This window comes from Orbicella franksi, chromosome 10 (genome assembly GCF_964199315.1).
Source record: "Orbicella franksi chromosome 10, jaOrbFran1.1, whole genome shotgun sequence".
In the NCBI taxonomy this organism is placed as follows: Eukaryota; Metazoa; Cnidaria; class Anthozoa; order Scleractinia; family Merulinidae; genus Orbicella; species Orbicella franksi.
In genome coordinates this window covers 19,011,789-19,134,581 of record NC_138154.1, presented here as the reverse complement: position 1 = coordinate 19,134,581, position 122,793 = coordinate 19,011,789, and the positions used below count along the sequence as shown (strand labels likewise).

General features: G+C 39.9%; 9 protein-coding genes, 1 long non-coding RNA gene and 2 pseudogenes across 14 annotated transcripts; 6 read left to right on the top strand and 6 right to left on the bottom strand.

Annotated features, from left to right (window-relative positions):
* Nucleotides 1-24,538: 24,538 nt before the first annotated feature.
* Nucleotides 24,539-25,761, bottom strand: LOC145499793 (uncharacterized; annotated as a pseudogene).
* Nucleotides 25,762-32,338: 6,577 nt separating this feature from the next.
* LOC145499917 (uncharacterized) lies at nt 32,339-36,314 on the bottom strand. The gene is made up of 2 exons (XR_014051006.1): nt 35,171-36,314; nt 32,339-35,051 (listed from the first exon to the last, which is right to left on the bottom strand). It is a non-coding gene; the product is annotated as an uncharacterized LOC145499917 (long non-coding RNA).
* Nucleotides 36,315-41,213: 4,899 nt separating this feature from the next.
* On the bottom strand, nt 41,214-43,796 carry LOC145499845 (uncharacterized; annotated as a pseudogene).
* A 703-nt stretch (nt 43,797-44,499) lies between these two features.
* LOC145499667 (uncharacterized) lies at nt 44,500-49,860 on the top strand. The gene is made up of 4 exons (XM_081479194.1): nt 44,500-46,611; nt 47,334-47,669; nt 48,096-48,233; nt 49,516-49,860. The coding sequence occupies exons 1-4, from the start codon at nt 45,592-45,594 to the stop codon at nt 49,855-49,857; spliced, it is 1,836 nt and encodes a 611-aa protein (XP_081335320.1). The 5' UTR covers nt 44,500-45,591; the 3' UTR covers nt 49,858-49,860.
* Nucleotides 49,861-49,879: 19 nt separating this feature from the next.
* On the bottom strand, nt 49,880-56,784 carry LOC145499668 (BET1-like protein). 2 transcript variants are annotated; one of them, XM_081479196.1, is made up of 5 exons: nt 56,729-56,774; nt 55,490-55,546; nt 54,757-54,854; nt 54,023-54,079; nt 49,881-53,089 (listed from the first exon to the last, which is right to left on the bottom strand). In XM_081479196.1, the coding sequence occupies exons 3-5, from the start codon at nt 54,850-54,852 to the stop codon at nt 52,919-52,921; spliced, it is 324 nt and encodes a 107-aa protein (XP_081335322.1). In that variant the 5' UTR covers nt 54,853-54,854; nt 55,490-55,546; nt 56,729-56,774; the 3' UTR covers nt 49,881-52,918. The 2 variants fall into 2 exon arrangements, with proteins under 2 accessions (XP_081335321.1, XP_081335322.1); XM_081479195.1 differs by lacking the exon at nt 55,490-55,546 and having other exon boundaries at nt 49,880-53,089; nt 56,729-56,784.
* Nucleotides 56,785-67,574: 10,790 nt separating this feature from the next.
* Nucleotides 67,575-71,878, top strand: LOC145500799 (uncharacterized). Its single transcript, XM_081480337.1, has 3 exons — nt 67,575-68,447; nt 71,388-71,482; nt 71,685-71,878. The coding sequence occupies exons 1-3, from the start codon at nt 67,725-67,727 to the stop codon at nt 71,863-71,865; spliced, it is 999 nt and encodes a 332-aa protein (XP_081336463.1). The 5' UTR covers nt 67,575-67,724; the 3' UTR covers nt 71,866-71,878.
* Nucleotides 71,879-72,023: 145 nt separating this feature from the next.
* On the top strand, nt 72,024-77,372 carry LOC145500823 (uncharacterized). Of its 2 annotated transcripts, XM_081480360.1 has the most exons (3): nt 72,024-72,255; nt 72,937-73,386; nt 76,664-77,372. In XM_081480360.1, exons 2-3 carry the CDS (start codon nt 72,939-72,941, stop codon nt 76,759-76,761), a joined length of 546 nt encoding a protein of 181 aa, XP_081336486.1. In that variant the 5' UTR covers nt 72,024-72,255; nt 72,937-72,938; the 3' UTR covers nt 76,762-77,372. The 2 variants fall into 2 exon arrangements, with proteins under 2 accessions (XP_081336486.1, XP_081336485.1); XM_081480359.1 differs by lacking the exon at nt 72,024-72,255 and having other exon boundaries at nt 72,488-73,386.
* Nucleotides 77,373-79,052: 1,680 nt separating this feature from the next.
* On the bottom strand, nt 79,053-82,543 carry LOC145500813 (uncharacterized). Its single transcript, XM_081480350.1, has 4 exons — nt 82,148-82,543; nt 80,811-80,874; nt 80,085-80,473; nt 79,053-79,836 (listed from the first exon to the last, which is right to left on the bottom strand). Exons 1-4 carry the CDS (start codon nt 82,247-82,249, stop codon nt 79,624-79,626), a joined length of 768 nt encoding a protein of 255 aa, XP_081336476.1. The 5' UTR covers nt 82,250-82,543; the 3' UTR covers nt 79,053-79,623.
* A 1,531-nt stretch (nt 82,544-84,074) lies between these two features.
* Nucleotides 84,075-85,416, bottom strand: LOC145500824 (uncharacterized). The gene is made up of 2 exons (XM_081480362.1): nt 84,976-85,416; nt 84,075-84,434 (listed from the first exon to the last, which is right to left on the bottom strand). The coding sequence occupies exons 1-2, from the start codon at nt 85,414-85,416 to the stop codon at nt 84,336-84,338; spliced, it is 540 nt and encodes a 179-aa protein (XP_081336488.1). The 3' UTR covers nt 84,075-84,335.
* A 3,949-nt stretch (nt 85,417-89,365) lies between these two features.
* Nucleotides 89,366-93,997, top strand: LOC145499969 (uncharacterized). Its single transcript, XM_081479486.1, has 4 exons — nt 89,366-89,808; nt 90,229-90,292; nt 91,866-92,161; nt 93,405-93,997. The coding sequence occupies exons 1-4, from the start codon at nt 89,707-89,709 to the stop codon at nt 93,690-93,692; spliced, it is 750 nt and encodes a 249-aa protein (XP_081335612.1). The 5' UTR covers nt 89,366-89,706; the 3' UTR covers nt 93,693-93,997.
* Nucleotides 93,998-98,078: 4,081 nt separating this feature from the next.
* LOC145500776 (uncharacterized) lies at nt 98,079-108,080 on the top strand. 3 transcript variants are annotated; one of them, XM_081480317.1, is made up of 7 exons: nt 98,079-98,667; nt 99,831-99,925; nt 100,405-100,561; nt 101,342-101,411; nt 102,290-102,796; nt 103,671-103,841; nt 104,346-108,080. In XM_081480317.1, exons 1-6 carry the CDS (start codon nt 98,239-98,241, stop codon nt 103,835-103,837), a joined length of 1,425 nt encoding a protein of 474 aa, XP_081336443.1. In that variant the 5' UTR covers nt 98,079-98,238; the 3' UTR covers nt 103,838-103,841; nt 104,346-108,080. The 3 variants fall into 3 exon arrangements, with proteins under 3 accessions (XP_081336443.1, XP_081336444.1, XP_081336442.1); XM_081480318.1 differs by having other exon boundaries at nt 103,674-108,080; XM_081480316.1 differs by having other exon boundaries at nt 103,671-108,080.
* Nucleotides 108,081-111,560: 3,480 nt separating this feature from the next.
* On the top strand, nt 111,561-117,977 carry LOC145500839 (uncharacterized). Its single transcript, XM_081480375.1, has 6 exons — nt 111,561-112,336; nt 114,372-114,630; nt 115,736-115,923; nt 116,532-116,749; nt 116,995-117,274; nt 117,680-117,977. The coding sequence occupies exons 1-6, from the start codon at nt 112,012-112,014 to the stop codon at nt 117,841-117,843; spliced, it is 1,434 nt and encodes a 477-aa protein (XP_081336501.1). The 5' UTR covers nt 111,561-112,011; the 3' UTR covers nt 117,844-117,977.
* The last annotated feature ends 4,816 nt before the right edge of the window (nt 117,978-122,793 follow it).

Here is a 122,793-nt window from a genome sequence, read left to right as displayed (position 1 = left end):
TTGCACAAAAACAGGAGAGAAACTCAAGAGGAACTGTAGGGGAGGGTTTGCCATTCATCCATTCATCCAGTAATCCTCGACCCATCCTTGATGAACTGGTGAAGGGACTTGAGGACAGCTCTGTAAACTTCTCCAAATAGCTGCTTGCAATTGGTAGTTTGCTCTCAAGGAGTACATCCTTAAACAACAGAAACAGGGAGGTAGCTGGTTCGAGTCAACTTTGCCTTGTTTGGCACAAGATCCTACAACAAAGTCCAATGGCGTTACAGACTCCATAACCATGCGATAATAAAAAAAAGCCTTAGACGTAATAACTATAGCTCTGTATGTGCTGCCTGGACAAACACTCTGGTACCCGCTTCCTCGTGCGTCGACCTTAGCTCTTCCCTTGCTGTTACTCCGATTGAGGAGAGTTCATAGCAGTACTCGGTCGTTACGAAGATTGTCTTTCCAGCGAACCTCTCTCTGTGCCTCTTATTTTGCCACTTTTCTGAAATAAATTTGCTCAGGAGCGATTTATTCTTGGAATTGGACAAGAATGTCCGCCATTGATGCATTTTGTAGTCTACCTTGAAGTTTCTGCATCTTGTAGTCTACCTTGAAGTTTTTGTGGTTTTTGATGGAATTATTTCTGTAAACGTCGAAGACCGCGTCAATACGCTGGCTGTCTGTTCCTTCATGCAAAACCATGGACATCATACTGTCAGCCAATTCAGCAAATGTTTTCTGGTCGCCTCTGATCTTCTGGAGCATTACCATTTCGTCAAAAATTCGCCCGCACGGCTGAGGAATCATATCTGCTGCTGTCATATTCTTCTGGCTGGCTCCTTGGCACGTGATGATTTGTTGGTTCTCCTAAGCAATCCATCAGCCGTGTCAAGGGCCCAAGGGAGAGGTCCGAGAGGGTGGTTCAGTACATCATTCATCTTCAACGTTCTGTTCTCAGCATGATCATTTGAGCAAACTGCGCACGATCCGCTTTAATGATTACTTCCTTGCTTGACCCTATTTGTCCTTTGATCTTCTTGTTTAAGCTTTGAGGTTCGTAATTTTGTCGCAGAATTCCACCTTACGTTGGTCAGACTCAAGGCTGTCATGACAGAATGTCTTATAAGCCGTCTCTCCGAAAGCCTCTGCCGGAAGCATGCAGATCATTCTCTGTCTCAGGAGTTGCGAGGTTGCCGGTCGATAGACAACTAGGTCTTGCCTTTCTCCCTTAAAGGGATTGATCCAGCTTCTGTCGAGCATCGACATCATCAATTTTCGTGTCTTCTTCGTGTCGTGCGATCACCAGCGTTATATGGAGGTACAAGCGAGATTACTGGAGGATCAATGTTTTTTTTCCGTGTTCTAGCTTGCTCAGTTCCAGGGGGGCGGAAGGAGGTTCCGGGACCAAAATGCCTGGCTTAGACAGCAATAACATTTACTCGATGAGATGTTTCTGCGCCATAAAGCGTCTCTTCTATTCTATCAATATTATCCCACGCAAGCGTTGCCTGAATATTTTTCGGCAAAGGAACATCATTATCAGACGTCAAGGCCATTTTTTGTAGGCAAAGTGCTGTGTTTATTTCCTCAACTTGGGTATAGGCAATCCCATGCTCACATCGGCTTAACATCTGTATAAGTTCAACATTGCGGTTTGCAGAGGTTTTACTGCGTATGGTATTAGCATTTGCTTAGAAGGTTTTCCTCCAGTTATCCCGTGTATAATGTCTTGCCCAAAAGAGTTGCCAACAACGCACCGGTGGCGATGAGGATATTCCGTTGGGATTTCTGAGTTGCTAGTTAGAAGAGTATATAGAAAGGCATCTAGTCCTGCTGGGAGATTGATTGCATTCTCACATAGTTCAGAAGATTTCGGTGGCCAAGCCAGATCAGATCAGTATTATTTGAAAGAACTACATTACAGATGTACAGTCCAACTTGCTATTTCCCTTGACTTTACATGGAGTCAGCCTTGTTGTCGAATTGGTGAGATAAAGTTACTATCTCTCTGGCCAGTTGAGCATTTGAAAAATTTTTGGAACTTTATTATTGTTCGGGAGATCTTCAAATTGTAACAAGTCGCCGAAATCGTTTTCTAACTTTCTTCAGAAATGTCTTTTTCGTTGGTTCGGATATTTCAGTAGCGCCCATTGATCGCATGGAGACTACTGGTTCTCTCTCAGACCAACCATCTAAATAAGCCTGGGATTTAATAAATCTGATCAAATAAACTCAAACAGTTTGTCATAAGCTTGAGACTCTATATCAAAAAAATTGGTTTTAATCCGCGTCCGGTTCACTGCTTTCCAAGCCAGTGTAGTTGCTCGCTTTATCTGGTCAGGTACAGTCTCAACAGCACCGACCATGGTAACACGCTTCAGCTACTACCAAATCACGACAGGCAAGGCCAATAAGCCTACTATCACCCGCAGCAAAAGCAGCTTTTCCAAAGCATCTAAATACAAGTCAACCTGCTGAGTCAAACGGATCGCGTGTTCTTGTACATGCAGTCTTATTTTCGCAAAAAAGTGTACATTTTCGAGCAAGTTCTGCTCGTGCTTGGCTCTTGCCGACGAGATCTTTGCCGTTCGCTTTCCAAATTAAACTTCGAAATCTGTTTCGCGGCCGTTGTATGAAAAATGCTCTCCAACTAATCTCGCTTTATGCTAAAAGACTTCGGCATTTCCTGTGATATATGACTTGGAGAATTTCTCCTTCCTTGGCATGGTATTCTCTGCCAATGAATAAAGCAATGGCCCATGACTTTCAATTGTAGCCGCCTTCAATAAATATTTCAAAGAGTCGAGATCTTTTTTTTAAAATAGGACTAATTAGCCGACTTTTGTCATATGAGCGGTGAATAATACAAGTTTTAAAAGCTGGTCGTTTAGTTTGGTCTAGGAATAAAACAACAATTGAAACTGTATATAGCAGTCGAGTTTCCTTGAGTCGAACAGAGACTGTTGAATGTTTGTAAGTATTTTACTCAGTGGGCATAAAAATACTAAGTGTTCCCTGTTTCTCTATATTACTTGATAAAAAGCGTCCAAACTGCGAAAATTTGGCAAGAACTTTGAAGTATTTACCATGCAGCGAGACCGTCATCTTAGACGTTACCCATGATGCTTTTAGAGTTTGAGCTGCATGGTTTCATTTGAGTTTTTCTTTTTCAAATCACCTTATAAATCTTAGTTTTTAACCAAAAATGTTAAGAAAAGCTGTTTACTGTACAATGTAGTAATTTATTAATACTATAAATAAAGAACGCATTTAGAATAACTGTTTTAATGTGAGCCTCGTTTCCATATCACGGCAATATTTTTGAAAAAAAAGAAGTACGCAAAAAATACTGAAAGCTACTCTTTCACGATTGCTATCATGTAAATTTGAAAAGTCCTTCATACAACCTTTCATCAGATATCACTCACATTTTCTCCCCCCCCCCCCCCCGAGTGGTACCGAGAACCTACCCTGACCCATGGACTATTGAGAGGAATGAATTACCGCGAACGGTGAATTCGTGATTTCTGTGCCATTTGAGTCGCCCAGTGATCGATGTAATCGGCCTGATCGCAGATTCCGTTCTACATTGCGAAATATTGTTTTAAAATTTGAGTGCATGGCATTAATGTCTTCTGCATCACAAGCAACCTTATAGGGACCTTTATACGATGCAAGGACGAGAAGGCCAAGACGGGAACGGCAGTGGACGCGGGAAATAAACTTTCCCGTGCCGTGTCGCTTAAGACAAAATGCTTTAAGTTGTGTAATTTTCGTATAGGACGGCGACGTCAATATCTCTAGCTTCATAAAAGCTTTTCATAAAACCAATGACATCCCTTTGAGATAGTATAGAAATATTATCCAGTTAAGGTTAAAAGATGGTGAACAGACGACACGGAACTTACTCTTGTTTATATATGTAAAGCAAACCTTCCTGATCTGTCGGTATTTAATATTGAAAGAACCCAGAATTTCCGTATGAAGAATTTATGTGAACGATTTTGGTATCGACCTGTTTCAGACAGGTTTTTGTCAGCAGAGCGTTTTAGAATCGATCCTGCCTGTAGATGAAACAAATATTTATAACAAAACAAACATTACGTTGAGTTCCAAGTTGTATGAAAACATGAAATATAAACATCGCGATTTGCAAATGTGCATTGTATTTGCTCGATAGCTGCTTTGAAGGCACGTTACAATCCTATCTCCAATCAAAACCTTTCGGAAACCACTCAAAATCATGTAAGATCATTCGAGAACAATGTTTTGGGACATTCGGTGATCTACCTGGTTATATCAGAAAAAATAGAAAACTTTGTTTACTCACCAATTCGCGTCACTTCGAAGAGCGTGGGAAAACGAGTCCGCAATGTCATACGCCCGGTCAGCGGTTAGAGATCGTAGTCATTGATAATGCTCCGTAACGCTGTGCTTCTGCTAGTAAATTGGCATTTTTTTTTCTCTGTTTTGACAACCAACTCCCTCTTACGAACATTGACAGGTTTGACTAACCGAAAGTCTACCGACAAATCAATCGTAACTAATCTTCACATATTTTGTTCCTCTCAATCGTAGAGTCGGTCATTTGGGCATCAATCGGGAAGCGATCTTCGCACATCCGAAGTTTGATTAAGTACGAATATTCTTTTGTTACGCATTTTTGGTTAACGGACACGCTCGATGACATAGAATCTACGGCCCTCCGGCCGTAGATTCAAAAATTGCAGTTATTTTGCCCAGATTATTTTCTGACTTTGAAAGTCTGTCTGAGTTAAGGAGTAAAAATGTAGGTGAGTGCCAAGTGACAAGCCGCGACAAATACTAAGGGAAGATGTTCCGGTCGGAAAATAACGAGAAATTCGAGGCAAGCCTTGTTAGAGTTATCTGAGATATGTGTGACTGGAAGTAGTCTACTGTACCTTATAATTAATGTCAGAGGGCAAGTTGGTACTGAGTTTAGTCTTCGTTCGTTCTAGTTTGAAGCTGTCTCTAATAAACTTACGGGAAGACTTAATTCACCAATTAGAATACTCAACATCTGCCACAAAGGAACCTGCACGATTTTGAGAGGGTTTGGACGGGGTTAACTGACAACTGACAAATTGCAAAAATAAACTTAAGGAAAACTTAATTCACCAATTAGAATACTCAGCATCTGCCACAAAGGAACCTGCATGATTTTGAGAGGTTCTGAGAACTGACAAATGGAAAAAAAAAAAAAAAAACTAACAACCGACAAATACCCGAAAGTTGAACTTACGACTGGCATTTGTAGACAGATTAACTAACACTAGACCAAAGGTTTTTGCCTTTGATATTCGTTCATTGAAATATTTTTACTTTAAGTTTTCTATTAAGTCTGCTAATATCATTTACAATTTGACCCTCCCACTATCTTTTTATACATGATAATCGACATATCTGCCACTATTTTCAGTTAAATGGTTCGCTTTTCAAACTCGCCGATTTCCGGATTTTCTGGAAATTTTCCCAAGAAATTTCCGAACCATTTGCACAGGGGACCCGAACACTATATCAGCAGTAAGAATTAATGTACTGTTATTTACCTGTGTTCTTGTGTCTTTTTGAGTCGTTTAGAAGGGATTTGAATGAAGCGAAAGGGGATATTTGCGAATATTATCTCGCCTGCCACTTTGTAATTATGACTCTCCGATTACGTCTCAAGTTTCTATTATCGCCGTTAACTATTAACTCTCATCGATGGGAGAGATTCTCAGGTTTTTCATAACGTCAGCGCGTTAAAAATTAGAGAAAAGCGTCTCTTTTCTCTTTCTGTCCCCCGATGAGAGTTAATACTTAACGATGTTAATCGAAACTTGGGACGTAATCGGAGCTTCTAAAGAGTACCTGCCTGTAAAAATCAGACAAATTCTTAATTTCGTGGCAAGGGTGGAAAATTCTATTTCGCTCATATTTTTGTGGTAGATAGGCTAGGGCATGACAAAACTACTGGGTAGTTTTGTTAGGAAAATATCCTTTTATTTCAAAGAAATATGCAAATTACCAAATTCCGTTAAAATCGTCATTTGACACACCATTTTATTAAACAAGTTTGAGAGCCTCGCATGCAAAACCCGGGGGGGGGAGGCACTGCCATATATGGGCTATATAGGTATGTGCCGCTGTGAAGGGTATGGTTTTCAAGCAGTTTACTCTAGGATAGGGTACATAAATCAGAGCGTTTGGGTCTAGAGTAGGGTATCATTTTTCACAAAACTGACTGGTTGGTTGAAGATTTTATCTAGAGTAAGGAAATCAGGAATTGCCAATCAAAAATATAAAAAAAGTCAAATCGGCAAGTTTAAATTTACGCAAATCAGCCTCAACAGAGTCGATAGATGGGGGGATTTGGGGAGTTTACTCTAGTATAGGTTAGCAAAATTCAGCTGAACTAGCTCTGGTATAGGCTAAGGGTTCCAGGGTCCCAGCGGCACATCCCCACCCAGAAATTCCCAAAGTACCTCCCCCGGGATGCAAAACCACATCATTCTTCCGTCTTTAAAACACTCAAATATTTTTGTGCAATGTTTAATTGTATACTGGGTTAATTTTAGGGAATTTTGCGGTTTTTGTTGGGTGCAAAATAATTAAATTTCGAAGACACGTATTTCATTCACTTAAAAGTACTTCGTGAATATAATTGATTTTCACCATGTGCGAAACCTTCAAATGGATTAAGCCTCTGGTGGTTGAATCGCAAAAGGATGGTCTACAGATTACTGCAAAAATTGCTTTGGGCAAATGATTGTGAGCGACGCGAGAGCTTTTCAAAGTACGTTAAAAATGCAAATATTTGACCATCCGTCGTAAAATTTCAATTTACGGATTAGATGTCGTTCAGGCCCGAACCCGCAGTGGAAGAGTCATACGAGCTCCTAAGAGACTGGACATATAACTTAGCCACCCCTCCCCGGACATTGTTGAGTTATTGTTGTAATATTATATTATGGTATGTATTGTTCGTCGAAAAACACGTGTGATCACAAGTCAAAGTTTTTGATTGTAGGCTATTTCGAGTTGTCCACTGAGAGTAAGCGAGTGAATCTTTCACTGATACGAGGAAACAAAGACAATACATGTTGAACTGAACAGATGTATATTTAAGCATACGCTGCATGACTTGACCTATGTTAAGCTGAAATAGACACATAGCTGATAATTTCGAAATGTTCTAACCTTATTTGCTCTAAAAGGCAGGTCCAAAGAGCCGATTTGACGTGTTTCTCTCACCATTCGTCGCACATAGAGCAGTAAAGTTTGCTTGTGTTTACACAAAGTCCATCGCCTACTGTCAACCTATTATTGGACGAATACCATGAATCTGTGACCATCTTTCGGCGCATATGATCACCACTGCATCTAAGTCAAATACGGCTAAGTCATCTGTGGATAGTTGCTTGCTTTGCACTGTGCCAAAATATTACGTTTGATCGATTGCTGACCATTGCAAATAAGCGTGTCGGCGCAGCACAATCTTACAGCCGTTATTTGTTCGTCACGCAATGCTGTCACGGCATATGCTGCACACTTTGATCTATTTTGTATAGAGCACTCTCAGAAATTGTTTATCTGTTCATATATATAATAATATGTGTATATTTGTATAATCGTATTCTATAGTGTACACTAAAGTTCGAAAGCGTAAAACTGAAATTGCTATAGAGATATCAACAATCATAAGTTTACTAATAAACTAACCGCGTCGAGCTGATTTTATGCCGAGCGGCGAAGTTCACCAAAAACGAAAGTTTGCGCACCATTTCGTGATATGTCCTAACCAAACCATCGCACGAAACTTGGATTAGGGCGGAGCAAAAGGTTCAGCACCCTTAGGGGAGGGGGGAGGGAACCCGTATAAAAGACGGGGGTGCTCGTCGGATATTTTGAAAAGAACCCCTAAGTGGTACCGAGATCCGGTTTTTTTTAGGGGTATCGAATGGTCCCATTCAATTTAAAAGTGGTCGCAAAAGTTGGCCATTGCTCGAATTGTTCGCAAAAATTAGAGGAGTGCTCGCTAGCTCGTTCTCGTAAAATTTTTGTCACTGCTCGCATGCTCGGATTCTCGTTAAAATTCCTGTATGGCAAACCTGAGAAACATTGGGGAAATATTTACGCGCTATGAATGTTTCTGGAAACATGCTTCCTCGTTTTGCTGACGTTTTCTTGAAACTGACGCCCGTACCAATTCTTCACGAAAGGCACCCGCAAAGGTAAAAAGTAATCTAGAGACATGAAGACATGTAGAGTATTACTATTTGACCTTCAGAGCTTGTCAGAACTGTTTGACCTCAATTGGTTAGATCCTAGAAGCCTCCAAATAAAGCTTGAATGAATGAATGAATGAATGAATGAATGAATGAATGAATTTAAGTGTCAATAGTATTTAGCTTAAAAAAAAAACTAATTGGGGACAATATTTACACAATAAATATACCTTAGCTAAAGTTAAAATTATTTACAATTTAATGAATAATGTATAAAATAAATAAATGAATAAGTAAATGAAATATATGAACTTAGTAAGATTTAAAAAACTTAAAAGATATCAAATATATATAAAATGTAAAATTTAAAACGGCTTAGCAGCATATATCACAGTTCTTCCGTTGCGTTGATTCTTATTTCAGTCAATCGGTTTGCCAATCATCAAAACCGAAGCTCGAAATGCTTGTTAGACTAAATGCCGCGTTGTTCACACTTCCTAAGAATATTAATATAACCAAAAAATCCTTCCATGTCACAACACTTGAAAGTCTGGTAACATTAAGCTTCTTCCCGTGATGTGTTCACATTGTCGGAGTAGAAAGCTTTGGATCTTCTTGAGCGTCTACCTTAGTGCACCGCATTGAAGCTCACGCGAAGCTACCTGACGTAATTTGACATCCAACAACGCATAAGTGGCTGTAAGCCGATGGGATTGGTTGAACGGTGTCACCCAGATTACTTGGCGCAAAACGTTTCTTTCTAATAAAAGAGAGATCTAAATTCCGCCTAGAAAATTTACGAAGTGCTCGCAGCTCGCAAGACAAATTTGATCACTGCCCGTGCTCGCAAAAATAAACGCACTGCTCGCATGCTTGTAAATGCTCGCAAAGACCATTCGATACCCCTTTTGTGGGCATGGCTTGGAAGTTTCTTCCTCCCCTCTGAGGTACTTATTCTCACGAAGACATGATTGATCATCGCAGTTATACACACGACGTAATCAGTTGTGAAATTAAAGCCTAAAAAAAAATTCAGGCCTTAATTTCACAACTGCTTAAGTTGTTTGTATAACTGCGATGATCAATCATGTTTTGGTCTCTTTCTCCGCAGTTCAAATATTTGATATTTCATATATTCATTAATTTGCACTAATTCTTACATAACACATAATCTCAAGTCATATTTTTTCGGCTCAATACCCTAAAAGGTACTGCAAAAGCTCCCACTGTGAACATTTTGACGCTAGGCACCTTAGGAGGTACCAAACCGCGTTTTTAACCCCTGAAAGCTGTGACGAGCAACCCCGTCATTTTAAAATGGGAGTTCCCCCGCGGGGTCCAGCAGCAGATGTAGGGCTCTGGAAGGAATTTCCGGCCATTGTAAAGGCAAAGGACCGTGTTTAAAAGGTGAAAGAGGGTTGGGAAAGAAGGAGTCAGAGGTAATCTTACGCAAAATTGGTTTGTGCGCGTTCGTTAGTACAACTTGGGTCAGGTACTTCGACCCGCGAAGGTTTGAAGTAACCTTAAATTCGTCTCAATTGTTATCACCTGAATTGCTCGATGGTCACGCGGTGTTCATAGGCAACAGCCACAAAAGAGCGAGATATTTATCTTCTCCGGTTGATCGATCAAACAGTGATAAACAAATATTTATTCTCTCCGGTTGATCGTTGTCGCTTCGATCAAACACTGATAAACAAATATTTATCTTCTCTTGTTTATCGCTGTCGCGTCGGTCAAACAGTGAAAAACTAACAGGGTATAAAACAGCAGTAAGGCACGGCAACTCAAAACTCATGATGTACGCTGAATTACATAAACATTTCAAAGAACACGTTAAGGTTGAACCGCCATGTCTGGTCTCGAAATGTTAGCAAACGAAAATTGAAAATTGGCGCGAAGGCCCCGCCATCATGCAAAAAGGAGAAGTGTTTGGTTTGAAACTCACTGTTTCCTGTAAGAAATATTCCCTATTCCCGTTGTAAGTTGGAACGCAAACACGGCGATGTCTTTGTAGACTATGTACACTTATTTTGTTAATTTCTGCGGGTTCCGTACCGACAGTCACGCAACGCACAGAAAGTCAAAAAGCAGATTGCGATGAAATCTCCGAGTATGTTTCAGAGAACAACATATTTTTTGCTGCGTACGATTGCATAAAAAAGGTCTGTTTTTAAAAACAGTGTCGGCTGCTGTTCTAAATCTTGTTAGTTTTTCACTCTTTAACCAACGCGACAGCGATAAACCTGAGAGGTTACCCTGATTCCTCACATTTGCATTGCGCATCCTTACTGCGCATAATTTATGGCGTCATTAGCGCACGCTCGTGCTTGCGCACATAAGGGCGCTTATATGGGCTTTTTCCGCCCTGCGCACATTAAAAACATAGCGGATTTACCTTGATATTGAGTTCTGTCAGTTGAAAAATGGCTATAGCTCACTAACGAGCTCGGGCACCCCAATTGTTTTTCCAGTCATTTTAATCAACTAATCATTAGTTTTGCGTGAGAAAAGACTGATGTGATTTCTATTGTTGAAAATTGAATACATAAGGAAAATAGCAGCTGCACTGTAGCCTTTTCTATTTTGTAGTTTGATAGCCGTGGCACGCAATTTGGTTCCAATATTTTAACAAGGATTCAGCTGTCTGTCAAAATCAAACTTAAAAAGTTTATTTGTGTCCGACACAAGTATTGACTGTAGTTTGAGGCGTGTTTTCATGAGTCAGGGCTCACAAAGAGTTTACAATAACTTGGAACGCATTCTTGTACTAAGCATTAAATGATGCTAAAATGGGACATTTTCAATGCCTCACTGCTCCTTAACGAGCATGGGCACCCCCCTTTTTTATTTTATATTTAAAGTTCTCATATGAAAAATATTCAGTGGGCAAAGTTTGAACAAAAATCTATTGGCAGTTTTATTTCAGGGGAATTGCCTTAAATATTTGTTTTTGACTGTTTGATCGACGCCATAACATAAACCGGAGAAGATAAATATCTCGCCTCATTGAAACTGTTGCCTATGAATCTTGCGTAACCATAAAGCAATTCAAGTGATAACAATAGAGACGAATCTAAATCTTGTTTTTATTTTTTATTTTTAATTTCGAGGGGTCTGAGTTTTCAGGGTCTGAGGTCTGAGATTTGAGTTTTCGGAGTCTGAGTTTTTGTGACACCCGATAATGTGTGCTTGTTTATTCGAGATAACGAAAGGATTAAAGCTTTCATGAGAAGCACGAGTAATTCTTCCGCTTAACAAATATTTCCCTTTGTATTTAAAAATGTTAACAGTGAAACACTGAAAATAAAATAAACATCGACTCGAATAATCCCTGTCGCAAACACTATTTACATGTGCGTTCTGGTAAACAGGTAAGCTGAATGTCAGTAAGAATACACAAAACCTTAAAAACATACACGTACCATGACTGTCGACTAATGGATTGAACTGTAAAAGTTTCGATTAAGTAAAACTCTCGAGGCTTAAATATCTTCAATTGCAAACCAACAAATATTTCAGCGAATTTTTGAAATAGTTAGTGTCGATGTTTTCCGTGATGGACTCCTTGATATTTGAATACACTGATTCAACGAATATCGTGTGTCAAAGTTGCTTCAAACTTCTTGTTTAGACTAAGCGTAAGTCACGTAGTCCGGATAAACACGCAGGTTCGGTTGCTGAACTCGTTGGCTCGTTAGGCAGGCCGAGTGAACAGTGAACTCGTTGGCTCGATGCGTAACACGGAACGGATGATCCGCGAACTCTCTGCAATTTTCACAGTTCAATTCGATACACAAAGTCGAGACACTTTCTAAAATGTCTTGCCTTCTGTGAAGGGGGTGGGCAAGGATATTTTCGTGACGCCGTGATCCGGTTCTTTTGTGCTCTGTGAATCGTGATTTGATAAAAAACTGTTTCGTGAATCGTGATTGAAGTGTGTTCCGTGAGGCGTGAAATGCAAAAGTCCTTGGCTGTGAATCGTGAATATGATAAGAAATTAATCGTGAATGTCTAAAGTTGAGTTCGTAGCTGAATTTCACTGCATTGTGATCAGATTTTTCCGTGACCTTAGTGAATTTAACGCTTGAGTCAAGCCGACTGAGAGTAACGACAAACGAAACATGTTGACAGGTTTAAATAAACCCGTTGATTTCCTGATGACCGTATTAGCCAATGAACCCGTCTCAATAGGATTTTTGACTGATGAGCCATTGATGAACGACATGTGCGGACTCGGTGTAACTCAGACTGGTAAAGATCATGGCTGCTGAATCCGACGAAGTCCTCGCGGTTGAATCAATTATATTATACCACGCTAAGCCAGAATCAGGCACTTCCAAATTTGCTGAATCCAAGGAGCGCGTCAGAATTGGCCTAAGAGATTCGCACAAAATTGTGTCCTGTTAAGATATAGATAAAGTGTCCTCTTAACATATGTGACTAGTTTTTGCGGAATCAAAGAAGAGTGCATAAAACGTGGCCTCGGTGAAAGCTTGGGTGTCAGGATTTGTAGACTGGTGAAGGATGGCATAAATAAACCAAAAGCTTCTCCATCAACACGTAAGATCAATGGGACCTCGAACTTTTAATCGTGACTGACTCGACTACAAATTCGATTTTACAAGGTGAGTTGTGAGACTTTTAGACTATTTAACAATTGATTCATGCTTTAGCGTGCGTTCATCGAGATATGAAGCACGCGGGAAGTTTGGAGGGCAGGAAAGATGCGTAAGAGTTGCTCGAGGCATAGCCGAGAGCAACTCTAGCTTCTTGAGTGCTCTCCAAACTTCCCAAGTGCTCCATATCTCGATGAACGCACAGCTGACTCATGAATCAATTGTTTTATAACATTTTCATCACGGTATAAAGAGAAATTCCCCTGCTACGCTTCAATTCGTTGTCCATTTGGTTTCGCTACGCTTCAACGATCTCGTCTCAGATTGGTCAAAATATTGACAGGTGAATTCATGCGTGTTAATAAACTTGACTTTTTGGAGGAAAACACACTTTTTCGAGTCGGTCCCAGAAGATGATGTGCAGTATGACACAGACAGTGGGCCTGACGATGCCGCGGAAAGTGACAACGACGACGATACTCTAACCTTCTTAAGAGCCGTAACAACTCGCAGTGGAAGAGCTGTCCAAGTCCGATATTTCTCTTAAGAGCTCTCTTAAAGTAAAACCAACAAATTAAGATTTCAAATATCACCTTTCCAACAGCTGTAAGTTATTGGTAAAGCTAAAGAATGCACTTTTTTGTACAAATTTTGATTACAGTTTCGTGCACATGTTCGAGAAGCGTGAAAAGGGAATTATTTTTTGTTTCGTGATTCGTGAAAACGAAAATTTACTATCGTGACTTCGTGACAAGACCCCCCCCCCTCCCCTTGCCCTCCTCTTTTGTTTATTTTTTGTACTCGTACACGTTGCTACGAGCACTACACTGTCTACACAAGCTACTCCTTGCCAGAATCGCAGAATCTTTCAAAATTACATTACTTTTACTCCAGTCAAAGCCATATCATCTTGCATGTGCTTCCTTAACCCAATAAAAATTAGTTCCAGCTGTGGCGTACATTTCATTGTCAATCAAATTTGTCGTATTGTGTAGACAATGAGAAAGGAACCCCGGGCAAACCTTACAGTGGCCTGCCACAGGCAGTCCCACGGAATAGGTTGACAGTTGGCGATGTACATCAGACGTTGTGTAAACACAATCAAACTTCTGCTTTATGTGCGACGAATGGTGAGAGAAACACGTCAAATCGGCCTTTTTGCCTTTGACAGCAAATAAGGTTAGAACAGTTTGAAATTATCAGTTCTGTGTGTATTTCAACCTAATATAGGTCAAGTCATGTGGCGCATGCTAAAATATATGTCTAACCCGTAAATTGAAATTTGACGACGAATGGTCAAATATTTGCATTTTTAACGTACTTTGAAAAGCTGTCGCGTCGCTCACAATCATTTGCCCAAAGAAATTTTTGCAGTAATCTGTAGACCGTCCTTTTGCGATTCAACCACCAGAAGCTTAATCCATTTGGAAGGTTTTGCACATGGTGAAAATTAATTATATTCACGAAGTACTCGAAATTTAATTATTTTGCACCCCCAAAAAACCGCAGCATTCCCTAAAATCAACCCAGTACACGTTTAAACATTGCCCAAAAATATTTGAGTGTTTTAAAGACGGAAGAATGATGTGGTTTTGCATGCGAGGCTCTCAAACTTGCGTAATAAAATGGTGCGGCAAAGGGCGATTTTAACGGAACTTGGCAATTTGCATATTTCTTTGAAATAGAAGGATAATTTGCAAAAAAAAAAAGTACCCAGTAGTTTTTGTCATGCCCTAGCCTATCTACCACAAAAATATAAGCGAAATCGAATTTTCGACCCTAGCCGAGTTATTTTCCATGTTTATGGACAGGGGCTCTTAACTGCAAAGCGGCAGGCCAGATAATATTCGGAAATGTAAACCGCCTTCGCTTCGTTCAAATCCCTTCTAAACGACTCAAAAAGACACAGGAACACAGGTAAATAACAGTACATTTATTTTTACTGCTGATAGGATTTTTGGGTCCCTGTGCCATTTGTCACCGTTTCGAAATTTTCGGAATTTTTTCAACGAATGGAATTTTAATTCCGTTCGTCTGAAAAAGTGATGTTGGAGGGGTTTTAGGTCTTCAGTGAATTATTAACAGCCACTTAAGAGTCCCTGTCCATAAAAATGGAAATAACTCGGCAAGGGTCAAAAATTCGATTTCGCTCATATTTTCATGGTAGATAGGCTAGGGCATGACAAAAACTACTGGATAGTTTTTTTGGCAAAATATCCTTTTATTTCAAAGACATATGCAAATTACCAAATTCCGTTAAAATCGTCATTTAACGCACCATTTTATTACAGAAGTTTGAGAGCCTCGCAGGGAAAACCACATCATTCTTTCGTCTTTAAAACACTCAAATATTTTTGTACAATGTTTAAATGTGTACTGGGTTGATTTTAGGGAATGTTGCGTTGTCTTTTTGGGTGCAAAATAATTAAATTTCGAAGACATGTATTTTATTCACTTAAAAGTACTTCGTGAATATAATTAATTTTCACTATGTGCGAAACCTTCAAATGGATTAAGCTTCTGGTGGTTGAATTGCAGAAGGATGGTCTACAGATTCCTGTAAAAATTTCTTTGGGCAAATGATTGTGAGCGACGCGAGAGCTTTCAAAGTACGTCAAAAATGCAAATATTTGACGATCCGTCGTCAACTTTCAATTTACGGGTTAGACGTATATTTTAGCATGTGCCACATGATTTGACCTATGTTAAATTGAAATAGACACAGAGTTGATAATTTCGAAATGTTCTAACCTCATTTGCTGTAAAAGGCAGGTGCAAAACGGATTTGACGTGTTTCTCTCACCATTCGTCGCACATAAAGCAGAAGTTTGCTTTTGTTTACATAACGTCCGATGTACATCGCCAACTGTCAACTTATTTAACGGTCGAATACCATGAATCTGTGACCCTCTTTCGACACATATGATCACTACTGCATCTAAGTCTAAAACGACTGAGTCATTTGTAGATAGTTGCTTGCTTTGCACTACACCAAAATATTACGTTTGATCATCATGGTTTGATGGCTTGAATCCTTGCTTGCAGCGGTTCCTTGTTCGTCACGCAATGCTGTCATCCCATTTTAGGGGGTAGGGGTAGGACAATTTCTATCCTAATACGTAAGGCTCCGTAAGGCTTGGAATCACTGGGAGCACACAATCGTGTTGAGTAGGAAGAGATTGAATTAAGAAATGAAAAGAATGAATAGTTTACCATTGCCCCTGTTGTTATCTTTTACTCAACCACCGCTACCTACATGCCCTGCGTAATACTGTAACGCTAAACTCATACCTAGGTCTTTTCGCGCTATGCAATTATTTTTGGTTTACATGTAATACAGTGGGCTGCCCTCAGGGAAATGGGTGGTGACCGCTTAATGGGGGTAGCCGCTTAAATAGAGGTTGGTGTACCTTGAATATTTAATTTTGCACTGTCGGGCTATAAATTACTTGGTGAACATTCAAGACAATCATGATAGACGTGTGTTTGAATTATCACTCGTCATGCACCTTCAATTTCAGACTCTTATCTGCCATCGCCCTTTCGAAAACAAAGTTCTTAAATTTTGGGTGGCCGCTTAATAGGGGTAAAGACAATAATGAAACCCTTATCGGAATGACCAAATGGTGGCCGCGGAGGTAACCGGTCAATAGGTGTTTTATTTATAATATTTTACTGACGATAATTTTGGACTGTATTGACAACAACATACCAATGCCTCGCCACTAAGCAAACAAAATACGCCAAATAAAATGGCATGGCCAGGGCTATTTACTCACGTAATTACTAATTAAATTTAGTCTGTTTTTCTCACGAATTAGACACGTTGTGATTTCCTATTTTTATTTCAGCTAGTTCTTGCTTCATTGATCTATAATTTGCTTATGGCGATTTTCTTAAAATTCTAGTGAGTACAGGCACTAGCTTTATCAGCTGTTGTCTGAAACGTCAGAACGTACAACAAACGTGATGTGGATCGACGCCACGTACACTATAGAACGCGATTTTATAAATGTACACATATTATTATATATATGAACAAACAGATGAACAATAATTAAATTGTTTCAGTTATCCCGAGAGTACTCTATACAAAATAGATCAAAATGTGCAGCATTGCGTGACGAACAAATAACGGCTGTAAGATTGTGCTGCGCCGACACGCTTATCAGCAATGGTCAGCAATCGATCAAACGCAATATTTTGGCGAAGCGCAAAGCAAGCAACTATCTACAAATGACTCAGCCGTTTTAGACTTAGATGCAGTGGTGTTCATAAGCGCAGAAAGATGGTCACAGATTCATAGTATTCGACCAATAATAGGTTGTCAGTAGGCGATGTACATCGGACGTTAACCTTGTGTAAACAAAAGCGAACTTCTTCTTTATGTGCGACGAATGGTGACAGATCGACTAGAAACACGTCAAATCGGCTTTGGACCTGCCTTTTAAAACAAATAAGGTTAGAACATTTCGAAATAATCAGCTCTGTGTCTATTTCAACTTATTATAGGTCAAGTCGTGTGGCACATGCTAAAATATACGTCTAACCCGTTAATTGAAATTTGACGACGGATCGTCAAATATTTGCATTTTTGACGTACTTTGAAAAGCTCTCGCGTCGCTCACAATCATTTGCCCAAAGAAATTTTTACAGGAATCTGTAGACCATCCTTTTGCAATTCAACCACCAGAAGCTTGATCCATTTGAAGGTTTCGCACATAGTGAAAATTAATTATATTCACGAAGTACTTTTAAGTGAATGAAATACATGTCTTCGAAATTTAATTATTTTGCACCCAAAAAGACAACGCAACATTCCCTAAAATCAACCCAGTAAACATTTAAACATTGCACAAAAATATTTGAGTGTTTTAAAGACGAAAGAATGATGTGGTTTTGCATGCAAGGCTCTCAAACTTCTGTAATAAAATGGGGCGTCAAATGACGATTTTAACAGAATTTGGTAATTTGCATATTTCTTTGAAATAAAAGGATATTTTGCCAAAAAAACTATCCAGTAGTTTTTGTCATGCCCTAGCCTGTCTACCATAAAAATATGAGCGAAATCGAATTTTCGACCCTTGCCGCGAAATTAAGAATTTGTCTGATTTTTACAGGCAGGCACTCTTGACAGAAAACTGACAAATGGCCGAGACTTCAACTGACAACTGGCAAATAGATAAAATCTTAACTGACAACTGACATTTGCACTCCCTCCCCCATCCAGACCCTCTTTGGACGCTCGAAAGTAACCTGTCTCTACCTAGCTTGTTATTTTTATTATTATTATTATTTTTTTGATAGAACTTTGAACATTGTCAGACGCAATTAAATATTGCCACAATATTTCGATTTGTTAAAACTCAGGAATGATAAATAAAAAGGTACATTTATGAGAGAAATGGATAATAAAAACAAAAGGAAATGGAACATGAAGGTAATTTAACCAACAGAGGACCTTTTCCTTTTTTACAGAGCCTGGTCTAAACACGAGGGGGTGGGGGGCTGGGGTTGGAATAATGTAGAGCCGAGGAAAGCTGAGAAGCATAACTGTCTCGAATTCTCACAACTCCTCGAGTGTTTAGATGAGGCTATGTAAAGATGGGAAAAGTCCTCTGTTGCCTTTATAAAATTTTATCAAAGCAACCGTATTCACATACGTACTCTCTTCTAAACACACCTATAGCAACTCGCGTAATTTTATTATTGCACTCCTCGAAAACAACAGGTGTCATATTACACCCCAACCTCCCGTAAACGGGCCACCTCTCTACAACGGCCACGTTCCTCTGTCTCCAAGGTGGCCGTTGTGAACGAAGAGGTTCCACTGTATATTGGTCCAAAAATGTGCCTTGAAATCGGCCTTTAAACTCCCGCTTGAGCCAGCAAGTCCAAGTTACACAAACATCATGCATTTCCAAAATTCTCCCTTAAAATTAATGATAAGTTATTTGGTTTCGTGTAAAATGGGATATGACGTAATTGCGTTGATACGGTTACTCAGAGCTTGTTAAAACGTACCGTATCGGAAACTTTCAACTTTCTGATGCATTAGTTGAGAGGGATCGTGAACGTAAGTGTGTGCAGCTTGCCAATACAATGACTCCCGCCGGCGCACGACAATCAGGCGCCTTCTACAGGAGACCGTCAAACAGTGATTTATCAATGATAAAGTGAAAAGTTAATGTGGAAAGTCGAACTCAAATGTGGTCTTTATAAAACGCCATTTCAAAGGATAAAACAAAGTCACACCCCAAACTAGTTGATATCCAAGCCAATGTTTCTGAAAATCAAACAATGGAGTTTCCTCGAGACTTTAACTTAAGGTAATTGAATGTTATAAGATTACTGGCAACTGACAAATAATCTGAAATTTGAACAAAAACCGACATTTGTTGAACGCTTTGGGCCTAATTGTCATTTTGAATAAATAATATATAACTTTTCCGTAAATCCCTATGCATTTCGATACCTTGTTATAGGGACTAATCACGCTCGAGTTGCGAGTTAGGAAGTCTATTAAAATAGACCATCTACAATTTGACCCTAACTTTAACGTCACATGATCCCTAATTAATTTTTGGTGGCCAGGCATTTTAGAAGGGAAAATTACTGTTGGCAACGTATTGGCCGTATTAGTTAAGAGATTTAAATCTAACCAGCTTGAGCAAATGTCGGAATTTATTTTCCAGTAAATAAAAAATCATATGACTCCTACCCACTAGACATAACGTTGTTGATTCTAGGTTAATTAGCGCAATAGATTTTAGGGAAAGTGGCATTTGAACCTCGACGGAACTCAATTAGGACGTGGAAAGTGTTTGACAAAAAGGTTGAGCAATAGTCACAAGTCAACTATCCAACGTAGCTTGAGTAATAGGCACGAGCTCTCACGGAAAAGTACTTAGCCTTGACGAGAGGACATCAGCTCCGTACTCTTGCTCTCTGTCTACAGATATTGACAAGTTCTGTCAACACGAGCGAAGTCTTAAGCGGAGCACCATGCTCATAGGAGTCCGTGAATTGCTTATCTCGTGGTCATCGTGGTTAGCGGTATTGCTCGTGGGCGCGTACGCATGACGACGACGACGTCGCACAGTCGCGCAACATGGCGGCCATACCCTTATTAACAAAACATTTATCAAATTAATAGCGCTAACGAAGTCGGAGATCAACGGAACAATCCTAAAGCTGAGCGTTTAAACATCAATGCCCTCTTATCTTATATTCTAATTCGCTGCCCCGTTCAACCGAATGTAAAACAGTTATCATGTAATAAGCAATCGCTTGTGGGGTGTGTCAACACGAGCCGTGTATAACCCTCTTTATCATGTCTTATCGATCAAAATTACATAGGATAATCAACAATGTAAGCGCAAAATAACAAAAACTGAACCTTAACACGTAGTGTATAGTATAAAGTGTACAACAATCCGAACATAAGCTAGCACAATGTAAATACAAAACATGTCAAGCCAGTACTTAAACATACTAATCGAATTTAGTCATTGGGTATTTAATTTAGAGGGCGAAGAGGCGGTCGTATGACCCGAATGAATACAAATGAAGACAACGCATCATATATACCAACGCCCCGCTAATGAAGCATTGTGACAGTGTCACATAACACCCAAAAGGAAGTTACGTAGTCTATGATAAAGACACTAATGTATGATTGCGTTAATTATTCAGACTGTGCACGGACCTAAATATCTACAAATCTATGCCTTCATTTAAGCAAGAGTTTTAAAACTTTAATTCGCACGTGCCGGGATGACTCATTAAAGCACATATCATGTTATAAAAGACCTTGTTAAACGTTGTGAGAGGTAGCTGACCCATGGTTCATTGAACTGTAGAAGCTTGACTTTCTGTTTTTGATCGGATTTGTTGGAAAGAATCAACTCGGTTTATAAGGAAATAAGAAATTCAGCTATCAGTAGTGTGTGATAACCTCGTGGTACTTCATAATAAAAGTAAAAAGTAAAAGGCATCTTGTAACGCACTTTTGAAACATTTTCGTGAACTCCCTCCGTCCTCAGTGGAACACAACTGATAGATCAATATCTCACTTATTTAGTAGTTCGTGGAATATCATCTGGTAAGATCTATTCATTTTACACGTTCCCTTTGTCAGAATAAACCGCCGGGTTTGGTAAGGGTTTTTCCAAAATCAACGAACCAACCGAACGAAATGGCCGTAACATTTATTTAGGTTGTTTTCGGCTGATGAGGGACTGGAACTGGAATATCAAGCAAATAGTAAAGAAATTTCCGCCTTTCCGTTCCGAACTATCTCTGGATCTATCTATCCGGAAAAATTACTGTTCTAATATATAGACTTAGCCAAGCCTAAAAGCGGAGCTCCTGATTAAATAAATGATCATAACTGAAAAGAGGATATTTTTCCCGGGATCAGAAACTCAAAAAATGATCAAAATGATCATTTATTTTCTAGTTATATTTTAACAAACCATACCTAATGAGTGTCACCAAGATTGAAAAAATGACGCACGCCGTATATTAGGGACTTTCCGAGAGACGATTGTGCAAGGAATGTGTCGGAAGAAAAGTCAACAACGTGTCAGGGTTTAATTTGCGCCGAAATTGTGAGTGAGTAGTGATAAGTTAATAAAGATGGTGACTTTTAAGCTCGGTAATGAAATGTGAAGGTGAATTAATCAACATGACACGAGCGTGGGACAAAGAAAAATTCTGAGTCCCCGACAGGAATCGAACCCGTCCTGATCCTCACATCATGCTTCGCCATTTCTTTCTTTACTTCACCTATAAATTCACGTCCGGGATGAACCTGAAGAACTGAAGGCCACTTTAATGGTCCTCTGTAAATCCTCTGAAAAGCCTTTGAAACTTCTAAAGACTCCTTGAAAGACAATGGTTCAGCGGCCTTGAATCTGCTCGCGACATCAACGACCCTCAACGCGTACTTGTAAGTCTTCCTTCCTCTCGGGAGTCTGTCATGAGAGAGGAAAAGAAGATCGGCTTGATGAATCGAATTCGGGGATGAGACATCAAACTTCGGTCTCGGGATATTCTTTGGAACCGGGAGATAAATCTGCCAGATGGCCTGCTTCATCAGCCAGAGTCTTGCTTTATCCTCAGAAACTCCGGCCTCCTGAGCCAACGTCTTCACGGCCTCCAATCCCTTCCAGAAAACTTTGGGGCTGTGATAGATATATGATAGTCTTGTCACTCATTTTTTATTACAGGAAATGGCTCGCTGCCAATCCGATCGCCAGGGCCGAAGCTCCGACGTAAATTAACTCACCCTGGTTTTGTTGAGCACTCGGTTTGTAAAAGTCTGAAAACTGAGGCTCGTTCAAATCCATTTGATCTTGATAAGTCTGGTTGTAAAGTTTCAATGCGTAGTTCGTGTTTTCGAAATTCTGTTTCGCTTCATCTTTGATTTTGTTATTAGTGGCTTTCCAATCCAGTAACTTCGTTCTGTTTTCTTGATATTTCCGATATTCTTTTTCATATTTTTCCAATGCAAGATCGTGACGCTTCTTTTCTTTGTCAGCCTCAGATTCGCCACTCAGTACCTCGCCAAATAACTTCCTCCGACGAAAGTCGGGGCATTGATAATCGCCCCTCCGATCATTATCGCAATACTCTCCATTTTAATATTAAACAGTAATGTTAAAATGAAATCGCTCACGCTAATTCATTCTTTTCCAGTTGATTCTCAATTTCCTCTCAAATTTCTTTTTGAAGTTGATCATATCGATTTTCTTTCTCAATATGATGATCGCCGCCGCTTCAATGAATAAGCAGAAAGTGGCAAATCTCAAGGCGGAAACAGTTATATTACTCAACATTTTATTTAACTCGGTAAAATCTTTTGATCTTCGAGATATTGTTCTGTGGCGATCCAAGCCGCTACTACCACCGTGAATTTAACGTAGTTCATGAAATTCGCTGAAGGATCAGAGGTCATCGCCTCTTTGACGACTTTTTTCGCGACCCACCATATCCAGCTGCTATTCCAGTGATCGTCGCGAAATCGGTCAATGTTTTTACGAGCTTATTATCTGACATTTTAGAAGATATAATAAATATAGCTCGATTGAGTCGCTAATCCATAGGTCTTATTTTTGATGATGTTCGATCTTCGCATCGCTCGCTTCTCGCCGGAACTTCAGGCCCCTCGCTTCACTCGCACTCTCTGGCTCAATCCTTTAACGAGAGACAGCGAGTGCTGCGTCAGCTGCCACAACTCCTCTCTCTTGAGATATAGTCCCGCGAGAGAAACGACAATACTCACCGCTGTAAGAACTTGGGTGAGTGAGAATGAAGAAGAAAGAGAAGAATTTTCATTATTTCCATTATCTCTGTTATTTTCATTTTTAACATTCGAGTCAATATCAGTTCCTTTCTGACGCGCAGCTTGTAGCTTTGCATCTCTTACTTTCCTGTTGTTTTCTGCGAGTCTTTTTCCTGCCGCGACTCTCCCCGGATCCTTCCTGGGTTTCTCCTTTTCACAGTCGACGTTACTTTATTGGCTGGTTTCTTTTCAGTCGGCTCATCAATGGTTTTTAAGGGTTGTTCAACGGTTTCAGCGGGTTTTTCAACGGTTTTTACGGGTTCTTTATTTGCTTCGCGATCTATTTTATATATACTTTCAAGAAATTTCTTAAGTCCTTCAGACAAGTTCTTATCAAGTTCTTCAGAAGTATTTTCAAGTTCTTCAGACTTGACCACGTTCTTCGCGGTGAGTAAGACAGCACTCACCACTGCCATGTACTTTCCATAGTTCGGGCTCAATCTTCCAGCGATCATCGAGAATTCTTTTCTCACCATGAAATTTTCATTCAGATCTTTCAAACGTTTACCCCGATCAACGGGTAGAAAATTGGATATCAATCTGCAACTGAGTTGAAGAAAGGTATCAACCATCGCGTCACAAGTCTGTGAAATACTTCTTAACATCCTTCTCACTTAATCTCTTGACTTGATCTTGGGTGAGATCAACTCCGGTCATCTCTTTCGCCTTCCCACTGGCCACCAGGACCGCCAGCCGCTCTCTTGCTCCTGAATCGGGTTCGTTCTCAAGAATGTTCCTTACATCTTTCAAGGCTTTTTGCTCGTTCATTTCCATTTTAATACTAAAAATTAATTTCAAAAGGACGCCTGAGGGAGAAAATAGGTTTTGAATATTTCTTTTCTTTTCAACTCGGAAATCTCTTTCAACCTCTGATATTTCCTCAATCCTCCTCCGTAATTGTCAAAAATCTCTTTCATGTCCATCCGAGGAGGAGTATACAACAGGACCAAAAAGGCGATATTCTCGCGGAATGGCTTGGCGATGCTCGTCATCTGCTGAGTTATGACCCAGACACTGATTCCACTGTGTTTCGCGCTGAATGTCAAGTTCATCAACTCATTTGTCCTCTTTTTCACATCCTTTGAACTGGCGCAATCATCGAGAATGATCAGGGAATTTGTTCCCTCACGAAACTCGCTATCCTCAACCAATCATCGATTTGATCTTGATAGGGGGTTAGGACAAAGAAATCTCGGTCATCCTCGGCGAAACTCTGATACGTCATATTGAATACATAAGTCGGACAGAGAAGGATCACGTAATTAAACTTTCCTCTGAATTCGTTGCTTAGTATTTCGACCAAGTATTTGGTCTTTCCTGAGTTCCTGGGACCGACTATCAATGCGTTGAACGGAATATTATCTGGATTCATTTTAATTTATTTTTTATTCTTCTGTGGCCATGCGAAGTGTGAATTCCATCCTTCATTATCACTCTCTTGTCATCCTCCGTGCTCAGGGCAACCTTGTTGGCCGTCTCTGTGAAAATCTCATGCTTATGACATGTGATCACATTCATCTTTCTCATCTGAGGTTTTCCGTTGAACAAACAATCTTTATAACCCTGATGTAAAATTTTCTTTTTTACAACGGCTTTCTTTACTCCTTTGCACTTCTTCTCTTCTTTTCCAATGTGCATCTGTACAATTTAGCTCTCAATCCGACGAACTCTTCAATGATCGTCCCTGCAGCCTCGTCTTTCATCGTTCCAATGACTTTCTTGTTGCATCTTTGAATCCCACTCGGATGATCTGCTGGAAAATCGCTCGTGTCAAACTTATATTCAACGTCTGACTTGATGTCTTCATGAACATCTTCAGTTTCAATCTCGTACATCAGACTCTCGGTGTCCGTGAATATTAATTTTGCCCTGGATGCATACTTTGGTTTGACGTTGTCGTGATGAAAATCGTACATCAACGTCTTGCTGAGTTCTAAGATACACATTCCACAATAGACCGGTTTGTTGAAGACCAGCTTCCTTCGTTTCATGTGGATGGCGACCAAGTTTTCATCGAATATCGTCAAATGCCTGAAATTCGGTCTCGCTGATAACGTTTCTGCGGACTTCCTATTATTAACGAACTTCACATCGACTTGTTTCCTGATGTTCTCCATCGTCTTCCCGAAGACGGAGTTGTTCATCAACTTGAACAAATCCTTTTCGAAGCTGGTCTTCGCTCCTTTCCTTAGATCCTTGTTTTTCTCAACATAAATTTTCAACCATGGCTTCTCATCAAATCGGATCCCACGATGAATCTTTTTAAACTCCATTCCAAGCGCGAGACACGGCTTCAAATTTCGATGATGAATGACATACCTCTCATTGTGATTGGGATTTGGAATCAGCTTTTCCACTCTGTTAACCGTGACACTCTCAGGAGCCAGAGGATAATTATTGTGAAGATCGTGAAGTTCCTCAGGGTACTCCATGACCACCTCAAGGATGTAAGGAATGTTTTCCCAGTTTTCGATCTCTTTTTCAGTCATCCATTTGAATCCACCCACTGGAAGTGGTTCACACTCGCCCATCCATAAAGATTATTTGCGTCGAGATATTGAATGAATTTACTCGGTTTGCTTGAATCATAATCTTCAGCCATGTATTTATTATTGGCCCTTCCAATACGATTTGAGATCATTGAGATGCTTCCACGCGTTCCCCTTTCAAACAGAAGTAGCATGTGAACGTCTCTCGACAATTCAAGTTCTACGCCAGTCATTTTCAAAGCGACGTCCCAGGCCAAACCAGGGGCGGTGTAATACCAAGCGGGATCGAGATCATAATTCTTCAGGCAGACGTTTCTGAGTTCTTCAAACACGTCAGCGAGGAGGAGGACATCGGACATTCCACACTCTCTCAGCATGCTCGTAGTCCTCAACAGAGATGTGAGAATCAGCGAGCTTCGAATAAAACGCTTCTTTAGGAGGCAACTGACTTTCTTTAAACTTTTTGAAATCACTCATGTAATCGTAAGGATAACCTCCCTTTCTCGTGAGCAAATGAATGTTTCTTGGTTAAGCGGATATGTGTGACAATGGGTTCACATTTTGTACAAGAGACGAGATTACCGATGAGACCATCAAGGGAGGAGGCCTTGAATTTGAAGCTATCGATGAACCTGATCTCATGCTTGACTTTGACTGCTTTTCCCTCCTTGTTTTCATAAGAACCTATTTCAATTTCTTTGCTGAAGCTAATGTAATTCTCCTCATTATTCGGAATGCATCTGATCTCGCCTTCGCTCTTGCCGAGATTCTTGATGAACAAATGTGAGTCATAGTTGGCCAGATTATGAAAAATCACCGGAGTGAACTTTGGCTTCTTGAATTGCAAGTTGCATATTTTATGCGCGACTCCTCGATACTTTCCCGTGAAATGGTAGTGGTCTCTGACTTTGTCACCCAGACGTTCACCTCTGCAAATCCAACATTTTTCTACTCGGTTGAACTCAAACATATCTTTATGAGTTAGTTTCATCATCCTGTCGAATTCTTTGTCGATCTTCTTGATATCTCTTTCAAGCATCTCAACGAAGATCCGACTGACGTCTTCATGTTCACTCTCCGCTCTGTAGATGACAGGTTCTTGAGACCACATCTCATCGTCGAAGCAAACTATGTGGTAACAAACCCCACATGGCACGTGCTTTTGACATCGCTCCGTGAAACTCTTTTCACCATGAATTGGGTTCATGAGTGTTGATCGGTTTGACTATCGCCTCGAAATCCGCGTAGACAACGAAAGGGACTTTGATCATTCGATTATGATTCTTGAACTGTAGGTTGCCCTTTGGTATTTCAATCCTTGTCTCTTTATTGTTTGAGCAGAGGGATTCATGGTTCCTTAATCTCTCAACATCGGGAAAATGACTCAGACATCTGAGACAGAAAACGAACGATTTCTCGTGATTCGTCACTTGACTTCTGAGCAACCTGGTCATGTCTTTTATCACTACCAGGCAATAATGCGAGCACAGCGAGGGTTGCTTGCTCTTATCCTTCTCGTCGTGAATCAACGTTTTAATTTGCTTATTCGCAGAGGATAGATCATCTGCTCTTTATAACCAAAGACATTGACTGAAATCAGTGAGTTGAGGTTTTCAAATCCACCCACCTCTTTGAGTTTCACAAGAAATTTCATGTCTCCCCAGTCGAGTCGCTCAGACTGTTCCCTGAGGAGCTTGGTGATCCTCTCAGGGTGTTTATCAACTGGATTGAAAGCCCTTGTCACGCACCATGTTTGAAGCATTGCTCGTCTTCATTCTTCAGATTGATCACCACCTTCTTGTCTTTGATCGCTTTTGGAAGTTTAAAAAAGGATAAACCTCGCAGCGGACGATAGTCGGTGAAGTGAACGTCGAGCGAGAGGACTCTCTGAAATCTCCAATTACTCCCTCTTTGATTGAAATTCTGGATCCTTTCTTCGATGTCACGAATCGTAAAGTTAAATTCTCCAGATTCATCGGTCGACATGAGATTCTCGATTGCATAGATCCCGAAATGAGCATCCAGAATTTCAGTCCCCCCACCGAATAATTCTTGTCTCTCCATCTCGGTATTAAAGATCAAAATCACCCTGGTCCTGCGATTCAAATTGAGGACCACTTCCCTGACCATTTGCGTGAACTCCCTTTTCCCGCTTAATGACGGACCCAAAATCCTGAATTGTCTCGCGAAACCGCGAAACGCGCTTACTGTCTCAGTGACACTGAATTGATTTCTCCGGCTACTGATCTCCTTGATCATGTTGATTTTCATCTCTCGTTCCGCTTCCTCAGGATCGGTTATTTTGATCTTGGGGAGCGGAACGCTCGTCGCACTCGCTCTCTTTTTGCGCCAGCCGAGCATCTCATCGATTTCTCTGATTTCCTTCTGTTGATCACTTGGAGAATCCGTTGATTGAGGGGTGACGGCTCTCGTCGATCTGAGAATGGGAGAATCGATGTCTGGAACTTCTTTGTCCAGAATATTTGTCGCTGTTCGTATCCTGTCAATCAATTCCTGTTTTCTCAATCGACTGTGACCCTTGATTTTGAGAGACTTTGCTCTTTTTTTTTCGCAGATCAACGACTTTCTCGTTGTCCAGTTTAAAATAGAAACCAAAAATGAAACTTTTTGAAAAAAACGAAGCTTTTTGAAAAGACAATAGGCACCTTAAGATACCAGGGCGGGACGAGGTAGGACGGCTACCGGAAGTGAATTAACTCAACCTCATCTCGTCGAGGACGCCATTTCGCTCGACTAGCCGTCGTATCGAAAACGTGAGTATTTTGTACCTGTTTTGCCCCAATAACTGTTCCAATTAAGAAATGGTAAGCGTGCAGCGTGCAACTATCGAGTCATATATGCACGCGGGAGGTTGCTAAGCACGAAAGAAGCGTAAGAGTCGCACGAGGCGATAGCCGAGTGCGACTCTAGCTTCTTGAATGCTTAGCAAACCTCCGAAGTGCATATATAACTCGATAGTTGCACAGTGCACGCTTACCATTTCTTTTATAACATTGAGACTTTTGAGATAGCATATACTGGAGTCTATCTTTTTGTCGAGGGTCGAGGGTCGAGGGTAATATTTTTTTTCTGAGTTTTTTCTTCTTTTTTTTTCAAATGTCACAAATCGCAGGAGTGATGAATCGGAGGCTTGTCAACCCCATTCACTACATTGAAGTGTGTTTGCTTTGTCATTAACATCAAACCTAATTTGGTAAAATGTTGGCGTGACTTCCTATCACACGATCAGTCGAAATTTTTGAATAAATTTTCTCAAATACATGCCGTAACTACATGTACACTGTAACTACTAGGTATTACAAAGGAAGAGCCCGGTGGAGGAAACGCTCTAAAAAGGTCCTACCGTCGCTTGCAACTGCCGGTCAATCAAAATTCAAAGTTTTGACAATCAAACTTCAAAGTTTACCCTCCCACTTGGGAACCTTTTGGCGCCACTCTGCAAACACTTGAAGAGGAGCAAAGTCAGCAACGCATACGGGCATTTTGCCTTTTACAGTTTTGAAAATCAGAATGAATTATAGGAAATCAATAGAGGAATTTCTGTCGGATATCGACTGTGATCTTTTACAATATCCAGGGGAATTAAGGAAGAAAGGGTTCACCTAAACATTGTCCGCGCGGTATCCAGATGAAGATGAGATTCATTTTCTCCCTGAAGGCCACAAACGGTAACAAAAGCTTAGTCTTGCAGCTTGAAGCGTCAAACAGCGTCAACACAGCAGTTACAAAGCCCTGAATCAAATTTAAAATCTCCTGCACGAAAAAAGGTCTCCACGTCGGACTGAACTGAACAATGATGCGGACGAGTATCGAGTACCGAAAACGAGCGACGTTTCTCTTCCAACAAGCAGGCGTCAGTTACTTAGCCCATGTGAAAGGTTTATTGAGGAAAAGACAGGGGCACCCAACAGATCGTTTCGGTAAATTGTCTGTTCGGAAGGCCTTTAATCCCCTCTGATTTTCTGAAGAGAATTGTCACCTCGAACTTTCGTGATTTAATGTCTGTTGTTTTCGAATTGTAAAAAATGTCGTTTTGGGTACCGAAAAAGGTCAGCTATCATTTTCGGAAAGGCGATAAGACCTAAGGTTTTCGGGGAATGGACAAAAAAGCCCTAATAACTTCGAGAATACTCAAGTTCCCCTAGAATAACCGGACAGATAAATTTTTTTAAGCGCAACCTAAAATTAACCTACAGAGCTTTAAAAGTACCCCAGATAGCCTAAAACAGCGTTTAAAAGCATTTGAGAGAAAACGGTCGTTGGGTGCCCCTGAAAAGAGGCAAGAATTAAAGTTTAAACTTGAGGAAGCAAGCGCTAAAAGATAAGAACTTGAAGAAACCTCTGCCTAGATAAGAGACGCATCTTCCGCGCTTGGAAATACCGGTCAACGGTATGTAAGCTTAATTGTCATGAAAGAAATCACACAGTTCGCACCTGCCGAATGGCAAAATTTGAGTCAGTGTTTTTCCGTGGATAGTTGAGTAGGCATCAGGATGAAAAACAGGATTTTCAGGAGAAAAAAAGGAAATAGCAGCATTAGAAACGGCCGCCGCGAAAATAGAACTGGATTTGAACTGGCTTTCTCCCGAGTGAAAATAGTTCTTTGAATAAACACGTAGAGGAAATTTTGCTTGCAAAGTTTCTCCATGAATACGTTTAATTTGTTTTAAATTCCTCTATCTATTTCCTATCATTCATTCTGACTAGGTATAAAATAATAGGTGGAAGATTGTATTCACCAAGTTTGAAGGATGTAGCTTAGCTAGAAGACGCTCAGTTAATTTTTCTAATTTTCCATACATTTGTCTGTATTTTTTTTTCGCGCGAACCGCGTCCACCCGGCCAAATTTACAGACAAATGTATGGAAAATTAGAAAAATAAACCGAGCGTCTTCTAGCTAAGCTACATCCTTTCAACGTGGTGAATAAGCTCGCAAATCTCACAGATATTTTTCATCCGGCGACCATTCGCAAAGCCCTGCAAGTTTACCGAAGGAGAGTGGTAATTTAGATCGCAAAACTCACAGATATTTTTTTTAACAGCGAATTTACCGAAGGAAGAAAATAGCCGTAAATTTGCTTCCAAAGTTTCCATCGCCTCCAGATTTCACCTACAGTTCCTGTTTGATAGATGGCAAAGGAATATTTCTCATCGCGACCCGTCAATAACACTGGAAAACAATGAAGCCAACACTCCACGAAATCGCATTGGTAGTAACACGACCTGAACAACTACAGCGAAATAGTAAAAAAGGTACACAAACGAAGCCAGGGAAGGCGTTGTTATTTGTTTTCAGTCCACAGTGAAAAATTTGAAGCTAAAAATGTGAAATTCGAAGCGAGTGAGGCACTTTGACACAACATTGTCACTATCAATACAAATATTAACGCGAACCACATTCTGTTATCCCTATGTGTTATCTTTTTGTTGAAGAAATTACAACTGCAAAACTTAATGTTTAAATCTATTTCTACACGGATAGCCATTCAAAAGTTGATGGCATTAGTGCATCAGCCAAAGCATCCAGCGTGATGAAGTCACATGACAAACCGGACTTTCAATGTTATAGAAGGTTATAGATAAATAACCAAGTCTGTGATATGTTATTAAACCCTCGACATGGGACCCAAAAAGATATCTGAATCGAGAAGACTACATTTAACCAAATCAGGGAAGAACTTGTAGACCGGACTCGACTGAGCGGCGGAAATCGAGCCTACAGCAAGGAGTAAAACAACAAACCCAGAAAAAAATATTACCCTCGAGCCTCGAGCCTCGAGAAAAAGATAGACTCCAAATAATGAATATCGTCCGGCTTACATGAGGTCAAAAGCGCGATAAACCGCGCGAAAATGTTTATTCAAAAATATGACAAAGCGACGAATCAAAATTTTTCTTGGATCGCGGCGAGTTTATAGTCTGCATTTTCTCGATTTTGGGCAAACAAACAACTTCAAACTGCTCGTTAACCTAAATATCAAACTGTCAACAAACGAAACTTGCGTTCGGTAAAAGTGTTTCTCAAAAGTTAGTCAAGCCTAAATTTGGATCAGTTTTCCGAAGAATTGAAAACCAACTGCACATGGTTGAAGCTATTGGTTGCTGAGCTCTCTGTCCTTCACGGCCTCTTCGGCAAAAGCAAAGAATAATATGGAACCAGACATTTCTTAAGAGCGAGAGTGGAGAAGAAAGCGATCAAACACCCCTGGCTTTGAGCTGTTCGAGGTGCTCTTATTCAATAACAGGTTTGTGGGTTTCGTTTTCTTTTTCATTTCGTTTTAAATTGATGAGTTGCGCGTCCAAGGCTGAGCTTGAACACTTGAATGACTTTCTTTCTTTCGTTATTTGGTAAAATGAGCTTAAATGAACAGAAGACTGAGGCTTAAAGGAAATTGTCAGAAATGTAAGCATATATCTGTGCACGATGTAGTCCTCCTTCGAACGACTGTTTCTTCAATTTCAAGAGTTCAATTCACGATCGAGCGAGTCGAGCGATCGAGAAAAACTGAAACCAGTGAACTTAAGTTAAACAATTCATCAGAGGCTACCAATATTTGATAAAACTTTCTTTATTAAAGCTCAAAAAATATTATCTTTAAAGTTTTTGGAACAGAAGGATTTCGTATGGAAGACTTATAACAGAAATTTGTTAAAACTCTCATGTACAAGTTTTGCTCGCCGAAAGCATTTTTAAAAGTGGCTTTCGACGCCAGAAAAAATTTACAATGAAATCTTGTGCTGAATTTTATCGTAGGCAAATCGCTGAAAAATTCTCTCTTAAATTCCCGCGATGCATTACTGACCTCGAAAAGTTGATACAGACCAGTTTGTTGGGTTTTTTTGGTCCGTCTCCGAGTGCCGAGTGCCTTTGTTCAGCCAGCTGATTCAACTCCTTCTCGCTTGAGTTAGCAAATCTCTTAGGTGGAGGCCCGTCAAAAAACTCGAGCTCAAAATTTCGTAGCTCACAGGAATAATCTTCCTCATATCCGGAAGAACGATTAAATCTTCCCATATTTTAGGACAAAATAATAGGAATTATGTTTTAAAACGTGTCAACATCAGTGAAAAAAATTGCCGAGAAAAAGTACAAATAAACAAATTGACGTGAGCGTGCAACCCACGGGCAAATAGATCAAGCGTATTAGCCAATCAGAACGTGCGCTTCGCTAAGGCTATGTTATAATCGACTTTATTTTCAGTTATATTGATAGGAATGTTTATAAGGTTCACAGGTTTCGTGATTGTAGTGTAGAATACTACGCTGAGATTCGAAAATGTGAATAAAAATATTCCTCGTCTGTTTGTTTGTGTTTCTGCTGTCACTGTTCAGACGCTATCACGAGTGTACAAGCTCAGTACAAACTGTATGCATTGAGATTACATCAGTGTAAGTACAGTCGATAAAATGTTGTAAGAATGAATGCCATGGAGCATCTATCGAGCAAATAAAATACACATTTTCAATAATAATCAAACTGACGTTTAGTTGTTTTTTTTTTATACTACCCGGAACTTGATGCAGCGTTTGTTTGATTTTTATAATGCTTTTTACAATTACAGATGGAAATTGAAACGTTCACCAAAAGTCAGGATTCTTCGGCGACAGAATTCCCAAACGCTTTAGTGGTAAAAAACCATTTGAAGCAGGTCGATTAGATTGTTCGTTTAATTTTTTCATACGGAAATCATGGTTTCTCTATTAAAATATTGACAGATGTTTGCTTCGCTTATAAAAAAAAAAGAAGAAATTCAGCGTCGCTGTTCACTATCGTTTAAGCCTAATAGGGTAAGATTTCTACCACCTCTTTTATAGTCTAATGGATTTTATTGCCTCTGTGAATAGCTTGCACGAGGTTCGAATTATTGACGTCGCCGTCCTTTGCGACATGACGGGACCCGCGAAAGTTTCTTGCGTCCACTGTCGTTGCCGTCCTAGCCTTCCCGTCCTCGTATCTTAAGTTCCCTAATAAAAAATGGACAACGAGCGAAGGGACTGAGTCAGCTACCGCAATGAAATTATTCATCTTAAACCGATCACTGAAAAAGAATTCCGAGAAAGTCAGAGGCTATGGAATAAAATATCGGAACAAGATTCCGAGCAGGGAGTTGAAGGCGATGCTCGGTTATCATCCGTTAAACAACAGGATGGTTGAGATCAGAGACGAGGAGGACAATTGCAAGATCTTTGACAACATACGACAGGCAGCGATTGGGAGTGGGTTATCCAACTCGTCCGTCATAAAATGCGCGATTGATCATGGGAGGTCTTCCGTGAAAAGGAGATCCGACAAGAAAAAATTTTCTGTGAGAGAGATTTGACGATTTGCCTTTTGTCTTCTATTTGAAAAACGATTTTTTTATTAAAATGGAAAAAAAAACATATTTCAACTAGGAGAGGTGCAGGGTCATATTCGAGATATTTCTTAATCAGAATTATGCGAGATGGCGAGCGGTTCAAATTCAAAAAAGTCAGACCTTGGCGGTTAATGAATCATTAGACAAGCTTCTGTCTCGAACTCGACGGGTATTGTAAACAACTGAAATTAGCATTTGAATACGATGGGATTCAACATCACGAATATCCGAATCCTTTTCACAAGAGTGAAAGGGAATTAAACCGGCAGAGAAAGAAGGATGAGATGAATGATCGGAAGTGTAAAAGACACGGAACCACCCTGATAAGAGGGAGTTTACGAATCGACGACTTTCGCACGACGGCGCCGTTGGGTCACCTTATAGTCCCGCGTCGTCCTCCAGTAGAAATTTGAATTTACTATTCGCAGTAAAGATGACGTTTATGCGCGACCGGCAAATTTCTCCGCCGTTTCTGAAGTTTGTTTTTATCTTTTGACAAGGCGAGTTGTTTAAACCAAAATGCCTAACTTCAGAGAAACGAGAGCTTGTATCGCATACGCTTATGGAAGCAACTTTATAAACGAACAAGAATTTGTACTTTTTGTACGACTGTAACAAGTCAACAAATCCAGAGTTTCCGTACTGGAACTACGACAGGTTCGATTTAGACGAGAAACCAAACGACGAATGCGAGGCTGAGTTTCGTTTCTACAGGGAGAACATTTATAAACTTGCTGAACAGCTACAGCTACCTGACTAGATAACAACTTACAATGGTTTAGTTGTTGTTTCGGTACCTGCATTATGCATGTATCTCAAGCGCTTTGCCTATCTTTGTCGATATGGAGATTTGGTTTATCATTTCGCCAGACCAGTTCCTGAGATTTCTATCATAACAAACCACATAATGGACTTGATTTACGATCGGTGTCATCATATTTGACCGCTTTTAGTGTTGGTTGAACTCATAGCGTTCGCCATGGCATTGTAGAAGGTCGCTTTCTTGAACGAAAACAGGCAAGCAAAATTAAAATCAAACGTCAAGGACATGCCCCTAATGTGATACTTAAATTATCTGGCATAAATACCCGAAGTATCGAGAGAAAACTTTGCCAACTAACCTCGCGTCCTCCTGTTTCCAAGACGCTGACAAATCGCTCTCGCCAAAGTCGTCGACTTTGGCGCGAAGCCAATCTCGTTCCCAGAGCCCACGTGTCTTTTGGTCAGCGCCAAGACACGGAGCTCTGGAATAATCATTTTCCAGACTCCAAGATTTTAGGAGTTCCGGTTTCACGGTGCATGCGTGCCTTGGTTTGAAACATGGTAATTTCTTTCCCAGAGCCCTCGTGTCTTTTGGAATCTTTCAACCATGAAAACCGTCACTCCGAGGATGAGAAGCCAGGCATTCTTTCCGAGGAAGCTGATCATCGATCCGGCGACCTTGACGATGAAGCCGACGATAGTCCCGATCAGACCGGGAAGAATTTGTGTTATCTTTTTCCCGAGATTCTTGAGACCATCCCCGACTCCCTTCGCGACTGAGTTCAGGGAGTTGACAATCACTCCGATGACCGTTCCCACTACCAGGACCTACTGCCGTGACCGTCAATCCATACTTTTTGAAGATGTTCTTCACTCTCTCTCTGAGTGGGAGTCTCTCTCCGTGAGCATCTCTCTCATTCTCGAGAGCATCAATCTGCTTCATTTTCTCAGCTATCCTTTCTCTGGATCTTTCTCTGACTTCTTGAGCTTCGTTGTCATCATTTGCTATTGTCTCGTCTTCTCTGATGGACTTATTTAGTTCTTCAATGTCTTTATATTTTTCAGCAATCAACACTTCACGCTCTGTACCGAGAGAATTTTTTATTTGTTTTGGTAGCTTTGGATTAAACCTTCCAACGTTAGTTTCCCTCTCTACAGTGTACAGTTCCTAAGCCCTCTTACCTCGACCAAACATCTTCACCTTTGATTTTCCCTTTTTACTGTAAAAAGCTTCCAGTTCTGTAGCTTTTTCTTCAGGAAATATCTCGGTAAGCGCGTCCCATGCCCTTTCATTTGAAGCGAGTACGCGTGAAACGGCGTATTTTCCTCGATAAAAGAAGTTTCCGCAGTTGTTGGCTCTTTTTCTCTCTCTGTTCATCGTCGTCAAAGGAATATCTTCTCCTGAAGGACCAGGAGTTGAAGATTCGAAAGGATTAGTTGCTCCGTCTTCATCATCATCGTCATCTTACTCATGTTCTAATAGTGGATCCGTTTCACCTAAATCAGTCATTTTGAATATTGAAATATAATATTACGACAATTGAAAATGGAAGTTAGTGGAATGAACAACCCTTCTCTCGAAAAGAAGACATCGAACGCGTTAAAGTCTGATAGAAAAGTTCACCGAGTCACACTCAGTCCAAATCAGGCATCACCGGGTGAAACTCTTCACATCCCCGTTCCGAAGCTTGACGATGGAGTGGTCTTGGTTTCGGGATCACTGGCATTGATTTTCAATTTGACAGTGAGTGGCCATGCGAATAACTTTTTGGTGAACAATGTCGCGAGAGCATTGGTTAATCGAATGACCGTTAAATTCGCGGGAGAGATATTGCAAGATACGGACGGTTATGATTTGATCAAGCTTTATGAAGACCTCCTCTTGACTGAAAAAGAGAGAGCGAGTCGGATAGCGGAAGGAATTCAGTCTGAAGATCTCTCAAAGATCAGATGTAATGCCGGAGACAAAAAGACTTCGGGAGTCGTGAAAGAGAACAATGTCAATGTTGTATATGGGAACAAATATAGGATTCCAATAGATCATGATATTCTTGGAAATGAGACTCGCTTCCGCTGGGAGTGTCGTGAAGGGAAGCGATCCAACTAACCTTGAATATGAATTGACAAATATCCGTCTTGAATATGAAGTCATTCACAGTAAAGATCTCGCGGAAAGGGCTTTGTCAAATTATAAAAACGGGAAGAGATTCATGTATGAGTACATGACTCACCACAAGACGATCTCAATAACGAAGGGAACTGATTCCATCATCAATGAACGCATCATTGTTCCTGGGAGATCGATGAAGGGGCTCCTCCTCCTTTTCTACGAGCCATACGCAGGGGGAGCGAGAGAGAGTGAGAAGACATTCAATCCCGACATCACTCAAGTAAAAGTGACCGTGAATGGATTCCCGAATAAGGTTTTCAGCCAGGGAATGAAAACGAGGGATATATGGGAAGAAGTGAAAAGGAAGTTCGGAAAGGAGAACAGTTCGATGACGTCGGGTGAATTCTATGCCGGAGACAGATTCGCCTTGTTCGTTGATTTAAGGAGCATGAAAGACAATGAATTGCATGGTTCAGGATTAAGATTAGTGAATTCCAAAGATGGTGTTCAGTTGACCATGAATAGGAAGACTTCAGAGGAGGGTGAAGTAAAATGTCACATCTTCATTTTTTCAGACGCACAGTTCAACATCGTGAATCGCGAGCTTGAGAGTATTGTGTATTAGTGAGCCGGTCATTTGACAGAATCGATAGATCCATCGTGAACGAGAGAGAACCGGTTCTCTACTATCGATGGGCCGGGGAGGAGTTTCGTCAGAGAAGACTTGATGGTTGTCCCGAGGGGTACTGAGTTGCCTCCCGCTTGAGGTTTTTCTGCAATAATTTATTTCATGAAAAAATTATTTTTTCTCTTGGAATGAGCTTGCGGATTTTTTTGAGGGTGTTTCAAGGTCAAAGATGGTTGAAATCCTTTGGTCAAGGTCGAAGTAGTCACGAAATCCCAAGGTCAAGGTTAAAGTAGTCAAAAATGGTCGAAATCCCAAGGTCAAGGTCAAAGTAGTCAAAAATGGTTGAAATCCCAAGGTGATGGGCACGTTTTGTCCAAGAACCTATTGTTAATTAATTATAACATGGATGTCCAATATCAAAGATGTACTTATGGTAATGGTGCTGCTCTCTTATTTTGCAAGGCGTACGGAAGTACGGACAGTCACGTGACAACCAAAATTTTTGAGATCGATGGGTTACCAAATTTTCTAAGGTATGGGGCTCCGCTCGCGCGCCTTCGGCGCGCAGGAGCTCCGCTATTAGACTTGCAACCGAAATTCCCGGATTCCACCTCGGTACCATGCTGAGAGATTCCATGAGATAGCAAGCGCATGCGCCAATCAGTGCAACGTTTATCGCCGGTCAGGTTGGTTTTTACTGCTGTATACGAGGATTGTTTCCAAAAATACAGCTTTATTCAGCACTTAGAATGGACGAACCATTGCAATTAACAAACGCAACTACCACAGAGAGTTTGCTAGAGCTCGGCTCAGTGTTGGACTCCAGTTTGAACGACTGGAACGAAGAACGATCAGACTTTAACACTGTTCTCAGCGGTCTCACCCCTCACATATAAAAGGGACAGTAAACAAAGCAATGATGCCATTCTCTCGAAGCTGTATAGCAGTTTAGATTTAGCAATGTTTACTGTTTTTGTCTCCTCTTACTCCTATTCTTCAGCGCGGTCTTGTTTCTGTTGTCTTTCCCACCCTACCCACCCTTGTTTGCTATAAGTTTTAATTTCTCAACAGATCGAGACTGTTGGTGCCCACTCTCAACAATAGGTGCGAGGGGTACTGATGAGAATGGATAACTGTTGTTAGCTCCCGTCTGGCCGACACAGGTTTGGTGGCCCCGGCTACTAAGCCTTCTGGTGGCAAATCCATTAATGCTCCCACAAGACAAGGACCTTGTCATCCTTCCATAATCAGGGACTCTACATCCTCTAAGAAACCAAATGAGACTGACGGTATGCCTGTTGTCAGGCAATACTATGAAACAAGAGGAGTATCGAGGTCATCTTTTGGATTGCTCGTGGCATCCTGGCGAGGAGGTACTAAGAAACAGTACTCCGGGTACATCAAAAAATGGACAGCATTTTGTCTCCAAAGGAAAATCAATCATCTTCAACCACCTGTAGTAGCAGTCTTGGATTTACTTTCTGAACTTTTTGACCAAGGACTTACTCACGGTGTTATCAACTGTGCTAGAAGTGCATTGTCTTCTTATGTGTCTTTGGATGATGGCTCTGTAGTTAGACGGAACCAGCTAGTTTGTCGCCTGTTGAAAGGTGTTTTCCAGTCACGGCCACCTAATACAGAGGTTTGGGATGTCCAAGTAGTCTTAACATACCTGGCTACGCTTCATCCCGTTGAATCATTGACACTTAAACAACTCACGTCAAAATTTATAATGCTGTTGTTATTAGTATCGGGCCAGCGAGGCCAGACTATTCATTTGTTAGACATAAATCACATGCTTGTGAGTAATGACAATTACACATTTGTCATCCCTAACCACCTCAAACAAAGCAAACCAGGGGTATCTAACCCTCAAGTTGTTTGCAATCATTTGAACGACCCTATATTTGTGTTGTTACTACGCTTAAGGAATACCTTGTGAGAATCAAAGCATTGAGAGGCAGCGGCCAATCACAGCTGTTAATAAGTTACGTTAAACCTTATAAGCCTGTAAGCAGGGATACTGTAACTAGATGGGTGCGATGTACTTAGGCTTTAGCTGGTATTGATATAACAAAATATTCAGCTCACAGTTCCAGAGCTGCGTCTGTTTCAGCAGCCAGCAGGGTTAATATAAACCTAGATGACATTCTCCAAACTGCAGGGTGGTCATCTGAATGCTGCTTTGCTCGCTTTTACAACAAACCTATAGCTAAGGTTTCAAGCTATGTAAGATCAGTCCTGTCGTCTATGTCAAATGTATCATTTACACATTACCATTAAACATACATGTTGTTTCTTCATGTCTGTGTTGCTTTGTAGTCTCATGGAATCTCTCAGCATGGTAACGAGGTAGAATTTAAAAATTAAACGACACCTACCTGTAAGTTGAAGTTTGATTGTGATTCTACCGAGTTACAGGATGCTGAGAGATTACATGCCCAATTTTCCTACCCACCCCTGTGCTGTTGGGTAACACGTACATTCAGTCTTTAAAACCTGATTGGCGCATGCGCTTGCTATCTCATGTAATCCCTCAGCATCCTGTAAATCGGTAAAATCACAATCAAACTTCGACTTACAGGTAAGTCTCGTTTCATTTTTAAGCGATGACGTATTGTGTGACGTCATCGCTTTATGCTGGCATGCATGCATTCCTTTGGATAGTGATTTCGCATAGTTTGTCGCGCTTATGTCCGTGCGCTTATGTCGCTCACGATTTATCACCCTGTGGAAGCGAAATGCACTCTGGGAGTTTCTTTGCTGCTTTCTTTTGCTGTTTGTAGGTTCAGCGGAGTGCTTTTAATTGGAGCTTTTAAAAGAAGAATTAGGGGTGGATTTTGGTTTAAACAGTATCGAATAAATTTGCGTTCATGGGCAATCTCATAATAAGAACATATCCTCCATACATACAAGTTAAGATAGACAAGTAAGTCGCACAGGCGATAGGTGAAGGCTTTGCGGCGTTCCTTTGCTGTTTGTAGGATCAGCAGACTGCTTTTAATCGATATGACAAGTATACAGTTAAAACAACAAATTAATTTCCGGTGAGGTAATAAGTGTTGCCAAATATTTTTAAAGATAACAAAGTGTCGATGTAGGATCAGCGCAGTGCTTTTAATTTCAGTTTTTAAACGAAGATTTGAGGGTTGATTTTGCTTTATACAGTGTCGGATAAATTTGCGCTCACTGGCAAACTCGTAATAGGAACATACGGTCCATACATACAAATTTAGATAGAAAAGCAAGTCGCACACGTGATAGCTGAAGGGTCTACATAAAATTCACGGATTGGTAGCGCAGTTGTACTTTTGCCAGTCTTGAAGTGAATTGAATGAACATTGTATGAGCACTGAAATATACAGTTTACAGTAGTGATAACGAAGTCAGGGTACGATTCATTTTCAGTTTTCAGTTTTTTATGAAGTTTTGGAAATGTGCTGTTTTATATTTCCGTCACCGAAAGAGTGGTTGTGATTAAACAATCGATAATCGTTTTCACTAAAAAAGTTAACGTTAAAAAGCAACGACGTTTCGACCGCTCGACGGACGTCATTTTCAAGTTGAAAAGTAAAAGTTTTGCATGCGCCAAAATATATACAATCGATTATAACAATGCTAATGAGACACTGACTAAAACCCTAAAATATTTACATGGAAACAATACAAGAAAATTGCGGCATGAGTAATAAAAACGTTAAGGCGATAAAAACGATTTAAAAATAAAATAATTAAAATAATTAAGTAAATAGCTTCGCGCGGATCGAGTCACTCTGTTCAATTTTGGTTGAAGTTTACGAATAAAAAGCAATTCAAAAATCAAACAGTCGAGTTTACTCTGACATTTTTTCAAAATCCTGAAATTGTTTCCAATGGTCTCTGGATCCTTTCCGTGCTCATCCTTCACGTGGTTGCCGATTGTTGATCGCTTATGTTCCTCCACGCGTTGATACAGGTGTCGACTCGTGAAGCCGACATAGTCTGCATCGCACAGACCACACCTGTAATAATAAACAACGTTAACGTTAACTTTTTCAGTGAAATCCGTTTCTAAAAATTTGTTGATTCGAATTTTAAAACGTGAAAACCAGCTTCACTTGTTCCGACGATTGGAACAGTGTAGCCAAAAGCAAATCAATTGTGAGACTGCTATTGAATTCTTGAAACTGTGTCAAAATCTCGAACTCACACCAACCTTCGCAAAAGTTGATCAGACGAAATCCAAAAAGTGGAAGCGATCAGCAAAGACATTTGAGTTTTGTTGGTTCACAATTGGAGGTTTATGTCCCTTTGGTCTGAATTGTCCTCTGATCTTCTGACTTGTGTAAACAGGCTGGACAACGGCATCAATCTTTCGACTGAGATCACCGAGTTGGTGTCTTACAGCATTCGCCGATTTCTGGTTTTTGAACGGTAAGACAATTCTGATGGGAACATCTTGGTCATCGGATACTTGTTGTTTAGAACACACATTCTCAGTAACTTTCATTTCAATAAAATGTCTGGTGTTCTCTACGAGGGTTTTGGGATAATGCAGGCGAGCAAAAACCATTTTAAGACGTTCACATTCTTGATGGAAGAACTGCCAATTCGAGGAGAGTTTGAACGCGCAGTTTAACATTGTTTTCAGTAGAGAATGTTCATACCATACGTCAACGGCATGGCTTTGGTAATGCAGTAAAAGCCCAGTATCGGTCGGTTTCACGTAGACCTTCGTATCTAGTCGGGGACCATTTCTGATAATCACCATTCCAAGAAAGGGAAGCTTGCCGTTGTCTTCCAGTTCCATTGTGAAGCTGAGTGAGGGGTGGATTTCATTCAGTGTTAACAAGAATTCAGAGGTAGATGAAACATCGGGCATTTTGCTGAGGGTGTCGTCGACATAGCGCTTATAGAAAACAAGCATCTTGTTTTGGTTTTCCAATTTTTCTTCAATATTGCACATAAACGCATTTGCCATTAGTGGCCGGAGGGGAGAGCCCATGGCAACCCCGTCCACTTGCTCATACAGATTTCCTTCGAATTGGAAAAGCTGGTTTTTCGTAGCAACCTCTAACAGCTCTATAAGGTCAGTTTTTGTGATGTTGAGGTCATATTCCTTATTGAACCAATCGTCTTTGAAAGCTTTTTTCGCTAGGATTTCGATTGTTTCATCCACTGTTACGTTTGTGAAAAGAGACGAAACATCGTATGACACTTAAATGTCCTGTTCGTCGATTTTCATCTCATGAAGATCACTAGAAAACCAGAAGATGTCATTACCGGTTTGGTCGTTGACGGACAAAGGTTTTAGCTTTTCATCAAGCCACTTAGCAAGCTTGTAGTTGTAGGTTCTTGTTGCTGACAGGATTGGACGGACTGCTAGTTTCTTCTTGTGGGTCTTTGGCAAACCATAAAGGTGTGCGAGGCTAGAACCCTTTTGGAACAGTGAGTCGGCTATGGGTTTCGGAAGAATTCTTTGCACGATGGAGGACAGTTCCTTTTCCTTTTTAACTAGTGGGTGGTAATGCTTCGGAGGTCTTCCCTTTGCTTTTGGTCTTGCGAGACTGACGGGTATAAATTTAGTTTCATCGCTAATAGATGATTCCTTCAGTAGGCTGACATACTCTGTTTTGTCCAAGATCACGACTCCCGAGCCTTTATCCGGTCGCGTAATTGCAATATCGTCTCTCTTCTTTAGCTGACCTATTGCTCTTAACATTGATTTTGGTGGTGTCGGGCCTTTCCTCTTGATGTAGTTAAGGGCAATAGAACGTAGCGTTGCAGCTGCTAATTCTTTGTTCTCATCACTTAGTTTCGGCTCTAGCTTCCAGTAGGCTTTTTCAAAGGTTGCTTGTATTTCCATTGGTGAAGCTGGCTGTGGAAGAGCGAAGTCCAGACCACGGTATAAGGCAAGCTTCTGAAAGAACGACAACTTATATGAAGATAGATACTTGATATGTTCGTCGATATCAGCGTTGTTGCTGAGGAGCCTCGAGATCTTTTTTGTGTGACCATTCATCGACTGAAGATATTGTTCTTCACGGAGAGTGACGATCGTTCTCAGAATGCAGGCGAAGCGAAGGGGAGGATATTTCTCACGAATCTCATTGTAAACCTCGCTGATTTCTTCCCTGAGTTCGGTAAGGCGTTTTGTTTTCTGGTGTAGCTCCTCCGTGACGACATTCTCTTCAAATGTCTTTGCTGATCGCTTCCACTTTTTGGATTTCGTCTGATCAACTTTTGCGAAGGTTGGTGTGAGTTCGAGATTTTGACACAGTTTCAAGAATTCAATAGCAGTCTGCCAATTAATTTGCTTTTGGCTACACTGTTCCAATCGTCGGAACAAGTGAAGCTGGTTTTCACGTTTAAAATTCGAATCAACAAATTTTTAGAAACGGATTTCACTAAAAAGTTAACGTTAACGTTGCTTATTTTTACAGGTGTGGTCTGTGCGATGCAGACTATGTCGGCTTCACAAGTCGACACCTATATCAACGCGTGGAGGAACATAAGCGATCAACAATCGGCAACCACGTGAAGGATGAGCACGGAAAGGATCCAGAGACCATTGGAAACAATTTCAGGATTTTGAAAAAATGTCAGAGTAAACTCGACTGTTTGATTTTTGAATTGCTTTTTATTCGTAAACTTCAACCAAAATTGAACAAACAGAGTGACTCGATCCGCGCGAAGCTATTTACTTAATTATTTTAATTATTTTATTTTTAAATCGTTTCTATCGCCTTAACGTTTTTATTACTCATGCCGCAATTTTCTTGTACTGTTTCTGTGTAAATATTTTAGAGTTTTAGTCAGTGTCTCATTAGCATTCTTATAATCGATTGTATATATTTGGGCGCATGCAAAACTTTTACTTTTCAACTTGAAAATGACATACGCGTCCTTCGAGCGGTCGAAACGTCGTTGCTTTTTAACGTTAACTTTTTTAGTGAAATCCGTTTCTAAAAATTTGTTGATTCGGATAATCGTTTTGTCAGGGTAAAGACATTACGAATGTTTATTGATGACAAGTATACGGTTAACAACAAATTAATTTTCTGTGAGGTAATTAGCGTTGCCAAATATCTTAAAGGATAATAATAAGGTGTGGATTTCAGAGAGAGAAACTTGTACTTTGCGTCTTTCCTTTGCTGTTTGTAGGATCAGCGGAGTGCTTATAATTTCAGCTTTTAAGCGAAGATTTGGGGGTGGATTTTGGTTTATATGGTGTCGGATAAATTTGCGCTCACGGGCAAACTCATAATAAAATATCTTCGATACATACAATTTTAGATAAACAAGCGGGTCGCACACGCGATGTGACAAGTCAAGAGAAAATGATTTTCTCTTGGACAAGTATGTGGTTAAAACAACAAATTAATTTCCGATGAGGTAATTAGCTTTGCCAGATATCTTTAAAGATAATAAGGTGTTGATTTCAGAGAGAGGAACTTTTCAGCGGAGTGTTTTTTATTTGGGTTGGTACATTTCGCTGACCCCTAGCACATGGACTAACAAGATGGACCTGGTACATGAACTACTTGAATGAACCACCAATGGACTACCCTAAATGTAAACCCCTAAAATTTCTAACCCAAAAGTTTAAGAATCAGTTTGTCTGCTCATGTTGCAATCTTCTAGGAACAATTTTTAAACGTCATCGCCTCTGCATGTATTGCGTGCCGTTTATTAAATTTCTTGGCTAAAATGGTGGACGCCCCCTTGGAACTCCGATCACCGGTGGTACTGGACAGCGGTTTACACCATGGAAAAAAATGGCGGCTGGATCGCCTACACGACAAATGTTTACGTTTTATGCAGCCATCAGAGATGAAGAAGTGTCGCTCTCCATGGAATCCCACACACGCTTATGAGTACAGAAACTAACTAGCTATACATCTGGAGATGACACTTTGGTTTAAATGAATTTACAAGCTCGGAATGTGTCGAAATCGGCCGCCTCAGCCTGCATAGCATAAACAGTGAATTGAATTTATTGCGTAGTGTTGGACGAATTACATTATTACGTCAACTGGGATTGAAATATTTTGCAAATTGTCATGCCTATAAGTACCACAGAGAGTAGAAAACTGATTATTTTGGCTCTACCCTTGGAAATTGTGTCATACATTTTCAGATTTCTTCCAGCGTCGGACCTGAAGTGTGCATCACTTGTGTGTTATCAGTGGTCGAAAGCATCACAAGATCCGATCTTGTGGAGAAATGTGTCTGTTAGCCTGGGAACAAGAAGAGAAAGATTCTCCCATTTGTTGGTCGATAGTCTTGAGAGACGCTGTATCCAGTATTTGAGATTCAAACACATGTCAACGGCCGCTCAAATTCTTCAAGTGTGCAAGCAACTTGGATCAAATCTGAAAGCTCTGTCGCTTCAAGGCTGTCGATGTGTTAATAACGCGTTACTTGAAGTACTGAGCACCTATTGTCCTAATTTGTTACGTTTGGATTTAAGCCGTTGCAGACAGCTTGAAGTGGCAAAGAATGCTGCCTGGCTTGACAACTGTGCAAATGCCTGGAAGCACCTAACTGTCATGGATTTAAATGCTTGTAAAGACGTATCAGATGTCTTGGTATCAAAAATCGCAGATATGTTGCCCTTTATAGTGCATCTCAGTATTTCTGGCTGCAAGGGCATCAGCATTTCCACATGGGAGAAGATGGCGAAGAAGTTGCCATCTTTAAAATACCTTGACATAAGTCGATCTGACATGACAGATGAAATGATGCTAAAATTCTCTCAGATACCAGAATTAAAACTTCAAGGAATTAATTTAACAGCTTGCAAGCATCTAACAGATAATGGGGTAGTGGCACTCATCAAATGCCAGAACTGGCTGGAAGTCCTTAAACTGGCGTGTGTCGAGGTTACGAATGCAACACTGATCTGCATTGGTAAACATATGCAACGTTTAAGAGTACTAGACTTGAACAGCTGTAGACAACTAACAGATGGAGCATTATCAAGTGTGAAGGCCCTATTAATCAACTTGCACTCATTAAATTTGTATTCCTGTTACCAGCTATCAAACACTGGTCTTGCTCAGTTCTTATGCTGGACACAGGTAATGTGGAGTTGCAGAAAATAGCCATAAAACCACAAGGAAGATCACTGGAAATCCCAAGAGTGATGGGAGTCTCAAATCCAAACTTTTTAAAGGAAAGTAAAAAGTCCACAGAGGTAGAGCTGAGTCAGAGGGCACAATCCAAGAAAACTGCCATGGGAGGGGGTTTTGATATAATTTTTCTGGATTATACAACAATGGGGACTTTATTTCACAATCTAAGGGTCCATTCCAAATATGTTCTTCCAGAAAATTATCCACCCCCTTCCACAGTACTTTTTTTGTTTGAAGCCCCCATCACTCTGGGTCGGGTTGCTCAAAGGCTGATTAAACTAACCCAGGATTAGCAAGAATTTTGATGTCAGTTTTGCTCCTCTTTGGGGAGTTTGTCAGCTTATATTGTTTGTCCTTATGCTTTGAGTTGGAATAATCTCAAACTACATTTTAAAAATACACAGTGAAAGACATACTAACTCAAAGAAAACAAACCACATATACCAGTTGCTGAAAGCAAAAATTACTGAAAGAGAAAAAAAAAAAAGACTACAGCATAGACAAATGGTAGCTGTTGGTACAGATATATTCCTGGCAGTACTTCCTTAACCAATGTAGGTAAAAGATGGGGACCATTTTGTTTCAATTTATAACACCTGGCAAGTACATGTATAGCAAAAGTTAAGGTCTCTGTTTTATTTTTCCTGTCCTGTCTTGTTGTTTTACAGGGGAAAAATCACAACATTCCTTTAAAAACCCTCGTGCTAAATGGCTGCAGTTCTTTGTCTGATGAACTAGTATCACAGATTTCCAGAGTCCTATTCAACCTTCAAGAACTTGACCTCAGCTCTTGCCTTCATGTAACTGACATTGGATTGTCTGCCATTACTGGCTCGCTTGTTAACCTGCACTCACTGCGGCTCAGCTGGTGTGTCAACATCACTGACAATGGTTTGATTGGGTTTGTTCAGTCTGAACAAAATCTTGCTCATGTCTGCCACAACAAGGAAAAGTGTTCCCATGCAGAGAAATTCAAGAATGATGTAAACATTAATGTAAATCAGGTACATGTATATACATTTTGTTATTTCCTCAGATGTAAAGATAATGATAATGATTATCTAGCGTCACAGGTCTGCAATACACACATAGCAATAGGTAGTAAAATTACCGTTAGTAGGACTTTGTGTATATTATTGGAGAAACTGGATGTGGATAACTTTAATCTTGTGGCTTTATTGAAGAAAAGCTTTTGGTCTGCAGGCAGCACAACAGATAATTATGCATGGGTGGTGGTAAAGTAATTGCTTGTTTCCATTATCACAACCAATGAGAAAACAAAGTCAAGAGTTTGAAAATTATGTTGTAAAAGATTAATAAATAACCAGCTTCTCCAAGTCTCAGGTCTTTGTGATATTTTGTACTCAACGTGTACCCATCATTTTGTATTTTTCTTATCTTACTCTAACAAAATCCTTTTTTTCCTTCAGGTTCCTAAAGGAATAAAAAACTTGGAAAAGCTGAAAATTTTAGACGTTAGTCACTGCACATGTATCACAGATGAGGGACTTAAGAAGATTTGTCAGCTGAGGAACTTAACATCACTGAACATCAACATGTGCACACAGGTTTGTTTTTTTTTTTTTCTTTACTTATTTTAGGACTGTTAGAACTTCAAGTTCCAAGCTTTTTTCCCATGCATTAAAAAAACTAGGAAAGTATAGCAAGTTCAGACAAAAGGAATTAAAAAACAACAACATTTTTTGTATAATTTTAGTTTAATTTATAACTTCCATAGAGCATGACCTACATGTACATTGTTAACTATTCACACCAGTCCCTTATCAAGCGAGCATAAATAAGAGCTCTGCATCTCATTTCAGTCCAGTTTGCGTAAGAATCCTGCGGGTGTTAGCAGCCACAACATGTTGTCTGCTTTCTCACTTGCTTCTCCATGCTACCACACTTCTCATTTCCTGTCCCTCCCTTTCCCTATCCTTTTACAATTCCAACTCACTCAAGCGCCGTCGCATTTCTCCATATCTTGTTCAGCGAGGGTGAAAGGGACTGTCACGAATAGTATGCTAACTACACATACCTAAAAAATGTCTCCACCCTTATACCAGATATACTTGGGAGAACTCACTTCCCCTTGCCTCTATAGAACATCAGTCAAACTGAAACCCTTGGGAAAACTTTCCCCACACCACCTTCTGCTAAACAGACGCCCTTGATTGCAAGGCTTTCCGTATTAGTTCTTGAAAACATCTAGAGCTATATTTTTAACTCAACAAACACTCATTAAGAACAGTCACCCCCCCCCCCCTCCCACCATGTTTAGTTCCTAGAGATTTTTGAAAATCCCTTGTAGAATTCCCTCCCCAACCACCCAGTATATCTTCCTTCCCCCTCCTCCCTAAACACCTTATATATATGCACCTTCATGGAACTTCTAACAAACAGACAAACAGATGATGCCTTAAAAGAAAAAATTTTTCCCCTCAAGTATAGACTAAGTGGGAGGTGTGGAGCCCTCATAGTCAGTTCACTCGACTCCAGATCAAGTGGCCCTGTTCGAGTCCTGGTCAGGGACATTTTGTTGTGTTCGTTCTTGGGCAAAACACTTTACTCTCTGACTGTCTGGTGTGTAAATGAGAACTGGTGAATTCAATACTGTTGAGGGAGGGGGGAGTCATGGGGGGTAACCCTGTGATGGACTCACATCCCATCCAGAGGTGAGTAGAAATACCCCTGGTCGAATTATGCTAAATAGAAACTGGAGATAATTGCCAGCCTGATGGGCTGCTTGGTTCACATACAGACTTAACCATTACTGTACCTTGCTGAAATATGGACTAAGTTTTTCATGATGGTGCCTAGTAAGTTGATCTTAAATTTTTGTTGTTGCAGGTTACCGATGGTGGGCTGGCTGATGTGGCTGAGAATCTTCACACCCTAGAGCATCTCACGTTCAGTGGATGTACCTCAGTGACAGACATGGGTGTGTCCTTAGTTGCAATTCATCTTCAGCGGCTGGTGGCACTGGATGCATCCAAGTGTGATAACATTACTGATAAGAGTATTCTGGACCTTGCAAAACACAGCCGCAATCTTACACACCTAGATCTGAGCATGTGCAGTCAAATTACAACACATGCTGTTGATCAGTTGGAAGAGAACATACCTGGGCTTGCGTCATTGCAGCTGAGATACTCTGGGGCTCGTCTGTGTACAAAGATGTATGCTTTATAAGGGTTGTAGCAAATGCATGCCCTGTCTAGTAGTTTGATTCTCTTAAGTGGTACAGCTACAGCTACTGTATGTTCACCACAGGGACTGAAACTTTGGAAGAACACTGTAATCGTTGGCAAGCGAATTATCTCCAGTTTATAAGTTGTCGGGTCAATTTTCTCTCCTGGAGCAATTGTTGCTGAAATTGTTTGACATGCCCAAGAACAAAACACAGTGACCTGGCCAGAGCTTTCACCAGTGATGATCTGACCAAGCCAGCGTTTGAACTCTGCCAGCTCTATCCTGGGTCCAAAAATTATGAGTTATCCCTTAGTCCACTGCATATCCAAACAAAATAATTTCATGTTGTGTCTCTTGAATTAGATAACTTGTAGTACTGGTATCTAACGGTATAACTTCATGGGGGTTAACTAAAAATATTTATGATTGGCTTGTGGTGACTGGAAAGGTTCCCAGATATCTGACTGTAGCTAGGTGTTGTAGATAACATAATTTATTTTGATGTACAGTAAAAATAAAACACAAAGATATGATTGATCACTGCAGTTATGCATGCAACTAAAGCAGTTGTGAAATTAAAGCCTGGAAAAAATTAGTACACATTGCGAGTTCGTTGGTGAAGAATATATGTACAAATGAATGTATGAAAGACCATATATTTGAACTGCGGAGAAAGATATGAAAGCTTTTTAAGGCTTTAATTTCACAACTGCTTTAGTTGCATGTATAACCGCGATGATCAATCATATCTTCCTATCATTCTCTGCAGTTCAAATACATTGTCTTTCATACATTCTCTTGTACATGTATTCACCATCTATGGGTATATATTATGAACTCACAATGTGACCAGCTCCTAGTTGGCTTGAGAGCTCAGTTAGTAGTGCACTGCACCAGTATTGCAGAGGTCTTGGGTTGGAATCCCGTTCAGGCCTTAATTTTATTCAGGCTTTAATTTCACAACTGCTCTAGTTGTGTGTATCACTGTGATGATCAATCATGTCTTCATATCTTTCTCCGCAGATCAAATATATGTTCTTTCATATATTCACTTGTAAAAGTAAAACACTCAACAAGCAGTATGATTCTGTGCATTTAATTTCCAAGGCGGTTTTACAACAGTTTTTGTTTAACAGACATTTGTCTTCTAAACTAACAGTAACGTGCACCTCAGGTGTAAGGTTTATTTATTGGCATGACTGTATAATATTTGATAAAGTCCATACATTTTCAAAGTTTATGTTTAGTTATAGAAACATGACAGGAAGTTTGGGAGAACAAGAAATGCTGTGGGCACTGACAAGCCTGAGTGGGTGTTTTCGCAAGAAAATGGAAGTAAAAGTTCTAGTTTATATTGGTCATCAAAATGTAAATTCTCCTCTCCCAATTTCATTTTCTCATCAACAACACATGTTTACAGACATATGGCTTTTAAAGTATACCTCCTTAAAGGGTGTTTCCTAATGGTATTAATATTAACCATTTCTTATTGGTAATTAACTTCATAAAATAACATGAAAGTATATGTATATGTACAAGTAAAACGTTTTCATAAACATTCATGTACTGCTATTTTTATGTACTGCTATTCATGTACTGCCTTTTTTTTATAATTATGAAGAAATATTCAATAAAATGTTAATATTAAAGAATAGATCACATGTGTTTGTTGGTCTTATCTACAGTGGAATCCTGATTTTTTTTTTTTTTGAACCCCCAAGGGAAAAGAAAACTGGTTCGAAAAATCGCAGAGTTTGAGAAATCGGGGGTAAAATTACAGTGTTCGACTGCGGAGGGGAAATGACTTTTGGTTCGAGTTATCAAGAGGTTCAAAAAATGAGGGTTTGAGAAATCGGGCTTCCACTGTATCTAACTTTCTTTGCACAAAACTAGTACAGTTACACCTTAGTATCTCAACTCCCCGCTATCTTGAATTCAAATCATTTTCTTGGCTTGAATATGCTAATTTAGGTACTGTATTTCAAACCCCTGCCATCTTAAACTACGCTTAAATTCTCTCAAGAGTTCAAATGTTTGTTTTCCGTAAATTTCTTTCAACTGTTGTTTTCATTAATTAATTCTATACATTTCACTTGGGTTCCTTCTCAAAGCACCTCTAAAATAAATAACTTACTAACTTACAATCTTTAAATTTCAACTAGGATAATTTTAAATAATTTTTAGTGAGGTAATTAACACTATGGTAATCACGAACAGCAAAGCAAGACTATTGTTGGATAGCAAAGGATTTCTGTGTAAGTCTTCTACAGTCAAAAAGTAAACAGGTTAAAAGCAATTTGCTTTCAAAAGTAAGATCATTATTCCTGTCCGTAATTCATAGCAGTTTGAATTTTTTCAGCTCAACTGAACAAAGGTTACAATTGCATTTTGTTGAACTCTGAAATTTGATTCGGAGAATAAAGTTTTAACCAGAAGCTTCATCCATTTTGATTACAAGTCTTAAAGCTATGCTGACCAACAAGGAAGAAGCTTTCCATTTCCTTTGCTTTCCTTCAAAGTCTCTAATTAACGTTGATTCATCATACTTGTAACATATTAAATACTGCACATACCCAGGGCTCGAGAAAAACTTGAATTCCAGCCCTTTGGACAAGCAGTTCTCAGATTTTGCTCGCCCCAAGCAAATCTTAGTTTACTTTTTTTTGTGTTGGCAGATGACTTGCTGGGTAAGTGAGAATGAGAAGTTCCTTAACTGTGGGAAAATCTACTTGTCTGGGCAGACACTGGATTGCACTGTTATTGAGTACATCTAGTGATTACCATTACAAGAAATCTAAAGCAAAGCTAGGCATGATGTTGAAGTGACTTAATGTACAGTTCTTCCTGGGGTGACAATCTGCCAAAAATGTCTTTCTTCTCAGTAACGTTTCAGGCCTCGACAATACTGTCACTCCCATTGACACAAGAGCACATACATGTATGCATTTATTTGCATTTGTTCAACACATCTGGGTCCCATGTTTAATCTACAGTGCAATGACACCTGTTTGTACTCGTAAAATAAAAAGATATAATTATTTTTGCTTGCTGGTGCTTTTGACTATCTGACAATGACCTTGCTGAGTGCATAATATCCAATGAAGAAGAATCCCACAAGTCCTGCTATTAGGTAGCACATTAATTTTCTGTTTGATCGTCCGGATGAAATCATTTGTGACAGTCGTGCAGCACTGCCACTCAACAAACCAGATGAACTGCCAAAGTCATCTCCCTGAGAACAGCAAGAATAGTACTGTCAGAAGTGAATTCTTTTCACATGTACATGTATGACTTGAACTGTAATGGTGACCTAAAACAGTGTTCATGGTCACCTCTTATAATATGGGGTCAGGTCAAAGGGAAGAGGAGTGGCAATTCTCCCAGTTGTGTCATGTTAGGGATACCGCCATGTACATGCGTACATGACTGTAATTAAAAACTCTGGTGGTCTTCCCAAATGTCAGTTTCAACTAAACTTAAATCATTCTTGATTCAAGCCCTTATGCACCTTTTGACCCCAGTTGTACATGCAAACTCATACCCCCACAACTACACAAATGATGTCAGGTGATAACTGTTTATTTGATCCATCTTAAGGAAAAAAATAATCTACTCATAAACTTAGCTTACTTGGAGTTTACAATTTACTAATGATGCCTGACAATTAGAGCTTGTTATAATTAAATGATAGAATTTAAAAAGTGTAAAAGAGTGTTTTAATGAACTGATAAACTGACACTTCAAAGTCACTCAACCTCCCACCTCCACAAATAAACAAAAACAAAACAAAAGACAAAACAAAAAACGTAAGTAGAACAAAGAAACACACCAGAAATTTAATGTCTTCAACCTGCATTTCAACAAGATTACCAATGTAACATTAAAAAAGGGGCAACCAGATGTTGCACTGCAAATGCACTAAAGGTTCACATCAATTCATGAACAGATTCCTGAAGTACCCCAGATTGAAATCCCTCTTCAAACTTGTGCCAAAACAATAATATCAGAGGCAGGGTACCCTCAAATGTCGGATAACAAAAAGGAAAGCATAGAGGTTTACTATGTACAGTAAAGCTATTGTTTAACATTTCAAAGTGAAACCATCAAGCCTAATGCTACAATCTACATGTTTACAATTATGTAAATTGAGTTAGTATTGGCTTACCATTCCATCAAGGTATTTGTTTTGTTGCTTGCTTTCATTCTCAATGTCGATAGCAATCTGACAAGAAAACAACATGGACTAATTAATTTACTGAGCTAATATTGATTATTTGCTTTGTCTGGTTGTGGAGGCACGCTGGCCTCATGGTTAGTGCGCTCAACTCCTGATGTCGCTGTCTGGGTTCGACCCCTGGCTGGGAAATTGTGTTAAATTCTCGGGCTCTCACAGTACCTCCCTCCACCCAGGTGTATAAATGGGTACTGGTGAATTTAATGCTGGGGGTAATCCTATAATTGACAAGTATTCCATCCAAGGGACTAGAGATACTCCAAGTTACTTCATGCTACTGAAAGTGGAGGTAAGTGTCAGCTTGATGGGCCCCTTGGCTTGTATGCAGACTTCACCATTTATATGATGTGCCTTGCTGTGGCACTGAGACTTGCATCCATGTACCTCTTACAAACCCCTGCACCATGCAGACCAGAGCTTCATGGAATAGCTTTATTGATGCCATACTGGTCTGCAGGAGATACATGTGTTGGGTCAGATGAAACACCACCACCCTTCCTACAGCTTCCAAAGGGGAAAGTGGACATGGATTTAACAAGACCATGTCATAACAGTCAAAACAGCACTGTTATGGAAACAGACACAAGGGTAGACTTAGGACATTCAGGACACTTTGGCTACTGAGATAAACAACAATTCTTTGGGAAAGGTTTGTGTCCTCTTACCCCTTTTAAACGTGAAACTTTAGCTGCCAAATCATCCACCATCCGATTGTTTTCAGTCTCCAACATTTCATCTGTTGATGTGGTCCTTGAACCCATGCCTGTGTGCATGTAAGAAAAAATAATTTATTATCAAATGAATTTTGAAACAATAATAAACAAGACTGAATGGAATTTTAGTTTCTTGAGTTCATTTTCACTGTCAATGTTGTGGTCAGCAGCTTTCATACCAGAATGGTGGAAATCAAGACTAACATTTTTGCCTCACATTCTTACAGGTGCGAAAACAAGGTCCAGGGTACATTCTATGTAGGTGTACCAGCATGCAATTGGAGTAATTGGTGTATAACAGTGTGTACACTCAGCGTTTTTCCATGTTTCAATTTATGAAATTGTTTGCAGGTAAACATGGGAGATGGCATATTCAAGCCCCCCCATAAAAAATAATTTCCTGGGGGAACATGCCCACAAACCCCCTTAGTGGCTAGTGCCTTCTCCACTTGATAAAGTTTGCAGTCCATCTGTACTCCACTACGTCCCTGATTTGAGTCCAAATTTTCACATCCATGTGGGGATGGCATTTTTATAGCATTCTTCTACTCAGGACTTTGCATGGCCACTTGCTAGGCGTGTGGCATGGAATTTAAAAAGCCTTGGTGTGTCTTCCACATGAAATTGTGCAGAATGCACCCTGGAACAATGCTCTATACCTGCCTAATCACCCCTGTGCATGTACCTGAATAATGGGCACCAACAAATTCTCAGACAACCTAACAAAATTGTTGGGAGTAGCCTGAAATGGAAAAGCATTTTATAAAGAGAAAATAACAAAATTAATGCTTTACTTGTTCTAGAGATTCACTTCATAAAAGAAAGTTAGCCACCAGTAGTTAAATATCAACTTGATGAGCCACTACAGAACCTGGTTTTAAGACTTAGGCAATCCCCCTTTTTTTTCTCTGTTTCGCGTCGTCCGACCGACCCAGATTTTCACGTTTTCAAAAAAAAAAAAAAAAAGTTACACAGAAGGCAATGAAAGCAATGACACATTATTTCAAACAACTGCCACTTTAATCTGAAACATAAGCAATTTTTTGCCTTACAGATTTTTAGCTTTTTCCCTGTTCTCGTTTCATTTTCACAATGACATTGATTTTTCCTTCCTCCATTGCTGCCATGTTGACCAGGCCATGTTGTACCTGGCCTCCTAGCTCCACACTCCTTTTCCCATTTTATTTTTTTATTTTTTTTCCGACCGACCCACTCAAAATGTTCAGTTCCAGAAAATATCCATACTCCCCCAACAGAAGGGATTGGAATTTCCTGGGGGATGGGGGGTTCTCCAAGACCAGAAAATTTAAAGAAATATATGAAGCTCAATCAGAATTTCCAGAGGGGCGGGCAGGGAGGGGGGGACTTTGAAAAATTTCCTTCTGTGGGGGAGGTATGGATATTTTCTGGAACTACTCAATCAGAAAATGCATTTGACAATAAATGAAAAAAGAAAAGAAAAAGGGATGGCCTTATATCAGGAAACACAAAACTGGCCCAGATAAATGTTTATTATAGTCAAATTCTCGAATAAGAGCCAACTTTTTTTTTACCCAAGTCCAGCTCAGGTTGCTTTAATGGAGCTGAACCACCAAAAATGAAGAACTCCTGCACCTCAATCATAGTTCGTATGGTTTGGTCGTTCTGAAAAGAGCAGCTGTTCGTGACTTACGTTTCGACAACCTGAGCGAGAGTCACCTTCAGAGTCATAGACCCATACATCGACATACAGTACAGTAACTTTAAGCTTTTAGTATGTGCATGTTCCACGTCACAACTTTTTTCGAAATGTCAGACCACGCAAATTTCAATTCGAAAGGTGACATTTTCTATTTTGAAGCTTCCATTTTTGTGATACGCTGCCATCAAAAGTCAAATAGCATGAATTTAAATCTGTAATTATAAGCTAATTAATCACACGTACCTCGATTATTTCCACCTCGAGTCGCCATCTTGTTTTGTTGGTAGCGAGCACCCGCTGACCAGCATTGATTTGAGGAACTTCATGGGAGAGAGAGGACCCTGGGAACGAGGTTGTGTTTTGGGCGTGCAGTCCGCATTGTCTAGTCCATAATCACCCAATTGCAAGGGGAAGTAAAATCTTCCCACTCTTTCACAGTTGGCCACAGTAGACTTACAGTACAATACCCGTTCAACGCAGCTTCAACTTTTTTAACGAGTGACAAAGTAGCTAGTGGGAGTTAAAGCAGTTACTTGGGGAAAAATCACTCGCTCGGTCAGGCAGTCAGCAGTCGTTAGGTCGTAACTTTTTTGCTGTAATTCTGCTGACCGGTGTTTTTCTCGAAAGGCGACATTGTGAGCAAAATGGCTGTCAAAGCGATGATATGATCTTTCGCGTTTGCAGTCGAGCAAGTGCTCGCAAATTAAAGACTATTTGGTACACTACAGGGTGGCCGTATACTTCGATCCATCGTCTTCGACAGCTTTTAACCGACATGTTGCCAAAATCATGCGTAAGGGTTTCACACTCAAAAGTGTTTTTCTTCCGCGAGTTATTTCAAATCTCCATCGTGTTTCATTTGTTTTTTGGTCTCTACACTACTTTTGTGTTGCTCTTTTGGTGATCAGTGTTCAAGATTTTTAAAAGGGGGTAAAGCTTAAAGAGGTGGGTCAATAGGGGTATGCAAATCCACCGATCCGTGCCATTTTTTTCGCCAAATCCGTCGATCCGCCAATATTTTTGTTCAAATCCGAAACCACAACCACATCCGGAAACAGAAGTGTAAAAGTTCAAAGGTAAACTGATAAATGTGAATGCCATTGTTAATTTTGCACACATAGTAAAGAAGGCAACTTGCTTGATGACTCTAACACAGTACAATTCCAATGACTGTTTAAATGAGCTTCGTTGGAAAAAAGAAATAATTTGGATGGACTCATTAACATACCGACCAAGGATGAAGAAAGATCTATGGTCCAAATTTCGTTGAGGACCTAAGATCCGAACGTCAAGACAGGCAGAATCTGGAATCCGCGCCAAAATTCACAGCTGATCCACGATCCACTGTGTTTTCAAAATCCGCGAATCCGCTCGATTTACCGCAAAAATCCACAATCCGCGCTCTCTCTAAGGCCAAATCCGTCGATCCGAAAACCTATTCATCCCCCTCCATGATGACCTATTCGTCCCCCTCCATGATCCCAAATTTTCATCCATCCCGAAAACCTATTCACCCCCCCTCCTAATCCCAAATTTGTGAACCATATTTCTGGTTCTTCTTTGGAGAACAATAAATTTAAAATTCAAAATCGATCAGTACTTTATGTTTCGACTCCCAAGAGATCTTAACAACAGCACATATGCCCCCGGAACTCCATCTTTTCGTTGAAAGAGTTCTTGTCAATATTTGAATTGAATTTGAAGATTCCAGAAAAATTCTGCGCTTGTAATGAGTTTCATTTTTGTAGGAGTCTGGACTACAGGACTTCGGGAAACTGAAGGTGCAGCCATTTCTCCATATCTTCTGATCTTGTCTTGTCTTGTCTTGAAATTACATCCTTCGTTACGGGCGTGGCATGTTCGGAAAGGTAATAACAACATTCTCGTGTACATCAGTCACCTCACCTCCACGTCCTGGATAATGAGACGATCCACATCTTTATAACTAGCATGGTGGCATGAGAAGATCGAGGTTAGGCCTTACGCCCAAGGCATAACTCAGTGATATTGAAACATCACAGAAGGCTTCCCCACAGCATTGGAGGTTTTCCTTCGCCTTGTGAAAAAAACATAAACAAATCGTTCACGCAAACATCCACGCAACGCGATAGTAACATCAGCGGAAGAACTAGTTACCATATCCTAAAATAACTTACCTTGGGACTACCTTGGGTATCTTGTTGATAGTTAGCTTTATTCTCGTTTCTTGGCCACTGATTCTGTATAAGGTGATCTAAGAGCCTAGCGGAGCAAGATGGTAGAGTTTATTCATTATCCAACGACGCAGAGTCTCAACGTAAAGAGGACTCCTTTTACTTTATTAATCTTTACAATCACAACAATGGGCATCGTAGTAACGGATTATTGCATTGTAGTTAGGCCACAACAGTGTTCAGCCCTGCTCTTTTCTCCTCAGTGTTAAACAGGCTGGTGTTTCCCTGAGTCCTATCAATTTGCATGCACTCTCGGCTACAATGACTACTTCAGGTCTTTTGCACATGCATCACCGTAGCGTGTTTTTTATGGCAATGTATACAGGCTTTCTTCTTCTTTCTTCTTTCTCTCGAGCAAGCAATGGCAAAGCGTCTATGCCATCATAAAATCATGAAGCTCTCTATCAGGCACCTTGGCGAAACTGGCACATTCAGCAAGGTTGTGATCTGCATTAATTACAGAACGGACAGTTGCTTTTGAGAGAGTCAACCGAATTCAACCATGTTTCCCAGATTTCAATCTTTAACACTTTTCCTTGCTATTTCTCTTTTCCTTTTCCAATCAAGTAAGGTAGCCAAACATGGGATTGGTCAAGGCAGAGGTAGTTTCTGCTCGAAGAACAGCGAAATATCCTCAGTGTATGCAGAAATCTCTATCTCTTCATCGATCAGAATACGATCGGGGTCGATCCACTAACTAGCTTGCAATTTTTGGGGAAACCTCAGAGATTCGACAATCTTCCGCATGTTCTCCGGGCTTTTAAAACAGCAGATCCCTCTAGAGCTGCGGCATCCTCTGCTTTTGTGACCAGGCCATTCGTGACTTTGTTCACGTCAGCCATTGCGACCAAACCAAATTCTCTTTCCAAAATTCTTCGCCATTAAGTAATCTTTCTCGGCTTTCATATAAAAGTAACGTCTTACCAATGCTGGGCTCCTCAAGCTGTGTGCTGCTCTGGATTAAAAAGCCTGGTGGCCTGATCGAGTTTCCTATCTTCGATTACGATCTGGAAGGGGCGTATAAGGGGAAAATAATCCATTGGGTTGCCATCAAATACGGCTATACGTCTCCTACGGAACAAGATGTTGCTCAACAAATCCTTTCATAACACGATGTGTTTTGTGCGAGAATCTCATCGGCCTGGTTACTCAGAGCTGATTTGTCAGAGCCTGAGCTCCGGGAACGCCTCTGGTCGTTGGCACAGCATATGATTTCACTTGTTGGTCACGATAACTTACTTTCACCTGCATGCTTACGCTATTGAAATTAAATAGCGCAGACAGGCGAACTTGTAGGTGTAGGGTTTTTTTTAAGTTATGCAAGTGCCACTCGAAGGCATCTCCGACAACCTTGCGTTTAATTTTTTTTTACCACTCTATTTTCTTCATAATGATGTAACGCTCGCTATATCGTACATCATTAAATAAATTGCCCGCTCCTAATGCCGTGTTCGTGTTTATTTAGATTACTTACAAATGTTTTGTGATGGTCTCACTGGGATCCAAGAGAGTACAATATAATCAGCCTTGATTAATCAGCCGTCAGGTGCGTCTGTTCAAGATTTTAGAAAGCCTCTTCAAATTAATTAAATATAAATGTCAGTTTTTTTTTTCCTCACTGAATTAATTCGAGAAACTACTACGTTATTGTATAACTCCACCACCTTATGCAACCACTGGCGCGATGACAGAAGAAGATGACGATAATAATAATTCCAACTTGAGCTGAAAAGGTACATGTACTCCATCTGGGTGGAGCTTCCACGTGACTCCATGATAGGGAATACCCACCCCTCCCCTACAAAATATCCTAAAACTAGCTCTTCAATCCGATTGCGCTTATCATTTGAGTGTCATATATCAATCCCTTTTACATGGGTTTTGCGTCACAACGATCGATGATTGTTTTAAAAAACGTGTGCCACCTTCTTATCTAATCAGAGGTAAAACCAAAACCAATCGTGAAAGACTCACGCACATTTACTTGATAAGGCTACATGTATTGACTACAGTTACATTCTTTACAGATCTCTGTCAAGGACGAGTATTAATCGTTCTGTTCTTACATCAATTCCCTCGTTTATCTTAAATACAATTAAAAATTGGCGTTGACGTATGTATTTGAGCCATGAAAATCTTGCAGCTTCGATTTGCCAAACTGATATGGTATCCGCCGCTGTACAGTCCATGGATCAGGAAAATTCTTGCAAACCACTGGCTGTAAACGACGCAAACTGGCCGGGTCACGAGTAATGGAGCTTGAACAGCAGTCTTATAAGCTTACACGTCAGTTACGTGGGAGCGTTTGAAACTTTTGATATTTCCAAGATTCATCAGGATAAATTTTTTCTTTTCATGAAGTAGCTATGGGTACAGCCTGATTGTGACCTTTGAGCCTGCGGTACTCCCTCAGTATGGATGCGGTAAGACACAAAACCACAATCACTGCGCTGACTATAACGACCCATGTTCCGTAATCCAGCGGTTGATCTTTTGAAGCTTGATGTTTTTTCTTTCTTTTTCTTTCGCGCCTTTCCAGGGCCTGAAATATAAATACCTTGGTAATGAAAAAGGGCCGTATTGGGACAGCGGAACTCCTTTAATCCGGTCACCAACGGGCCACAAAGATCTGGCCGTGTTAGGCGGGGGTAAACATGAAGGCCGTAATTTGGCTGGGTATTATGGTTTTATGCAAATATCATCGTTCACGTTTCAAGCAGTCAAGAATCTCTCTGCTCATTCCACATATCTACGTTTTGGGCTGTTTTGTAAATTTTTTGGTGATTTTTGAGTATATTTGCGGATAAACAATTTTTCTAAAAGGATTAGTAAAATTTATGCAAATAGGAAATTTTGAAGGTTTGATGTTGTATTAAAATTAGAATTTGAAGTTAAATATTGGTAAACGTACGCCAACCAGTTGTCCACCAACCTGGCGTACCCTTTCGGGGGGCGTTCAACTGTCTGGTGGTGTTCCAAAACTTTTTTTTTCCGTTTAATCTCTCTTTAAACTTCCTAAAACTGCACTTAAATTTAGGTAGGCCCCCTCCTTAATAGGGTTCTTTAAATAAGAAAATGACCGACTGAGCTTTTGACTGGGCCAGAATAAAGTGGCCGTGACAACAAGGTGGCCGTATTAACGGCGTGTCCGTAAGGTGGAGTTCCACTGTACAAAAAAATCACCAGTTATCCCGCTCATGAGAAATTTGTCAAGGAATTTTCTTGCATGGTTTACGGTAACGTAGAAGGTAACTTAGTTTACGGTACATGTACTTCGACTTTTTTCTATTCGTGTTTGGTAATACCATATATCTTAACTTGTCAGTTGTTTGACCGTGTCAGTTACCAACTCGAAATTAAGCTTAAGCTACTTTGGTCTCTGAGCACATCTTTATCTTTGGTTTAAGTGCTAAAAAAACTGTAAACAGTTAGCAGTTAAAATTCTGACCTTTCCTATTCGTGGAGGTCCACAATTTCTCTTTTCTAACAAGCGAAGAAACTTTCATCATCTACTGTACCAAAATGTCCCGTCAGGATCACACCGACGGAGAACTTGTAAGCGATGTTTCTTTCCATTACGAGATGATTCCTGTTCGCTTCCTCGAGAATTTCAGCCGCCATAACATCAAAAAACAAGAGATACTCCAGTGATTCAAATATTTTTTGCTATCGTCCAGCTCATGGAAGTCTTCCAGTTCTATAAGGCAAAAAGTGACAGGCATTCCTGCTGGGTTAATAAATTCACCCGAAAATAGGAGCCATAGTTAACCAATTAGACTGGACTTGGACTTCATTACTTGCGAAAAAAAAAAAAAAATTTGGACGTTTCAATTTCGGACGCAAAAGGTGTCCGCAAACAAAACCGTCTGAAATTTTTAAGCGTCCGAAATATTTACAGTACAGTATAAAATGGTTGAGTAGCTCGAAAACCCTTAGTTTGCTTTTTTGAGCGAACTCTACCTTAGACACGGCTTGAGATAAGTATCAGCTTGATAGAATTTGTGTTATTTTCTAAACGGCGTATCTGTAAAACCATTAGGGCGCAGTAGGTAAAACTATCATTTTCACAGCTGTTGTTTTAGTCTGATCTGTGTTTTATTAAGTAGGTGTCATCGAAGTGTCCGAAAGTTTTGTCCGAAATTTTTCCGAAATGAGATTAAAAGCGTCCGAAAATTAAACGTCTGATATAAAATGTCCGAAATTCTAAACGTCCGAAATTTTTGCAAGTAATGTAACTCCGTCAACATGTAATCAATAAAAAAAGCTCGGGAAATACCCTATTTTACAATAACTGCATTAATTCTCGTGCGCTCATTTGCTAAATTTTATTGTCAATAAGCGGACAGACACATGAATTTATAATGTATGTGATGCGATGCGATGCGATGTGCTTTTTGTTATCGTAAAAAAGCAATTCGACGTCAGTTTGTCATGCGTCTGTCCTGATATTGACAATGAATTTCGTCAAAACATTGTCAAAGTAGTCTGCGGATCCACTCGGCCATCGCCCCATGGATCCACAGCTACTTTGACAATGTTATGACGAAATTCATGATTAATAACAAGACAGACGAATGAGAAACTGACGTCAATTTGTTAAATTGGTGGCGAGAAAAGGTATCCTTGTTCTGCTTGGTTCTCAGCCTTTAGTACAGTGCGCCTGCACTGCTTGAAATTCTAGCCAATAAGAACGGGCTCGACTGTCTCAGTTAAAAATGCCAGCAACTTGAAGGCGGTGCTGTGGGCGTGGTGTGTATCGCTCTCAAGATTTTTTCGGTCATTTGAAACTTCAAACATCAATGAATATAGGCCACAACTCTTTAACCTATCTTAGAATAAATGAGAAGGTACGCAGATAACTAAGGATATAAAACAAAGAGGTTCCGGAAATAAAGTTTTGTAGTGCCTACTAAAGGAACCTCATTTAAAAACGAGGAAAACCATACCAAAAACAAATCTAGCTAACCTTCAAATTCAGCGCCGAAGTTAAATTCTTTTGTGAAGAACGTTTCCGTGCCGAGTGGCACTCCTACCTAAAAAAATATTACATAACGCTAGAGGGGCCAGAAGTAAGTATAACATGCGTTAAAGACTTCTTTGCTAAGTTCTTAATCAAGAATCTTCACTTTGACCTAGCAATATCAAACGTCTGCTTTAATGATATGACGCTAGTTTTCCATATTAATTATTTGACAACCCCGTTTTTGCGTTCAATTTCATGATGTACGACGTATTGTTAATAGATAATTATTTGTAATTCGCTTTTTAGGACAGTAGGTAGTTTTTGGTAGTTTTAGTACTTTAATTATTGTATATTTTATATTTTAGGTCTGTGATATTTGTATTTCTTATTTTAGATTTTAATACTTTCTATTTTTATGGAGGACCTCCCTGAAAACCACGTATTACGTGACGGGCGCTCCCTCTTCAAAGATTGTTTTTGTTATTATTATTATTATTATTATTATTATTATTATTATTATTATTGTGGTTATAAGGTACCGTAAATCCTCGAATTAGCGCCCTGGGCGCTTATTTCAAATTTAGAAGAACACAGGGGGCGGGGGGAGGGTGCATATTTGAGGGGGGGGGGGGCTTAATAAAGGGGGTACTTATTCAATTTTTCCTAAATCGTGGCCTGATCATTTTCATTTGTAGGATGTAACTTAGAGGAAAAGAAACATGTTTCCTGTATTGTAAAGATGTAAATTACTTTTTACCAGAATTGCTACTAGTCTCGCAATCTGATTGGCCAATTTGCCGTTATCGATAATAGTCCAGACAACGCTGCGCGCGTCAATGTGCCGCGCAACTCCTTTTTCTGCTCACGCTCTGAAAAAAAAAAAACATTTTGTTTCACGTTGATATTGTGGTAAAAAACAAATCGAAATGTGGTTTAGCGTGGTCTGTACTCTCATCGACAACGATACGCGTCATCACAGTGGTCAAAATTAAATTTCTTGTGGACTCACAAGGCGCAGCTACCGCATCGTTGTCAATGAGAGTACAGACCACGCTAAACCACATTCGATTTGTTAAAATGACTGTATAAAAAAGGCTGGACGTGAATGATTAAACACGACAAAAACTATACATCCTTTGTTGTCTAATTACTCGTCCACAAAATGGGGGGTGGGGTGGGGGGCGCTTATTTTAAATTTTGGTTCATAGGAGGGGCGCTTATTCGAAGGGGGCGCTTATCTGACGGGGGGGGGGGGGTGGGCTAATTCGAGGATTCACGGTCGTCTTCCTATACCTTTTTACCGATGAGATTCAGATCTGTGCTGATTTCGCCCGCCGTCATATCAGTGCTAAGCCTAGCTGAGAACAGACTCGTCAAAACTGCTCCCTCTATCATCCACAGGATAGCAAACGCACGCGCCAGAGAGGACCGGGGCGCTTTGTCGCCATACCTGCAATGGTAAGTAATGTTGTGCTCAACAGGTCTCAATAAAATGATTGAAATTTAGTCGCTCCAGCCTGGGAGAATCCAGAGATTTCAAAGGTATAAGACTAGTTACAGCAACTGAAGGGAAACTCTAGTTATGAACACATACATCTGTTTACGAATTAAAGGCACCTTAAAGTGACCTAAATTGGACTAACATCTACTACTAGTTTAATAATTCCTTTTTCAAAATCACACCCGAGGCTTGAAGGTTTTGGAGTTATAATTTAACGAATTCCATTTCCCGTTCCTACCCTTGTTAATCTCGCGGCTCGTGATGACATTATTTGTTACACGTTTTTCGTTTATTCGTAGCAAAAGAAAAAAAACAATGCATCATTTAGTTAAAAAGCCTAATCCCAACAAAGACACTAGTCCTACAAAGATGCACATATTATTAAAGCTTACCCAACGGTTGCCACAGTAACGAAAGCCCATCATATTCCTTCGCGTATTCCGCATAAAGAGTTATGCGGAAACTCGTCTGGTTCGACTTGTGATCCTCGAAAATGTAATAATTAATTAAAATTAAGTTAAAGTTCAGCCGGAGGTGTCTAAAACATTGATAATGTGGTCTACCCTTTCGTGTTTACAAAACAAACTTTGTTTCTAAATCAATTGCCGTAGGAAGGGTTCCAAAGAACATTATTTTTCAGTTTCCCCTGATCATGAAAATGAGTTTTCAGCTACAAGAAAGCTGGTTCAAGCGTCGCCGGTATTTTTCGGCGTCCTTAAACAAAAGCCGGAAATCTGTATGTTCATTTGTGACATCTCCCACGACGGGAAACAAAGATAAAAAAACATTCCCTGATTGGACAAGTTTCAAAGGGCGAATTTGGCGCAAAAACGTTCTTGAAAATGCAACGGAAGCGGTGATTGGCTAATTTCGTGAAAGGAATGTTGTTCCGATGTGAGCAGCCGTTTCTTTGGGGGGAGCGTTGCGTGTACCATTTCCTTGACCATGGCGGTGGCCAACCAGAAAACTATCGTTTAAAGATGGACAGTATATTACAATATCTCCTCCAGCCCAAAAGCTTTGGAGACCTGTTATTCAGCTGTTAGATTTCCAGAATCTGTTCATGTTTTTGACTACTCGTGTCCTTTTTGTGTTTCTAAAGGAGACGATCGCACGTCAGACAGCTGCATAATTATTATATGGTGTATAAATTAACGTAAGGTGATGGGTTTTTTTTTCTCGTTATGTCTGCATGAATTATCGTCCTGCAGTTGCTTCTTGTCCCCAAAAAATTCATTAATTTGAAACGTGGGTACACATCTTCTTGAAGACTATATATTATAGCAGCATAAGGCACGAAATTTAAAATTCAGTAACAACTCCTGTTGTAAAAGAGTTTATAAAGTTATTCAATTTGCCTCTAGAAAAAGTATGTGACATAAAACTAAACGAATTCATGCAGACAACTTGTCACGGGCATTGAGTTTTAGTAGTTTTGTTTGCAGTCAAACCGGATGTTCTTTTTAACGGAACTCTGCCATTTTGCGGCGTAATGTTCCAAGTTCAGTCTGAGTTTTTACCGGTTTTTGTTTTCCTGTATAAAATAAAATAATAATATTTGTGTTTCAAAGAGGGAGAAATTATTTCACTTTGGTTGACAGTTTTATTATCAGCAAAGTTAGAGAGATAAGCGTTGAGTTGAGTTGAGTTGAGATCGCTGATCTGAGAATTTTGATTACAAATTCAAATTTGCTCTGCTAGTTTTCAAATGTCTCAACCTGTTGCCAATTTCTCGCAGTCTGTTGATAGACCGTCGTCCACGGGACAATTGTTTTCTCCGTATTTGACACCAGAAGTATTATTTCTTATGAAAACCGTCATTATCAAAACTCAAAAGTGGAATTTGACTACTTGCCGGGAGCCAATAACGTTTTTCGCATTTGCACTTCAATATAGTCCAACATGTATGGGAGGCAATTTCAGACCGAAACTGCAATCAACGTTGGATGACATTATGTACAAATGGAAATGAGAAAGTTAATCGTGAAAAGTGCCAGTCAATATTGAGTATTTTCACTTGAGGACGTCTCGGCGGCCAATTTGCTGGAGCCGCTGGAAAAAAATTCTCTCCCGTTTGGGAAATGAGTTCTTTTCTTATGTAAACATTTCCTGTAGTTTAGGAATATCAATAAGGCTACCGTGAAAACGGTGCATCGCAACATTGTGTTACAACTTTGTGGAGTTTCGTCCGAACAACAGCCGGTCTGACTGTAAATGGTACTATCCGGCTTGGTCGCAAGAACGTACGGTTTACTGATGCCTACTTCATATTTCATATTATAAAAGGAAATGAAAGCAAAAGGATTACGGGTGAACTTAGAGAACCCACCCGGCTGCGGTGCGATAAATGGCAATAATAGATGAACGAAGTTTGCTATGATTCTCAAAAGTCATCGTTAGGCGATGGCGTGTCATAATATTGACGTTTTAACATGCTAATCGGGAAGCGTGCTTTTCAACATATTAAGCCGATGAACATCTGGAGGTTTTTTTCATATCATTCGTGCTTAACTAAGCCGTTATCGTATCCTGAGACAATGTAAATTTTACTCCTTCGTTAGAATGAGGAGTATAGCCCTTTTCGCTGCAGTTTGCAGTGTAGTCGTCTGTGAAATTCAGATAGGGGAACCTCTCAACAACGCTTGTCAGAAGTTGTGCCATGTGCGAAATGAAGCGCAAGCAACAAATTTCAACTTAACGAGAGCTTTAAAAGGTTGCTGCGACGAAGCAAGTGCCTGCGTTGTACCAGCACATTTTTACAACGTTCTCTGTGTAAAAGAACTTATAGATGTTTGTAACTCTGCGGAAAAGCGATTGGCTGCTAACCTATCTTGTATACAACAGTTGTGCTGTGGAAATTTGAATTCTAATGAAACAGGAAGAAAATTCAAGGGATCCCGCAGATGCTTCAGGAAAATCTCCGTGAGCTGGAATGACGAAAGGTTTTGGACCGTTCGTGATGAGAGGCCCATATTTAAATGGAACCGAAAGCATTGGGAATTTTTCTTGAACATGTCGACACAAACCTGCTTGAACTCCACGGAGAGAACCTCCTTGACACCATCTTCGGTCACAATAAAATTCAAATATCCCATTTTCGCCAAACGAGAAAACTACGAGAAGAGGTTTGTGTACGCCTTCTACGCACCCGCGTCGTATTTGGTTATGAAGAAAGGAGACCATGACATGTTAACGGTTCTTGGTGAGTCTGTTGAACACCTATGGGTAACACTGTGCATTTGCATCACGTGGACGCTGATATCAGGAGTTATCATATGGCTGCTGGTAAGTCTTGTTATCCGTTTGTTCGACAAGCTCAGTGTGCATTTTCTATATAGCATTGGTCAAACGTGCTTTGTTAGTACCACGTTCATTAAGCAAGATGAAAAAGGCGGTTGGGATATCGACTCAAGCGTACAATTCTGTTGTAGAATTCTGTGTTCATTAGAAAACTTAGAGCAATTCACCCGAGAGGTCTGCGAATTTTGCCATAAAGTTGTTCTACCAGCCGGCAAAAGTCAACCTAAAACCTGCAAAATCATCATTAAATTTTCATTAAACTTTCCTTTTCTAGGTAAATAAAAATATATTTTTTCTTAAAGCCAGCTAAATTGTGAAGACTTTGTTCTGTGTATGTAGTCATATTAATATTCTCAGTTATTAGGAGAGATGGTTATTCAGTTGCTCGGTTGTCATAAACGACCCTTCTGAGGAACCAATTATCTCAGTATTCATGATTATTTCAGACAAGTATACGTTAACAAGAGAAACTGTGACGCATTTGGTTGGGCGTTCGCCTCCCACTTATGTGAACAACCACGTAACTAAAAACGTATATTGCATAATGCATCAAGGGCGCAATGAAGGATCAAGAGGTTTTCAAAACAGCTATATTTTGGTCCGCAGTGGAAAAAGGGCTACGAAAAAATAAGCGCGCGTTAAATTTTTTTTTAAAATTCAGCAGTTGGTAGATCGCGCGTAGTAACAGGCTTATTTTTAGTTCAGTTTTATTATAACCGGACAGGAGGTTTGTATGGAGAATTTTGTTTCGCCATCTGGCTTTTCAACCCAGAGCCTGAACTGAACTTATTAAAAGCTGTCAACATTTGCTCGTGTTTTCCCTTCATTTCTCGCTAAAGTTAAACTATTTAATCGACTTCAGCCAATAAAATCAGCTAGTTTTGGTGACATTAATGTCAAATTCAAATAAATACATGAAAGATCATACATTTGAAGTGCGGAGAAAGATATGAAAACATGATTGATAATCGCAACTATGCACACAACTTAATTAAGCAGTTGTGAAATTAAAGCGTGAAAAAAAAAAAAAAATGAAAAAAGAAAAGAAAAAGAAAAAGAAAAAGAAATGGTCTATTGTTCCGGCTCAACATCTCACTTTGAACAAAAGTGAATGGCCTTTTGTTCTCGGTAGCCCTAAGGGACTTCGTCCAAAGCTAAACCAAAATCATCGCCATTGTTCGGAAAACTTTCGGCACAACAATTAAGCTACACTTGAATGAACTCAATTTTAGTAAACAAATCTAGAAAGGTGGAGTCGTGATTCACAAAAAATACGTGGAGAGTAAAGCGAAAATTATTAAAGAGCCGAGAAACGCTATCTAAAACATTGCGTCTGTGATTTTAAATAGTGGGATATTTGTTCCCTGATTTCTTTCCGCTAGAAAACACTGTGGACATCAATTGGTCGGCGAGGAAAGATGCGCGAGCTTCGAAGCGCTGTTAAGAGCTTTTAATCTCTGGCCGAATGCTCGACTGAAAGCAGTCGTCTCTCCTCCTGCTTTTCAATCCGTGCGTAGAACGCGGAAACAGCGGGAGCGCGAGGCGAGCGGCTTTTGCCGCTTGATCATCGCGCTCGCTATTTTCGCGTTCATCCTACACTGATCTTATGGGTTTTAGAGCAAAAGAGAGCCTGTTCGCAATCTAGCCAAATGCGAACTTCACTTTCACTCCCACGCGTCTTGAGTTTACAAGGTTGAAGCAAATTTAAAGCAAAAACCCCTTACTTGTCGGCAGCTTTTACTTTCACTTTTAAATACATGTGTACAACCGCCACCCTACCGCAACTATTTGCACCGACAGGATTATACCAGTACCATCTCCCCTCGGGAGAATTTCTCTTCCATTCAGTCTCTCTGATCGTTTAACTTTCGCGCTCGTATGGTAATCGGAAATTTCAAAAACTCCCGCGGGCATTTAGAAGCTTATACCGCCATTGTTTCAAAATGGCCATATAAGACCAATTTTAGGTCTTATAACAATGCCTATTGTTATCAATGTTGAGCCGGTTTTCTTGATACAGGCCTGAACGAGACTCGAACCCATGACCTCTGCGATACCGGTGCAGTGCTCTACCAACTGAGCTATCGAGCCATCTGGGCGCTGGTCAGTATGTGAACTGAACGTTCAGGCCTGAATTTTTTTCAAGCCATTAATTTCACAACTACTTTAGTTGTGTGCATAACTGCCATGATCAATCATGTCTTCATATCTTTCTCCGCAGTTCAAATATATGATCTTTCATATATTCATTTGCATTCCTCTTCATCTACGGGTATATTTCGAACTGACAATGTGACCTGCTCCCATATGGCTTGATAGCTCAGTTGATAGTGCACTAACCGGTATCACAGAGGTCATGGTTTCGAATCCCGTTCAGGCCTGAATTTTTTTTTCAAGGTTTAATTTCACAACTGCTTAAGTTTTGTGCATAACTGCGATGATCAATCATGTCTTCATATTAATGTCAAATTAAAGCCTGCGCTTGACCTCGTAACGTTTAGAACTTTCATTAAACTTTTGGTGCTTTACTGACAGTACACATCTGTACTTCATGTAATTCCCAGTTAGCGGGACACATGTTCTGGTCGGCCAGCACATGGTAATGCTTCTGTTGAATTTTTTGTTGCTTTCTCTGAGGGTTTTCGCCATGTTCCCCCAATTTTCCACCTCCACAAATATAAATTAATTGCTCTTAAATTCCAGTTTGATATGGTATTTCATGTCCACACGACTGTATCAGTCGCAAATAAAATTTTAGTGACTTTATCAATAATGTTTTGCTTCAGCAACTTCTGGTGACTTTCTAAGGCCTTAAAATTTATTTTTTTGGTGACTTATAATGAGTTCTTTTAAACAATTCTTTATTTCTATTTTATTGAGAAAAACCTGTTTAATTGATCATTTTTGGCGTTGTTTCTGTTGCAGGATCGTCGACGGAATCCACTTCAGTTCCCATCGTCTTTTTGGCAAGGGGTTTGCGAAGGAACCTGGTGGGCAGTGGTTACCATGACAACAGTAGGGTAAGAAAATAAACAACTACTATGTAAATATCAGAGGATGAGAAGAGGGACATACATTCATTAAAACGCGTTACTAAATATATTTCACGAAAGAAAAAAAAACTGAGTTGGAATTTCCGAACGACACACAATTTTCAATACAAGTACCGAAATGCAGCCATTACCTTTATTTTTACCGTTTCTTTCTTTGTTCCTACAATAGGTATGGAGATAGATCACCCAGGTCTTTGCTGGCCCGTATTTATGCGGCGGTCTGGATGATCATTGGTATGGTAACTCTCTCCACATTCACTGCAGACGTTTCATCTATATTGACGGCGAGAGAAATGATGCCTCGGAACACATATCTGAATAGAACTGTAAATATACTGATCATTTGCTAGTTAGGACTCAACTAGTTCTCTCTGAACACCGACACAGTGAACCGCCTCCAGAAAATAAAGATTTCAAGGCTAAATAGTTTATTTTAGGTTAGCAATTGATAGATATGCACCAACTCAGCTGTTATCACCTCACTGTGCCAATGTTTTTAACCAGGAAAGCAGGAAGTCAATTGATTGCGAACAAATTAAATTTCATTTTTTCGCTTATTCCATTTCATTAAAATTCAACGATTGATTAAAATGATATTGACAAAACAAATTTGTTTATTTTTGCATTAAAGACTAGTCCAGGCGTGGAGGTCATAATAGTTTTATTTGTATTGTAGATCGGAGTGCCTGTCGGCAGCAAGAATCTCTTTTCGAAGGAGTTCAGAGGGGGAACTATTAAAGGTAACTCAACTGAAATAATTTCCTTGTCGTCGTTTATGATCCACATGATGAGTTCTAGTTCTAATAAAAGCTTAATGTGATAGGCTGACAAAACAAAAGACGTAGTTGATGTTCAGTGTGCTGTTCTTAGGCCACAAGACGCAGAATTGCGTAATCTAATGCCTTTGTTTGTTTGTTTTTTTTAAAAAAAAGGAAATTTATAGAATAGCAGAATCATAATATCATTCTAAAAGGCGCCGGCCACACTACGCCGGAAAAATTTGAAGACGCAGCAATCACCGGTCATTTTGGACTTATGTTTTAAGAAAACTCGGTCAGTGAAATCACATCACGCCATCCCAGCTCCGCTTTCAAAATGTTTTCCTTCCACACTAAAACGCAAAGCCAGTGTTTTCAAATTACTCTGGTTTGAAGAGCCTTTTCGAAAAGCCCCGTTCTCGTAACGTATTAGCGTGGGAGGAAGGCCTAACCGTAGTCTAACCGTTTCAAATCTCTCCGGCGTGACGAGGGCCTAATTGTAATCTGTTAGCTAGCAGGCTGAAAATTAGATATTCTAACTTGACTAAAAATTCGTCGAAAACATCCGGGAACTTCCTTTTGAGCATTGACGTAAGAGAGAATATTGGGAACCAAACGAGGAAATTGTTTCATACTCTTTACTCTATTAACGAATTTCCCTAGAGATGGCTTCCTTGAAAGATCTGAAAACCCACTTGCAAACTGGAAAAGGCTTGCACAGTATTGTCCTTTACACCTGTGTTGCCGATCACGACGCCGACAATAAGCAGATTCTGGAAGCACTGAAGCCTCACATCGTCGGAATCAGTATGAAGGTGATCAAAAAAAGATCTGCAACAAAAGACGACTTGGTGAAATGTGTGAGGGAGAAGATAGAAAAACATCCCGAAATCAATCCACTGACAGACATTGACGACGATGATGAATTAGAATTCTATGAAGAGGAGGACTGCAACATTGAGATGCGAGAACGCAGTCAGATGAAAAGTTCCCAGCACCGGGATTTGACCGCCATTATTTTGTACGCATCTTTGGGCCTGCTAACGGCAACTTTGATTGCTGGCAGTGTGTGGGATGTGACCAGGTCACGTAAACAAGGGAAAACTGTTGAAGGTACACTGTGTCATAGTTAAATAAACTTGTAACCAGTTATCACGACAAATATATTCAGGGAAAAGCATTTTGGATGGTGCTACATTCAAAGGCGCAGCTTATGAGAGAGCACTGACAAAACAAATAGTTTGACTTAATGAAGTTAAACATGTTTAAGGTATCAGTATACCCCAAATGATTCGTTGGCGCTGCTTTGAGGTCGGACGTTTGACGCAAACCCTAGTAAAGTATATATTTTTAAATATTTATTAAAAAAAGTTAGGTTTTCCGAATATAGCGCCCTATTTCACAAAGTACAGAGGTTCACTTATCAAGTTCGTTTCCGGTCAGATTTGAACGAGACGACGCGATCAACATCGCTATGTCTTCTTGGCACTTTCCTCTTAAAAAGCGATGTCGGGAAATTTTTATTACTTGTCTGGTTTGTTTTTGACACGCAGTTTAAGTTTGAGAGTTTACAAAACATGTGTTCTCTTCCCTAAAATAGTCATAACTTTTGAAAGAAACAAAAATTAAAAATTCCTCGACACCGTTCATTTGCCTGATTATCAGGCAACGGTCCCTCCAAATTTCTGCGAAAAACGTTGAAACCTCGCCAAAAACAAACTCAAAAGGTATGCTTCACTCGCTGAAATTTTGTTTCGCGATACGAAGGAAAATACTTTGGGGCGCTCTTCTGGTGTAATGAGATAATTACACAAAACGTGTGAAAATAATGACGCGTTGATCAATGAAGTGAAGGCTCATCATACTTTACCAATACCGAGCTCGTTTCAATTACAAAGAGGGCTCAAATCTTGCTTCTGGCGACAAATATCCTTGTGCAAGATCTGAATTCCACCGCTCGTGCGCCCAGGTTAGTAAGAAAATAGTTTTTGTTTCCGTTTCTTCTTTTCAAATTTTAAAACGCCTTAGGTTAGAGAAGCCGTAGGTAACGATAGAGCGCACTCGTAAACAACGTAAAGCAAACCCACGAGATACCGATTGAGTTGAGATGGTACCATTACCGCTTCCAACGGCAAAAGCGCCAAGGAAATAATGCTTAGAGGATGTCAAATGCCTTCCTCGTCCAGTGCGAGCAACTTCTACTGCATGAAGAAGGAACTTTTGTCGCTAGCCAGCTAACGCATCAGCCCAATTGTGATCGAATGTTTTTGAAACATTTCCGCCCCGGCCTTTTCCTTTGTGGTGCCTTCTTCGCACTTACAAATGGACACGAACTTTTGCGTTTCTTCGACGATATATTAAGCTCAAATCAACAGTCTATGCACGGAGAACACTCAGAACAGCTCGTCGACTACTATACCAAACGCAAACTTTTGACAATCGTACTACGCGGTAATCTGTCTCGCAACTTTTTAATGTACTTCTCGTGACAACCCGTTGACAGCTATCAGTTAGAGTTAATTAATGCAAAGAAAAGTTTTAGAATCAATCTTTTCTCATAGAAATTTTTTTAAAAGAAAGATCGCAATAAGATCTATCTGAAAAGTAAAGAAACATGCAATTTTTCTGAAAAATGGTCAATTTTGGGGTATACTGATATCTTAAAGAAGAAAAACAACAACAGCAGTATTTCATTCACATGCTTTACTGCCTACAATTAAATAATTAATAATAAAACAGGAAAAAAAGTTAAGCGGCATTTTACTTTACACCACCGGTTAAAACTCCGTTTTCAAATTCCTCCGACGCAGAGTGGACTGGATCTGAGTATCAGGAGGCAGCGTGGCCGAGTGGTCAGCGTGTCGAACTCGCAATCCAGCGGTCCCGGGTTCGAGTCTCACCCTGACCACTACATGTACCTGAATTTGTTTCTCGGTAGCCCCGAGTTCAAATCCTGGGCCCCGCTTGTAAATAGCTAACTGGTTTGGCTACGGCCAGTTGGGATTTTTAACAATGTTATGTTTATGTTGAAATATTTGTTTCAGTTGTTTGCTCGGCCCCACTAGCACTTGTGCTATAAACATTGCCGAGAGTAAATAAAGGTGTTTCGCTCGCTGTACAATTCACCGTTATCAAAGTATCAGTCGACGCTTTTGTCACAACAATTTAATTCCATTCGTCGGTAATTACTTCGAAAGCTAGAAATATATACAAAGGCGTGACCAAACGTAACATGAAACTAAACAAAAGAAACATGAGCAGTTCGACGCCTGATTGCTAACACTTACCCGGTGGCTCAAGAGAGTTACAGCAAAACGGAACGAAAGCTTAAATCTACGGTAACCGTTACAAGGACGCTGATTGCGAAAGACTGATAGAATATGCAAATACGTTAACAGCGATGATTCATACATACATGTATCTAAACACGCGCCGGCTCAAAATAACGCACGTTCTTTCGTGAACGAAACAAGGACAGTGGAATCCAATTCGGTCTGTAATCATACGAGTGATAAACAAAATCGGACTCCCGCTTCGCGGTCGTCCGGTTTGTTAATCACGAGTATGATTACAGACTGAATTGGACGACACGATGTACTGTTACCAATTAATCAAAACTATGACAAAGTTCAAGAAACGAACCAACCATCGATTGATGGCCATTGATCGCTGAACGATTAAACGTCGTTATGAATGCTGAAAAACACAGCAGCTCACTCAACAAAGTGCACCGCAACAGCGCGCGCAAAATGACGCGTTCTGTCCAATTACAACCATGACGCGTACACTGTCCAACTAATGGTCAAATCGGGCTGCTGATAGCCAATCACGTTCGAGAATTTGCTATAGCTTTGCTTCATCACATTATTACACATTGAATTCACTATCTCTTTTCTGATTGTCCGAAAGCGTACAGTGAATTTTCGAAATCAGCACCTGTGACGTCAGCTGGCTGCAGATTATACAATAATCATGTTAAGAACACTCAAGGTCACGGGTAATTATATGACCGCGGTGCATGATTTCTAAGGGTAATCATGTCAAGTTCGCGCGCTTTGTGTTGCTTGCCGTCAGTGAAGAAACTTACGTCGACCTTGATTATTCTGGATATCACGAAACATTATCCAACAATTTTTTTATTATTCTGTTTGTGTGCATCATCGTCAGCTATTGGCGGCTAACAGTGATTTCTTAATACCCTGGAACACATTTTCAATCCGGCGTTTTCACAGCCATTTGGCCGGAAATAAGTTGAGGTGTCATAGCAGTATGAGCTAGCCAATAAATGCGCATGTTTTCGCTTGGGAAAAGAACGTATAGTTTTTGATAGCATGATCTATAATACAGTGATTCCTGGCGCAGTCTGATATAAGATTATATTTTTTCTCAGGTTATGTTGAAACCAGAGCGAGTTTCGGGAAAAATGCAACAGAGGAGCCGATAGAAATGAGCGTGACATTGGGAAGGGAGCATGAAAGAGAGAAATGAACATCTCGTCACATAATCTTGGCCTACGGTGACGACCGTCACGTTGATAACGAAACAAATTTAGAGAATAAGTTTAGCACTATATAGCTTAACACGAGCGTTAAGGGGATGGGGGATGGGAAGTCTCTCTATACTTCATAAATGCTCCGAGATTTATCGTATTTAAATGAGCTCAGTCTCGGCATTTTGAGTTATTTTGGCCACGTACAAGATTACCTTTAAATTCAAGAAAACCTAAAAGTAGTATTTAGCTAAAGTAGAAAAGCGCCAAAGAGATAAAAATGAACCATAAAGGAGCAAGGATGGTTATGGATGAAGATTAACCATGAAACATTTAGGCTGAAGTTTTCAACATGACCAAACAGTGACTTAGCACCTTTAAGGCATCCAAGCCGATCTTGACGTGAGGGTATTCTAATGTCTAATGATTACGAGGACCTGTTACTAAGAGGTGGAGAAATGCTCGGATTCACCTTCGAATTATTAAGGCTACACTGCTAATTCCCAACCAGATTACTACATATCATAAATTTCGCACCATCTTGAATAAGCTGCTTTGGATTTAACGATTTTTAGAAGAGAACGCCCAAAGCAGCGAATAATCAAACCCAGTAAAGATGGCTTAAAATACCTAAAAAAAAAATAAATAAAATAAAATAAACTAAAAGTAACGCCAATAAATTGTAAAAAGTGTTCATTACAAATGAATTAAATGACGTACAAAATATGGCTGATCATCTTAATAACGAATATCTCACAGTTTCTGTTTGTTGCGTCTTTATTTCCTCAATGGCACGTATTTATATAAGTATTTATTTCTTGTATAGTCTTAGGTTAATCATTAAAGTGCATTATATTGTACACTTATTTACTACGCCTGTCAAAATAAAATGATAATGACAATAAAAACCAAGGTAATAATTGAATAAAACAAGGTTAGAAAATCAAAAGCTACTATCATGTAGCATTGTCAAGGAAATGCCTACACCATATTGTGACAAATGGGAGGATAAACACACTTGATGAATGACACTTCTTCATTCTGTTCTATTAAATTTTGAGCGGTGCGGGGGTGGGAAGTTTGCCTTCTTTCACTTGGGTGCATTTGATCCGCTTAAAATGCATCTCCATCCTGTGGAATTTGCCATTTGTTTCAAACCACCTCCCCCCTAAAACAACAACAACAACAACAACAAAAACAACTGATAATGACCGGGGCTTGTATGGAGGGATGAGAACTACTGGAATTAGTTCGCGCATTATCGTGCGAGTGGAAAAGGTCTATAGCAGTTTTAATTTGTGATTGTTGTGTTTTGATAGTTACGAATACTTCCAAATGTGTAGGCTTTTCAAACCCTTTTGAACATTTTGGCATCACCATTACAAATCAAACTATCCTATATATATCTTGTGGCTTAAATGAAAGAAATCCTGGGGCGCGTTTCTCGAAGGTCTCGAAAAGCCGGAGCAAAATCTCAAACCTTATGATTACAGCGCCATTTTATTCACATATTCTTGATATCAACAGAGGTTCTTTTCACACACGAAGTTTCAGGCGTGTAAACCTCTCAGTTTCTAGATACAGAGAAATTAAAAATGGCTTTACGGGCCTGAAAAGTTTCCGGGGCTTTCGAGGAACGGGCCCCGGGTCTCCTTGAAGAGGAACGGCTCACTTCCTGATAATTATCCTTCATAGTGACTCAATACTGGCTCCCGGTACTCGGGTTGATAAATCGACTTAGAGAGGTTACCAACTACTTCATTAGTTTGTTCTGAAAATGGAAAAAGCATGAAAATGCGAAAAAAAAAAAAAATTCGAGGTGGCCTAGATCTACTACGTCAGGGTTTTGATAAATCGGAAATAAACAGTGTCTTAAACGAGGAAAACAGAAAAATCAGGAGCCCATCACTAGGAGCGTGCAGATCCCATACTAAGCCTATGTCACGCCATTTTTACGGACCGGTCTACTTTTAGGCTTCTTTACCTGCGAAATAGGTCAGTTCCGGTCTACATGAGCGCGCTCCTGAATAACCCAGTGTTCCCAGATGAGGTTCTATTAGCCTACCATCTAGTAACTGGTCTTCTTCTTATACGTAATTTATATCGTCACGTAAATTTCCTTTCATTGCAACAGGCGTTGCGTGACTGCGCGACTTATCTTTAATTACCTGCGTGATTGCCAAATGATGGCTCATCGTTAATTAACTGCTGCTAAAACACAATTAGTTATAGGAACTACTGCAGGTCCTGTAGGAAGCTTGATATTGATGGAACAGCTGTTGCAGATTATTCTCGTTCAGCAGCATTAGTTCAGAGGGAAAGTCGTCACTTGCAGTTCTTGTGTATACTCACTGCTAGCTTTCTCGATGTCAACATTGTCTTCTGAAAGGTAAAGACATCATCCCAGTTCTTGTCTTAAATTAGCCTCTACTTTTATGAACGTGGAGGCCCGGCGTTTTGAGCCCTACAGTTCTCCAACGTCGCGATTATTTAAAGTAATTGTCTGCTCCACTTGCCAAAAAAGATAAGACAAATTTACCCTCGATTCTAAGAACCTTCTGAATATTAGAAACGATTTCCTTTCCCTGAGGTGATTCCAAAAATTGAATTCCCATGTATTTAAATATTGTTGAAATTAAAAATCAGTCACAAAATTCCAACTACAAATCATGGCTTTTCATTTGTCCAAAAGGATTTTTTTAGGTCGGAATAGTATTGGGGGAGAGAGGGAGGGGAGGGCTTAATATCGGGGGAGGGGGATCTCTCGTCTCTTGCAGCTCCTGGTTTGCTCGTGTCGCGGCGTTTGGTAGCCTGCTCCGAGGCTACTAAAAAGATTTAGCTCAGTGGGTTACCAAATTTTCTTAAACAAGGGGCACCGCGAGAAAATACAAACCTGGAAGCACTCTTGCATGTTTTGTTTTTAAGACAGCATTCCACAGTGCTCCTGCCGCCAAGAGGATGACAAGAAGACCAGCGGAGATGCAAAGCAGGATGTCAGTAAGTCCCATATGTGAAGGTGTGGTTCCTGTGTCATCACGGTATTTGCCGTGGCTGTAATTTTCAACGCAGCAATTCTATGGTAGAAATAAGGTTCGCGAGTAAACAACTCATTCTGCTAATTCACTGAGCAGTACGACTGTCATCAGTTTAGTACGAAGGTTACCACGTCTAGTAAGGAACGTCGTCGTTGGATTGTAACTGTAGTTCGAATTATGAAAAAGTTGACGAAGGCCCTTCTTTAAATGCAAATGTTATGGCGATTTGTAAGTGCATGTGTGCTTGAAGGGCGAATCAAATGTTAGGGTGAGAAAATCTGTCTGACCTGTTCCACGTTTTTGCTTTCCGAGTCTGTCTCGTCCAGGATGTTAGATGCCAGCTCATTTAACAAGGACTCCTCTTCGTCCTCGTCCTCGTCCTCGTCCTTGTCCTCGTCCTCGTCCTCATCCTCCTCCTTCTCCTCCTTCTCCTCCTTCTTCTTCTGTTCCTTTGTCTTATTTTCTGCCCATTGTCCCAAACATTTATTAAATTTCGAATGTAGTCTCCACCTTTTTACTCTGCGTGGAATTTCCGCTCCGATGATAGGTAAGACATCCAGAACTTTGACGATCTTGAATTCTCGTTTTGTCCCATTTTCCTTGCAGGAAAACAGCCACGCTTTGTCAATCTTCCCGTCCTGAAGACTCTGAAATAGATCTTTCTCTGCAGAATATTCTACGAATAAAAATAGAATAGAATTTTAATAGTAGGAATTTAACTTAGGGTTATGAATCTCCTACTATATGACTGAGGTGACTGTTTTTTTTTTTTTGGGGGGGGGAGGGGTTGTTGGATGTGAAGGTGTTTGGGTTGGTCGATTGGTTGACGAATGAGTAGATAGATGGATGTGTAGGTAAGCTGACTACTTGCGTCATCACAAATTGTAGTGATGCTAAGGGAGACTGATAAAATGAAATTATAGTTAGAAGATTCAAATTAATTCTGTTGGGCTTGATCAACGTGCGAAGGTAAAAGATAAAAATTGAAACCTAACGGAATATTCAGCATATACCTATCAAGTTAGCTCCCTCGCGTTGATTTGCGAAAAATTCCTTGCTTCCATAAGGCACGCCGATCTGAAATATTCAATTAAAAGATTTGTTAAACAACTGATATCGCCAACCCAAAATCCTGGAACCATGTCCACGATTATGAAAAGCCCGACCATGTACTACACAGCAAACACAACCAGAATTTGAGAACACACACAAAAAAACTAGAATACGCTCACTCTCGGTTTGTGCATTCAGTATCAGTGTCACGTACTCACATATAAACGAAGGAGGGAGCGTGGCCCAGTGGTTTAGGGCGCTGGTGTTGTAATCCGGAGGTCCCTGGCTCAAGGCCTCCACCCTGCCACTAGCGGGATTTGTTTCTCGGTAGTTCCGAGTTCAAATCCTCGGTCACGTTTTGTAAATAGCCAACTGGTCTGCCTCCTGCCAGTTGGGATTTTTAACTATGTTACGTTTATTTGAAATACTTATTTTCTTTGTTTCAGTGGCATGCCTGTAAACTAGCTAAGCTTAGTGCTTTTATAGCTAAGTGCATGACCACCATGCTCGTGTCATGTTGATTAATTCACCTTCACATTTCATTACGGAGCTTAAAATTTACCATCTTTATTAACTTATCACTACTCACGATGACTTCGATAGCATTGATCCTAGCAGTACGCAGGACACCTGTCATACATAAACTCAGTTAAATGACCTTGCTCTCCATGAGTTCTCGTAGCTCAGTGGATAGAGCGCTCGGCCGGTGTTCGGGAGGTCATGGGTTTCGATTCCTGTCGGGGACTCAGAATTTTTCTTTGTCCCATGCTCGTGTCATGTTGATTAATTCACCTTCACAAGATTTACATTTTACATTTTTTTTTTACCTGCAGTTTGCCAACATTGGATCTGAGCGCGCATTGTTTTCTTCATCTTATTTATTAATTCATGTTTGCTCTTGTGATTTGTCAATTAAGCGGCCATATTCTATTGAATGGCCAGTAAAAATTTGGACTGTTTTTGTCATTATAATGTCTCGTGATTTATCATCAACCTTTCTCAACATTCCGACTGACAAACAAAAGTGTAAAACGTTTCGATTCCTTAAAATATTAACGTACGTAGCGCATTTAAAGCCGTTCGGTGTGACTTGAAAGGACAGATACACAGTAGAGATATAATAAGTATCTTGCTAGTCTCGTCTTCTCGGTCCATATAGTAGTTACAGATTTTCGTTTTCTAGTTTGAATTTATGGCACAGGCGATAAAATACAGTATGTCAAATTTTGAGCCGAATTAATTGGGCCTTAAAAATTCAAAGCGTCAAGTTAAAACCAGGCTTAAAATGGTTTCATACGTTGTAACCAAATTCCTCATCCAAGGGGCGGAGACCATCAGCTGTGATGACGGAGGCGATCTGGGCAGTAAAGGATGTCGTCAGCAACATTCCAGTAAACATCCAGAGTGAAGCGTAAGCTCGCCCCAGGAATGACTTCGGCGTCTTGTCACCATAGCTACCGAAAAAAGTGATGTTTGAGAAGCCGTACCTTTAAAACTTTGGTAACTGTCAGCAATGAATGAACGAACGAAGAACGATCAAACAGATATATGAATAAATGAATGAAGGAATGAAGGAAGGAAGGGAGTAAGAGATTGAAGGAATAAATCAACTAAAAGTACAGTACAAACAATGAGCAATTATATGATTGATTGATTAAACAAAAGTTTGGAGTGAATAAATCAGTGGATGAACGAATGGAGTAATAAACAGGCGAATGGATGAATCAACGAAAAGAACAAAACATTGGAACGAATCTATGATTGACTGATTGATTGATTGATTGATCACAATATGGGCTCGGGGCTAATAAATGAATGAATTAACGAACAATTGAATTATGAATTAAATTGAATGATGAATTAGATGAGGTATTTACCTCATCACCTCAAGTTAGTTTAATGCGGAGATCAGTTGACTTTTGAGTCCACGTGGTTTGAGCATCTCTCTTTATAACGTAAACGGCACATTCTCCTGTTCAGATGAGTGATGCTGATGTACCGTTAAAACTCATAACTAAACGACCTTAAAGAAATAAACGCGGGTAGAAAAGGAACTCATGTTTTGAACCCGATATACAAATGTACTCCGTCGCTCGAAAAAAAACCTGCTTTTAGTTTTCCCCTTTTTGGCACGTTACTAATGGTTTCAGTAAAATGTGACGAACAATAATAACAAAGAAGACGCGTGTAGGCGTCGTACGCGTAAATCCATAGTGTCGTTACATCAATTTCAATGTCGCTTTTCTTGTATTTTGATTAATGGATAAACTCTACTGAAACAGGTCAGAAAGCTGTCAAAACTTAAGATGTCAAACCTAAACAAATGATCAAAAATTTAATCTAATGGAAACGATGACCTCTCGCATAAATTGCACAATTTAGACAGTTTGCAGGGCATCATTTTCTGTTGTTTGCGAATTAAAGTAACGCTATTATCGCTCCCGGAAGACAGAACGGGAAAAAAAAATGCCTTATCCATGGGCGTGCGTTAGATACGAGTGATAAATAACCAACGAGGCGAGGAGATAGTAATTGTGCTACTCCCTGTTTTTCTGTTTTAATGTCGCGTCAAACCATCGCGATTGGCATAAATGTTTTTTACAACGGTTTTATGAACAAGCGGCCCAAAATTTGTGACACGCTGTTCATTATAAGATTTTTTAAATGACAGGGGCGTAGCCAGGATTTTTAAAGGGGGGGAGGTCACACTGTGCCAAAGTGAGGTTACTTACGCTCACCTGTTGTAGGTTGATTACTTAAAAAAAGGCTTACAAAAGGGGGAGTCACGGGCACCCCTAGCCCCCCTAGCTACGCCCCTGAATGAACACCAGAGGAAAGCAAGTCTTTCTAATGTAATAGTCTCCTCCAGCGATGTTTATATTTTAGTAAGTCACAACTAGACGTTTAAGTCTAGCATGAAGATCTGAAGTGATCCCGGAGTGAAACAGGGATAATTTGTCGGTTTATTCCGTCAATCGTGCTATGGCTACAGCTTTCGTTCATTCAGTTCTGATAAGACAAACATTTCCAAGCATATTCCGTATTTTTTAGTTTCAAACTACGTGTATTAATTAGCAGCTAGTTAATTGTGATATTTTTCCTTCTGTTGCACAACAAATACTTTTTATATTTACCCATTTTCAGTTAGCCATTTCAAATTTCGCAAATAATGTAAATTTTCTAAAAAGGTCTACTTCTTGTGGCAAACTAATAAATATCCGAGAACCAATAACAAAGCTAGAAATTCAATAACAGACGGTTTTAATTTAATAAGTTAGAGAATTAAATATCGCGTTGGGTTTTTCCCGTTTTTGTCGTCCGCCGTTCACCGCTTGAAATTTCCTTTTGTCAGAGAGCCTGCTTTGACTCCTAACGACAAACGATGTCTTCCTTTCTTCTTATCCTTAAAATCATTGGAATTCTCTTTATGTACATATTCATAACTGAATAGTTTTTACAGAATAATTAAACATGTATGTAAATCCTTACCCCACTGTTGTCATGGTAACTATTGCCCACCACAAACCTTCAAGAGTCCCTCGCCAAAATGACTGTGGAAAATTCCCGGAGTTTGCTCTGTGATCCTACAAGAGAGGCACATAATTTTAATGTTACTTCGGTGTGCTAAATGTTCAAACTAACTGTAACCAACCTACCAACTGACCGACTAATTTTGACTGAATAACTGACTAAGTAACTACCTAACTTCCACTAATACGTTAATTAGATTAACTTAGTTAAATATTTAATTAGAGCTTAATGACCAGTGTAATTATATATTTAGCGAACGCACATCCATAGCTCATCACGCACTAATGCACCCATTAAGTGGCGCGTTTGCCAAGCCTGGACCCATTTTAAAAACCCCCTCCCGCTGTTCTTCACGAAGTAAAAAACCCGCTGGGCAGCAGCTTCGCGTCACCGTACCTACCATTATTTTGCCATGAGAACACCGTTCGTCATGAGAATAGCGATATAAATATAGAAATACGAATGTGACTTACACGATCGAAAGTTGACTCCGTCTGAGTTCTTAGATGGACAAATTAGAACCCTTGGCTTCTCGGCCTTTTGCCCCGTTTTGCGTGAAATAATGATAACATAAAGGCTTTTATTAATACTTACCAGAAACCAGATTATGATTCCCGATATTGCAGCAGCCATCAAGGAAAAAACAAACAGCTTCCATATTTGAGCCCAAGCGCTTAAAATTTGGCTTGCAGCGTTGGTCGGGTTTTCCTTCGTAGCTAAGTAAGGTCTTGGTAGCACTTTCAGTGGAATTGTGGGATTCTGAGAGATGACCGGGAACGTGATTTTCATCCTTGGCCCATGATCGCAAGGACGTTTGTCCTCCTTAATAGCCTTAAGGCAATTAGTTGTGACATTTGCGATTTTACGAACTACATTTTCCCAAACAGACTCTTCACGCTCTAGACCTTCGGGAAAAAACCCAAATGGAAACTTATTATCTTTTATAATTTTAACACAATCGGTTTGATATTGTAAACGTACACCCACTGTGGCACTTAACGTAACAAAGAGACCGAGAAAAACCTTTAGAGCCATTTCCCTACAAAATTATGACTAACTTTTTCCTTCTTCTTGCAATGCTCACTGTGTTTATTTAAGGTAACATCATACAGGAATTAAGTTGAATTAACCAATAGTTTTATCGCTTTTTACGAAGTCTCGTTTGTCAATAAAACGTGTTATGCTGCACTAAATAGTAAATATTATTAACTTGCTATTAGTTAAAAACAGTATCATAAAATAAAAATAGGTATAATAATAAGTATTTTTATTTATTTATAGCCAGATGCTTTTTTATGTTTCTGTGGCAGGCCATGTAAATGCAATGGAGACGAGTTTTGACTCGCAGCAGATCAACACAATTGATTGAAATTCATGAATAAAATAAATTTGGGAAGTTGACACTCGTGTCTGGGGTTACATCGGGTAGGAAGCTAAGTTGTTAACGTTCTTAGAAACAACAGCAACACTTCTGGTATTTTGGCACGATGAAGCTAGGGCTTAAAACAGCCGTAGATGTTTTCTGGGCTTAAAGGTGTCAAAACTTTCCCGCCAAAACTTAACTACTCGCGCGCACCGCATAAATTTAACGCCTGAAAGATTACTGTTACTACATAAATATATTGGGAATTTTGGCCGAATTTGGGTACGATAAATACTGATCTAATCTTACAATTCTGGGTACGCTTCGGCGGCATATCATTGACAAGTTTGTTTGGTCTCACCATGGGTACTTTAACTCAAAGTCTAGCCAAAATACGAACCATGGCTCGACCTAACACGTTTCATGCGCCGCTGATACCTAATCGTGCCTTTTCATAGCTTCGGGCCGGAGCAGCCAAACTTGGTATGATTAGGTATAATGTCAGAAGGTAAATTTTCTCTTTTCGCGCCATCATTGTGCCAACACCTCGTCCTTGTTCCGTGTTTCTATCGGGTCTTAGTATAAATTTACCAGCGCTCTATCATGAATACCGTTTTCTTATTGCCCACAACGCTACTCACTATCTATATTCTGTTGTAGATAGCCTGGAAGTGTGTAGTTGACAAAATGTAGCTGCTTCTTTGCATTTTCTAAGTGCCTGCGAAGAGCAGTTTTAAAATAAAGTTTTGAACGACTAATAGATTTATACTATTAGATTGTTCATTTCTGATTACCCAGCTACCTGAACTACCACGCGATATACATTTTGAGCTAATAATCTTAAGGACGTATGGTTTTTATTACTCGATCGCAAAGTTTACAAATTTTTGCTTGCTGAAAAGGAACGTAAGCGGTTGCACAAAGCCAGTGATCAAAATTACTTTCCCAATACTCTCTCTGAACCCCACAATTCCCCTCAAAGTGCTACCCAGACCTTACTTAGCTACGAAGGACACATCGTCGAGAATTCGTAGGCCGAGCGCGCAGTCCTTGAAGAATTTGTCGTCGCTCAAAGATGTTATGAGACCTTATGAAGAATCGATTTCGTATGAGGTAATGCGTGTAGTTTGTTTGATGGAAGATACTTTGGTACATTGTGTCCTACGGGGGCGCATTTTTGTAGGGGAAATGGAGAAGGCGTATCAGCTGTTCAGAGAAAAGCGAAAAATCTAGTCTCGCTTCATGCTACGTAAACTGGAATTTAAAAGGCCCGGTCCGTATCTATCGAACCTTAATGTTTGAAGAAAGAATTTGCTTCGAATATTCTTTACTATGCGATGCGAACTAACACGAATTGCCGATAGGAAACAAAAAATAACTGGACTTTCTCTTCATTGTCGTTTAAACGTCTGCGCAAACATATTTACATTCGGGTTCGAATTAATTAAATGATTAACATAGATCGTTTTCATGCACGTGAGTTCATCATTCCAAATCCAAAACTAAAGAGCCACGAAAGTTTTTATCCTCATCAGGCGTGAGGGAATCTAAATTTATATCTGTTTACAACTTTTCAGCTCAATAGCGTGCTTGGGTTGGAAACCAGCGCAGTATGAAGTTCAGAGTTATGGCGGTGCGTGACATACCTCTCCCATCGCGTTTGTGGAAAAATATACGTTTATCTAGTGATTTTTAGCCTTTTTAGGAGTTCAAGTGTTAGGTAAAGTGCTTGTGTAAATGTTTACTGGTTCAGTTCAGATAATCAGCCGCCTAAAGTAAGCCAAAGTAAGTTCCAGATGTTTACACTATTTTCTCCATACTGAGCTCTCTAAAGTTGCGCAAAACATTTCGACGAATATCTGAAGTTTGGGAAAACGCAGAGACCCAAACCTTGGAGGAGTGTCTTCTTTACCTATCTACTGTAACGTTACAATTTCTTAACTTTATCCACTGAATAGTTTTCGATTTAGTTTTTCGTTGCGTGACAGTGAAAACGATCTATAGCGTAGATAATTATTTATTCAAGGTTTCAGTCTCAGATAACAATTTTGAAACCTGCGCTACACACTTTTAAGAAGGCATGGAATTGTTTTTTTTTTTTTAAATTCATATTCAAGAAACTCTTGCAGATAAGTTTGACTGGCGATTATCAATTTCTGTTAATGTTGAAATAAGTGCAAACGAAAAATCGAAAATGAAAGATGTTGAAGTTAATATGCAGTATTCAATGACGCTTTGGTAAATCTATTTTTGATATCAAAACGGTTTGCGCGCCACGACAGTTCTAATACTCTCAGAGTCTTTTAGCAGAAATATAAGAAAAAAGAAGAAAATTCAAACTCTCGATTGTAGAGTCTGAAAACTCGGCGATAATAATAGTAATTATGGGTTGCTTTTAAAGACCATTATTTATCATTGCATGTTCAGAGATATTGATCACATACACCAGCTGCCTGTTTAGTTAAAGAACAAATATGTGATATGTCCTGCTGTGATAATATCTACGTGCGATTGTCTTCATAGGATCGCAAAACGAATTCTGATCATTTTCCAAAGTCGTTTTGGAGGGGGACTGGAGGAGGTTTGTGGTGGGCAATCGTTACCATGACAACAGTGAGGTAAGCATTTGCATATACTTTCATATATTCTTCTGCGGATAAAATGCCACAGATCAGGAGCAAATGATTTCATTCTTTGGTGTTGGCACCATATAAAATAAAGAGTTCAAACACCAAACGCCGCAAATAACAAAGAGGTAAAATAAACGCGATGCTCAGTATTCCAAGTTAATCCGTCTGGTTGGCGTCTGGATATCCATGCTTTGTTTCATTTGTCACCTGCAAAGAGTTTGGAATTAAAAATAACGACAATGACATTTTGTTCTGAAATAACAGAAAACAGTTTTCCGCAATATATATTTTATCCGAATATTCCAAACGTTAAGAATATTTTAATTTCTACTTGTTGGTTTTCCCTTTTTTCGATTGATGAAGATTCCTCGCACTAGAAGTTTTAATCCGTTAATAGATTTGACATCTTTTTGGCATTTTTTTGACGTGTTCCGTTAGATTTGACCAATGAAAATCAAAGGCGTCTGGCACTAGGTCGACGTGTTAAAATTAACAGGTGACTCATGCATTGCAAGAAGCCACGAAGCAACAAGAAACTATAGTTGTTCTCGTCGCCCTTTGATCAACGCCCGTGCTTCTTCCATTTTCGTGCTCTCCAAAGTCTTAATTCGATTGTAAAAACGCATCTAAAAGGATGAATCAAGTGTTGAATTTTGTAACATTTCGTTTGGAAATGTAAAAAGGAATCAGGGGAAAACTATGTTTAGTAAGGTTTAATTAAGCGAAACGTGATGGTTGCCATGCCAGGTGTTTCATTGCGTTTAGCACTCAGGGTTGGTAATTTGGTAATCTTCTCATGCCCACGCCTCTGATGCGTCATCGGATTATGACGCACATTGTTCGTGCGTGTACTGAATTGGGTTGCTATTTGGAATCAGTTTTGAAGCCGTCATCCACTTGTTGTTCGCATTGTCCGTGCACTTGTGGTCAGAACAGTTTTGATTTTTGGTTACATGGAACAGAAATCAGAAATTTGAATTTCATCCAAAGCTTTGTCGATCGATAAAATATAGACTTTTTCAGTATTGGGGTCAAAATATTAGCTCTTTGGATCAATCATTCGATCATTGATTCATTGATTCATTGATTGATGGATTCATTCATTCATTCATTCATTCATTCATTCCATCAATCAATCAATCAATCAATCATTCATTCATTCATTCAATCAATCAATCAATCAATTAGTGAGTCACTCAGTCTGTTCAGACAGTCCTTCGTCGGTGTGCTTAACAACAGTTGTTAGATTTCAAAAGAATATTTCATTTCCTCGGTAGCTATGGTGACAAGACACCTAAGTCATTCCTGGGGCGAGTTTACGCTTCACTGTGGATGTTCATTGGAATGTTGCTGATGTCATCCTTTACGGCCCAGATCTCCTCTACCATAACAACCGACGGTTTGCGCCCTTTAGATGAGGATTTTGGATACAAAGTATGAAAGCTTTACATAACGTCATAGCTAAGCATGCAGTCCCGAGTAAAAACCTTATAACACTTTCGGGAATTTGAAATTCAACTTATCATGCCAAGGACGTCCTTGGTAAATTGTGGTAGATTAGAACTTATGAATCTTTGTACATATCAGAAGCGAATTACTAGAACATAAATGCCTCATTTTGGTCATTTTTTGGGTAGTGTTCTCCTCTACCTCAACTCACGTGTTGTTGATATTTTACTCGTCAAGAAGTACGTTTCGTCTCAAGTTACAAAAGAAGGAGACAAGAAATTTACTTCGATTTAGCCATCTTTATCAATTTGGCGATAATTCGATACCAAAATAGCGATTGACTTGAATAGGACACGTTTAATTGTGTTACCGGAGACTAATCTGATAATCTACATCTATTTTCAGATTGGCATCCCAAATGGAAGCAGGGAACTCTTCAGGGCTTATTGTGAAGGAGCTATTTTGAAGCGTATGTCTTGAAATTCCCTGACATCTTATTTGTACCTAACCAGCGAACCAATCTACCAAACAAATAACCAACCAATCAACCAATTAACCAAACAACCAACCACTTACCTACCCACCCACCTTATCCTCCGACTTAACTGATTTCCTTCACATAACGATTTGTTTTTTTTTTTTTTTATATACGTAATAGTAATGGGCCACAAAATCGGCCTCGCGCTGCGCGCTCGTTCAATTTTGAAATTACTATTATGGGTGACAAATTACTCCTTAATTTAAGCGCGAAATTTCAGCATTAATTTAAATTGCCATAGCAACGTTTGGCCCTAAATTTCTCGATAAAAAAGTCAAAAACCCGCGATTGTAATCGTAATTTGTCACCTGTGATATTTAAAGGTAATCAAATGGTATGCTCGTAAAATTACAAAATAATTTCACTTGCGTTTTGTCAAAATTCTAATAATTATAAAAATTTTGACAAACCGCTCGTGAAAATATTTCCTAACTCTTCACCATACTAATCCCCCAGTAAGTACTATTAAACTTCACGCTCCAGCAAAATCGAAACTATAAACCCAATAAGCAAAATGTTTATGAGATTAATTAAAACACAAAAAATCAAATTTTCTCAGTCTCAAAATAATTGTTTACACAGATTAGTGTCAGGAAAGAAACATCACAACACCACTTCTAAAAATGAACACACAACCTTGCTTTCCGACTTGAATGTTCCAGATCGTTTCGGAGCTCAACGGCGAGCAAAGTATAGCTCACTACAGTTCAGGGCAGTCTGTATCACAGGTAGAAAGTGTCTTTAACACTATTTCAAATGCATTCGAGAATCACCAACCACAGAGGACACAAATTTCCGCCGTCATCAATGCTCCTTTCTTCAAACCACGAATCGAATGGGCTCCAATAAGTCGATGTGGACCGCAACCGCAAGTTTTCTGAGCGGCTTTTTCAACTCCTGCATTATTCAAGGCATCATCCGGGTTTTTTCGGCCCACGGGGGTTTGCTTTGATGCCAAAAACTGATTTGACTTTTTCATCATTTTGTTTAAGATTTGTAGATTTCGCATTTCAATCCTGCTTTCGCTGTAAGTTTTCTACTCCACTACAAGCGACGCTAGATTTAAGTTTGAGAGTGGCGTGATTTCCGTGAACCAATCACAGTTCTTTGCTACGTATAGCAACCAATGAGCTTTCTGCATTTTGTATAGACAATGGATTATGCCAAATAAAACAAATGGATTCCATGTTGCAGTACGTCTGTTCAGTAATAGATGACAGATGACGTCAAAATGTGGTAAGAACATCAGTGACACACTCTGCTATCGCCTCGTGAGCCACTTTTTTGTTCTTACTATCTTACTGTCATTTTGACGTCATCTGAGATCTATTACTGAACAGACGCACTGCAAGGTGGAATCTATTTGGTAAATAGAAAACGATGGGAGAACCAATGAAATTCTCAGATTTCCAACAGAACACAGCTGAGTGTCTACTAAAGCTTGACAAAAACATGGAAAATGTTTCTATTTCTTAATTTCGTTCTATTGTGACTTTGATCATAGCGTATGACACAGAAGTTGAACTCCTTCAAGGCCTTCAGGACGACAAAGTGGCCAAAATATGGCTGTTTGACTGCAATGATGAATCTGACCTAAAACTCAGGATAGTTCTTGTCTTTCCCGTCAACCCTATCATCGGGGCGCATGTTGAGCTGGTAGAGTACAGAAGGAACTTACAGAAATACTTCTTTGAGTGTTTGGATCGATGGGCAGAAGAGGAGCATGGAAGTTGCTATGAAGAACAGGTGGCATCGAAGATTTTGAAAAAGGGAGAACTAGAATGTCCAAAATTCGAAAAGGTAATTTTATTTGGTAATGGTTTTGATTTTTTATCCTGTTAGTTAAAAATACACTCGTGAACCATGTTCTAAACAATTATTGCTCGTTTTAACCGTCAAGACCGTAAAATTAATCCTTTGGGATATGCTTCTTAGCATGGTTTTGATTGGTTGATTTCACGTGTGATCCACTAGTTATGCGTTTGTCGTGATCCCGGATCCAGTCAAAGAATCCAGGCAGTCAAGAAAACAAGCACAAAGAATGGTACCAATTGACGGAGACCGAGTCATCGTCCCCATCATAGCTAATTAAGTAACGTTACGTATCTGGGTTACGTCGGGCTGGCAACACAGTTTTCGCAGGACTGGTAATTTTAAATACATAGTCAATAAGAGTCGGAAACATCATGAGCGATTTAACAAAGATTCCTCAGAAGTGTCTCATGCATGTTGCTCAGACTGCATTTGGCGACGATCTTAGTGTTGAGTCTTACCTTATCCAGTTTTAAAGTGTGAGTAAATTGCGAATAAGGATATTGTAATTAAAGTAAAGCCTATCGGAAGTCTCGTATGCTGCCCTGTTTTCCTGCGATATTAAGTCGCTGACTTGCCAGTATTACCGGATTTAAGCCAGCTGGATTTGGGTACGGTAAATACCTAATAGTTCCTACGTAGTTTGGTACGTTTCGGCGGCATAACATAAGGTTCCTTTGGTATAGGGGAGTCCTTGTTTACAATATTTGCCTCATTAGCATAGGCAATTTAGTTTCTGATGGAGCTACAAATAAATCAGTTTTGAATATTGAAAGCTCATAGTACGATTAACTCTGCCGATTAATATGAGCCTGATGTATTGAATAGTTTTTGTGCAAAAAGGGTTTAGTTACTCAAAATTTTACAAAAGACGAGCTCATTAGCGTTTTTGCCACCCAGAAATTTTGCAGTTTTTGAAAGGCAATATCTCCTTGAATATTACACCCAAAGAGCTAAAAATTTCACCACGTATCAAGTTTCACTAGCTATTTAGCTGGCTGGAGTCAATTCATAAATAGCATGCTACTTTCTGTATGGAAAGCCGTATGCAAATGAGCAAAATGTAAGCGATGACGTCAGCGTGAATCCCCCTCTTAGCATGGGTTGGACTAAACTCGCCAAGTTACAAACCATGGCTCGACCAAACTTGCCTGATATGCCGCAGAAGTGTTTCAGCAAAATGCTGTTGGATGCACCAAAGTAAGCAAAATGAATTACTTATCATTTACAGCTCTTCACGCGGCAACGCTGTTTTGAAAAACACCGTCTGGGAAAGTACCTCGATGCCAGGGAGAATAAACCGCCTCGCATGGAAGTTATTGTTATCCTTCTATGCAGTGCTGCTGCTCTTCTCATCACCCTCTTGGCGACTGGAGCTTTGTGGAATAGTTGCTTAAAATCAAGACGGACAAAAAAGTCTTGCGGTAGGAATTTTCTCGTGATCTTAATACACTGTGGGTGCTTACCACTTAGCAAAAAAAACCCGGAAATTTCGGTTGAAAGTCAAATGGAACAGTAATTTTCCGGAAAATCCGTTCGGAAATTGTAGACTACCTCCAGAGGTAGTCCTCTTTTTCCATTCGGAACGGAACGGCGGAAATTTCCTTACCATTTGGTAAGTTTTCCAGTTTCCAGTCTCTCATCGGCCGAAAACAATTACAAGAAATCGAATTGCGAATGGTAAGCACCATCTCGTTCGGTTGGTTTCTTGATTTTGGAAGAACCCTTACCATTATTCAACGGTCATCCCAACAGCTCGTTATCGCTTTTGCTATTATCTTTTTAAGATTTCAAAGTAATTAATTTCAACTGAAAAAAAGACATAAATCGGATCTGTATCATGCGATAATTGGATAAATTTTCAACTAAGATGATACCTAACTTTCAGACAACACTGACAACAGTGTTAGTATCCATCAGGAAGTGGGTACATAAGAATTATAACTGAATGTTTTCATTCCAATAAAAGGTGCGTTTCTTTGGGGTGATCTGAATCAGGATCAGTGATCCAAGATCACTTGGATCATGGCGCATCAAAGGAAACGACGAATCCACTCTGGTCATGGATTCATCGGTTCCTTTGATAAACTAAGATCCGAGTGATCTTGGACCACTGATCCTGATCCACATCACCTTAAAGGAACGCAGTGGGTACACAAGAATTACAGCCAAGAGCGGTCGCTCTGAAACGAGAAGAATCGGCAACAGGAGTTTAGTCAATGTCAAGTGTATTACAGGGTCCATAGTGTTTTTGTAGCTCATTATACTTTTAGTCGTTGGCAACCATTATTTTGGCTCGCCAAGCATCGCGTCTCTCACCATGAAGTGACTAAACTAAACCATAGATAGCAGAAGTCGAACCAAATCACTTGCCACGGTAAAAAATTTAAGTTTAGTTATTTATTTCATTTATCGATATTTATTTATTCATTTGTCACAGGTTCCTGTAAAGATTCCGATAAATCAAATTAACAAATACGTATCTTTGAAAGAAAAAGCCTTTGATAGGAGCGTTAATTCATGACCTAAGCCAGTTATAAGAAAGAGTAATGAGGCTTGTCAATCCTCAACGCACAGAAAACAGTGTTTTCGTACATAAAACTATTTATGTCCCACTACTAAAAGTGCTTTTGTAGGTTTAATTTTGTCAAAGATATATTAGGAAAACTAGCACGTGCAACTAGTAACAGGATGGCAATGTCTCTATGGTAGCATGGTAACAACCTATGCCGGCGGAGGAAACAGATGACGATCAGCGTGCTGATTGGACAAAAAGAAAACGGTCTTCTTCATCAGTCAAACTAAAAGGTTTTTTCAAGGCTGACTAGCTTAGTACTGGTCTCCCTGTCTGCAGGTCGTTTTGCTTAAAATGTTCAGACAGGAAACATGGCGAGTCACATGATAAGGTACTGAGTCAGTTGAATACTAACCGTATAAGGCTAATTAAGTAATTTTTAATTAGCATATCACGGATAATTATACGGTTCAAATACATATGTTATTTGCCGGTTGGGAGGTCCGTATTGTGAAAAAATGTGACCGAGGTCTTGAAAATTCTGCCCGAGGCTGCAACAACAAAAATTTATAGCTTGCGAGCAGCTTAGCAAAATATAGTAGTCTGAAATCAAATATAAACACAACCGCCCCCAAAAGTATTTAATTAATTATTTAAAAAAGTAGTATTTTTATAGTTGAAGTGAGCCTCAATTCATTCCAAACTTTCGATGGAGCTTTTTAAGCTTGTTAATATATACATTTAATTTGTACAACGGCAAATTGTTAAATCAATAAACATATAAACAGGAAACTGACTTTAATTTCTCTTTATTTGTAAACTTAATACAATGACTCATTTCAACTGACAACGGTCGAGTGGCACTAACATTAGTTTTAACTTTAATTTTAGTTGCATTTCAATATTTGTCTCTTAGCTCAACCAAACGGAGTCCAAGCTATTGCAAATTTCAAATCGATGTTGAACTTCGCTCAGAAAGGACATGCCGACAATTGCTCTGATATACTTTCGTTTAAATCGACGAAAAGTTTGTGTGCACTAGGAAGCCCAACGCAAGCAGCCATAAGCAGCGTTCGAGTTGTGATTCATCATTAAGCAACTTCGATCACTTTCACTTTTATCCACAACCCCCTGGAAATTCTTCTTCGCCATGCCACGCGATCAAGTGCAACCACTGCTGCCCCGCTCCACGACGTAAAACCAGAGGCTGTCCTATTTTTCTTTGCGGTTCTACGCCAGGTCTCCCTCGGTCTACCACGTCGTCTCTCTCGCTCCGGAGCTCAAGTTATTGCTGTCGTGGGATGTTGGCTGGCATTCATTCCGAGGATGCGGCTAATGAACCTCCAGCGCCGCTGGTGTATTTGTACACTGATGGTGCTGATGGTGCTGATGCTAGCCCGGTTACGGATCTCGTCATTGGATATTTTCATAGGCCAGAAGATCTTCATGAGCCTGTTCAAACTCTTACTTTTTATGTAGGAATAAATCCAGTTTGGTCATACGCCACGTTTCACACCCATACAGTAGAACAGCTTCTTTGAAGAAATATCGGTTTTTTTTTCAATCAATAACTTTTGCGGAATGGAGGGATTGGCCGCATGCCCATCCACCAACCTGGAAGGCCAGGGTTTTCTGTCAGGGTGGCCTCCCTTAGCCACTAAATACCGTTATTTCAAAAGGCACTGGATACTCGCCTTATGCCGTTGTCGCTCAGGTGCAGTAGAGCTGTGACTTCGATCAGAAGTTATAAAAAATATATAACTGATATACTACGCGCGCTCTCATTGGTCGATAGGTGTGTTTAGATGAGAGTATGTAAACACGGTTGTGACGTTTTAGATTCGCGCGTATTTTTGAGAAATATTTTATAAAAGCAATAAAGTACTTTTTCCGTGTTAACATGGCCTCGGCTAAACAAACCCTCGACTACGTCTTGGGTTTGCATGACCGTATCGACGAAAAACACGAAAAAAGTAACCTATTAATTAAATACAAATTTAGTAACTGAGAAACAAAAAATATGCTCCATGTTTCTATCTAGTCGTAAAAACAGGAGCGTAAGTTAATGAGAACGAGAAATGCTGTGGGAAGACCAGCCGCAGACGTCCATTTCCAAAGTTTTTTCGAGTTCTCTAGAACTTTCAAGAGTGTATCGATAACTCGGTAGAAACACGGAGAAACTATTTTGTATTTCTTTTAGAAAGCGCCGCGGGAAAAAGAAGGAAAGTTCCTCGTTTGTTTGGATCATCTAAATGTAAATTCTCTTTGCTCACTTCAAACGTTCGTGCTAATTCTGTGTTTCTGTAGAGTTATAGGAGTCCAAGGTTTCTTACAAAATGGCGTTTTAATTGTTTGTACAATCTAGAGCTTGGTAGATAAAAACTTTTTAGAAAATAAAATTGAAGAGCATCGTTGCCATTTGATCCAGTTTTTGATCAGGTGTTTTTCTTCGACATTTTTGTGACAGCCTTTTAATGGGTTCCTTTTTGTTTTATTTTTTATGACCAATCAGATCTACAAAGTGATGTACTTGCTATATCTACTTATAACTTGTTTATGTGCATCTGTCTCACTAAACTATGCCCCTGTACATACAAATTTTTACTCTCGTTTATTTTTTAGCATTGTGAATTGTTGGTACTCCTCCAGATTCCTCTCCTGTTTCTTCACTATTCTTTAAATGGAAACATTACAAATAAACCATATTTAAATTTTCTTTTTTAACTTTCCGCGTCGGTAATTGCTTTCTACCCGCCGCTGTCAATTATTCAATATGATAAAATGCAAGAATCGCTCCTCTGCCCCAGGGTAATAACTGCATTTTATGCAAAGTATACTATGTTAATAAACATCTGCAAACGCGATTTGAAGCTTTCGTCCAAGAAGTCAAATTCATTATTTTCTTAAAATCATCGCACAGTGTATGTGGCTGAGAATGAACCTCGGTCCGTCCCTCTTCAAAACCTGAAAGTGAAATTTTCAATGACTAAACTAACTTTTGCAGTGTGATCACCTAGCGGGCGAGGAGACCGTTCCCTCATAAAGATTACAACACTGGACGAACTGCTGATGCTCGCTCTTGAGTTCACTGAAACCATTAAGGGTGCCAATGTGTGCTGCATCTGATAAAATAACAAAAGCTGGAGAATGATTGGTCTTATTCTCTCTTTATCCTGCTTAAAATTATAAACGCCGCTCACTCAGTGCCGTCTGACTGACTGAACAATTTGTTGTTAGAAGCTGTGACTCCTTTGCTGAAACCTGGAAAAGACCTGCGAATGTTTTTGTACCTCGGTACAACAAAGTACTCTCAATGTTTGTATAATTGATGCTCAGTTAGGTGAAAGTATTAACTTTTGAGTTTTAATTATTCATTTAAACAATAGTTATGAACGCGCATAACTAACTAACAACCAAGTTGCCTCAGACAGGCTAGACTGGTTATAATCACTTGGCGGTTTTATTTGTTACAAGCCTGTGCGCCACTATTTATCGAAAGGGATATTGTCTGAAGCCTTCATAGCCGCCGACGTTCCGTCCTTAACTGAAAATGACTGTTTTGGAAGTTTTGTTCATTGTGACTTACTTCTGCGGTACTCAAGCAACGGATGTGTCAGAATTGCAAACCGAGTGGGAGTACTCCGCCTACCAAGAGAATTTTCCGTTCTTTACGGCCGAATTTGATTCTCGATTAAGAGCATGGAATGAAACTTTGATCAACGCCAGCAGATACTGCTCAAAGTTAAACGGCAGTGGCTTTAGCACAAATACAACACTCAAAATCTTGTTTCCAAGTTTTGACACTGTCGATCCTGAGGAAGAATTTTTGAAGTTTGAAACCTTTCACCCAGTGCTGGTGCGACAGAAGAGTCGACACGATCTCGCTACCATCGCCTACTTGTCTATCTTAGAGTTGTGGCCTCTTCTGGTGTTGTGTTTTTCATGTGCGGCTCTCGCAGGAATGATCATTTGGGTTTTAGTAAGTATAACTTAATAGGCTGTATAATAGCTAGTTTCCTTTACGTGTAGCGTGTTTCGCCGACTCATTTGAACATTTCTTAACTTTCCCTGCCCTCAAACGGATTTTAGTGACAGCACTCTTCAGCAGCAAGAAGTCGAATAGCTGTTTTGCAGTCGAGCGGCCTGAAAGCTTTCGAGTTCTTGAAGAAACACGAAAAAAGAAACAAACACATCACATGTACTTTGAGCTTCCATTGAAAGGGTTTTCAGTCACGATCAGCATCAATAATGTATGCCTTTAAAGAACTGACGCCGATGAACCATGTCTCAATTTGTAAACACGTTTATCCATTTCTATTATAGTCAACACTAGCCACCTGCATCAGCTGTAGAACATTAAAGAGAGTCTATTTATGCATGAGATTCCAATATTACCCACCGGAGTCAAACGAACATATCTTCCTTTAGGGCCTGTTTACATGGAGGGTGGGTGCCCCGGCTAACAGGGCTACCCGGTTAGAAGGGTTGACACATAGCTCGCCTTTACATGCAACTAATCTAACCGGAACAGTGAGTGGGCTGCGTGGGCTATCTTTTGAGCGGCCGCTAAGCACAACAAACAAAATGGTCGAACAAAGAAACTTTTTGGCGGCGAGTTTAACTTTTTTATCGCTCATTCCGCTGGCTGCCTGTTTTCAGTGTGTAGGACAGTGAATAGTGTATAGAACGACGAAAAAATTCCCCTCGCGCTGCCATGTTTTCGCAGTTTATCTCACCTTGGCTAGCCGGGATAGACCGGCCCGAACCGTTTACGTGGTAAAAAGCTATCGGCCTAGCCGGGTACCCCGGGCAAGTAGACAGGGTGCCCCGGGTAGGTGGGCTACCCTGTCTAGCATGTAAACGCTTCGATGCGTTTTCTAAAGAAACATATGAGAAGTTAGCCCTCCCAGGGTAGCTCGATTAGCCGGGGCACCCTCCCTCTAAGTAAACAGGCCCTTAGAAAACAGTCCTAAGAAAATACGCGCGCTGATTGGTTAAAAATCGTGTTTCTATAACTCGATAGAAACACAGAACTAGACCGAGCTGTTGACGTAATGATGGCGCGAGCAAAGACAATTTACATTTTGATAATTGAAATTAACAAGTTGTTCCTTCAGCTAAAGCTTGACTTTTTTTTTCAAGGATAGCGGGTCAAATCCAGAACAGTTTCCGAGACGATTTTGGAGGGGAATTGCTGACGGCATGTGGTGGGCAGTTGTTACCATGACAACAGTTGGGTAAGTCAACAAAGAAACGTTTTTTATCCCTGGGGGACGGTTTCTTTAGATTTACGACAGCAGCTTAATTTCCTTGTCTTCAAGTTCTCTCTAATTGTGTCGTGGCTATTTTGGGCCGGATTGTTCAACGTCCTATTGAACTAACCCAAGATCAGCGTTAATTTTAATTTCAGATTTTGTATTTTTTTTAGGTGACGTTTTCTGTTTTTATTATTTGTCCTTCAGTTTTGAGCTTGGGTAATATCAAACTATACAAAAAATAAGAAGTGAAAAACATTTTTTAGGGGAAAAATTGATACTTCGCGATCGGTTAACTTTTAATCATTTGTTAGCGTTAAGCCGGGTTATTGTAAGCCGAATTTCACTAATTTTTACCTCTCTTAAGTGGCCACCAATGTTTAGCACTATGTGGGGTCACTTACCGGTAGGTTCAACTCCCGGGTTCAACTTCAATAACTTAGCACGTTATACGTGTGTAGGTATGGGGACAAGGCTCCTAAATCATTGCTTGCCCGGCTGGTCGCAAGTGTGTGGATGGTCGCAGGGATCATCTTGCTGACGATGTTTACGGCTCAGGTCTCTGCTCGTCTGGTAACCCAGGAACTGGACCGTGGCAACCATCTGTTTGGTAAAAAGGTAAATAGGCAATTCATGTGGTAACTGCACTCGCATTTTACATTCTACAATCTGACTAGAAAAATATTTGCAACCGTTGAGACAACTTGTGACATTGTGTTTGACTCTTTGAAGTATCTTGATAGGTTCATTCTTAAAAAAAAAAAAAAAAAAAAAAAAAAACCAGGATTAAATATACATAACGTACTCTACTACTTGTTACGTAACATACTCTTTTATTCATTCCTTGAAGTTCTTAGGGAGATATTCATGAGGTGTCTTATTTTATATTTACGAATTTCCGTGACATAAATCCCTGTAAGCATGCCTGCCATGCCCATTGGTATATACGCTTGTTATCTACACCTCACCTTGCAACATCCGTGCACGTGATCCCTAGCATATCCTGCATAATTGTAGCTGTTTTACACCTGCCACCACACTTCATAGCTAGTCAATTACCAGCCATGTCCTAAGAAACACTCCCCAGTTGGTCCCATCAAATACAGTGTGGTCTAAAGCTTGAAGTATTCTTGGGGAGAGTTCTACGGAGTAGAGATGATGTAGAGATGAGAGCGCTCGCCTCTCACCTGGTCCCATACATATGTGGTTTGAGTGTGTTTTTGGTTCTAGTCTTGCTTCAAAGATATTTCTCTGCCCTCTTCCTGAGGAACAAACGTTTCTACATTCCAGTTTGACGTCAATAGAGGGTCCGCATGAAGAGCAGCTGTTATGCACTCTTAAGATCATTAAATAGCTTAAAATCAGGATATTTAGCTTGTGGAATCTGTCTTTCTATAGATTGGAGTTCCGCCTGGACTTTCTAAGTCATATTACGTTGATGACCAGATGACATATTCTATTGTAGAAGGTATTGTTAATCTAGTGATTTGAACTAATTTCCAACGACTGCAATAACACTAATTTTATTGTCTCCAAGTATAACACAGCTTAATATTTCTTCTTAAAAAATGGCCCAAAGAAAATATGGGCGCTAACTGGTTTAAAATTGTGCTCCTATTAAACAATAAGATTATTCGCTCACGATTTCTATCGCGTGATAGTTGACGTGGGCTGCGCCCTCGTCAACTATCACGCGATAGAAATCGAGAGCGAATAATTTAATTGTTTTAGTATAAATCTAGAAGTTTAAAATTGATTTCAATCCTCTTCATAGACACTTCGAAAACGTCAATAAGCGGCCGTCATTTTGTCAACGAGGCAAACTGCTACGCTACTCACTATATATCATAGAATAGATAGTGAGTAGCGTAGCCAATCAGAGAACGGCATCAGTGATAGAACATAAGTAGATTTATACTAAAACCTGACAGAAACACGGTACATGCTTTCTATTTCTTAAATAATGTATTTGTCAATTTGAGTTACTATCTTTTATTTTATTTATTTATTCATTTATTTATTTATTTATTTATTTATTGTTTTTGAGGTTTTTTTTTTTTATTTTTTGGTAAAGGAAGGCCTGTTAGTTGTCTGGGCTGTACAGGCCGGCAAATGATCTCCGAGTGAAGTTTACCTCAAATAAACCTCACATTGTACCGCAAATGATCCCCGGACCGCAATCATCAATTAGTTTTCAAAATTCTTTCGAAAACAGCTCTCTTTAGTTGTCATGTGGATAATTAAGTAGTCGAAGACATGCATTACTTGTAGGAAATAAGATCAATTATTTTCGTCCATGGGTCGTTTAATCAACTAATTAAAGTATTTCAACTGTCACAATTTTAGAAATAAGTGACCCCTCAGAGTCTGCAAGGACTTCGACTGAAGAAATGGATTCTGTAGTGTTGTTCCACTGTGACGACAAAGAACTTTTCAAGACCTTGCGAGTGCTTCAGTTCCTGCCTCAGTGCGAAGTTAGTGCAGCGCTGCTATTTTGTACAAGCGACCCATTTGCTGACGATGACTGCGCAAACGGCGAAAATTTTGACGACATTGCAGCTGTAAAGAGTTACATCAAATGTATGAAGACACAGACACGCTTAGCCCGCAATTACCCCCATGCATTAACAGGAAACCAACGAAATAAAGCGTCGAAATCAAGCTCGTGCAAAGATCTCTTGGAGGAAAACGAAAAGCTCAAGTTTCAATTCCAATGGGTTTACTTTAAAGACTTAACACAGTATCTAATCCCTTTTGGCGCTGTGGTTGGTACCCTAATGCTGGCCTCCATTATCGGGACCATCTGGGATTGCTTCCACAAAAAGGAGATCTACAAAAGTGCCACCAAAAGAGGTGACCGTCTGAATAATGTCTGAAGGTGTCTTAATGTGACGAAGTTAAAGCCCGGCCCGTTATACAGACTCTCGCTTAACACTAACAACTTCTGTCATTGTTTTCAGTCACCTTTTTTATGAGTACACTTTATGCCAAAGAGATAATCATTAGTTGTTCACCAAAGGTTGAGCCATTCGTTTAATATCATTATTGTAGCATAAAGGGATACGGGTTGCCAGTATCGATCAATCCAAGTACATTAGCAGTAAAGCATTGCTAACCACCCTAAAGGTCGCCGCACACGAGGGGACTTAAGTCCCTACGACTAGTCCTGCAACTAGACGTCCCCTGAAGAGTTTACACGAAGGGACTGGTCGCAAGGACTTGTCCCAAGAACACTTTAAACGAGGCGTTTTGAGGAACAAGTTGCAGGGACTTGTTCCAAAAATTCAAACCAGTTTGAATTCGTGGGAATAGTAGCAAGGACCAAATTTTAGTCCCTGCGACTAGATTTTGTGGCAAAAATGGCTAGTTCACGCGATGGGACTTGTCCCCGCGACTTGTTGCAGGGGCTAGTCGCAAGTACTGGTCCCCTCGTGTGTGACGACCTTAAAATGCGTGAAGATGCTTTTAAATCATACCGTGTACGTTTTAACTAATTTTTGGCAGCGAAGCTATAACAAAGCTACTAACTCTATTATTTTTTGAAATGTATGTAACTTTTTCGTATTCAGTGTTGGAAATATTGGTTTCGTTCTTTATTGTAGGGTTATATATACCTCAATGTTTCCCCGATTCAGACAACACGTCAGTTCATGCTCAACGTCTACCTTGATTACCTTGATTACAAATGATTGCAGTTTCCTAAAATGTACTTCTTTTCTCGCATTAGTAGATTTGAAGCTTATGATGAGCTCAGCTGATCAAAGTGCAGGATCGATGTTCGAAAGGAATGCCGCAAAGGAGGAGAAGAGCTCGCTGAAGGCTGCAACTCCAGGTGATGAGAAAATCAGCACTCTTGAAATGCATGAAAGCCACCTGCCTTGTAATGTCAAGTGACTAAGTTAAAACAGTGCCTGCCGTCGCATAAAACCACTTAATGGTCCTTAAAATCTGTCGATTTTAGCCATGAAGTACACTAGATCAGGCTATTTTCCCTTTTATCATTCAATTATGAATATTCATTTAAAAATGAAAAGAGTAAATAAGGATAAAACTTTCATTAAACTTTCGGTATGCAGGAAATCTCAAGCGGTACACCCTTTTTAAATAAAATTACATAACTATAGTGTGAAAGATTCAACCTAAAATAGCATATTCCCTAAAATGTATTTCCTCTAGCAGCAAATTTCACAATTAAAGGGTTCCTCAGTTATAAGACATTTTAATCAAACAGAGGTGTTTGATGTCCTTGTTATAGTAATAGGTCATTACAGGAGGTAAGCGAATTGTTGTCGGGGCAAATTGGGATAGACGTTTTGAGATTTTCTTCATAGTTTCCCAAGCCAGTTTCCCAAGCCAAAATGAACAATCCAAAATTCCACTCGGAGACAAAGTAAAAGGGGAGACAGCAAAAATGTGTGCGGTCGTCGCTTTTGGAAGCTAATATCATTGGTTAAGATATATATTCAAAACATAACCTAAGAAAGGAAAAGCACTTTGGTTACTAAATGGAGGTGTCCTTCCAGTTGAGTCGGTTAGGAGGTTCAATGTTTATGAAATTTCAAAAAACCGCATACAATGGATTGAATAATAAAAAGGTAAATGCATCATAAGTGACATTTTATGTCCAATCAACACATCATTGTAATGCACAATGATTTTGTTATGTGTATTCATCAATTAGAAAATATGGTTGAAGTTTTTAGACGTGTTTTAACCATCAAGTTAAGTATCTTGACTTTGTGTTTGTAGCGCAATATTCTATTAAGAATTTTAAAACAAGAGTAAACAGTTTTAATTTTTAGCATTGACGTGTTACAGGCATTTCAGTGGATACTCCTTGATTTTCTTAAGTGTTACAACTGCAATGCTATAGCAACTGCACTTGCCGCACTAGATACAATTGCAACACAGTAGTTCTATGGCAAATTAAAATTGTGAATTAAGGAGATTTTCCAAAATATTTAGGTACTTAAGAATATCTTGAAAATAACATCATTATCGACCAGAATAAAATTTGTGAACTGCTGAGCTCTCATGACTATTGATTTGTGGCTATTTTTACAAAACGCAATAACACACCAACTGAACCGTCAATCCACAATTTCATCTACAGCGGTTAGGCCCAGCTCAGACGTTGTGCTTTGGCCGTGCCGAACTGAATCTTAATTAGGTTCGACCAAGGGCCTGATTACATGACGAATTTCAGCCCAGGTAGGGGGGGGGGGGGGGTTGAAATTTTGTTGCGATTACATGACAAATTTCAACCCGGACTGAAATATTAGCCTCGACGCCAAATATGTAACTGCGCGCGAAGAGTCTCAGGAGAGGCGCCGAGAACATGAATCGTGAAAATAGGCGCATCGCTTCTCTCGCAGTTTAGCCTTTTGTTGGCGCTCAATTTTCAACCTTTTTGGGATGGTAACAGCCTACAAGATGATGGAACTGAAACGAAACCTGTCTTTTGCTACGTATCTCTCAGCCAGAAATACGCACTTGCATAGAAAGAGCAGATATCTTCAAGCTCGCCGAGTTCGTCGAAAGCATTGAACTCGAAGTTCTTATATTCCACCTGAGCTTTGGAATTTGCGAGACAACGAATAAGATTCTCGCTTCTCGCTTAATCGCTTCTCCTTCGTAGCGGCAGTCATCTTGTTTCCCAGAAAACAAAATCATGATTGCGCATGTCCAAGCTCGCTTTTCAGCCCGGGCTGAAATTCTGTTTCGATTGCATGAGATTTTTTCCCATTTTTCAGCCCGTTTGCCAGGTTTTTCAAACTGGGCAAGGATTTTCAGCCTGGGCTGAATTGCTGCCCGGGCTGAATCCTTTTCCATGTGGTCGCCAATTTGATTATAAGAGGATTTCTTTCAGAAGCCGGGCTGAAATTCGCCATGTAATCAGGCCCTTAAACACGGCAGAAACTCGACTCTGATTCAGACTTCGTGCTAGAGTCGTACCAAAATCAATATTTACTGAAGCCACGTAACTATTCTCCTAGTAACTCCCTACGAAAACGCAATCCTATCAAAATACTTTAATAATTTATGAATTTTGTTTGGCGCGGCAGAAACACGACGTTTGAATTGCCGCCGTGCAAGAGTCGTGTAAAGCCTGCTTCTCATATCCCGCCGACCTACCTGCAACGTAGTCGCCGGTTGCAACTGCCGGTTCCATCTGCGATGGATCGCCGTCGTACTCTAATTGGCGCGGAATGCAAATCGAATTGGCGCAATTTTCAACCATTCTACCTGTAAATATGGATCGAATCGTCTTACTGGAGTACGTTGCGTCCGCAGATGACGTTCACATAAAATATTTTCATCGCTGATAATCGCCGACAACCGCCGGTTTGCCTACGAAGTTGAACTCAGCTCAACTTCGCAGGTAAGCCGGCGGTCAATTATCATTCGGCGATAAATGTTCACATACGCCGTAAAGGTGTCCCAGGCCGTGCCGGTGGCTATGTCCCTTATGAGAAACAGGTTTAACACGTCAGAGCTTGTCGAACTTAATTGCTTGGGGAACCTAATTCAAAAGTTTGATTCAGACGCCGTACTTCTGCCGTGCTTTTGTCGAACTTAATTCCTGCATGGCAGAAGCACGACGTCTGAACTAGGTCTTAGACGTTTTAATGTTACTAATATTCAGACTCAGGTACTGCTCACGCGGAGCTCTTTAGGGAGGTCTTTCTATTCTTTTCCTTTGTTTCACGTTAATGGTTCCTCTACCGTCTCTTTGTCAGAACGTTAAGTTCAGAACAGCTCCGTTCTGGGATTCATATAATCCTTGTAGTTGACTGGGGTGAGTTGTTGGAAACACCACTTGCATACATGACATTTGGGCAACTCCTTTTTAACTTGACGTGTCACGCAATACTTAACTTGGTCTTTCCGGCCGCCTTATTGTTTGCAAAACGCTGGATTAAAAAGTTCCCAAAGGGAAAAAGGCTAGTATGAACTTTGGGTAACCGTAAATTGGCTCTCGGCCAATCCCTAGCATATCCCATGAGCAACATCACCAGCAAGCTTGATAAAATAGCGTGTAAAACATGATAACCGCATACGCGTAATGCCGTCCTTTTCTCCGTTACATCTGTCAGTCATTAATGTTCTCTGTTTCAAATGAAAGTAACACAGCACAGTATGTCGGTCCTCTGAATATACGCGTTCGTGTGACGTACCCTCGGTTTAAAAGTCTGCATATGATGGCAGCCATAATCAAGTTTTCCTACTCGCAGTCACAACACTTTCAATATTGCTTAACGCTGGTCTGACGTATTAGTACCAGACTGATAGGTGTATCTCGGTAAGAATCCATCCTCAGTTATGTTTTCTACAAGCACACAAAATGTTGTCACTATTTAAATTTAAGGTGCACGAAAGCGCAACAGAACAAAAGAGCTTTGCGAATGTGGACGAGCTAGATAAGTGCATGTCAATTTGACTCATTTTGTTTTCGTGAAGCAAAAAAAAAAAATGTAACTTCTGGTATGCATATTAACAAGAATGCAATAAAATGAAGCTGCTAGAGCTTCCCTTTTACAGTTCATTTGTAGCCGATAGCAATTGCAAGAATTTTGTAATAGTTAAAAAAAAAGCTTGGCCTTCCGCAGGTTTTAATACAGCACAACAAACACAAAATCTTTTCTGTAGACAACGTGATCCATATATTGGTCAGATTCCCACTTGTTAAGCTCACACCAGTGCTTAATGATCTGGTAGTTTATGGATGCACATTGGGTCATCGACAAACATTTCTGTGCACATTCAATCATTTCTCTCGTCTGGAATAAGCTCAGGTTATGGCCAATCAACACGCGATCGAAATTGGTAGAAATACCTCCAATAAAATGTCGACCATCTCTGTTGTCATATGATTTCTCATTTGTCTCTTGAAGGTGAGCGTAAAAGACCAGAGCGATGAAGTTGAATATCAGCCCTTTCTTCATCGTTTGCATCAAGAGCGCTGGTGTTTGCTCCAAGAAAGAATTTGTAAGATCGAATGGCGTACAAAAGAAGGAAAAGAAGAAGCCACCGACCAATTTTATGAGCCTGTGATGTTATGAGAGTTGACATAGCCTAAAACAACATCATCACATCAATAGGGAATAAGGGCAAATGGTTCGTGTAAATCTTAAAAAAACACTACTCATAGCCAAATTTAATTAATTTTCGCGTCCAAAAGTGATATTTTTTCAAACATCTTACATCATATGCTCCGTTATTGCACTTGGTAAAGTATGAGGAATTCTTAAATGTATTATCTTTCCAGAGGAGTCTTAAAATTCAGATTTAATGAATCCAACTACAAAAGGAAGCCTGAAAAATAGTTATTCGAAAACACCATCCACGTGCACACAATCTAGCCTCTCCATTCCTCGTTAACTATTTTCGATAACCAGAAAAAAGAGAAAAAAAGTAGTCAAGTGGAAACCTTCAAGTTTCCCATTGGCTATTTAAATAGTCCTGAGAAAGCTCACTACAACTTAACGTATTGACAAACTAGTTGGATAACTGTCTATCCTCACAACAAAAGCTGTCCACAGGACGTATCTTTGTTTTCTTTCAAACAGGTGGTAAAACCGAACCGTCTTCACCTTAGCAGTTGTATTTACTGTTTCCTAGCCAACTGTCCTTAGCGTTAACATTTGTGTTTGCTCAAAGAAAACCTATTTTCGTCTATACCACAGAACAGAGCAATAATGTAAATAGAATGGAATATCCAATCCACCCCTTTTTTTTTATCAAAGACTGTGTGTTCATATAAGTAAGAAAAGCGAGTCTTGAAATCATCACAAATGATAATTTAATTTTCTTCACAGTTGTTTGGTAGATATCTTTCTATGTTTCATTCGTCAAAGGCTGTTGTCTAGAGCAGCTGTACTGATAGTATTAGTCCCCAGGACAAAAACCCACTAGATATTATAAGGAAAATAATTTATACTGCATACACTGTGTCTTTTGGCGGGGGATTACTCTGATGTCTGTTGCTGCAAAAGTGATGTGCAAGGTATTGATTAGAAGAATATCAGGTGGTGTTGATGCAAAGCTACGGAAGGAGCAAGCTGGTTTCAGGAAAGGAAGGAGTACGATAGAGCAGATATTCGTTCTCAGGAACATCGTAGAGCAAGCAGTGGAATGGAACTCCAGCTTATATGTATGCTTTGTCGACTACGAAAAGGCTTTTGACAGCGTTCACAGGAAAACCTTGTGGAAGATCATGGAGAGTTATGGGATACCGTCGAAGCTTGTCAGAATGGTCAACGTAATGTATGATGATAACCAATGTGCGGTTGTTGACGGTACAGGTCAAACGGACTGGTTTGACGTGAAGTCCGGCGTAAAGCAGGGGTGTAACATGTCAGGGTTTCTGTTCTTACTCGTAATCGACTGGATCATGAGAAGAACAGTAACGGGTGCTAACACTGGCATTAGATGGAAATTGTGGTCCAAGTTAGACGACTTGGACTTTGCTGATGACATTGCTCTTACATCCAGTACGAAATGTCAAATCCAACAGAAAGTGAAAAATCTCAGCACTAACAGCAAGAAAACTGGTTTGAAGATCAACTCCGAAAAGACAAAACTCCTTAGACTGAACACGACCAGCAATGAGAATGTTCAGGTTGACGAACACGATATTGAAGATGTAGAGAGTTTTGTGTACTTGGGTGCACACATCAGCAAGTCAGGTGGCACAGAAGAAGACATCAAAGCAAGGCTAGGGAAAGCAAGGGCTGCATATAGTAAGTTAGATAAGATCTGGAAGAACAGTCAATTTACCTACAAGACTAAGACCAAAATCTTCAAAGCTAATGTCATCTCGGTGTTGCTGTATGGTTGTGAATGCTGGCGAATGACCAAAACAGATGAGAAAAAACTGGATGCGTTCTTACACAAGAGCTTTCGTCGGATATTAAAGATCTACTGGCCAATGCGGATAACAAACGAGGAGATTAGAGCAAGAGCAGGAATGGAGACAATAAGCAAGCAAGTGGCAAGGAGGAGATGGACGTGGCTGGGTCACGTCCTCAGAATGGATCACCACTCACATCCACGAATTGCTCTCACATGGGTACCTGAAGGCAAACGGAAACGGGGTCGACCGCGCGAGACTTGGAGAAGGACTGTAGAAAGGGAGCTGGAAAAGGAAGGTTTAAGAACATGGGCAGCAGCGGCATCGACTGCGGAGGACAGAACAGCCTGGAGGCAGAGAGCTTACGGCCCAATTCTCCACTTGGAGAACGGATAAATGATGACTGTGTCTTTCTTGATTGATGTTTTGTTGCCTTATTCATAATAATGGTAACATAGATAGAGGACGAGTTCTTTTATATAATTTGTATTTAAAGTTGTCGACGTTCGAATTCATTTCTCTAGGAAAACCAGTCACCGTCTGATTCATCTGTCGTTACCAATGCACGCTTGATTCCACTTCATAATTTTTTTTTTTTTTACCACACCCTATGTTAATGCGGCCTCATGGTACACAAAATCAATTGCTAGTATTTTCCAATGGTGCTCCGGTTTTTGAAATTCCAATAAAACGAGTGCCATGGTTTATTCTCTTTTAAAACAGTTTATTTCAATCACTCAATGAGTGTGTCCTGTCTCTGGTAAAGTTTCTCTTTTGGCTCTATGACTGAAAATTGTCTCAAAAAATAGGGTATTATAAATTCTACTCGTTAAAGTTACCGTATACCTTTAGAGGTTACTCACGTCCAAGGAATGTAGCGCGTCCGATTGTGACTCTGGATAACTAAACCCCATATCAAATTAAAGCTTATAGAGCTGGCTATCAAACTGTACCAATAATTTAGAAATAAAATGAATTGTCCAATTTTTCACGACCTCTAAATGTGAGCGTCTAAATCACCGTTTGAAAGCTACAAATCAAGGGAATTTGTTCGTTTGCCCTAAAAATTTGGGCAGTAGCTAGGTTGACATAGAAACAGTTACTAAAACATGTCTTTTGTTTCCGACTATTTGTTTTTCGCGGTAGCATTAACTGTGATAAAGAGAAAAACGAAGACAAACTCGACAGAATGACCTATAAAATTACCTTATACCTACTGGACTGAAACTCCATTTAGACCTACTGCCTTAACATACACAGGTGTACAGACTGTGCAGTGCTGCACTAGCTTTGAAGTTTCCGGTGTTCTCGTAAAGAACACCATTCACCGTGCCGAGGTGTGTCATTGTTTAAACAGGAGGCCAGCTGGGATAGAGAAGAGTTCAGACAAGTCTTCTTCTCAAAGATTGAGCCATACAGCATGCACAGTACAGCAATGAACCATTTTATTGTTTTCATCTGTTTAGTTGCGTCCAGGGAAGCTGCTGGGAGGTAGGGACTTATTTGCAGCATTGAAGAAAAGAAGAAATGAAAAAAAGGCAAAAGAAATGACGCGACATTGGCGTGTAACAAAAACATGGAAAACTTAAGACTTAAACACAAATATATCTTAAAAGTAACGAAAATTTCTTAGAAACTAAGTTAAGGACGAATCTTCTCAATACGACGAGTATTTCGTCGTTCGTAGTCACGAGCCACGCCAAAATATGTCGTTCAAAATTTTTATAAGTTTAATCTGTTCTTATATAGCTCCTTTATTAAAACCAAAGGACGGTCATTTTCTGGCCTAACAGTTTGGTTCTAGCTTATAAAATTTAGCACAATTATTTCATTTTATTCTGGTAAGTTCAGATTGGCCATGTTAGGGAGTCAATCGAAAAAATTCTAGTGGCAAGAATTCGATCACTAGAAAAATGGGGTGGAACTCGCAGACATGAATTGCGCGTTCGTACAAGGAAAAGGAATTTGTGCGGCTCCTCCAGGATGCTTCGACGTTCAACATCCATTCAATAACATTTTCAATTTCTTTGTCTTTTATAGCTGAACTTGAATGTGAAGACAGTTTTTAAGGGTTAAATATCATATCGGCCTTCAGCTTTGGCTACCGAACATGTCCAATGCTTGTGAGAATGTCTGTTCAGTTATGCTTCAAGCATAAGTGACGCCTAATCATTTAGGGCATTTATAGCAAAATCCACGAAGTGTTTTCATTTGCATGCCAAAGCTCACCAATGAGTATAGTTCACCCCTTTCTGAAATATACTTTGTCTTTAAACGTGTTCAACGAAAATGTTTCATGCTTGCGCCACTTTTGATTTTCAGAAGTCCTTTAGCGGCTGCCTCGAGCCATGGTTTTAGGGAAAAGCGCTCCCTTCCAGCACGCCAGCTTTTGGTTGGCTACTGGGGACAAAATGCTATTGGAACAAGAGTCAGCCGACAATACTGGGAGAAGGACCTGCGCTACTTCTGCAATAATCACAAGTTTGATGTCTACTTGGTGGCATTTGTACACCGGCTCTTCAGGAATAACAGGAACAGAGGTATTGCCATAATATTAAGAGAGGGTTTAAGAACGACGTTTACAGCAAACGACAGTAATTAACAAATAAAGAAACCTCGACTGTGCTCTGTTCTGTTGTAAAGCACGCAGGAAGCGGTAGAGCACGAAGGAAGTGTAGGGGAAAACACAAGACGTAGTCGAGTGTCTTTCCCCACTTCTTGAGTGCTCTACTGCTTTTTAAGTGCTTTACAACAGAACAGACCACAGTCGAGGCTTCTTTATTTGTTTTATGATAAAGAATCCGATAATTTCCCTACGCATTCGGCTGAATTTTCAAACCAAACTTTATTTTCCAAACGAGTAAAAGTGGCGTCAGCCGTGCACTGTTCTCTGATAAAGCGCGCTAAAATAAGCCAATCATAATCCTTGTTAGAATTATTCAAATAATTTGATTGGCTAACGAAGCGACAGCCGTCAATCACAAACTGGACTTCAGCTAAGCTTTCAGTTTCGAGTAGTTTCGAGCGGCTTTCGAGGGAAGAACGATGCCTTCAAAGTTCGCTTTTTAGTTAATTTTTAAATACGGATCGAAAGGCAGGTAAAGGTTGATAGTCCAGCCGTATTGTAGCCCATGAAAACGTGCACTTTTCCAGTGGAAATTACGAAACGAGGAGTTCAAAGCTTGCGGATGAAAAGGCGAAATGCCGAGTTAAATTTGAAAGGAGCTACAGTTATTTACGACTTGTAGCCGCTTGCAGCAAGATTGCCCGAACTAGCGTAAAAGTTAGAAAGACTACACTCAGTACACTGCTCCCACCGGTTCTACTCCGAGCACAGAAGAGAATATCAGAGCAAGCTTTGCACTGAGCACTCGTCGGTTCACTTCGCTGAGATGACCGGAGAACGAGCGTTACTACACTGCACGTAAGTGTTGTTTGAGCAATTGAGCATTTTTATAAAAGTAAAGCTTCTCATCATAAACAGAGACAGTTCAATTGTTGTTTTCTGTCATTGCTTTACTTCTTAAGTATAATTTCTGCCTTCGTAACAATTATAATGTCTTTTATCAAAGCACTGTTTAGGTTGAGAGGCGGGAATCCAGCAAAACTTTTTTTTTAGTACATTTTTAACACTGCTGTTGCTAACAATGGTCTCCGTGAGCCACATTTACTGCAGACAAATAGCTCGTTTCCATTGCGTTTGTCTGAGTCACAGGAGATAATTAATTTGGGTCAAATTTGTCAAAATTCCGAAGCAAAAATTTGAAAACCAACTTACCGTCATCAACCCGTGCTCTGTTCTCTGATAAAGCACGCTGTTTCAGCCAATCAGAGCGCGTGCTATATGGAAACATTTTTATAATCACCTCTGATTTTTTTTTTTTCGTCTAACAAAAAATCCAAGACAAAAGTAAAAAATTTCCTATTAATTTACAGCGAATACAAATATTTTTTTCATTTTAGTGCATAAATGGCTAGACGGTAAAAGTTAATCTTTGCGGTTTGTCACAAACGTCTTTCTTAACTGACCCCTGAATAAAATAATTATGAGTTTAACTCTACTAGAAATTCGTATGAACAAGTTTTGTAACCATCTAAGCTTCATAGAAACCAGTCAGCCCGCTGTGCAAAAAGATCAAAGTAGAAAACAATTAGACCTGATCGTGTTGCGGTGGACAGTTTTGTAAATATGATTCAGTGTATGAGTACGAACTGGAACATGCTTTGAAATGTATCCAAAACATTTCGTCGGTTTACACCTAGTTTACATTACGGTCGGTTAAAAGAGATTCCCACCTAGAGCTTGGCGGCCTAAACGGAATAGTTGGAAGTGAGCGAATCTAAACAGTTTGTTACACCAATCCACAATAAAACTTTCACTTACAATTGACCAAAGGAGGAGGCTATGTTAGTCTAGGTGGGTTCCCTGACATCAAGGTGGCAGCCAGTTTTACCCTGACACCCCCTTCACATTCGGTGCAGACAGTCTTAGATACCTTAAAGGGCTGGAAAGAGAACAATATAGAATAACAATAGCTAATATTAAGCTATATACTTTCATCGCACACTGACCAGACCGAATTCCTGGAATGAATTTTGCCCATCACTGCAGCTACGCACCGGACACCCAGAACCCTGATGCTTTTGAGTGCGCTACTATCGGCGGTGGGATCAGAGATTGTCAGAAGCTTGGTAAGAAAATGTTGATATCTCTTGGCGGGGATACTTGTGATGGCAGCCTGGGAAGTGCAGAAAACGCAAAGAAACTTGCATACTACATATGGAATATGTTCCTTGGAGGAAAGGACATGCAGGATAAAAGGCCATTTTTGTGGTACAGAACAATTTAGGTCATTGTAGAAACCCAACTGGTTACAGACAGCTTATACATATAGAATATCGTTCTTGAAGATGATTTCTAGTCCGTACTGCGCAGTCTCGCACCCTAATGTTTCTCGACGGAATGCGAATCGATGTTGTTCGTTGCGAACCACATACCTTATCTTTGAGGCCTTTCAAATTCTTTTTTCAACAGCTTCATTGATTTTTACAACTGCGAAGTTGTCTCATCAAGTGATATGAGAAAGAACGAACCATAAAGCTTCGACCGCTTCACATCCATGATGGTGGTTGTTTTGAAACCTTGAATTTACTTCATGTAAGCTGTTGCGAAATGTTTAACTTTTGGGATGTCTTACATGGAACAAAACAAAAAAACGCAAGCAAACTCTTAGACTTGCTGAAAAGTCTACCCTGAAATTCATGAGGTCGACTTGTGGCAAGTCTAACAAACTCTAGAGACTGCACAGTGCGGACTGGAAATCATCTTTAACTATGGTTCGTTCATTTGAAAGCGAAGATCAACTTGGATTTGAGGGACTGGGTGAAGGTATAGAAGTGGTTTTTCCGCTATCAATCATTTTTTCTAATCTCAGATCTCAGCTTGATCGATTGAAAAACAAAAAAGAGTGAAAATTGTTATTTCATAGACTGACAGTTAAAATTTAAATTTCTGAAGCTTTTTGTAGCAGTCTCGGTTACTTGTATAAATCCCGTTCAGATCTTTACCTAGCTACATGTCATGCTGTAGTCCGGCGAAACCTAAGAGACAAAAATAAATGACGGACAAAATGTAGAGCAATATTTCATACTAAAAAAGATGCATAGTGAGTTTTTCTATCGTTCATGACACAATGATGCTTTTCCATACATTAAAACGGTACTTTTCTACGGTTGTAGGTTAGTGACTTTTGTACTGGTATTATAGTAATAAACATTTGGCTTATTTTGCAATAACCAACAAACATTTTATCCAACCAAATTAACAGAACGAAGCAAGAGGGGTCAGGATATCAAACTTTACACGCTTAAGAGAGCCAAACACTCGCTTCAGGCCTGTACCGGTATCTGTAGTAAATATGATATTTTCCTCTCTACAGGACAGTAATGGACGGGGTCGATCTGGATATCGAGATAGGAAGTCATAATTACTACCCAGACTTTGTTCGTGAGATGAGGCGGCTTATGAATACAGACAAACGTAAACAGTACCTGATCACAGCTGCTCCCCAGTGTCCCTTTCCTGATAAATGGATGGGACCTCAGATACAAGGCTCTGCACTAGAGGGTGTGTATGTAAACTGCTGGCAGTCTGTTTTTCTTCGAAATTCAGGAGGGGTTATGGGACCAGACGCTTTCGTTAGTCTTGAGGGAATGGGACGAGATATGGACATACTACTCTTGTCTCGCCTTCTTCCCTACTCAGCCACAGCCATACCGCCCTTTAATTTACGCGATGGCTAAGTGACCCTTAGAGAAAAAACCGGCTGTCACCAGACTGGTTTGTATACAGTCAATCGTTCAATCCATTCATGCATTCATTCAGCCATTCATCCATCCGTCTTCCCGTCTGTTCGTTCGTCACCCCAACAACCAACCAACCAACCGACCAAATATTTTTGGTGTTAACTGAATACTGACAAATTGCCCACTTACAACCCACAAAGGAATGAAAACAATAAACACGGAAGCTAAACTATGGAAATGTTTTGAAAGGATCAAGAGGCTATCTCTCCGACGATTTGCTCCGAAAAGATAATATAATGTTCAAATCATTGCCAGTTAAAACGTGAAACGTTAAATTGGCTTTACTAGAATGGTAGGAACGAGGAATGAAAGAAGAAACAAGGTACCAGGCAGTAATGACGTTGCTGTTTTTGTTTTCCTGTTTGGCAGAATATGGCAACGAATTTGACTACTTGTTTATTCAGTTCTACAACAACTACTGCTATCCCGGAGATCAATATTTTCTCCCTGTGATGGACACTTGGTTAAAGTGGGCACGGGGTATTCCCAATGGCCCTCTTATTGTCCTTGGTCTGCCAGCAGGACCCGACGCTGCTGGGAAGCCGCATTACTACTTCCCGCCAGATAAACTGGCTGCCGTCTACAAGGTATTATTCATTGATTAAAATCAAATCTCCTATGGTTAGCTGTGAAACCGTCATTTGCATTGTTAAGGCTAGCCCTCAGGGTAAGTAACAATGGACCTCATATGTTGGCAAAATGAGAAATCCCGCAATTTACACACTGCGGGTGGACATTTTCTGACGTAACAGTGGTTTGTAGAAACTCCTAAAAACAGAACATTTCACCTCGTTATTGATATTGATCTTAACCAATTTTTCTGTTTCTGTAGCAAATCCGTGACAAACCTGGCGTTGGTGGACTTATGTTCTGGGATTGTTCCTGGGTGCAAAACAACAACGTCAACGGCAAAAACTATGGCACGTATGCATTTGAACTTCTGCAGGGAATTACGATTCCACCCTCGCAGGTGCCAACCACGCATGCCCCTCCAACGAAACCGCAGACAACGTGTACGGCAACCCAGTCAACAACAACAGGAAAGCCGACGGCGCCCCAAACCACGAAGTCACCGACCCAAAGTCCTGTTACTACAACAAAGCCTCCTACTGGTGAGCTTGGTATTATCTTGCCTTTACATCTCCAGATTTTACCCTTTTGTCGCTTTATTTGTTTTGAGATATTTTAATCTCAACCAGTCCCCTTTTGCGATCGGGTGCACTGATGCACTCGAGGCCATTTTGTGACAATAAGTTTAAAGTAGAATCTAGGAACAAAATTTGTGAATTTTAGCATAAAAATCTTTGGCCAAATTGTAAAATATTGAAAGCAGTCTTTTTAAGAGCGCAGCGAGCCAAGTTCTAAGCGCGCCCTGAGAAACTATTACGCTTTTGTTGTTTTTGTACCAACTTCTCTTGTGTTCTATAAGTCGAAAAATATCCTCTAAACATGGATCAGCTATTAATTCCGATCGCAGAAACGAACCTAAGTGAGTAATGTTGGTTTGTGTTATTTAGGTCCAGTAGACTGTTCAGTGGATGGGTATTATTCTGATCCTGTAGACTGCTCCAAGTTCATCGTTTGCTCAGCTGGTGTTGCCTATCACAAGAGCTGCCCTCCAGGCTTGAAATATAACAAGGCTAAAAATCTTTGTGATTGGCCCCAAAATGTGCAATGTTGAGACGAAATAAAGCCAATGTGACGTATTGATGTAGTTATTGTATTGCCAGTCTCTATTCCTTTTTAATACTGCATGTACTGGTAGCCATTCGTTTTAATATCTCGTGCTGTTACCTTTGAAAGAGATAAAAACAAAAGGAGGATTGCCACGTGAGCTTCAAAGCCTCTAGGAGAGCACCTGGTCCGAGAAACAACAAGAATTACAGAGACTCAACTTTTTTAACCATATTGGTAAAAGACCAATGTTACGAAAAATTGTCTAAGTCTAGTTCCAGAACAACCTAGAACCGGAAGTCATTCAGCCGTGACCAATTTCTATAAGAACATTCCAGAACATTCTGATCCTTATGTAATTACTCAGATTAGAAACTGTGTTAAACTACTTAATTTAGCTCCTAATAGAAGTCTCTAGAACTTTAAGCCTCATGTATATTAGGGCGAGAGTTTCTTCTGTGAGATTGATTGATTCAGATTTGAAGAAGCTTAGTGCTGTAAATTCGTGTAGTTACCTTACGGAAATAAATTAGTTTGTTGCTGTTACCGGCGATCCTGAGTTCTGTCTGGAAACAACCCTGCTCTTTAACGATACTCGTAACAACCAAATAAAATTAGCTTTTTCTCCGTTATCATCGATAATATGTAAATAATTTTGACGGGAATGATGCATTTCTTAGTCCTTTGGTCCCTTAGAATATCAGATGCGTTTTATTTGCAGTAAGTAAGTAAGGTCTTTGTTTACCGAGGGTACGTAGCACGAAATAAGATAAAACACTGATAAGCAAGTGACCTTCCTAACATTAAATACAGAATAAGAAATAAAACAGATGTACTAGCAAAATTTAGTGACAAAATCAGAAGTTTTTCTCTAAAATATCGAGTAAAACTATACTTAAGAGCCAAAAGTATTTAAATTGCACAATATCAGTATGTTAATTTCCAATGCCACTCCCCAAAAATGACGTTACTTCAGTTGATGCAAATTTGAGAATAAAGTCCGTACACTTCAATTTATTACCGTTTTTTCTAAGCAATTATTACTACATTCTGTGAAGACACAATAGCAGAAAGTAGGCAATCTTGATCACGCTTTTATTGGACTCTGATGGTTATGAAATAACCACTTGGCAACGATACTTATCTTATTTCTTTCTTTCGACGTACAAATACACGTTTGAATATAAATACACGATGTTGAGGGAAGAATTCTACAATGATGAAAAAAGCTTGAGGGATACATTTTTACGTAATATAACAAAAACGAGGCTCGGTGTATAATCAAATATCCAAACACCGAGGAAAATGCTTAAAACACGACGTACACGATGATGAACTTTTCGATTTGATGAAATACTGTGTCTAGTGTTTGATACATCGTTTCGTTCGAAAATGGGTGAAACCTGTATCCTAATTTCAATCTCGGATCTTTTAAACTATGGTCGCAGTTATGATTTCCTTTGCTCAAACTTGATGAATTCAAAAGTTTGAATATTCCATTTTTTAACCCACTCTCTTTAAAATCTATAATTTTAGAAATTCAGCAGTTTTCGTCACCATAAAATGGTTACTTTTTATTACATTGTCTATCATTTTCATTTGAGTGTTACACCTATAGCTTGCCGCTACACGTATTTACACAGCCGCCTGAGGTTTGTTACTCTCCTTTTAAATACGTATATGCTAACAATCTTCACCTTATGGCTTTGAAGAAACGATTTTATCATGTTGACTAAAATTGGGAAAATGTTTGAATAAAACTTAAAAGATGTTACGAAGACTTTGACCCCTTGATTTCAAAGATGTGTTAACTGTGAAGCGTAATGTAATCTCGAAAGTAACACGTTTTGTTTTTCCTAGATTCTATTCGTTGAATTATTTTTACTCCAATGAATCCCCACTCTTCACTCTCTGTCTTATGTACAGCCACCCGCTCTGCTGAACAAATTAAAGATCGGATAGGGGCTTCCTCCCTCCGATTTTTCATGAGTAAAACGAGCGGTTGTATACAGGCTGCTTTGCTCCTAGTAAAATTGAAACAAAGAACTTAAACTATTGATCGATACTTCTGTGAATACTTATAAACGTTATTACGTTATCATGTTTCACCAAGCTAAGGAATACTAATCTTGCACTGAATTAAGGACGTTAACACGAAAACTCCTATGGACCGTTTTTTGAAACTTTTACTGCCGTCATCTAATGTTTTACTTGCGTCAGAAATGCACGAAAAAGTGTAGTTCATCGACATCGAAAAAGTTTGAAAAGTTTTAGGCATTTGTAGAAAATTGTCAATCGTTATTATTTAGGGCCTGTTTACAAGGAGAGAGGGTTACCTTAGCAAGCGCGTTACCTTAGCGCTCGCACATTTCCTCTTTTTTTTTTTCATCGTCGTTTTTACAAGGCAGCTAAGGTTACACGGGTGGGCGGGTTACCCTACCTGCGCGCTAGGGTTACCCTGGCAGGCGGGTTAACCTTTTCTCTTGTAAACACTCCAGGTAGGGTTAACCCGCATACCCGGGTTAACTTTCTAATTTTTTTCCAAGCCCTTTGAGTGTAACCGCGCATTAAGTTGTCCCGGGTTGTAGGGTTACCCTATCTGTGAAATTTTGCTTGTAAACCTGGGCTATCTTTTGCCCTCCAGCTAGGGTTAACCTCCTTGCTAGGGTATAACCCTCCCTCCTCTAAACAGACCTTTATTGACTGCACGAGCTCATAGTTTTTTAATTAACAGAGAATTGAAAAAAAAATTGTAATTTAAACAGCTTTGCAACATCACGGCAATTTTGTTTGCCGACCTTTCTGTTAATTTTAAGAGTGTAAAAAAACGAAAGCGTAACAAAGCAAATCCTTGATGATGATTTCCTTTTCCTGGGTACATTTTCTTATTATAAGATTGCAGGATATCTAAATTTGCATAATTCCCCAATCGTACTGTCTTAAGAAATATTAAAAAGATGGAAATGAAATTGAAAAAGATATACATAAAAACTGAATTTTGTGCATGCCCCTGTTTCACATTTGGTCTCAGTTCCATAAGGTGCTGGTCATGGAAACATGTAACACACATTTCTTATTGAAGAGCAAATGTTTGCTCAAATTTAAGTGTAAGGCTTAACAGTTCTGACATAACGCTTTTATGAACGCTGTTACAAAGAATCAAATGTCGGCAAAAAAGTAGTTTTCGAAAAAAAATCCAAATAAGGACCAAATGTTCAGCTGTCATGATGATTGACACCTAGCAGTCAAATGCGTGTGTGCAAGGCAAATGCATTAAGACGCTTTACAAAAAGGTGCCCACTTGAAAAAAAAAGTTCAGTTTAACAAGCGTTCAGTTCCTCAAGTCAAACAAGGAGCACCATTCACACACTCTCGAGGATCATGAGTTTTAAAGTGATATTTAGACTCGCACTTCTTTATTTCGTTCTTCTCGAGTGGGTTATTGGTCATTCATGGATGAGTTGTCCCAGGTGAAATTAAAGCGTGAAAAAAAAAAAAAAATGGTCTATTGTTCCGGCTCAACATCTCACTTTGAGCAAAAATGAATAGCCTTTTGTTCTTGGTACCCCTGAGGGACTTCGTCTGAAGCCAAGCCAAAATCACCGTCATTGTTCGGAAAACTTTCGGCACAACAATTAAGCTACACTTGAATCAACTCAATTTTAGTAAAAAAAAAGCTAGAACGGTGGAGTCGTGATTCACAAAAAATACGTTGAGAGTAAAGCGAAAATTATTAAAGAGCGGAGAAACGCTACCCAAAACATCGCGTCTGTAATTTTAATTAGTGGGATATTTGTTCCCTGATTTCTTTCCGCTAGAAATCACTGTGGACATCAAATGGTCGGCGAGGAAAGATGCGCGAGCTTCGAAGCGCTGTTAAGAGCTTTTAACCTCTGGCCGAATGCTCGACTGAAAGCAATCTCTCCTCCTGCTTTTCAATCCGTGGGTCGAACGCGGAAACAGCGGGAGCGCGAAGTGAGCGGCTTTGCCGCTCGATTATCGCGCTGGCTATTTTCGCGTTTATCCTACACTGATCTTATGCGTTTAGAGTGTAAGAGAGCCTGTTCGCAATCTAGCCAAATGCGAACTTCAATTTCACTCCCACGCGTTTTGAGTTTACCAGGTTAGAGCAATTTTAAAGCAAAAACATGCCTTACTTGTCGGCAGCTTTTACTTTCACTTTTAAATACATGTGTACAACCGCCACCCCACCAGCCACTCCACCGCAACTATTTGCACCGACAGGATTACACCAGTACCATCTCCCCTCGGGAGAATTTCTCTTCCATTCAGTCTCTCTGATCGTTTAACTTTCGCACTCGTATGGTAATCGGAAATTTCAAAAACTCTTGTGAGCATTTAGAAGCTTATACTGCCATTGTTTCAAAATGGCCATATAAGACCAATCTTAGGTCTTATAACAATGCCTATTGTTATCAATGTTGAGCCGGTTTTCTTGATACAGGCCTGAACGAGACTCGAACTCATGACCTCTGCGATACCGGTGCAGTGCTCTACCAACTGAGCTATCAAGCCATCTGGGAACTGGTCAGTATGCAAACTGAACGTTCAGGCCTGAATTTTTTTCAGGCCATTAATTTCACAACTACTTTAGTTGTGTGCATAACTGCGATGATCAATCATGTCTTCATATCTTTCTCCGCAGTTCAAATATATGATCTTTCATATATTCATTTACATTCTTCTTCATCTACGGGTATATTTCGAACTGACAATGTGACCTGCTCCCATATGGCTTGATAGCTCAGTTGATAGTGCACTAACCGGTATCACAGAGGTCATGGTTTCGAATCCCGTTCAGGCCTGAATTTTTTTTTCAAGGTTTAATTTCACAACTGCTTAAGTTGTGTGCATAACTGCGATGATGAATCATGTCTTCATATTAATGTCAAATTAAAGCCTGCGCTTGACCTCGTAACGTTTAGAACTTTCATTG

What these genes read in the sequence shown, in the direction of transcription:
- LOC145500813 (XM_081480350.1), bottom strand. Translation starts at nt 82,249, where the DNA reads ATGTTTACTGGAATGTTGCTGACGACATCCTTTACTGCCCAGATCGCC. An exon ending in ATGAGGAATTTGGTTACAAC is followed by an intron (nt 80,875 to 82,147) that starts GTATGAAACCAT and finishes TGAATATTTCAG; the next exon opens with ATCGGCGTGCCTTATGGAAG. An exon ending in AAAGCAAAAACGTGGAACAG is followed by an intron (nt 79,837 to 80,084) that starts GTCAGACAGATT and finishes TTTCTACCATAG; the next exon opens with AATTGCTGCGTTGAAAATTA.
- LOC145500823 (XM_081480360.1), top strand. Translation starts at nt 72,939, where the DNA reads ATGGCTTCCTTGAAAGATCTGAAAACCCACTTGCAAACTGGAAAAGGC. An exon ending in ACAAGGGAAAACTGTTGAAG is followed by an intron (nt 73,387 to 76,663) that starts GTACACTGTGTC and finishes ATTTTTTCTCAG; the next exon opens with GTTATGTTGAAACCAGAGCG.
- LOC145500824 (XM_081480362.1), bottom strand. Translation starts at nt 85,416, where the DNA reads ATGGCTCTAAAGGTTTTTCTCGGTCTCTTTGTTACGTTAAGTGCCACA. An exon ending in GAATCATAATCTGGTTTCTG is followed by an intron (nt 84,435 to 84,975) that starts GTAAGTATTAAT and finishes CCTCTCTTGTAG; the next exon opens with GATCACAGAGCAAACTCCGG.
- LOC145499969 (XM_081479486.1), top strand. Translation starts at nt 89,707, where the DNA reads ATGTTCATTGGAATGTTGCTGATGTCATCCTTTACGGCCCAGATCTCC. An exon ending in TGAAGGAGCTATTTTGAAGC is followed by an intron (nt 90,293 to 91,865) that starts GTATGTCTTGAA and finishes CTTTGATCATAG; the next exon opens with CGTATGACACAGAAGTTGAA. An exon ending in AATGTCCAAAATTCGAAAAG is followed by an intron (nt 92,162 to 93,404) that starts GTAATTTTATTT and finishes TATCATTTACAG; the next exon opens with CTCTTCACGCGGCAACGCTG.
- LOC145499667 (XM_081479194.1), top strand. Translation starts at nt 45,592, where the DNA reads ATGCCTATAAGTACCACAGAGAGTAGAAAACTGATTATTTTGGCTCTA. An exon ending in AGTTCTTATGCTGGACACAG is followed by an intron (nt 46,612 to 47,333) that starts GTAATGTGGAGT and finishes GTTGTTTTACAG; the next exon opens with GGGAAAAATCACAACATTCC. An exon ending in TAAACATTAATGTAAATCAG is followed by an intron (nt 47,670 to 48,095) that starts GTACATGTATAT and finishes TTTTTCCTTCAG; the next exon opens with GTTCCTAAAGGAATAAAAAA.
- LOC145499668 (XM_081479195.1), bottom strand. Translation starts at nt 56,756, where the DNA reads ATGGCGACTCGAGGTGGAAATAATCGAG. An exon ending in TCGAGGTGGAAATAATCGAG is followed by an intron (nt 54,855 to 56,728) that starts GTACGTGTGATT and finishes ACATGCACACAG; the next exon opens with GCATGGGTTCAAGGACCACA. An exon ending in ACAAATACCTTGATGGAATG is followed by an intron (nt 53,090 to 54,022) that starts GTAAGCCAATAC and finishes TGCTGTTCTCAG; the next exon opens with GGAGATGACTTTGGCAGTTC.
- LOC145500776 (XM_081480317.1), top strand. Translation starts at nt 98,239, where the DNA reads ATGACTGTTTTGGAAGTTTTGTTCATTGTGACTTACTTCTGCGGTACT. An exon ending in ACCATCTGTTTGGTAAAAAG is followed by an intron (nt 100,562 to 101,341) that starts GTAAATAGGCAA and finishes GTCTTTCTATAG; the next exon opens with ATTGGAGTTCCGCCTGGACT. An exon ending in GACATATTCTATTGTAGAAG is followed by an intron (nt 101,412 to 102,289) that starts GTATTGTTAATC and finishes TCACAATTTTAG; the next exon opens with AAATAAGTGACCCCTCAGAG.
- LOC145500799 (XM_081480337.1), top strand. Translation starts at nt 67,725, where the DNA reads ATGAGGAGTATAGCCCTTTTCGCTGCAGTTTGCAGTGTAGTCGTCTGT. An exon ending in GAGTTATCATATGGCTGCTG is followed by an intron (nt 68,448 to 71,387) that starts GTAAGTCTTGTT and finishes TTTCTGTTGCAG; the next exon opens with GATCGTCGACGGAATCCACT. An exon ending in GTTACCATGACAACAGTAGG is followed by an intron (nt 71,483 to 71,684) that starts GTAAGAAAATAA and finishes TTCCTACAATAG; the next exon opens with GTATGGAGATAGATCACCCA.
- LOC145500839 (XM_081480375.1), top strand. Translation starts at nt 112,012, where the DNA reads ATGCCAAAGCTCACCAATGAGTATAGTTCACCCCTTTCTGAAATATAC. An exon ending in AACTGGCTGCCGTCTACAAG is followed by an intron (nt 116,750 to 116,994) that starts GTATTATTCATT and finishes CTGTTTCTGTAG; the next exon opens with CAAATCCGTGACAAACCTGG. An exon ending in TACAACAAAGCCTCCTACTG is followed by an intron (nt 117,275 to 117,679) that starts GTGAGCTTGGTA and finishes TGTGTTATTTAG; the next exon opens with GTCCAGTAGACTGTTCAGTG.